Consider the following 142,323-nt stretch of genomic DNA (forward strand, 5'->3'; position numbering starts at 1 on the left):
GGGCAAGAATTTAGCCAGTCCCAGCCTAGCATCCTCAGGCTGAAAATTACATTTGGGCTTAAGAGTTTTGCTGAATGAGGACCTCTCTGCTGGAGTTATCATTTATAGTGCCCACAGGACTGGAGATATCTTCAGAGGGAATGAAATGGAAGCCACCAAGTGATTTCTCAAAAGGCTAGGAGCTGTCATTAGATAAATTAACTCTGGTCACTGGTGAGGACTGTACAGCTGGATTTCATGTGATGTTCCCAGAGGCTCTAGACCCGATAAGACATTTCCTCTGTGCCCTGATTAGATATTCCTCTGTGGACTTACTAAGATTTGGAAGAAAGATAAGGAGCCCTTGAAGGCTTTAGGCATTACTGTCAAAAATTGACATTCAATTCCCACATGGCAAAAATGTTGCTCTTCAGATTTGGGGCAAGTATTTATGGAACGTGTAATTGAAAACTGGACCCAGTATAAATGTGGTGCATAAACAGTGTAGTTTCTGTGGGGAAGGGACAAAACCAACATTCTGGGTCTTGTCTCATCATAGATGGGACTTGGAAATGGAGGTACTTGTTTCAAAACCTCTCTCTCTGCACCTGATTTAAAAAACCAAAGCTGTGGAGAAATCTTAGAGCAAAAACAGTGTTTGCAGGCAAGGAGAGAGGCCTCAAGAAAACTAAAAACAAAACCAAGCTGCTCAAAGAAGCCATGGGGAATAATAAATATGGTTTACACATAGTGAATAAGAAAGAAAATCCACTAGTAAATTATTAGACAACAGGCAGTACAGTAAGAAAGAAGAGTCAGTGAAACTAGCTGTGGCTAAAAAAGAAAGTCCTAAAATAGCAGGGGGGAGGCTATGAACATTTAGCATGATCAAGGCCAGACCCAAAATTCTCATGCCTCTTCAGCTAAGCAGCCTAAGTTTCAAGTTTCTCTTCCCTAAACTGGGATCCAAAGCTGAGAACTGGATGACTGAGGAGAAGTTGGGGATAAGTGGGAAAACTGAGTTTGCCAAGTGAGTCCAGGAAGCCAGAAGCTTGAGCAGTCCAAGCAAGGGTAGTCTGTGGCCCCAGGGCCTGCAAACCAAATGAAGTTAGGAAAGGACCACTGTGGAGAAAGAGCCACACACTCTTTTTTTCCCCAGGATTTTTAATGGTTTTTTAGACTCTTTAAACTTGCCTGTGTCCTAGTTTAGGCATCACATCCTGCTTTTGGTCTTATCTAGCTGTGCATCACAAGGCACTGAGGAAAGTACTGATAAATTTGCTGGCAATCATTTTTTGACTGGAAATGTATATTAAAAGGAATGCAACTGATTGGTCCACAAGATAACTCTTCAAAGACAGAAAGAGAGAAGTATTTTGAGAAATGTTTCTTGACATTAAGGTCACTCAGACTGCCAGTGAGGGAAGTGAGGCAAGGCACAAACTGAGGATGTTTGGAGAAAATACAGCACTCTCTGAGAAGGAAAACAGCAAAGACCATCCCATATGTGTGAGCAAACCATCAAACAGGGAGCAAAACTGGTACAGAAGAGTGGACAGAAGCAGTAGCTTTCACCAGTGGATGAGATTCTGTCAGTATCTGTGGTATGCTAATGCTGTTACAGTATGGATGCTCGATGTCCTCCTATGTGACCATCATGATGGGCAAAGAGACAGACTGCTGCAGCATCCCTTACTGCTCAGCACTGACAAACACCATAACAGGTGGCTCTTCAATGTTTGGTGTGAAAAATATGCAGGAGGAGAAAGAACAGATGAAGGAAGGAGAAATGATCAGAGACAACTGTTCTCCAGAACATCATCTTCAAGTTTGCATGGTCCAGATTCTGTTCTCAGCTACAGGAGTGTGAATGTAAACCATCAACATCAACTTGGGCCCTGGAAAAAATGGGGAGCTACTGGTGGAGTATGGGCTGGGAGGCTCCTCTGGGGAACAGGGGCTTTCCTTACTGTGCAAAACTCACTCAGGGTTGAGCTTCCATGGAGGTGGCATCGTGAAGGAAGGTGAAGAAGCTCTTTCAGCTCTGGAAGCAGCTCAAAGTCTCAGGAGTGAAATGAGAAACCGGAGGGAATGGCACAGCATGCACGGGCACTATAGGCAGGGGGAGATTTCTTTGGAAGTCTTTTTTCCCCAAGAATGCTTCTCCCAGGAGATTGGGGGTTTCTCTGATTTATTATTCTGTGTTCTAATGAAACTGAGCCTTGTTTTTGTGTGGCTACAGAGAGGAAAGGGGGAGCAGCTCTACTTTTGGGCTCTGGCCAGTCTGTGCTCCTGCTGCTCAGATTTTGTGCAACAACCTAGAGCAGAATTTGGCCTAGAAATAGACTAGAAGAGACAAAGATGAAAGCACCAGGTGAGAAACAGGTTTTTGTCTTCAGAACCCTTTTGTCTGCTTTTCTGTGTCAGGTCAGTCTCTAGCAATCTTCCTTTTGCTCTAGCACAGCCTTGGTACCAGGAGGATTACTGAACATTTACCCTTTCATTAATAAGAACAGAATTTAGCCTTCTATCTGCATCTGGGGTTTGTGTGCTTGGTCCCTTTAAGAGATACAACTCTGGGGAAATTAAATTGAATACAAGCCAGCTTCCTTCCTGCTTACATCTTTCTTCCAGGAGGGAGCCTGCACTGCAAGATACCAACACATTTGCTCAATCAGGGAGAATGTTTTGCTGAATTTCAGGATAAGAAAAATTTGCATCATCATTTTGTACAGAGCTAATTCTGCAGGGAGGCAGTTGGCTGCAGAGACACAAAGCACCCAGCTAAGCAAGTTCAATTGAATTTTCTTACTGCTATCCACATGCCATGTGATAACCAGCACTGCCTCTGCCTCCCACTGGGGCATGGGGACAAAATCTGGCTCTTCAAGGGATGACCACTGTAGAGCATTACCTTCAAACAGAAGTCCCGTGAAGTGAATAATTCCTGTGGGGTTCTATTAAAAGGCAAAACAGCCAGCTGATCCTGTGGTAGCATCTCAGACCAAAGTCCATTCACTGGCATGGCAGCAAACCATTCCTCAGGGTATGGCCTCGCTGAACAGATGACCTCAGTGCCAGCGGCTGTCCAGCCAGGACCAAGTGGGGAGGACACAGGGTACAGAATGCCACAAAGGTGCTTCATCCTGCAGCAGCCCCAAGACACTGAGTCTGGCAAGGTGCTCCATTGCAGCTCTGGGCTTAGAGTGGTTTTTTTTTTGCACATGGGTTGAAGCAGGTTCTGGCACCCATCCTGTGCAGTGCATATGGGGAACAGAGAACTGGCAAGCACAGCAGTGAGGAGTGCTTCATTCACACCCTCCTGCCCAGCTCCAGGTGAAAAGAAGTACTGGTAGCAGTGATAAGGCTTTGTGGCAGCTCTCACAGCTGGAGTTGCTCTCCATGCCTGAGGGTGCAGGCTAAGTAGCAGAGGGTCAAGAACACAGACCAAACTGTGCAGCATCTGGTGCTTGGTAATTTGCAGCCTCTGTGGCTCTAAACCACAAATATCATGTTTTTCGTGGCTTCATTTTCATGTTTTGCTACTACTTTGAGAAGCAAAGCAGAGCAGTGGTTTTACAGCATGACACTGAGGACTAGTGCTTTCTGCCCTTTGAGATGCCCAAAGGAATGTGGGTGCCCTTGGTGATGCAAGGACTGTGTGGGATCGAGGCTTGGGGCAGAATCTACCATGGGGAGCTTTTGGGATGAGTCCTGGAGTAAATGGTCCCTGAATTGTATCGAGAGGCAGTTTTGAGACAGGCAGTGGCAGCAACTCAAAACTTAGCTGGGCAGTAAGTTAGGAGTTAACAAGTGGTATGAGCTCTCAGTGCTGGAGTCAATTCCTTTTTTCAAGCCACAGGCTTTGATATTTCTAAATTGTTGTCTGATGTCTTCTGCAGAACTGTGCCTTTTTTCTGGTGGAAAGCAAAGTAAAGCAAACAGTAGCTCCTCCTTTCACTAGGTTTAAATGAGGTTAACATCATAACACTGCGAAGTGACACAAGTTTCCACATTCAGAAGTGCAGGCTGACTAACAAGCCAAATCAGGTCAGTCTCCTATATGATGGTGGCCATTCTCATTAAGCAGTTTTCAATAGAAAGAATTCAAAAAGGCTGAGAAACCACAGACAAGCTATATTTTTTTTTTTCAGGTAGATAACATTTATTTGAATGATGTATTAAAAAAAAAAAAAAAGGAAACCTGACTGAGTAGAGAGTACATATTTTGTCCATCCTCACTGTAATCCAAGTAGTTCTCCTATGCGTGTCTCATAGGTGAAGCTGCCTTAAGAAACTCCTGGAAAAACAATATGTGAACTCTAAAGAGATGATATCAGCTATGCATATACTTCCTGAAGTGTTATAGAAAGGTCTTAGCAGTAAAGTTTCTTCCCTGTGGATTCTGAATATATCATAAGACTCTTCCTGAGTGCACAGCTGACCTGTGGCAGCTGCTGTCACAGATCAGCTACTCTGCTGCCTGCTGTAGCTCAGGGGTGCTGCATCAGCATGTTCAGAGTTGACTTGCCAATCTGTGAAATGCCACCACTGTCCCCAGAAGTCACCTCTTTGGTATCTGCAGATTTAAAATGCTTCTGAGAGAGAGTCAGTACCCTGCATGGAGCCTGGTGAAAATTCACACTCAGACAAGACATGCTGGTGAGCCAAAAGCAGAGGTGGGGAGCAACACTGTGGCAGCATATTTTCCTCTCCTATGACTACATGAGCTGAGAATTTAAATACATTTACTGTTGACAGGGAATATAAAGTATGTTAAAAGCAGATTCAAATTCAGATACCTCCCAAATGCTTATCTAACTGACTACCACAGTCTCTTACAGTATCAAATAAATCATGCCAAGTAAATGACATTGGAAGAGGTCTTCATATCAGCATGTTGCCAACTGCAATTTCTGCTACTGATCTGGGTGAAATGACAAGGAACCAAACAGAAGATGGAAACATGAAGATGTTTGTGAAGGTGCAGAGCTGACTTCCTGTAAGAAGCCTGTTTTTCAGAAAGAAGGATTTGGTTGAGTAGGAGAAAGAGGTGGGAACAAATGGGAATTTCCAGAGTGAAGAAAGTGGAAAATGTTATATACCTGACAGCTCTGCACAGGTCAGTTCATCAGCTGTGGTTTTGCCTCTCCTGTGGCCTGAAGTGACCAGGTGGATCCACATTGAAAGCCACACTGCCAAAGTGGCTTATTACTCAGCCACAGCTTTTATCTCCTTCCTGTCATCCCACAGACAACCCTCCCTTCAGTGTGGGAATAAGTTCAGAAAACCAACTGAACCCAAGTGAGCATTTGACCAGCCCCCAGAGCTGCTGGACTCAGGCAGCAGTAACAGCACATGTGGAACCTGTCCCTTTGCCGCTCTCATCTCTGCTCACTGCAGTACCACAATTTAGCTGTTGTCCTGCCCTCTCACTTCAGCTTGTGAGGTGCCCCTGGTCTGGGCAGATAAGCAAGGCTGTATACATTTGTGTATGTTGTGCTCGTTTTCTCACCCACTTTGGTAGCAAAATTCACCCAAGTTAACCAAACCCTCCTATTGGGCCCACCCCAATCTTCCTCCCTGGATGAATTTCCTCCCACACATCAATAGCTGTGGGAGAGTTAGTATGCAGTTCATAGAAGTCCCTGTATGTCAGGCAGATCTTGGCCACCTCTTTCGTTAGCAGGTTTCTGTGTTTTTTGCCACCCCAGTGCTGGCACAGCAGCATCAAAGAGCAGCAGCAGTACAGGTGAGGGTTCCAGCTCTGGAGACGCCTAATCCAGCTCCCTTGCCAGCCTTGTACCACCAGAGCTCACAGCAGAGCCTCAGTGGGTTTTGGTGGCAGCAGCAAGCAGTCCTTGCACTAGCACCCAGACTGAAAGAGTTGGGGCTGTTCAGTCTGGAGAAAAGAAGGCTCTGAGGTGACCTTCTTGTGGCTTTCCAGTATCTGAAGGGGGCCTACAAGAAAGCTGGGGAAGGACTTTTTAGGATATCAGGTAGTGACAGGACTAGGGAGAATGGAACAAAGCTGGAAGTGGGGAGATTCAGACTGGACATGAGGAAGAAGTTCTTCCCCATGAGAGTGGTGAGAGCCTGGAATGGGTTGTCCAGGGAGGTGGTTGAGGTCCCATCCCTGGAGGTGTTTAAGGCCAGGCTGGATGAGGCTCTGGCCAGCCTGATGTAGTGTGAGGTGTCCCTGCCCATGGCAGGGGGGTTGGAACTAGATGATCCTTGTGGTCCCTTCCAACCCTGACTGATTCTATGATTCTATGATTCTAAATGGCCCTGCTCCACCATGACAGGTGGAAGAGAAAGCGTGGGCTGGGTGCTTCCTCTTTTTTCTCTGCTAGCAGGGGAAAACAAAACCTTTATTCTTTCGGCGTTGATCTGCTCCTGCAGCTTACTCTCCACGTCAGGTTATAATCCCTTTTGGTGACATCATAGGTACTGCTGTGGCTGCCAAGTGATGTCACAATGAGAAGCTTGTGACTGTAAATGGGGAATAAGTCACAGGAACAGATGACCTCAAAAGGAGCTAATATCCTTTTGTCATGAATACTTATATAAATGTCCCTAATACTTATATAAACGTGCCAGTCATGAAAATATGACAGGAAAGAAGCCCAGTGGTCTACCAGGAGATTGTGAAAATGTGTGTGAATTTGACCTTTTCCCACAGACCTGTAGATCCTTTATTGGTCTGTCTTGCCTCTAATAATCTTTCTGTTATTTTCACAGAATCATAGAATCAGTCAGGGTTGGAAGGAACCACAAGGATCATCTGGTTCCAACCACCCTGCCATGGGCAGGGACACCTCACACTACATCAGGCTGGCCAGAGCCTCATCCAGCCTGGCCTTAAACACCTCCAGGGATGGGACCTCAACCACCTCCCTGGACAACCCATTCCAGGCTCTCACCACTCTCATGGTGAAGAACTTCTTCCTTACGTCCAGTCTGAATCTCCCCACTTCCAGCTTTATTCCATTCCCCCTAGTCCTGTCACTACCTGACACCCTAAAAAGTCCCTCCCCAGCTTTCTTGTAGGCCCCCTTCAGATACTGGAAGGCCACAAGAAGGTCACCTCAGAGCCTTCTCTTCTCCAGACTGAACAGCCCCAACTCTCTCAGTCTGTCCTCATAGGAGAGGTGCTCCAGCCCTCTGATCATCCTGGTGGCCCTCCTCTGGATGTGTTCCAGCATGTCCATATCCTTCTTGTAACAGGGGCTCCACTTCTCCACTTCTATAGCTGCCCAGCTTTTTAACCAACTTCAAGATCCTTCCTCATTTATAAATACTACTGTGTTTCAGATTAAGAGAAAAGCACAACATTTCTCCGTATTTTGACAGGTCCAAAACCCATTTAGATGCTTAGGGACAGTCAAGCATCTAAAGAAAATAAAATCTACATTCAAGTATCATGAATTTCTTAAATAATTTGAACACATGACGTGTCTGTTCTGTGAGGCTTCCTGGGGTCCATGGGGACTACCACAGACTGGGTGTAAATATGAAGCTATCTAATTATTAGCTGTTGTATTTTCCTGACAAATACAAACTAATAAAATGGAAAAAATAGGTACACTTTTCTCCCAGGAAAAGCTTTATTGCAGCTATGAAAATTATACTTCATATGCTGAACTACATTCTAAGAAGTTAGAAGTAATGTTTGGTATCTCAAAGGCCCTTTCCTTTCCTTTCCTTTCCTTTCCTTTCCTTTCCTTTCCTTTCCTTTCCTTTCCTTTCCTTTCCTTTCCTTTCCTTTCCTTTCCTTTCCTTTCCTTTCCTTTCCTTTCCTTTCCTTTCCTTCCTTCCTTTCCCTTTCCTTCCCTTTCCTTTTCCCTTCCTTTCCCTTTCCTTTCCCTTCCTTCCTTTCCTTTCCTTTCCTTTCCTTTCCCTTTTCCTTTCCTTCCCTTTCCTTTTCCTTTCCTTTCCTTTCCTTTCCCTTTCCCTTTCCTTTCCTTTTCCCTTTCCCTTTCCTTTCCTTTCCTTTCCTTTCCTTTCCTTTTCCTTTCCTTTCCTTTCCTTTCCTTTCCTTTCCTTTCCTTTCCTTTCCTTTCCTTTCCTTTCCTTTCCTTTCCTTTCCTTTCCTTTCCTTTCCTTTCCCTTTCCTTTCCCTTCCCTTTTCCCTTTCCTTTTCCCTTTTCTTTTCTTTTCTTTTCTTTTCTTTTCTTTTCTTTTCTTTTCTTTTCTTTTCTTTTCTTTTCGGATGTCTCCATTGTGCTGCTGGTTTCTTTTTTTTCCATGGACAAATTTTTGTAAGATTTCCTCCTGGAATTATTTTTTTTTTAATGGATTATCTTGCTTGGATAGGATAAGATGCATATTTAAATGTCTCCAGAGGTAAATAACTTCACATTCACACTTTCAGCCACAAAGTCTGAATCTTCAGTAGATTTTTTTTTTTACATTATGCAAGCAGACATTTAAGGTACTTAATACTTTCTAACCTCTAGTGCCCTTTTTACACAGAGACAGGCAGTCAGCAGGGATTAATCTGATCCTAATTAACCACAAACTCTTCTGATATTTGGTCAGTGCACAGTAGCGTGCTGCCAGGTACACAGAGGTAAACTGATCTGGATTATCTGTCGGTGCATGTGCTTCGTGGAGGGAGGTCCAGTGCTCCGTGATGTGGGTGAGCTACAGGCAGATACAGCCTTACACACAGAGCAGGGAGACTGCTGTGCCAAGCTGGTGGTGTAAGGAAAGGGGAAAACACTGACTGGAAGACCTTCTCCTAACAGCTTTCTGTCAAGGTTTCATTTTTACAGAAGGCATTTGGCAGTGCTGCAACAGGGCAGAAAGTGAAAAGCAGGAAAATCCAAAGAGGGGAACAGCTGCTGCTTCTTTTTCAGCAGAAAAGGAGCATGGCTTTGTGATTACAAATCCTCTCTCCTTTTCTTTCCTATTATACTGCTTTGAGTCAGAATAGAACTCACTCTGTTCAATGGTTTTTATTTCCAGTTAAGTCTCTTAGAATCATAGAATCAACCAGGTTGGAAGAGACCTCCAAGATCATCCAGTCCAACCTATCACCCAGCCCTATCCAATCAACTAGACCATGGCACTAAGTGCCTCATTCAGTCTTCTCCTGAACATCCCCAGAGACGGCGACTCCACCACCTCCCTGGGCAACCCATTCTAATGGGCAATCACCCTCTCTGTGAAGAACTTCCTCCTAATATCCAGCCTATACCTCCCCCTGGCACAGCTTGAGATACTGTCCCCTTGTTCTGGTGCTGGTTGCCTGGGAGAAGAGACCAACCCCCACCTGGCTACAACCTCCCTTCAGGCATTTGCAGACAGCAATGAGGTCACCTCTGAGCCTCCTCTTCTCCATGCTAAACAACCCCAGCTCCCTCAGCCTCTCCTCATAGCGCCTGTGACCTAAGTGAGCACACTTCCTGAAGTTAATGGCATGGTTTTGCAGACAGGGTCTGCTTCTAGCAGTGGTAACAGCTGGTGTTTCCATGCAGAAGGGCTCTTGCTTATGCTTGCTCCTGTGGACACCAAGGTCACTGCTAAATCTTGTGTACCACACTGGGGATGCAGAAAGTAAAAGGCTGCACCTGTGGGGAGGAGTGGACAGAACTGGTGACCCTAAACTGACCAATGAGCTATTCCATTTCATGAATGTCATATTTGGTATAAAGCTGAGGGTCACAAGGGTTAAACTCTTCTTGAATGGACAGCCTCCAAGAAAGATTCTGTGTGTTCCTGAATCCAGTTCCAGAATCCAGCTCCTGAAACCAGTTCCTATCTGATATGGAGTCCAGTCTGGGACTTCCCCAGTGCCTGCCACAGCATCAGTGGAGACAGTGACATAAGTGCCATCAGAGGAATGGGTTCAACACTGATTTTATATATATTTGCATATCCTTCATTTTATTGTTATTACTTTCATTAAAGTAGTTTTAGTTTTCTTTTCCAGTCCATAAGTCTCTCCTCTTTATTGCCTTTTTCTTAGTCTTTGGGAAAGGAGAAGGTGAACAGAGAGCATCTGTCATTTTTCTAGTGGCCAACCTACTCCTAACTTCCTCCAACTGACACCTGTGTACAAGCACCATGTCTGATGGAGATCAGAAAGATGCAAGTGAATGTGTGTCTTCATTTGCACCCTCTAGTCTTTCCTTGCGGAGCAGTTAAGCCCCACCCTCCTCACATGACACAGAAAACAGAGTGCTGAAGGTCTTCCTTGGCCTTATAGCCCATAAAGCAAACAACATGCAGCAGAGTGAGGAACATGGGTACGAGAGGAGAAGCATCTGTGAGAGTTTTGAACCACCATGGCACTGCAGGCAGCAAAATCACCTGTCAGGAGAGGGATGTGTCTGCTCGAGGCATGAACGAGACCCTGGTGAAGCACAGAAACGACAGCAAAGCTCTCAGACTGCTGCAGTCCGGGTGTCCTGGTACAACCCAAACACCCAAAACAGCCTCCCTAAAATCAGACTATAGCTCTCCCTTCTTTCCTGAAGCAGGATCAATGGTGGCCAATGGAGTTCTGCTTATTGTCTCCACAGAGGACCTGTGATGTCTAGTATTTCTACCTAGCAGTCCAGGAGATGAGTTCAGCTTCTTCCTGTGAGCCCTGTGAGTGACAGCACAGCAGATCTGAAGCTATGCACAGGGATAAAGAAACCTGTTGGACAAAAATCAAGGTTAGTTTACAGCTGTAAGGATAAAAACATGTGGAAAGGAGAAGATCCAAAGATGGATCAATAAATATATTTGCAATGGTATTGTGACCCTCTTTCAAGTGGAAATATCCCTCTGGTAACTGAAGTTGTTCAAAGTCAGTGCAGAAGTAAGCATTAAGGGGTTCATTTATCATAGGGTAGATGGGTTGCACCTCCTGCTGGTGTCCAATTTAATCTGGCAAGCTGATATAGGTGAGAAATGAACCATCACACTCTTCAAGAGCATGTTCACCACAGTCATAGACTATTGTTTCCCTGCTGACAGTTTTTTATGGAAAAAAACAAAACCAAACCCACACTTAGAGCAGTTCTTTTTCTCTTCTTCTAGCACGGCATCTGCCCTAGCACACATCCTTCACAGGCCTTCTTTACTCTGCAAGGAAGGCTCCAGGAAATCATCCACCTGATTCCCCTTGTCAGCAGCTGGCCCTGTGCCACCAGTTTCCCCTCCCCTGCAATGGCCTGGCACTGTCTGCTGGCCACTCCTCAGCTTTGTTCCTCCCACCCCTGTCACAACCTGGGATCCTGGGCAGGTCTCTTGGGCTCTGGTGCACAGATCTTACCCACGGCAGCTTCATTTCTTTCCTTCTGCATATGAAAGGGCATTGCAAGAGTAAAGGTGCAGTGCAGTGTTAAAGCTGGAGATGATTCATGGATTCAATTTCTACAGGAACAAGCAGTAATTTGCAGTTGCACCCCCTTACCCACTGATGTCAGGAGATGGCAGTGCCCAGCTCTGCCAGGGTTGGTCTATTATTTGCTAAGGCCACATAGAAACCTGGGTACATGAGGTGGCAAAACCCAGCCAGACAGAGCCACAATAATCCTTACCCAGTGCTCATGCTGGATGTTAGCAACTCTGGCTCTCGATCTTTGTGACACTGGCAAAGAACACACCAGCACTTGAATACAAAGAAAATATGTTTATAACAAATCTTTTCTAGGGAGACTGGGGCCTGGACAATATAGAATCCTGTTGCCCATCTCCCTGCAGCCTCTTCACAGACCCTCTGCCCCGCTGGACAATTGTCTGTTACATTACCTCATTTGTGATGATCTCTAAAGACTTCTGCATCATACCAAAGCAGGCTGATAGGATCACACTTATGGCTCAGGGAAACAACTTAAATATTTTTTTTTTAAATGTTGTCACAGATGTTCCTACAGATGGAATAAGGTAAGAAGCAGCAGAACAAAGGTCAGGGGAGAAGAATCTCTTGGAAATGAGATCCTGTGAAGTACCTTTCAGATGCTGAAGTGGGCAGCTTTAGGCAAATTCATGAAAGAGTTAGGTGGTGGTTCTTCAGATACTGTAGTGACGAGGGCACCTCTGATCCTCTGACTCACTGGGGGTTTACCTTCACTCAACCCCAAATAAGAGAGGCAAAAACTGGCTCAAGCTGCAGAAAAGGTCAGCAGGCACTCGTATGAATTAGTGCTGGTTTCCAGTATGAAGTTTGTTTGCTTGCTATGACTTTCCTTTTTTTTTTTTTTAACCCTTTAACTCTGAAGCATCATCCCCAAGCCACAGAGGTTCTTGGAGATGAAGAGAGTAAAAGTAATATCTAGAATAGCAGGGATTTTGGGAGGGGGCCCTCTCTTGTATTAGTGTGCTGCCTGCTTCATATCCTGCCGTAAGCTCTTCCTGACACAGCTGGAGTCAGGCAGGAGAAGAGAGCTGGCTGGAAGCTGAGATTTCAGGGCTTAAATGTGGACTCAGGTCTTACAGTATACACGCACTACCTTCTCCTTCTTTGACATGAAGTCTGCTGGAACACGTGTCTAGCAAACTAGTACTGTTGTGTGTCGGTTTCTCTCTAGTAAGCAGCTCTAGACCTAGGTTAAGTAACACAATGTTCCTCTCTATTTTTGTCTGAGGACACCCAAGCACGAAGTGACAAGGGTCTTGTGTGAAGCCATGCAGAAGGCATGTGCCATTAGCCACAGGATGGCTGCTGATCTTTCCTATGGAGTTGCTCTTCGTGTCCTTTCTTCCTGAGATGCCTTTCATGTTGGGACCCTCAGCACTGCTACATTCCCAGCCCCTAGGGCTGTATGTTTGAAAATGTAAACATGGCCAATCTGTGTTCTGGAAGAAGGCAGAAGTTAAAGTGTTAAACTACCTCGTTTTATCAGAAACATTACTAGCAGTAGAAACGAAAAAGTGATAAAAAGCTAATTGCTCTTCCTGAAGGTCACTTCTTCAAGGACACAGTGATGCACTGATCCTGCTTGCAATGTGGCATTGCATGGCTGTTGTAATTAAATTTAAAACATTTCTCAGTGGACTTCCCTCCCCTCCCCCCCTTATTTAATGTCTCTCTCTTGCTGCTCTGTCTCATAACAAATCTATTAGTTAATTGTCAAAGGACCAGCTGATGAATGAATGAATCATGGAATTAAGAAATTGCTGGGTTTCTATGTTCTCTTTCTTTTAGAGATTAGAACAGTTATATCTGTTTGCAATTGCTTGTGTTAAATATGGGGACATTTGATATCGTGCTTCCTTGGAAAACAAGACTCTCCTTTTATTTCAGTGGTTCATGAAGAGAATAAAAATTTTTAATTTATTTAGGGAAAAAAAAAAGGCAAAAAAAACCCCTAGCAGTTTTCAGAGTGTCAAAATCAATTATTTTTGATTGATCCATTTGCCTTGATCCTTATGACCCTCAAGAATTCCAAATACTTATCAGCCAGTCATTGAAATTCCTTAACTAAACCCCATACCTCATTAAATAAAGAAATAAGGAGGGTCTTGATGCACTTTTCTTTAGGCCTGTCACTCCACAGTCTGAAAATACAGATCTTGAAGTATTCTCAGGAGTCTCCTTTTTAAACAGTGAAAGAACTTTATGTTTCTCTACACAGCTTATCACGTTCTCATCAGGGACATTTTCTTGCTAGTTCCTTTTAGGATTAACTTCAAGTACTACTTTCAAGGCTGGAAGGGAGACCATGAGACAGGTGATTGTGCTAGTGTCATCAAGCAGTAAAAGACTGTTGGGTGTTGAGATGACCTAATGAAAGGCAAGGGGGGAGAAAGGGTGTACTTGGAAGACCTATGGAAAAAGGAAATATATGTGAACCTTTTCGTATGTTCACTGACTTCTTAAAGAGATTGGGGTCTAATGGGAATATTGCAGAATGGAAAGAGAGACTCAAAACATCAGTCAATAGGAATGTATGTCCCAGATTCTGTGCTCTCTTCATTCTGGGTGCAAAGCAAAACAGAGGGAGACAATTCTGTAGCATGTACCCTGCTGCAATACAAACCACATGAGGAAAGCTGAAAACACCTTTGAGCATTACATTCCCATGTGAGATGAGAAATGGCTTGAAGAGAAAAGGGGAAAAGAAAAAAAAAAGTGAAGATATTCTGCCCAGAAAACTTGTTACTGGTGCTCAGCATGGAATGCCCTGCACCCAGGAGCAGCCATATGAGTGTCTGGTGATTGACCACATCACAGAGGGCTGTTAGTGATGGAGAGGGAGCAGTTACTGCTGTGCAGGTAAGAAGCCATTGTCAGTTTGAAGGGGGAAGAAATTATCATTACTTATTGTCACTCACCTTTGCTGAGCTAAAGAAAAACATTTTGCAGGGTTTCCAAAAAGCATTCAAGTGCTCCCTTGAGAGATCAGCCAGAGTCTTTCAGTTGATCCTGGGCTCCCCTGTATTGGTCATCTTTGCATTTCTTTGGGTCAAGATGCCAGTCCCTTGGTGAGCTGCAGTAACATGCGTTACAGTATGCAGAGGTTACCCCATTTGCCTCTTTCCAAACCACAGTAACTCCACAGCCAAAGTTCTGCTGATGTAGCAGATCCAGTGTCCGAACTATGCCAACAGATGCATTTCTTGTATGTCACCTGATTTGTTCCATTGTATATTGACAGATGAAACCCAGCTTTTGCCCTGATCAGTGTTTTCTCATGACAGATCATTTCTCTTCTGAGCAGTCAGCCTACTTGTGTTCCTGCTTCTTTAGGATGCCACAGCTGGTTTGTTTTCCTCTCTGTTTTTCACCTTTCATCTGCTTTTCCCATTCTCTCGTGGTGTGATGTGCATTACAAACCAGTACCCAGACCTGGGCTGCTGCCAAAGGGGAAGCTGAAATCAGAGGCAAATCAGAGCCATTTCTAAATCAATCACGAACAGATTTTTGCTGCCATTTTTGTCTCACAGTAGTGTGCATTGTGATAACTTGAAGGGCAAGAGCATCACTCAGGTTGTAAAGAGGTTCAGAGTGCCAGCATTTAAGATTAGTACCCCAGAGAGTCTAGACTTCTCAAGCTCTAGCAGGTAAGACCTCACACAGCATGGTGGCCCTTGTCTAGATCTGATGAGTTGCCCCAGCCAATAGTCCCCTTCTCCCCAATGCACAGAGCAGCACTGAATGCCTTTCCTGCTCTGTGAGTGACTTTATGTCATGCACCTTCATTTGTCAGGCCCTGTGACCTATGGAGATGTCCCTGCCACATGCTTGTGTAGTGCATTTAGGGATGTGCTACACCAGTGTTACAAAATTTGCACATCTGATTTCTTGTCACTCTGCTTGCCTCTGAGGGGTGACACCAGCACCTGCTAAGCTCTGGGATAAGAAGCGAACCTTGTGGGAGGAACCTAGCACAGCTGCAATGGTTACTGAAGTCAGCAGTGAATCACTGATGCCCTTCAGCAGGACCTGTGCTCTTGTACCTCTGGCTTTTGCCCTGTGTAAAATACAGACCACCTGAGGCATCTTCAGTGAAGCTTCCCAGGAGCATAATTACTATTTTAATGGAAAAGTCGTTGCCCAGTCTCTGAGACTGCAGTTCCTCAAAGAATCTATTTCGAAGAATAAGGACTGACAAATTCCCATCACCTTTGGGGGAATTCTTTTATATAACTTTACTTTAATCTATATGCCTTCTTTTCTATATAACATTGCTTTCATGCACCCAGAATCTTTATTCTTGTATCACACATCACAGACACAGAATCACAGAACTGTTAGAGTTGGAAGGGACCCCAAGGATCATCCAGTTCCAACCCTCCTGCCATGGGCCGGGACACCTCACGCTACATCAGGTTGCTCAGAGTCCCATCCAGCCTGGCCTTAAAAACTTCCAGGGATGGGCTTCCACCACTTCCCTGGGCAACCTGTTCCAGTGTCTCACCACCCTCATTGTGAAGAACTTCTCCTTTGTGTCATCCATCCATCCATCCATCCATCCATCCATCCATCCATCCATCCACCCATCCATTCATCCCTCCCTCCATCCATCCATCCCAAGTCCTCTTTTTAATGCCAGTTTTTACATGATTGCATATCATTTTCAGAAGATTTCACACTTCTGGAAGTCCATATGGTTGTCAAATTCTTTTCTGATGCCTCTTGTTTATGGCTTCAAAATAATCAACATGGATTCACACATCCTTTTTTTCCATTTTTCCATTTTTTTTTTAATCCCCAGACTCTTTCATACACTTCTCCAAGGGATGCTGCCAAACTTAACACATCAGCAGAGAAGGCCTGGGGCAAAAATCTGTTCCATCTTGCTATGCTTTTCATTTGTGTCAGGCTGCAAGCTAGCTGTCACTCCAAAGAACAGTCAGGTTTTCTTTGGACCATCTACCAAAAATCACAGCAAAGCATCTGATGACCTGGTATGTCTAACAGACAAGAGAAGAGCAGGGCACATCTGCAGCTGAACCCTTGCAGTGTCACTGAAGGGCTCTCAGTGGTGCTCTCAGATTCTGTATCCCGCGATGTGCTACAGATAAGGTAAGTGCCAAATTCCATGGATTTGGTAGGAAGATGCTAAGGAGAGGAGTGGTCAGGAGAAAAGGAGCCTGGGTCCTGTCCAGTTTCATTCTAAATACAGGGCTGCAGATTCAGCCCCAGATTTGTGTGCTGCCTGAAGTGATGAGACAGGGGATGTGTTAGGGAACTTTGGGAGCAGGCACTGCAGGAGCACCTCTAGGGTTGTTTTGGCCAAGGAGGGGTAAATGCTGTACTGAGTGTGATTCTTATGGGGCTTCAGTTTTGTGAAGGAAAGGGATGAGCTGGGTGGAAGGAGGAAAAAAAAAAAAAAAAGAAAGAGAAAATCAACAGAAGGACAGGGAAGAAGAGGATTTGTCGGGACAGGCAGCAAGAACCCAAGGGAGCTCAATCTGCAAAGAGGTTGAAACAGCAAATCAGCCTGTGAGCTCAGAGCGAAGGTTGTCTTGGAAACCTGGAAAACACTCTGTACTCTTGCACTTTTGGCAACTTGACAGGTTCAGCGTCCTTGGCCCTCAGGGCTGATGTCTTCCCTCCACTGTCTCTGCATCTCACCCCAATGCCTTGAACAGCACAGCCTTGCATGGACCCACGTGCCTGGAGCTGGTGCACCACCTGGGCATTGAAAATACGGAGGAAGGTCACAGCTGGATCCCATCTTTCTGGTCCTTTCCTACCTTTTGGCTTGTCCCAGTACTCCCCTGATGCCAATGCCAGCTCTATCCTCCCTATCTCTTGCCCAGGTTGGTGGCAGTGGTTGTTTTTACTGCTGTTATAGGGCAGCCTCAAAACTCCTTTCTTCGATCCTTCTGCACAATCTTTGAACACTCAGAGAGTGAGCATCCTCAGCCCTTTGGTGGAAAAACACAAAGCAATAAGCTCTTGAAAGAAAGGCAGGCAGCAAAGTGCTGGGGAGAGAAACTTAAGGGCTAATCTTAACTAGGCAAAATCAACGAGCAGAGCAATTACTTAAAGCTTTGCTTTCTTGTGACCAAAAAAGTCCAAATAGGGTAGGAAAAATTGGGACCCACAGCCATCTTATGGCAAATCATGTGAAAAAAACCACCCACTCCTAATCACAGTTAGCTAAAAAAAAAAAAAATAATCTGTCCATGATACAGCACATGTGAGCTGCATAAAGGTGGCTGCTAATTCACTGAGGTAGGAGGGATAATAAAATGGGTGTTACGTGGTGCATTCTTAAACTGTATCTGTCCTGGGAGGCCCTGTCACCGAGTTCATTACACACAAGGAGCAGGAGCTCTCTGGTGGCACTGCTAACCTCACAAGAAGCATTGTCTTGGCAGGAGTTTGGTCATACTTAGCAGATTATCTCCGTACCAGGAGGGCTAAAATTTTCATCAAAGTAAATAGTGGAATTTGTGACAGCCAGCCAGCTTGCTGCGTCCTGCTCCAGGGCTTGCTCACAGCAGATGCTCAGCCCTTCCCTGAGTGGTTGGTCTGTGGACTGGAACTGCTTCCTTGTCCATGCAGCAAACTGACATGGCAAAGCTGTTTGGGTCATCAAGTCACTGGGTTGTCCTGCTCCCCAGCCTTCTGATGGAAGAGTAGGCAGTAGAGCACAGTGATGGGGTGGAAGTCCAGCACAGGCACTGTCAGCAGCTAACACTGAAATGCAGGGCACAGAGTATGCAAGAGCAGGCAGGTCTCCTCAGCAGAGATGTCTGCAGCAGGGCTTGTTTTTCATCCCACTGTGAAGCAAATGCTCTTGTGTTCATCTTCACCCTGTGCTCTTCAGGGAGTCTCGCTGCAAAGTGCCCAGCAGACCCTGGGGGCAGAAGCACGTTTCAAGCCCCCAAGACACGGTGCCTAGGGCATCACGCCAGGGCCTGCAGGGTCCCTGCCAGATGCCCTGTGGGTGTCACCTGCCTTGGGCTGGCAGCTGCTGGCGCTGACACTCCTGTGCATGAAAACCACGAGATGGCACTAGCAACTTGTGCAGGCCGGTGGCTTCCCAGCAAGGTACACATTAAAACCAGAGTGCTGCATGGCTGTGGTCCTGTCACAAAACACAGGTACTCCGCAGTCACGGAGATGTGAACAGGGTATTCCTCCTACTGACTGCTCAGTTGGGGCTAAATCCATTTCCATTGCCACTTCATTACGTACTAAGGGTCAGCAATTTTTGATGATGATGGGCAGACTGAATTAATGGCCTCCACCTATTGTGCATTTTATGCCTCATATATTCATGAGAAAAGCGATTAAAAAGGGCAACTGTTTTGAGAGGGAGCTGTACTTAATGCAAAAGGCTGTATTGAAGCAGAGACAGGGTGGACCTCTTCAGTTGTGAAGCTCTCTAAGACTCCAGATGCCATTTCTGTGGCTAGGCTGAAGCAACACCCTAAGAGTGTAAAATGCTAAATAAAAGCAAGATGATTTGAAGCTCCAAAGGCCAGCCCAGCACTGTTCGACTCATGTCCCCACCCATTGGTCACTCCATTCATCACATGCATGTCACAGAGGGCTTTGCTTCCCTCCTGGATTGCTGCAGGTTCCTTACAGCTTCAGGGCACAATTATTTTATTTTGCAGAGGAGGTTGTTATCTGAAGTGAGGACTGTGTTGCAGTCCAGCTGAGAGGTGTTTTTAAAGCATGACCCCAATGGGTTGGTGGGATGCCTGAAGTGCATGTAGGAGCACATGAGGATGCAAAGTTTGATGGGATAGTGTTGGAGACAGGGGGGTCCAGGCTTTATGTAACCTGTTCCAGAGTGGGCATCAGGTAGTGTCTTGGAGAAAACTGCCTGAGGAGTTTCAAAACAGTCATCAACCAAGCAAATGATCCAGTGTCTGCACCTTCTCCCTGTCCTTCTTCCATTTACTATTGTAGACACTTCACAGGATTCACAAAGCCTTCCAGGGCTTTCTACATCACTGGCAGACATGGAAGGAGATACTAGTTATCAGTTTTCAGTGAGACCTGGACAGACTGGAGAGCTGGGCAAAGAGGAACATAATGATGTTCAACAGGGATCAGTGCAGAGTCCTGCATCTGGGAAGGAATAATAAACTGCACCAGTACAGGTTAGGAGGGAGAGCAGCCCTGTGGAGAAGGACCTGGGAGTCCTGGTGGATAACAAGTTATCCATGGGACAGCAATGTGCCCTTGTGGCCAAGAAGGCCAATGGGATCCTGGGGTGCACCAAGAGCAGTGTGCCCAGCAGATCAAGGGAGGTTCTCCTCCCCTTCTACTCTGCCCTGGTGAGACCTCACCTGCAATATTGCATCCAGTTTTGGGCTCCCCAGTTCAAGAGAGACAAGGATCTACTCAAGAGAGTCCAATGGAGAGCTACCAGGATGATTGAGGGACTGGAGCATGTGTCCTATGAGGAAAGACTGAGAGCCCTGGGGCTGTTTAATCTGGAGAAGAAAAGACTGAGAGGGGATTTAATAGATGTTTAGAAATATCTGAGGGCTGGGTGTCAAGAGGGAGGGGACAGATTCTTCTCTGTTGCACCCTGTGATAGGACAAGGAGGTTCCACCTCAACATGACGAGGAATTTCTTCACTGTGAGGGTCACAGAGCACTGGAACAGGCTTCCCAGAGGGGTTGTGGAGTCTTCTCTGGAGACTTTCAAGACCCATCTGGATGTGTTCCTGTGCAAGCCGTGCTAGATTCTATGGTCCTGCTCTGGCAGGGGAGTTGGACTCAATGATCTCTGGAGGTCCCTTCCAACCCCTTAAATCCTGTGATCCTGTGTGATCCTGTGTGACCTCGCAGCCCGGCTACTCCTGTGCTCAGGGTGACAGGATGGTTCGCAGACATGCCAGTAACATCGCCTACCACTCTGACTTCTGGAACAGGAAATGTTCAGTAAAACTATCTGGGTGATGGCTGCAAATAAATGTGACTGTTTTCTCACACAGGGCATGGATTCAGGATACATTTCCTCTGCAGAAATCAGAGGAATGAAAAGAGATTCAATGGGAAATTTGACGAATTGAGGGAGGATGAATCCCTTGGTAGGACCATGTAGCAGTTGGTCACACGGTGATCCAAACACAGTTTTTGGCTCAGGATGTCTGGATTCTGTGTAAATTTAGCAGGTTATGCTGCAGTGAGTCCTGGAAGCTGGGAAAGGATGCCACAGGGAGGATTGCTCTGTACTCAAATGACACTTATGCTCAGATGAGAAAGAATTCATTATATAAGAAGAAATAATTCTGAGCTAGTTTGGGGAAGACTCAGCATAGTTTTATAAAGGAAAATCACACCTCATAAATCTATTAGTCGTTTTGGAAAGCATCAACAAATAGGTGTATGGCTAAGAACAGTTTCCCAAGGTCCTTGATCAAAGCTTCTTAAAGAAACCACGCTGTGATGGTTTAAAAGGTAAGGTTGTGTGAACAAAGGACTGATTAAAAGGCAGGAAACAGAAGGTAGAAATAAATAGCCAGTTCTGACAGTGGAAAGAGGCTGGCAGTGGAGTCATGCTGGGATTTGTACTCAAGCTTATATCGTTCAGCATGACTTAAACCTGCAAAAAAAGGGGGGGGGGGGTGTGCTTCATCAGATGGGAGTTTGTTGAGGTTATTAAGCATCCAAGACAGTAAAGATGATGAATGACTAGGGAAGCTGCAGAAGAGTCTCACAATACACAGCAACTGAGCAATAAAAAGGCAGATGAAATTCAGTACAGCTAATTCTAAAATTAATTACATTAAAAAAAAAAAAGAAGAAGCCTAATTTTACATCCACGATGATTGGCTCTGAACTGTTACTGCTTGAGGATTAAACCTTGGGGTTATATAAAGATCTGTGAAAAGGGTAGCTCACTACTCATCCAGTCAAAGCAATAAGTCACATTACTAGGAAAGGAACAGAAAATGAAATGGAAAAAACCTGCAAGCCATTCTTTGAATGTACAGTGCAACGATGTGTGGTTATGGACCCTCGAGCTCAAAAACCACACAGCAGCACAGGAAAAAAAAATGGAGAAGGTAACAAGGATGAACAAAAGCATGGAGTGGTTTTCCTATGAAGAAAAACTAGCCTGATCAGGACTTCTCATCTTGAAAGGAGAAAACAGAACAGGGGGATGTTTTATAGAAATCTATGAAGCCATTACTGCTCTGGAAATGGTGAGCAGTTACTGACCATCTCTCCCTAGAGCAAACATAGTGGGTATCAAATGGAGCGAGCAGGTGGCAGGTCTGGGAGATAACCCTTCCTGTACAACATCACAGAATCACAGAATCAATAAGGTTGGAAAAGACCTCAAGGATCATCAAGTCCAACCTGCCACCCAAGACCTCACGACTACTAAACCATGTCACCAAGTGCCATGTCCAATCCCCTCTTGAACACCTCCAGGGATGGTGACTCCACCACCTCCCTGGGCAGCACATGCCAACGGCTAACAGCTCTCTCCATGAAGAACTTTCTCCTCACCTCCAGCCTATACTTCCCCTGGCACAGCTTGAGACTGTGTCCTCTTGTTCTGGTGCTGGTTGCCTGGGAGAAGAGACCAACTCCCTCCTGGCTACAACCTCCCTTCAGGTAGTTGTAGACAGCAATGAGGTCACCCCTGAGCCTCCTCTTCTCCAGGCTAAACAACCCCAGCTCCTTCAGCCTCTCCTTGTAGGGTTTGTGTTCAAGGCCTCTCCCCAGCTTTGTTGCCCTTCTCTGGACACAATCAAGTATCTCAATATCCTTCTTAAATTGAGGAGCCCAGAACTGGACACAGTACTTGAGGTGCAGCCTAACCAGTGCTGAGTACAGGGGCACAATGACTTCCCTGTTCCTGCTGGCCACACTATTCTTGATGCAGGCCAGGATGTCATTGCAGATGATAAACTTGCTAAGAAATCAACTGTACAAATTCAAAAGAGGAAAGCTATTTACAAAAGCGCCATCTGTGTCACCTCAGACCTTCCTGAGCCATGCATATAGCCATTTAGAGTGTTCTTATGAAAGCAGTTCAGGCCCCAAGATAAAGAGGCTGTTGAAATGCTTGCTGAGTATGAAACTGCATGCTTCAAAAACCCTCTCTAGAGGATTACAAGAGCTTATCTCCTTGCTGACATCAGCCACTGAAAACACCAATGTGTTTCTTCAATAGTTAATGCATCCATAGTTTTACTCTGCTTCCAGAGCCCCTTGTGAAATGGGATTGTTTTACCATGACCAGGTAGTTCTGTTCTGATACTCAGGCTGTTAAACCTCAAAATCATTCCTGGAAGACGTCAGAACTCTAAGGGTGTAAACCCAGATAATTAGAGATGTAGTGGGGCAGTTATGTAACTAGAATTGCTGTGTCTAGATGCACATACTTCAGAAAAGGATGGCAGATGTCAGTGAGGTTTGTGCTCTGGGCTGCTGAGTGGCGTGAATGCAGGCACATTTGCAAGAATGAGAACTTGCACAGCATGGGATAGTCAAGAAGAGCTCACAGGTCAGGAACAGCTAACAAAAGGGATGTTGTTGTGGGCATCTCTTATAACACACTCAAGAAATGGAGAAAGTTAAAGACTTTTCCAAACAACTGGAAACTAGCTCAGACCATACTGGAACAGTTCCATTCTTCTGTAACTGGCCAAATTTGCCTCCATCTTCAGTTACAAGATCTTCACTCACAAGGTCTTCTGTCAGGCCCAAGAGGTGTCTGTGTCTATAGCAAAGTATGGCGGAGGATCAGGTCAGACATGCAAAAAGCTGATGATAAGCAAATCCACGGGGCTGGATTGGCTACATCTCACAGTGTTCAAGGAAGTTGCCAATGTCATAGTGGGACTGCTTTCTACTGATTTTGAATGGTTCTGGTGCTTGAAATACCAGGTGGCTGGAAGAAAGAAAGTATCATATCCTACTTCAAAAAGGGCAAGAAGGACAGTCTGGGGAACTACACACTGATAAGTCTAACCTCACACTCCTGGAAGATTACCAAGAAAACTGCCTCAAGGCCATTTCCAGGCACAATTTGGACAAAAAAGAGATTTGGAACAGCCATCATGTAAATCATTTGGAACAGCCTGACTAACTTGTCACCTTTGATGAGACGATTTTCTTGGTGGCTGGAGAAAGAACAGTCGATGTCATTTTACTTGACTCCAGCAAGGCTTTCAGGATAGTGTCTCACTAGCAGAGTGCAGCCAAATCAAGGAAACATGGACTCAGCCAGCAGGTGGACTACAATGTGGTTGAATAAGTGATTGGAATGTCAGGCTTGAAGGGTACTGGACAAGAGTACTAGAGACAGCTGCAAGTGGCATAGTTCTGAGGTCAGCACTGGTGCCTCTGCTGCCCAACACTTTTGTCTAGTCTTGCATGGGGACAAAATGCACCTTCAGCAAGTTTGCAGGTGACCCCCAACTTGGAGGTGTGACTGAATATACCAGAGAGCAGGCCTGCCATTCATAAAGACCTTCACTGGTTTGGAGGAAGGTGCCAATGACGACCTCACAAAGTTTAACAAACAAAAGTTCTGCACCTGATGTGGACTAATCCTGTACAACAGTACACACTGGGCACTTAATGGCTAGTGAACAGTTTTGTAGAAGTGAAGAGCAAGGTGAATGTGAGTAAGTAGTGCATCCTCGCAGTGATAAGGCCAGCAGCATACTGGGTGGTATAAGCAAGGGGATTGCCATCAAGCTGATGGAAATAATTCTTCCCACCTATTCAGCATCCCTCAAACCACATCCAGAGTGCTGTGCAGAATATTAGGTTCCCCAGTTACAATAGAGATATTGGAAAACTGGAGGGAATTCAGAGGGGCTGGAAGCATGGAGATGGTCAGGGAGCTAGAATACATGATGAGCACGGAGAGGCTGTAGGAGTAATGGCAATCTCCCATCACGTAAGGGAAGTTTGGCTCATGTAAGAGCCAGAGTTTCTGAGAGGTGTACAGCAAGAGGGAAGGATCACAAACTCAAACCTGGGAAATTCTGACTCCAGATTAGGAAGCAATTTTTCACCATGAGAGTGGTTAAACACTGGCACAGGTGGCTCAGAGATATTCTGAAATTGCCACTGTGAGACATTTTCAAACTTGGTTGGGCAAGGTCCTGAACAAGCTGATTTAACTTCAGTGCTTTGACATTTGAGCAGCTTTGTGCCTGACTTCTTCAGACACTTTGGACTAGATAACCTCCAGAGGCCTCTTCCAACTCCTAATGTTTCTACGATTCTATAACTGCTGTATAAATATATATAAACCCCATTTTGTCAAACCATAAACCCATAAAAACTAAATAAAGCCAAACCTACACAGCTTTGCATACAAAATGTAATGTCGACAGGCAGACATATCCCATGAGGGGAATTAAAAAATGTATAATAAATATCACCACACACTGATGGAAACAAGAGGCAAGCACCATTATGAAGACCAACACACACGAGGCCAACCAAGATGGGATTTAAGCATGCAGGATTACCAATATGTGTCACAGCTTGTATTTCATCATTCAGCTTTACTGGAGCAAATGATTTACAGCAACAGAGTGAGAATCAAAAGATCCGGTCTGTGGAGGCAAAGCAGAGTCCAATATAAAAATATTTTTGCTATGTTTGTTTTGTAATCATCCCACTGGCATGCACTGCCAAGAACTGCAGAGCTTGTGTCACATTCATTTTGAAGCCTGGTTAAAAGAGTCAGTGAGTCTGCAGCGCTTCCTAAACGAGCACAAAGAAGTTAGTTAAGCACAACTGACTTTTCCTCCCTGTTTTATTGCACAGAAGGAACGTATTTTGGGGCGTTGAGTAGAAGAGAAAGTTCAGGAAAAAAACTGCAGTTCTCAGATTACATTGTTCATAATTTAACCAAAACAATGGGATACATAAGTAAATGCCATGAAGCTTGTGCATATTGAGTTCTCTGAACAGATTAGTCTCCTATTAAATAATGGGAAGAGAATGAGTGAAAGTCCACCCCTGGTGAAGCACTCTTCAAAACCTGACTTGCTTTATTACAGACAAAAAGTTTTCTGCACACTATCATCTCTGTTTTACCCGACAGTAGGACACTCAATTATTCCAAAATTTGGTTACAAGCACCATGAATGTAAACAATAAAACCTTTTATTTCTAGTTAAGTATCAGTAAACAGAACAGAAATACGTGAAGACAGAATCAGTGGCGACTTCATAAATTCAGAGTATGTGGAAGCTCATTTGGCTTTCTTCCCATTAGGATTAATGTGGTAAAATCTGGAGCTGAGATGTTTGTGGAGCTGCTGGTTAATGCCACACACGAGCCTCAGGACTGACACTTGAGCCATCCTGTGCTTGTTTGTAGACTTCCAGTACCAGTTCTTACTGCCACATCAGGAGATGGTCCCCGTATGTGCTGAACTCTTTCTTGCAGAGGCATACCCGGGGTGGAAAGATGTCTCAAAGCATCCTCTGTGTTAAAAGCCCCAATCAGCTCTTGTTAGGAGTCTGCATGTTGGCATGATTCCAGGATCAGACAGACGTGAGCTCAAAAGAGTTTTTGATTTCATGTTCTGATCATATGTTGGCAATACTATTAAAATATTGTGATAATTTTTTTTTCAAACGTTCCAAATAATGACTACTACAATTTGTAACAGATTTGAAACAGATTCATCCTACTCACTCTGATATCTGTAAGTGGCTAGTATTGGTAAAATGACTGTCCCATAAAACATATGATGTTAATTCCTCTTTTATTTTTGTACTATCATGAATATGACAGAAAATAACGAATCAAAAGTTTAAACCACTCATAGGAACATACGGTTCATACGGTGCAAGCTGATGGGGAAAATTACTGGTCTGACCTCACAGTGTTTTACAAGCATTTTGACAGGGTACAAATAGCACCACCATGGAGATCAGCTTCGGATAAATGGGGTCTGCAGTGCTCACAGGGTGGTTCATTTAAAGGTCACAAAAGTCAGAGGAAAGACTGCATGGGGTCTGAGGGAGTATAAAGCAGGTAAACACAAGCACATCATGACATATCCTTCATTGGTGCTATTTCTGGTCCCAGACATTTCATAAGAAAACAGTTTATCTGAAACTGGAATAAGCCTAAACAGTTTGGAGGGCAGGAGGAGGTTGATAATCTCCTATGCTCTTAGAGCTTGAAAAGATTTTCCTATTTATGCATTGTGTTTAGCACCAAAGGCAAAGTCTACTTCTGGTACATGCTGTGATAGTATCTCACAAAGAGGAGAATTCGACTTCAGCCTGATGCCTCTTTCCTTGTGTGAAGAAAATGACAGCAAAAGGAAAAATCCTTGAGGAGAAGCATCCTGACTCCTGACTATCCCTCTGGTCTCTTCTGGACTGGGAGTGTGGGTTTACTAGAATCCCTATAAATCCCCTTTAAAACTGTACTCAATTTCCCTCAGGCTTTCTTCCATAATTGTTTGTACAAACTATTTTTACTTAAATAGGACAGAAAAGCTGTTCTACTTATTTTAACTATTATTTAGAGTATATGTGTACTTTTGGGGGGTTTTGTTCGTTTATGTGGAGTTTTATTATTTTTTTTCCAAAGCATCAATTCTCCTGAGTAAAACTCCTGGTAATACAGCAAACATTTTTCTCCACAAATGCTTTTTTTTTTTATTCCCTCCATCACAATGCCACCATGGCAGGTCTTCTTTATCTGTATATAGGTTACCTACAGCATTATTCATACACCTGTGGTTGTTTTCTCACTGGCTAGACCAGAGCCAAAATCAGCACTACTTCTCTGCCAAAAATGTAACTTTTCAGAACATGCATAATGCAGTCTGTCTATACAACTCAAATCCTGTACTTAGCTGTCAGATTAACAGCTTTTTTTGCCCCTTTTTTTTTTGTTTGTTTAGTTTTTTTAATACCAAATGAATTGGAGCCAAAGATTGAATCAAGAATGAGCATTTTAAAAACATCACCTGAAAAGCCAGTAAAATTTGACCTTGGAGACAATTATTTGAGAATTAAATGTGGTTTACTCATAAAGATGTACACTGGCACTGGAAATATGAAGAATGTGTTTCTGAATTAATTATTCTTAACAGAAACATAACAACCTCTTAAAAAACGGGGAGCTGCCACATCTTTGGGACTAGTGGTGTAGCAATATATAAAAATGCTGGGCTGTCTTCCATGGTTTGTTATTCCAAAAGCATAAGCTCTGTGTTGCACGGGTTAGAAGCAGCAAACCTTGTTTACTTGGGTTACCACTGTCTACTCAAGTGGTTCCAACAACAGCCCTGATGGCTTCCTTCCAACTGGAGGAACCCATTTTTAAGAGTTAAATGTGGTGTGTAAGGTTTCCCTTTTGGCACTTTCTGCATCCTGGACTGTCAAAGTAAGAGATACAGCACAACTTCCTCTTTCCTGGGGAAGGAGCGAATCTTCTCCTCACCTCAGCACATCCAGTTCTGAGGTAAGAAGGAAACGTGTCCTCACAGGAAATGTCTTGCCTGACTCCACTGGAGACTTGTTACTGGGGCCTGCTGTGCTTAGAGCTGCCTTTGGACTTGTGGAAGGGAAAGCTGATCCCCTTCTTCTCTCATTTTTCCTGATCAAAAGGGAATTCCTCAAGAATGTTAAAGTTGATGTCAAAGAAAACTGGATTATTATTTGATTCTTCAGGTATTTCCTTCACCACCAGCCTAAGGGTCAGTCATAGAAACCATCCACCTTGCACTGCCATGAGCAAGCCTATGCTGATCACCTCCCTCAGTACAAAGGTACAGGGTGCAAGACAGACTGCTTTACTGTGCATAGTTTAGGGACAACCATCTCTGGGGGATCCAAGTGCTTTCTTCAAATGTTTAGCATGCTCTGTTTCATCACCTCTCCTCAGCAAGGAACCTTCTGCAAGCTGAAGGTGTGCCCACTGCTGTCACATTTGCCCAGGAAGGACACAAGAAACTTCAGATGTAAAATTCTTCTTCATTAGCTGGAGATGCTGGACAAACACTACCGTGACCATCCAGAGAACCAGCAGCTGCTGTTGAGGACTGTTTGGGCTGCTTGGAGAGAGATGCTGACATGAATGAGCTGGAAGACCACTCAGAAAGAGAAGGCAGTGAACCATCAACTGACTCAAAGGTATTGCACATGTCTGATAGAGGCCTTCCACTGGTGGCCTCCTGTTTAACCTTACTGACAGTTTGTTTCCATATGGGAAGAGAAGCTTCCATGTCATTGCAAAATCCATTAAGGGCAGAGTATGCAGAGACCACAGACAGGTCTGAGACAGAGAGCTTCATCCCTGTGTCTACGTCAGTCTCCTGGGCACCCTCCAAATCATCAACATTAAGCCTGGGGCTGCACCTCCACATTTTTAACCTGGTTGCAGGTGACCCAGTATTTAAAAACTGAAACTGTTCACCAAAATTAAAAGTCTCTGGAGCTGAGGAGGAGTTCACTGTGGGCAAGCAGAACAGAGACTTGCTTCGTTGAAATGACCATGAAATGCTGGAGGCACTGCTGGATCTGTGTGTAAAATCTCCTTGATCACTGTGTCTCAAGTCCTGCTGGGAGAAACCAAGATAATGACCGAGGCCATTAGGGTGGTGTACCTTGTTCTGACCCATTTCTTTTGGTTGTTCAGGGACAGATCGGTGGCTCTGAGGAAGAAAGGCTGGCAGAGTAGTGAAGTGGGAATCTGTTGACACAGATGGATATAGTTGCTTGTTCTGCTTTGCAGACTTCCTACACCAACTGCCTGTTTGCTGCAGCAGGGAGAGGGAGAAAAGAAGATCATATTAATACAGATTTGGCAGCCTTACAACTGTAGGTCTCCACTGCTGAGTTGTTACTGCAAATAATTACAAAGCAGACTTCATTCAGTATGCTTGCAGCAAATGTTTCACTTCAATAACAAAGAGAAAGAACCCTGCCAAAATCGCCAAATATTTACATAAGAAGCCTTGAAGACAATGAGAATAAATGGTAGAAGAGCCCTGCCTTGCAGGCTGAATTACACTAGCTTGAAATTCTCACTTCCTATTGCCTTGTGCAGATTCATTCATATTCTGTCTTCCAACATTACTGCTTTGGAGGACAGCTGAAGAACAAAAATGAAGAAATGGAGATGTATGCTACCATCATTTCTTCCTTAATATAGTGTGAATGTTTTTACTTTTCTCTCTGAAACATTAAAAAGCCTTTAGCAAGCAACCTCATACTCTGTCATCTCAACGGGAGTTTACTACTTCTTTCAACTCTTTCATGTTTTCTCTTTGACATATGGTTAGCTGAGCGGTGTGCTCTAGAAACCACTTGCTCTACTAACTAGATTCTAATGACTTTAAGCACAGCTTTAAACGCCTAAGTTACTTGTAGACACCTTGACTGATGGTTATGATCTGAGCTGGGACCTGAATCTCATCCCTAGGGCAGGATTCAGTCGTTTACCTGCCAGATAGTTGAACATTTACACAGTGAGAGCAGCTGTGACAAATGGGGAGCCAATGTCCCTCTCAAAAAGCAGCTAGAGGCCTGGTGGCCTTCCTATGGAATTACAGAATCACAGAAACATTCAGGTTAGAAAAGACCCTCAGGATCACCAAGTCCAACCCAGAACCCTACTCTACAAGGTTCACCCCTAAACCATATCCCCAAGCACCACATCTAAATGACCTTTAAACACATCCAGGGTTGGTGACTCAACCACCTCCCTGGGCAGGACATTCCAATGCCTGACCACTCTTTCCATGAAATTTTTTTTCCTGAAGTCCAGTCCAAACCTGCCCAGTTGCAGCTTGAGGCTGTTCCCTCTTGCTCTACCACTAATTACCTGTGAGAAGAGATCAGCACCAGCCTCTCCATGATGTCCTTTCAGGCAGTTGTAGAGAGCAATGAGGTCTCCTCTCAGCCTCCTCTTTTCCGAAGCTTTTCCCAAGCTCCTTCAGTCTCTCTTCATAAGATTTATTCTCCAGACCCTTTACAGCTTTGCTGCCCTCCTCTGCACTTGCTCCAGCACCTCCACATCTCTCCTGTATTGAGGTGCCCAAAACTGAATACAATAATCAAGGTGTGGCCTCACCAGAGCTGAGTACAAGGGGACTATCTCCTCCCTGCTCCTGCTGGACACAGCATTTCTGATACAAGCCAGGATGCCATTGGCTTTCTTGGCCACCTGGGCACACTGCTTGCTCATATTCAGCTGCTTGTTGATTAGAACGCTCAGGTCCCTTTTTGCCAGACAGCTTTCCAGCCACACTTCCCCAAGTAGCATTGCTTGGGGTTGTTGTGACCCAAGTGCAGGACCTGGCATTTGGCCTTGTTGAAGCTCATCCCATTAACATTGGCCCATTGATCCAATCTATCCAAGTCCCTCTGCAGAACCTCCCTACCCTGGTGCAGATCAACACTCCCACCTAACTTGGTGTCATCTGCAAACTTACTGATGACACACTCTATGTCTTCATCAAGGTCAGCAATAAAGATGTTAAACAGAAGTGGTCCCCAGACTGAGCCCTGAGGAACACCACTTGTGACTGGCTGCTATTAGACACTGATGTGTGGGTAACTGAACTGAGGCCATACTGTCCAAGCAATCATAAGGTTTTCCATTATCCCATTTATTTTGGTAAAGCTTTAGAAGTCTGCATTTTTAAAAGTTTAATTTTAAAACTTCTCCCAAAATACAAAATGCTAGATTTGTATCCCAAAAGGGACAGGAACTAACAGACCAAGTGCAAGATTACACCCTTGAGAATAAACAATAATCTCAGCTATGGGATTTGTCAGATGGAAACAACAGAGGAGAAACAACCAGGTATCTTGGTTGCTAGGTGCTATTAAAGCGACCAAGGCTGTGATAAACATGATTCTGGGCAGTTTCAAGTGAGTTAAGAAAATACTGACATACTGTGGACAACACTGCTAAGGTCTCATCCAGAATGCTGCAAGTGACTCAAAACATGCCTATGTGCAAAAGAAAAAATACTCTATCTGGAAAAGACATAACCACAAGAAACCAAACCAAACCAAACCAAACCAAAATGAAGAAAACAGCAAAAAACCAGATGAACTACCCATTAACAAACCTGAATCACAAACTAATAAAAGGTTTCTAAGCACATCAGAAGTAGAAGAGTCAGAATTCTGAGACCAGTAATGGATAAAGGTGGAGCTTGATCATTTTGCCAAAGAGATTATATGACATGACAGAAAGGGATGAAACCTGGCAACGAAGGAGGTCCTTTGTATCATCTGCTCTAAAAGCAGTCCATACATTGCTGCTTCTGACATCTCGCTAGTGCACATCACATTGTCTTAGTGACCCAGATCTGTCATAACTATCTTTCCCTTTTCATTGCAATGTTTTTTTATAGGCAAAAAAGGATTTTCATGTCTGCAAAAAAATGTTTTGCTCATTCGTGACTGCTTAGCTAGAGGTGATTTATAGGACAGCCAAACCATTTGAGTTCACTTAGGCACTGCAGATAAATGTATATGCCAATGGACTCATAATGAGGTATGTTAAGTCATAACCTATTTCTCTATAATACAACAAGCTGTTTTTCTTAGTGCCATAAAGAATTAAATTAATTAATGGAGAAACTAACCATAGTAGGGCAGCATTTTCGTTAACTGATAAGAAACTGAGTACAAGAGTCAAATAAAACGAGTCAAGCAATGAACAAAACATTAACCAGAAATCACTTCAGACCTCTACAGGCAACGGTATTTCATTTGTGCAATATCTGAGTTAATTTGTTTAAAAAATGACTCTGCAAGATAAAAGGCTTCTGTCCACACGGAAAATACCAGCTGATTCTGAACAGAAGACATTTCTGGATAACCTCACAATAGCAATATGACACGCTGAAATCACACTGTCAAAGTAGGTTTGTCCAAGAAAATGCTCCTCACTGTATTTTGTTTGCATTAACTAAAGGTACTACTTTTTTTTTTTTCTCTCTTTAGCAGCCCTGATATCAGATACTTGGACTTGGCCGCCACACTTAATGAATCAACAGGAGCACCTCCAGAATATTTTTCCTACCTCTCAGAGAGAAAATACTGGATTGCTTGACCATGGCTTGGGTTTATGCTGTATTCTTGTGCTTTTGTAGACTCAGCTGACAATTTGGCAGATCAAGCAATCAAAGAAGCCAAGCCCCCAAGAAAGTGCAGCCATCTTGTTTGTAAAAAGGTAAGGAGGACTTTGGGGACCACCAAATAAAAACTTGGAGAAAACTACACCTGAAAATACCAGGCTTTTGGGGACAGAACTGGGGGGGAGTTCTGGGGGGAAGAGTTGTGTGGGCAGCTCGAAAGCTTTGCCTTTACCTTGAGCAGACCATACCATCCATCTACTATACCATCTGTCTAAGACAGAGCCCAAAGACATCACAGGTAGAATTTAGTTGTCTAGTTAATACAACCAATAGAAAGAAGCTCAGCTTTCCTTGAAGAAAATTGTCTTCTAGGTCCTTGGGCTGTACTGAGTACATACCCATTGACTTCAGTGAGAACAGAGAACTATTGCTCACACAAAAATGTCTGCAGTTAGACATCAATTTTAGTTGTCTACAATCTGGAGTTGAACCAAATCCTGTAGAGAGAATTCCTATGTGTTCATTTTGGTTTGGTGTATATAGGTGGTATTTTGCACACTAGTAAAAGTCTTTAGATTATAGTAATAATTTGTTATTTGTTGATATGATTTTTTAAATGCTCCAAAACAAAAGCAATTTAGTCTCTCAGGACACCACTACTGAGAGATATTTGGTCTGATTCAGTTGTCTGACTGTAGTTATCTGATCTGTCCTGCCTGGCTTGCAAGCACATTCATGGGCCACTTCACATCAGGGCTGTCACTGCCTGGGTATGTTCCTGGGCATGTTTATTTTACTAATATAGGTGAAGTCCTAGTATTTGGGGAATAAAACACAGACACATGAAAAACTAAGTGTCTTGAGCTCTTTCTAGTATTTATGAACCCTCCAGTTTAAAACAGCTCTTGCTAGTTTTGGATTACAGATATGCAACACAATGACCGTAGGTGCAAACACATTACCAGTACTCAAAAGGATGCTTACCTGAGGCATCACCTATGAAGGTGTAACAGTCTGAGAGCTGAAATCCTCCCCCCCCCACTGACAATAACCAGGCTAGCTCAGTCTGGAAGCAAATGAAAGCTGTATTTACAAGCACATCTACAATCTATGATGAAATGCAATGAATATGTACAAATATACACACTATTTACAACATTTACATATATGTACAATCAACGGAAAAGCACAACCAAGCCCCCTTTGCTTTCCCAAGGGGCCTCCCCCCTCAGCCAGAAGGAATTCTCCCAGACCCCCCTCGCAGAAGGCAGAGTCAAGAAGCAGAGAGGCTGTTAGACTTAGCTTGTCAAGGTCAGTGTGTTACCTTCAGCCAGAAAAGAAGAAGCAGCCAGACAGAAGCCCAGCAAGCAAGCCGAGTCCCCCACTGCCCAAACTCCCCAACCTTATTTTGAGTAGTAATTCTTAAACATTTCTATCTCTCCAATGGAAGTGTTTAGAATAATCATTATTTTGCTTTCTTACACCCAATAGTGATTTATTTACATTCTTTCGCTTTCTCTGCTTGAACTTTGTGAAGAAAAATTAAAAAGACAGTCTTAAAACCATCACAGAAAGTATGAAGCAGAGGGCAATGCCAAGATAAATGGATGAGGTGAGATGAAATATATCTGCTAGAAATCCTGGGGGCTCTCATGTAGGAACTTGCTACCAAATGTGGTAGTTTTAGGCTGTACCTTTAAAATTTTCCACAGATCTTGAACAGAAAGTGCTAGAATGTAAAAAAATCACTATTGGGTGTAAAAAGGAAAAGAGTAAGTTCTAAACAATCCCATTGGGCACACTATCAATAAAGTGGGGTTGTATATACTATCTGTCTCTCTCTTTTTCGGCTTCCTTGCTCTGGGAGACACTAACTGGTGCTTCTGGCTGGCTTTGCTGATCTTGGCTGTGTTCTTTGCTTTGGCTAAGTACTAAAGACCAATTCTCTGCTCTTTCTCTTGTCCCTTTGTGTTCAGGGGGGTAAGCAGGAGAGCAGGGAAGGGAAAGCTATTAGCTCCCTAGTTTTTTGGGCCAGGGGGGTTCTTGTGATGTTTATTAATTGTAAATACCTGTAAATATTGTAAAAAGTGTGTATTTGTACATATTCATTGCATTTCATTGTAGATTGTAGTTTTGCTTGTAAATACAGCTTTATCTGCTTCCAACTGAGCTGGTCTGGCAATTTAATGTTGGGGGGAATTTTCAACCCACCACACCAAAATACAGATATAAAGCAGACACTCAGAGAAAAAAAGAAAAGCATGTCTACGTTGGAGCACTTGGAAGGGCAACTTGCTTCATGCAGCTGGACAGCTTTAAGTGCTTGGTCTAACTGAGACATGCTACCACTAACAAGAAAAATTTGCTTTTGCTAAGACATTAGTTTTAGGGGTTTGTTATTTTAAGTATTTTTCCTAGTTCTTCTCATGTTCCTGTGGACAGATAAGAACATTTCATTTTATACAAGGTATTTGCTGTTATTCCTGCTTCTGCTCACAGCTAGAGCTCCCAGCTCCTGGTCACGCCCAGTTGGCCTGACAGGAGGTAATGGTGGATCAGCAAGGACAAGGGGACAAGTACAGCAGGCTGGGAAACATCACTGAACACAGCTTATTTCTGAACACCTCTGTTTATAGGAGAAACTGTTTACCTCAATCCTGTTTTGTTTAGATACGTTATTATTTAGAAGACCTATTTCCCAATGCTGCTTTTTGTGATATAAGCAGAAAGAGGAAATAATTGGGGAAATTTTCTTAATACTTTCTTCTTAAAGCAATATAACTGAAGGCTTTCATGACCATAAGAATATTGGACTGCACAACTGTACTACAGGTAGGGATCAGAAAGTCCATCTCATGAATTACTACTGAGTAAAGATTAGAGGCTAATCCTATATTGTAGAGAACTGGATTATGTGGACTAGTAAGACTTTTCTATATCTACATTCTGTAGCTTGCCAGAGATCACAGAGAGGATTCAATGACTTACCCAGGATTAAAATTCAGGTAAAACTAGCTCCTAGTCCTGTGCCAAGGCTATTGACTGTCCTCACTTGCTCCACCCTAGCACAGCACATGGAGGGCTGCATACAGCCTGTGGATTAGTGTAATCGCTCCTCCTCATTTTAACCTAACAGTGCCTGACAGTCCCACAAAGTTCAGACTGGATTTCCAGGTGTGACTGCGCATGGGAGAAACCATGACAAGCAAGCAAGAGATGTTGATCTTGCACTGCGCTTTGTGTTATGGGATGCCAAAAAGAGAAAAATCTATTTTTGTACCTCAAGGGCAGTATGAGGCACATGCAGCTACTCTTTTCAGCAGAATAGCCTTCTCCTGTCCCCTCAATCCTCCCCTTGGCTTAGGAAGCAGTTGCATCTGCCTAAATTTTCTGAATACATTTATTTTTTAAGTCCTTTTCCTCAGCTTTCTCACAGTTTGCTTTCTGCATTTCATGTTACCTCACTGTAGCCTGGTAGAGCCCTGCCTGGTACAGTCATGCTGCCTGCATCAGCCACAAGCCAAGCAGAGATGCTGGAGAGGAGGTCAGCCATCTCAGAGGACAAAGACACGATCCAGCTTGACACTTTGGTTTTGACTGAGATTCCAAACACAGAGAGAAAGACCTCACCACAAAGACGCACAACAAACCCAGCCACTGACTGAACAGATCTGCTCTCTAACAGAACAGATTTTTTCATCTGGTGCTAATCTGCTGCTCATTTATAATCTCTGCGCAAATCTTTGTGAAGCCTGGAGGGATTTAGAGTCTTTGTGTATTACAATGGGCTGCAGAAGAATTTCATGACAAATATCCAGGAGTGCCATAAACAGCTTGGGCAAACCTCACAGAAATACACTTACAAATTCAACTGGGCTGTCCACACCTGACACAAAAATGTCATGAGGGCTCTTGCAGCCTATTTTTAGTTATCTGCTTTTTTAGAAAGCAGAGAGTGATCTCATTACACATTATCTCTTATTAAGCACTGTCAGAAAGGCTCCACTGAGGTCAGAACCCAGTCAAACAACCACAGCATGGCAATGACATCATCATCTTGAGCCTGGATTTTGCCTGCCTTGCTCAACAGGAGCATGATGGTGTAAGTTTAATTGTACTGAGACCAGTAGGATTGATCCCACTGGGGATATGGTTTAGGAGTGAGCCTTGTAGAGTAGGGTTATCAGTTGGACCTCGTGATCCTGAGGGTTTTTTCCAACCTGAATGTTTCTGTGATTCTGTGACCCAGAAAAAAAAAAAAAAGGCAACAAAAGAAAAAGTGTCAGAGGTTTGTCCTCAGTATCATCCTAAGTTTTACATGAGAGGCAAAACGTATTCAGAAGGGCAGTATACCACAAGGTAAAATACAAAATTTGATTTAAAATTGAATTGAAGATATTTGAAAAGTGGCATGTAGTGTGTTTACAAAACTAGAGCACTGGGTGCCTCATAATGCTGAATGTATTCACTCTCCAGTTTTTGAAGTGTATGGAGTCATCAGAAATCCTACTATGCCATGAGATGTAACTGCACCAACAGAAAAGACAGAGAGCAAATACCTTAGGACAAACAATGAAAAAAATCTCCTCCTGTTTCAGTTAATGACTGACCCTCTGTCCTCCCCCAAACGAACCTTTAACACTACAAAGACCACTTACAACAGTAAAAGGAAAATAGAGAAGATTTTTAAAAACAGGAGGCCAGTTACTTAACTGAGTTTTTACTCCAAGAATCTGTGCTTTTCATCAGTTTCAATAGAAACAAAGTAATTCTTGTAGAGGTTGCACATATACCTCCTTATTAGTCCTTGTTTCCTTGTCTCTTGTAGACCAAACTGTTCTCTGCAAAAGTGCCCTCTCTTTGCCTGTTTCTGTCTTTCCTTTCAACCTTCTCTGCTTCCTGGTTGACTTGCTTGTCTTTCTCTCTTCTACTTGTGCTTAACTGTAGTGACTCAAGACTGCATTACTGGGACTGTGCTTTCTTTCCTTTATTTCCCAGAGTTTGTAGTGAGTACTGCTTTGAGTAATGAAGACAAGAAGATTTAACTGCATTTAAGACTACAGGGTTGTATCATTCAGTTTGATCTTGTCTTCATCATTTTGCAAATCATTAAGCCATGCCTTTACTGAGCCTGCTGATGCTTCAGGCAGACAAAAGCAGGATGCTTCAGAGAGGAGCATAAGATGGAGGTGCCACAAAGCCCAAGACCCCTAAAATGGTAGCAGATTATTAATGCTCCAAGGCTATTTACATGTTTTATCAAGGTCGTATGAATGCTGAATGACCAGCGAGGTGTGCAAACTGGAAACTAAGGGAAGACGAAGGAATACTGCTTTGTGTTGGTGAAAGGAAAGGCACAGCTAGGTGTGTCTGGAAGGGTTTGGTGGGGCAGTTGAAGTAAATGCAACCATGACCACACCGATTTGTGTCCTAAATCTCTCAACAAAACCAGAAGTGGACCTCAAGCCTCCAAGACTTGCCTCCCCTTGGCCAAGATATGCTTAAGAGGGAAACCATTCTTTATGCTGCAGGGTAAGATCTTTGTTTTAGTCTCAGTTAGGGCTGGGAGAGGAAAAGGAAAAGCTATGTCCTAACCTCAGATCTTGCAATTATTTCAACCTCAGCTGTTCAATAATACCCACCTTTATTGCCCATATACTGAAGAAAGAATATTTTCTGCATTCTCTGAGTCCTCTTGTCCCAGCTCCTTGTTTCAGTTAGGGTCAGTCTCTAGCACTCTTTAAGAAGGAACTAGCACTCTTTAAGAAGGAACTGTCTCTACTCTCTGAAACACACCAAGTCAGTTGTGCATCATGGAAAAATCTCTCCCCCTGATTTCTGTGTTCAGTTGTCTGAAGTGTGGGGTTTGACTACAACCACACATTCCATGCAGATATGTACATGTTTTAAATAAGCTAAGGGAAATAAAGGCACTTTGGTTCTCCTTGTGGCCCCAGACAAAAGGGGATGAAAAGATGAGTTTACGAGCCTTACAGACCCCTGTATATAGTATACTGAATATTAGAAAAAAAAGAATTTTTCATCTATAGGGTTTTCATTCTTTTTTCTGGATAACGTATTCGCTGATGTCCATGGTAGATTCATAACCTTTGTGCTGCTTCCCAGCTTCAGGCATTTTGCACTGCAAATGCCTAACACAGGATGTTTTTAGGCATGCAGCTGGCAGACATCTGCACCCCCAGACTGAGTTCTGGTGACTCTGAGGGCATATTCAACAGCAGCATACTGCTCTTGTACATAATGACTGCAACTGACCTCTGACCATAGATCTATACAAGCCATTTTATATAAAGTGATGGAGATATCTCCAAGGTAGCAGAGACCTGAGTTGCTACTGAGATAGCACAGTAGCAAGTTAATAATTCTTAATGCTTGGGTCCACAAGCAATCTTTTCTCAGAACTAAAGCTCCAGGTAATAAACCATGTTTCCTAAGATTATAGTTGGCTGGTATAGGTAAGAGAAACGTTGGCTTATTGTAGCAAATCAGCTACAACAATCCCTCTACTAAAAACTGTGATCAATTAAGATTTGCACTGTTAATTAAGGATGCTCTATAAAGCAACACTAGGCAGAAAATAGCCACCTCATTAAAACAGTACAGGTTCATTAGCACAATAACTGGCATAAAGGCTTTACAATGCCAGAGCTGATTACCTTGCTTCTGGCAGGGCTAGCATAGATTGGTAACAAACCACTCACTTTTGGGGACTTTTGTCTTGGCTTTCTAGCAATGTTGTTTACTTCTTGTTGCTGGAGAGGGCAGGAGGGAGGGATTTCAGAATGATAATTGGTTATTATGGGGTGAATCAGGTGTTAGAACATAGGTATTTTGGTCCATTCTGGCATCTCCTAGGGTGCCTGCTTGACATTCCAGGAAGGCACTGCCCCTCTGTACGTCCTCAGCCTAATCTGCCAGGACACATCTTCTGGGTGGCTCAGGTACACTTCAGCATGTAAAATGGCAGTAAGTCTTATGTTTAAGCACTGAGTCACTACTTAAGTGAGATATTAATTTGCTGTCACCCATGTTCCTTCCAAGTATCACAGCACATTAGAGATTGGAAGGGACCTCAAGAGATCATTGGGTTCAACCCCCCTGCCAAAGCAGGACCACTTAGGGTAGTTCGCACAGGAATGCATCCAGGAGGGTTTTGAAAGTCTCCAGAGAAGGAGACTCCACAACTTCTCTGAGCAGCCTGTTCCAGTGCTCTGTCACCCTCACTGTAAAGAAGTTTCTCCTCATGTTGAGGTGAAATCTTCTATGTTCAAGTTCAAACCCATTGTTCCTTGTCTTATTACTGTGCACCACTCACTGAAAAGAGATTGGCCCCATTCACTTGACACCCACCCCTCAGACATTTATAGACATTGATCAGATCCCCTCTCAGTTTTCTCCAGACTAAACATCCCCAGGGCTCTCAGTCTCTCCTCATAAGGGAGATGCTCAAGTCCCCTAATCATCCTTGTGGCTCTCTGTTGGATTCTCTCCAGCAGGTCTCTGTCTCTCTTGAACTGGGGAGCCCAAAACTGGACACAGTACTCCAGGTGTGGTCTCACCAGGGCAGAGTAGAGAGGTAGAAGAACTTCCCTAGACCTGCTGGACACACCTTTCTTGATACATCCCAGGATCCCATTGGCTCTCTTGGCCACAAGGGCACATTGTTGTTCCATGGAGAACTTGCTGTCCACCAACACTCCAAGGTCTTTCTCCGTGGAGCTGCTTTCCAGCAGGGCAGCCCCTAACCTATCCTGGTTCATGCTGTTATTCCTCCCTAGATGCAGGACCCTGCACTTGTCCTTATTAAACTTCATGAGTTTTGCCTGCACCCAGCTCTCCAGCCTGTCCAGGTCACGTTGGATGGCTGTGCAGCCTGACAGGTGTCAGCCAACCCCCCCAGTTTTGTATCATCAGTGAACTTGCTGAGGGTACTCTCAATGCCCTCATCCAGGTTGTTGATAAAGATATTGAACAAAACTGGACCCAGGTCCTGGGGGACACCACTTGCCACAGGCCTCCAAGTTGACTCTGTGCCACTGACGACAACCCTCTGAACTCTGTTGTGGAGCCAGTTTTCAATCCACCTCACTGACCAACCCATCTATGCCACATCTCCTGAGCTTTCCTCATGGATGTTAAGGGAGACAGTATCAAAAGCTTTACTGAAGTCAAGGTATATGACATCTACTCCTCTTCCCTCATCTACCCATTTGGTCAAGGTTTCATAGAAGTCTATCAGATTAGTCAAGCAGGATCTCCCCTTGGTAAATCCATGTTGGCTACTCCTGATAACCTTCTTGTCTTCCCTGTGGTTACAGATGACCTCCACGATGAGCTGTTCCATCACCTTTCCAGGGATGGAGGTGAGGCTGACTGGTCTGTAGTTGCCTGGGTCCTCCTTCTTGCCTTTTTTGAGACTGGAGTGACATTTGCTTTCTTCCAGTCATCAGGTACCTCTCCTGTTCTCCATGACTTTTCAAAGATGATGGAGAGAGGTTCAGCAACAGTATCAGCCAGCTCTCTCAGCACTTGTGGATGCATCCCATCAGGGCCGATGGATTTGTGTGTCTTGAGATGGTATAAGAGATCTCTAACCTGGTCCTGACTGACCAGTTCAATGTCCACATCTCTCCAGTTCTGCTCCCTTGCTTCTGGACACTGAGGTTCCTGAGGACTGGTCTTAGGAGTAAAGACTGAGGCAAAGAAGGCATTCAGCAACTTTGCCATCTCTGCATCATCAGTTACCATATCTCCCATCTCATTCAGCAGTGGGCCTACCTTTTGCCTGCTCTTCCTTTTATCACTGATGTATTTGAATACACTCTTCTTGTTCTTTCACCTCTCTGGTGAGATTCAGAGATTCAGATTCAGTTCCAGGAGGGCTGTGGCCTTCCTTCTTGCATCTCTACATTCTCTGGCTATATCTCTATAATCCTCCCAATTGACCAGTCCTTTTTTCTACATATTGTAAACCTCCTTTTTATTATTGAGTTTTACTAAGAGTTCCATGCTTATCCATGCAGGTCTTCTGCTTGCCTTACTTGATTTTTTTTCAAGGGAATAAAGTTCTCTTGAGATAGGACGAGGTAATGTTTGAATATTAACCAGCTCTCTTGGGCCACCCCTTCTTTCCAAAGCCCTAGTCCACTGGATATTTATAAGTAGAATATCCCCTGCTCTTCCCTCATCTACCATGTCTGTATGTTGTTCCTTGTGCAGAGTGGGTAGGAAATTCTGCCAAAATGTTTGTGGTTTTGCTGCTTTTTTTTTTTCTACCCTATCCAAATACATTCTCATAATTTAAAGAAGCCATCTGTGCACTTTATTCCCTCTGCTCACTATCCCTGCTCCCCAGACATGCCTGGCTAAGCTAGTCCCATCGGTTATTAACCTTTCCTGCTTCCCACATTGCACTGCCAGGAGTGCAAGTTCATTAGCATTTAAGCTGTCTCTATGAGGATTATGCCCAGAGGCAGCCAGGAATTTGGACAAGACCTGTAAAACTGGCAGTAGATTCAGTATATAAGTATATGATATATTCTTAACTACACTGTTTACATATTCTTCCCACTGCTCTGTCAAGAGCACCCAAGAGCTCCTGCTTCTGGGCTTAGCATTGATGAAGCAGCATGGGAGTCTTCCCACATGATGCAAACATGTTCTTATATCTTTCTCTTGATAAAGTCAACTGAAGCTTACCCTTTGCCTCAGCTGGTATATAGTTGGACCCTTGGAGCTAACTTGCCAAGGTGGAAAAGCTGCTGTGACAAAATAACTTTGAAGCACTTCCTTGCAAATCAAGGAATAGTTTCTGTGGTATTAAACAGACTTATCCTGGCCATGAATAACTTTATTTTCTGTTGTACTGACTTCATCTAAGCCCCTTGGTAATTGCATTTGCAAAATGGGTTAAGAACATGGATCAATCTGTCTGGCAAGTATTCAAGTCCCTGTAAGCACACCAAGGAAAACACAGAGGTCACATCTTGTTAATCTAATTGTGGAAGTATATTCAAACTTCAAACATTGCCTGTAGGGATGTTAATTTACCATTTTGGGTACAATTAGTAATTTTGATCTGCAAAAACGTGCAGTATCCATATGAAGTGAATAAAACTATCCTGATGATTACTAAGTACCAAGTGGTTTACTGGCTGAGAAATACTAGGAGGTCACTGTTTGGGTTCATATAACTGGGAAGAAGTGAAAGTTATTACCAATGCTGTGGCATGAATAATATTTATAATAGCATTCTATGAGAATCCAAAAGGTAGTCTTGGCACTTTAAAAGGTAGATACTCTGTTTTGAATTCAGAATGAGCTGAAATAATAGAAGGAGTCCACTCAGAATGAGTTAAAATAATAAAAGGAATCCATGGATAACCAAATCCAGAGTTTCCTATAACTGATGTTCCATCATATAATCTCTTTTCCTTAACTGACCATCCTGTCTTTAACTAGGGCATTAACCTGTTTGCACCTGTTGGGTGGCTGTTAGGTAGTTGGCCATCAATATGTACAGCTGTCAACCTAAATCTATTTATTGACAGTTTTTGTTCCTGTGCCAGAAGAGACATCTAGTGAAACAGCCTTTCCCCATTCCTGCTGTTCACCTTCTGCCATATTTTCTGAGCAGTTAGAGTTCCTTTGAGACTTACTTTGGCCTTATTCTTCTAGTTTCCATTTGTGAGACAGACTCTCCATTCCCCTGCATTGGATGAGAGCCCTTCTTTATACCTGCACCTTTGTGAAGTCACCTTTCTGAAGCCTAGATGTGAAGACAGGTGAGGCTCATGAGACCTTGTGCAATAGCACAACCACTTCCCACATTCTCTAGGGGATACTAACTGGTACACACTAGGGCCTGCACTTTTCTTTCCATGGCTGTGTTGCACTGGTGGTTTGTAGTCATCTAAGCAGAAAGAGGACATTTTCCTGTTAGTTTAGTTATAGACCTCTACTTCTGATTGTACAAACTTGTTTAAAATCTGCATACCAGAGCCAAGTCTTCACCATTTTAGAGCTGTATAAATTAGATCCAAAGCCTCTGTTTCACCAATCCCCCCATTTTGTGTGTGTGTATATATATATATATATATATATAATTTCTGTTTCTGTAACTTCATTTCCGCTTTTCCCTCCTGTTTGGCCTCATCATCCTCACTGAAAATAGAAATGAAAATTAATTGTCCTTGGACGTCGCACTTCACAGGCTTTTGCTCTTCTTTTTTGGTGTGTATGGCTAAAATCTTATTCTGATTTTCTTTGCAGAGTTTACCTCAGCCTGCTGTTTGGCAACTTTTGCTTTACCTCTGCACTACCTGGCACCTGTTATTTCTGAAAATTTGCTGGTTTGAAATAGAAATTCTTCTTTAGAAGCCCTATTTTTCTGGGGAGGAGGTTAATCCTTTGCTTCAATTTACTTGAAACTAGTGCAAGAACCCATAAAGCAAAGTTACATCACATAGCAGAAACCTCCTGAAAAAGAACAAGGAAAAGGGGACACAGAGTAGTACAGCTGCTGTGTGGAAGTTTTGTAATGGCTCTTGTAAGCTTAAGTTTAGAAGTTATCTCAGGCTAACACAGATAGGCATACAGTGCAAGCACTAAGCCTGACGAATTGGTGACTGCCTTGGCAGACAGGCAAGGAAGCTGCACTGCCTCCTGAGTCCTGTTCAGCTCTGGCCTGGGGTGTCTGTGGGTGGCATCTGCAAAGTGGCATTGAAAAGTTTCACCATTGTCAGCAATGTGACTCACTAGAGCACAAATGCCCTGTGTATCCGAGAATCACAGAATATACTGGGCTTGAAAGAACCTCTAGGAGTTGTCCAGTCCAAATCCCCAATCCAAATCCCCAACTAGATCAGCTTGCTAAGAGCCCCATCAAGCCTGAATGTCTCCACGGATGGGGCTTCCACCACCTCTTTGGGCAACCTGTTCCAGTGTTCTGCCACCCTTGTAGTAAAGAGCTTGTTCCTGATGTCCAATCAAAATCTACCTTTCTCTATTTTAAAAGCCCTTGTCCTAGTGCTACAGCCTTTGTAAATAGTCTTTCCTTAGCTTTCTTGTAGGCCCCTTCCAGTCAATGGAAGGCTGCTGTAAGGTCTCCCTAGAGTCTTCTCTTCTGCAGGCTGAACAACCTCAAGTGTCCCAGCCTGTCTGTGTAGGAGAGGTGCGCCAGCCCTATGATCACTTTGGACCCTCTCAGTCAGGTCCATGCCCTTGTGGTGAGGGCCCCAGAGCTAGATGCAGTACTCCAGGTGAGGTCCCACCAGAGCAGAATCACCTCTCTCAACCTGCTGGCTGCTGTTCTTTTGATGCAGCCCAGGATGTGATTTGCCTTCTGGGCTGCAAGTGTGTACTGTTGGCTCATGTCTGGCTGTGTACCTGGACTTTCAGTCCCAGGAGCTACAAAGCCAGAGGCACAGTGCTGCAGAGGGGTGTACACACCTCTCTGCGCATTTGGAGGTCTGTACAATGGAAGGATGGCACCCACAATGCCTTTTCCACACAAACAAGGTGGGACAATTTGACAAACTTCATGAATGCAATTCAGTTTAAAAATCACCCTATTTCAAAATCTTCCAAAGGTGAGGGACTGTGCTCCTTAATTGGAATGCTAAGCAGGAATGAATTCCACTATGGCACAGGAATGCACATTAACCTGGCCCTGGATTGTCACAGATACCCCCTTATGCAGGGAAGGCAGCTATTAAAACCTTGCTGCTTGTTATCCCTTTTATCTCCCTTGGATGTAGTGCAGTGAAGCAGAGCATGCTGATACAGTGCCCAGATGAGGTGCCTGCAGACGTCCTAACAAATAAACTCTCTTTCAAGACTCAGTCACGGGCATTTGAGATTAATTCAAAAAAGAGAGTCTGTTGGAATGTCTCTCTCAGGCTGCTCTTCAGGGTACATTTCTTTTCCTTCGCCACCTCTTTCCCCATCCTGATAATCACTGTGCAAAAGAAAGATGCAGTTTGTCACCCAGTAATAGCAGAAAATAATGAGTACCTTCAGGAATTCTGCTTTTCTTCCATAAAGATCTCACAACTGAGAGCTATTTTATAACCCCCTGTCAGTTCTATGCCCGTATTTCTTACAAAACTATACCCATCAGCCATCATTTCTCCTCTTGGGCTCATAATTCCTTCTCTCCTCACTCTTTTAAACAGCTACCTCATCTCACATGACTCTGCATAAACTGAGGTTGACTGATATCTGGGTAGTATCATCCACTCCTTTCCTGATTAGTTACACACACAGCAAGGAGTTTCAAGTTCTTTCTTCAGTGGTACTGTCCCGGCTCTTTCTCCTAGGGAAAAAAAAAGCCTCCTTTTCTGGCTGTCACTGAAGTTTAAGCTTTCCTGCACAAAACCAACAAATATGTTTCTGTTTCCCTCTGTACTAAACTTACCTGCAGAAGGATCCTATTTCCATCATGGTCTTCTGTCTGCCACCTGCCTTCACTGATAGGGCTGCAAGGGTTGGGCAGGAGAGGCACAAGCTGTCCCACATCTTTTACTCTGAACTCCAGCACTGCTGACTCTGTCGGCATTGGCACTTGGCCTTTTGGAAGTTTTTTTAAAGAAAACTGGATGTCTATTTCCATGTTAGAGTAGACAGGAAAAACACAAAAGTCCACTTTTTTCTGACATACTGGTCTTTTCAGTATTAACTCATACAATTTCAAAATGTCAGCAAAGTTTTCACCCCTGCAGTATATAGTGAAGCGGATAATTTCTTTCCCATAGTGCACTGGGCGAATGGACCACAGAGGAGTCTCTGGAGCCAAAGTGTAAAAGTCCTGGCTGCATGGCATGTAAGGGAGGAACTTCCCATGCACTCTCTCTGTGTGGTGATAATGCCAAGGTGGCCTCTGAAAGGTTTCATGGAGCTGCAAGATGGGTTCTTCTCCATATTCCTCCTGTAGAAACATAATGATGGCAAGGGCTGGTTGAGAAACACCAGCCTTACCTGGCTTCCGGCGCTTCTTGGGCATTCGTCTTTCTGAGACTCGAAATAGCTGGAGGTCTGGATGGATCCAGGCTAGGAGTTTATCAATAGCTTGCTGAAGAGTCTTGGATTCACCTGGGTCTGTGATAATATGCACACTAACAAGGAACGGGTCTTGTATGCCTTCCACAGAAAGCTCACCTGGGAGTATAAAAAGAAAAATATCCTTTAAGGTTTGTAACCAAGTTGTCAACATTTAGGTAATCCTTAGAGGAGAAACAGTCTACTGGGCTTTTGTTTCATCTCTTTCAAGTTCACTTGTAAGTAAACTAAAAACAATGTACAGAGTTATAGCAGCCAAGAAAAAAAATCAGAAGACAGAGAAGTTTCATCAAGCATACCATAAGAATTGATGTTTCTACTGAGTCAGCATCCAAATGATCTTACTCAGTGTGTGTGTTTCTGTGACACAAAAGAGCTGCCTCATACAGCTGAGAAGCAGAAAACACAAAAACACAGAAGTGGAGTGGGAGTGAAAAGGACACTAATAATGTGCAGAATGACCAGGATGAACAGTGTTCATCCCACCTTGTTTTAATTTGTGCCAATTGGCTCAGGGCATGGAAATCACACAATTGAGCTCCACTCTTATCACCTTGATGGTGGAGTTTTCTGCCCATTTAAGAATGTTCTGTGTCCTGGAGGCAACTGCTTTAATAAGTAAGGCAAAGTTTGTAGGGAGATGTAATATCTTTTATTAAACCAACTGATGCAGTTGAGAAAAAAAACAGACAAGCCTGCAGGCAAACAGATCCTTCTTCAAGAAAAGATATTACTTGTCCCAACAAATCCTGCACTGTTTATACCTTCAGACCATCAAGACTGTAATACTAGTGCTTGAAGGTTTCTGTAAGATTACAGAAGATTGGTAAAAGCAGGAAATAAAAAAAAAATTACACTTACACAGAGAAAAAAAGAAACCTTTAGTTAGCCTTGAGAATGTTCACAGGGGCTTTAACTCTTGTCCCCTAAACCTCTTCGATAGCTCAAAAGCAGAGCAGTGGCTGGTTGGAGGGCAGCAGAGAAACTGTGATTTCTGTTTTGCTGGAGATGCATGTGAATGGAGATCCAGGACAGTTAGATAAACTATCTAGGTAATCTGGGTATTTTTCCTGAAATGGTTCCCACTGTGTGGTGTTCTGAAAGCATCTCCGTGTCCGAGACCCCAAGCCTGGGCATGAAGCCTAAATGAATGAAGCCTTAGAAAAGCTTCCCAAGCTTTTTATTCTGCAGACCACATTTAATAGAGGGATTGTTTCACAGGCTGTTTCTCCTCCTATTGGCAATCAGCACAAACCTCTTCCTCCTCCTTGCTGGCATCAAAATAACATTCCTGTGATAGTTCAGGAATTGCTTTAATGGAAAAGCAGTATTCTACAAGTAGTGCATTTTAGTTGTCTTTCAATATTGAATAGCTGCAAGACCCAGAGAAAAGCTAGATGCAACTGCATAGCTTTCCAGAGGTGACCAGTACACATACCAGCAGCCTCCTTTTAGAAGCTGCAGAAAGATATGGTACACAGAGCAAATAGCAAGTGTGCATTTTGCCTAGGGGAGATACAGAAAAATCAAGTAAATAATAAAACCCCACAATTACAGCAGAGTTATTGTATGAAATGGGTGATGAGTAGTGACTTTGTCAGTTGCTTCATGGAAGAAAAACATGGAAGAAAGCCCAAAAAAATCTGTGTCAGTATATGGCAAGAGGCTTTGCTGTGGCAATCATTGCTGATAGGTAAATCTTTGAGAAATTGCCTATGAACAGTTACAGTGTGGGAGAAAGACAGAGGTGGAGGGGGTGGAAAGTCCTCTCATGGGCTTTTACATGGGACAGTTGAACAGGAAGGAAACAAATTGCAGAGGACAGTGATCTGATAAAGCCAGAAATAAAATAATCACCATAGCTACACAGTCATTTGTTTTCTAAGACTGGACTAGAAGGTTTTCTCCCTTTGCTTCCTTTGTTACGCAAATGCTATCAAAGCCTGCAACAAGTGACAGGCTTGATATTTATGCATACAAATGACTGCAGCTCTGAAAGAAGCCTGGGAACAACAATGTGAAGCAAAGAGCCATCCTTCCTGCTGGCTTCTTGCTCTGCACTGAAAAAAAAAAAAAAATCCCTGAGCATGGCTTTCCTGCCCTCCTGTTGCTCAGCATGGTGCATAGACACTGAATGGCTAAAGCACTTTTCAAAAGTGGAGCCTTTTGGGAGCCTGCCCCAGCATTAGTATTCTGCAGCCATCGCTGCCTGTGCCCACCAGCACCAGATGCTTGCAGAGCCAGCCTCAGAAGACCACCAAAGCACAGCACAAAACCATCATTAGAAACTAGGGTTATACATATAGCAGAGCAAATAATCTTTTTTGAGCTTCAGCACCAATTGTGCTTTTGCTGCCATGCTTTTACACCTTTCATTATGCGGCTTCTATACTTACAAAAAGGCAACACGTTTTGTTGTGGTAAGAAGAAGCAGAAATATGAGGCAAGGAGCTAAGAGAAACATCCCTGAACCCATGATAAGTTGCAAATTGTCTCTCTGTTACTAACAAGCCCTTTTGCTTCAACTGACAAGGGAAAGGGGGAAATGACACCATTTCTCATGACACAGTTGAATTTGCCCCTGGCAAATTGTCACAGAAGCAAATGAAAGCTCTGCATATGTATTAGCCTTCCTGTGTCACTAGTTAATCCCACAGAAAATATCAAAATGCTGAGGCATCTATTTGAAAATAAGCTCCACAGTTCTCATAGCTATTACATTTTTTTCCATCCTATGACAGACTGGGAGTAGTTGTCTCTGAGTTAGCAAAGCACTAACATTGCTAAGAGGTTAATTACTACCAGGATTAAGTTTATTTTATAATTCTAAACTTTTTACTCCTCTGTTGGGTTGTATTAGCCACCAATGAGAGGTTAAAGTAAGCAACAGTCAGCCCTAACACTGCAGGGCTGTCACACTTGATGTCCTAAAGCTAGGAGCTGAAAGTGGCCTGATTTTTTATGATTGAGCTTTGGATGAATCTTTCTCTACCTATTATTTCTATTTTGCTGCTGATGCAATATTGCTGAGTGGAGAAAAAAAAGGAAAGTCCTGCAAAGTAGAATGGCAGTCTTGTCATACAATCATAGAATGGTTTGGATTGGAAGAGACCTCTGAAGGTCACCTAGGTCCACCCCCTCTGCAGCAAGGAGGGACGTCCTCAACCAGATCACGTTTCCTAGAGCCCTGTCAAGACTCACCTTGAATATCTCGAATATCTCCAGGGATGAGGCCTCAACCACCTCCCTGGGCCACCTGTTCCAGTGTTCCACCACTCTCAAGGAAAAGAACCTGTTCCTAACATCCAATCTAAATCTGCTCTTTTCTAGTTTGAAGCCATTGCCCCTTGTCCTGTAACTGCAGGTCTTTGTAAACAGTCTCTCTACATCCTTCCTGTAGGCCCCCTTCAGGTACTGGAAGGCTGTTATTAGGTCTCCCCAGAGCCTCCTCTTCTCCGTGGTGAACAACCCTCAGCCTGTCTTCACAGCAGAGGTGCTCCCACCCCCTGATCATTTTCACGGCCCTCCTCTGGACCCACTCCATCAGGTCCATGTCCTTCCTATATTGAGGGCTCCAGACTTGAACATAGTACTCCGGGTGAGGGCTCACCAGAGCCAAATAAAGTGTCAGAATCACCTCTCTGGATCTGCTGGCTGCACATCTCTTGATGCAGCCCAGGATGCAATTGGTCTTCTGGGCTGCAAGCACACACTGCCTGCTCATGTCCAGCTTCTTATTCATCAGCACCCCCAAGACCTTTTCTGCAGGGCTGCTTTCTACTCCTCAGCCTGTACTGATAGTGAGGATTGTTCCCACCCAGGTGCAGGACCCTGCACTTGTTCAGGGACTTGCTCACTGGACTTGCACTTGTCCAGTGGTTCTTCCTCTCCCTACCCAGAAACCAGGAAATTTTAGTTAGAAAGACAACCTGACAGAAAGCAGTGGGTGCTGTCAAGTCTGTCTGTACCAGCTGCCTCATTTCAGTACAACTTAACTGAATTTAAGCTGCCTTGACCTGGGGAAAGACAAGACTGGTACCTGTCTGTCTAGCTCAGCTGCCTCCATCCACTGCATGGAGAGAACAGCAGTCCACCACCTGTGGAGGATGATCTTGCCTTCCTCATTCCTGGAATCAGACAATATCTGATTTTCCAGGCTTCTTCAGCAGACCCAGCTGGAAATCCACTGACTTCCTAAAACCAGCCAATACATTGCGTAGGAATAAGGTAAGTACCTACTTTCCTGAAATGTCTCTCTTAATCCTGCATTGGTCAATCTAGATCTCTCAGGCTCACCATGAAGTATTTAATGAAGAGTTACTTACTGGGTTAGGCAAACCTGGTAAGCATGTGAGCTAGCATGGAGTCTATGGCAATGAGAGATTTTAGGCAGACTTGGATCTTGGCCTTAGTTTGTGCATGGGAAAGCGGACTTCCAAACTGAGGCAGGTATTTTCAATTTTTCTTGCCATCTACACTTTCAATCTTCTATCCAGGAAACTCAGGAGAAATATTCAACCTGTAAATACTTGACATACTTTTTTTTCTGCTGACCCACAATATTGCATTAAGATCCTGAACACTGGAGCATGAATTTCCATTTTCCCAGTGCTGTGTGCTGCTTCATGGGAACCAATGTTGCCCAAATACCTCTCACACCATACAGACTAGGTTCCTTCATTGCTACATCAAGCAGTAAGATTTCACAGGATTACAGGATGTTAGGGGTTAGAATGGACCTCCAAAGATCATTGAGTCCAACACCCCTGCAAGAGCAGGACCACAGAATCTATCGCAGGTCACGCAGAAACACATCCAGATGGGTCTTGAAAGTCTCCAGAGAAGGAGACTCCACAACCACCCTGGGCAGCCTCACAGTGAAGAAGTTCCTCCTCTTGTTGAGGTGGAACCTCCTGTGCTGCAGTTTATATCCATTGCCCCTTGCCCTATCACAGGGTGCCAACGGAGAAGAGCCTGTCCCCTCCATCTTGACACTCAGCCGTGAGATATTTATAAACATTTATCAAATTCCCTCTCAGTCTTCTCCAGACATTTAGAGGAGATGTAAATTAGGCAATGGGAGAGGGTCAGAGTGAATGTGCCAAGCTTCTGAACTGCAACTCCTGTCAAGCAGTACTTAATATTATCAGGAAATAATTTCTACCAGGAAGCAATGAAATAATTCAAAACTGAACATTACAGTTCAACATATTTTGTTCATTATTAATAAACCAAAATATCGAAACTGTAGGAATGTTTTTTAAAAAAAGCACTATATATTTCCTAATTGATACCTCCCATGATTTCTGTTGCACAGAAATTGCCAGTATTTCCCTATTTCAATCCCATTTGAAAACACAAGGAAATGTCAAACCGGTAGCATTTTTCATGAAGCAGGACTTCACATTTTATCTGAGCCCATGGCAAGACTGACCATTTTATGAAGGTTTGCAGGCAGGGACAAAGACAGAGGTTATTGTCATAAGCAAGGAGCACCACTATGGACAGCTGCAACAGATGCAGCTACTGGATACCTCTGGCAGCAGAACCCACCACCAGCTCATGCTTTGATGAATTATGCAGCATCGATAATCTTTTGAACAAGCAGGCTATGACAGATTCACCAGCTTCTCCATTCTCTTTCCACGCTGTTTAATAGCATTTGACAAATGCAGGGCTGCAGGATAATGTGCTTCTCACCATGTCCTGCTCTGCAAACCACCTGAAACTCATGATGTTCAGAAGCCATAAGGGGCTATTCTGCACAGCACAGCGACAAGCAATCTCCTTCACACTCCCATCAGAGCAGCATTTTCCTGCAGAGCTACAGCTGAATGTTCTCTGATGGAGATAACGGTGCCAGGATGCTCACTCCTCTATCCATACTGAGGATGCACAGCAGACCACTACACTGACAAGGATGGCAAAATGGTCAGTCTGCTCCTCCCGACAGCCATGTGCTATAGGCTCTTGATGCTGTTATCCAATTCCTGAAGAACCAAAAAAACATTGAAAAATGAAGCCCATTACCTGCCTGATGGAGAGAAAAAGGCTTCTCTGGTGCATTAATATGAACAGTCTTAAAGGTCTCATTGCCCTTAGTGTGCAGCATGCATCTAACCCTGCAGGGATGAATGTTATAGAAAATTGATACTTACTGCACACATTGGCCCACAAAGCCAATAGCAGATCGTATCATGTGGTGCCTTCACTGGCAGATGGTGCAGCAATGGCTGAAACAATGCTACACTGGTCTCCAAGTGAATTCTACCTTCCTACCAGCCACTCCTCCCTGACCTGCCTAAGGGTGACTTTTCATGATCAATTTAAACTGCTGTTGAAAGTGGCCATCTCACTCCATCTCACATACTTCCTCTCCCCTTGCATTCCTGCCCACTCCCTTATGTTGTCCTGGTTACTTGTCCAGCTACACATCTCAAGCTGAACACGCAATTGCACCATGGCACACCTCCTGTTTGCAGTCTATGGTGCCAAGATAATCATCTTCACTTGCATTTGGAACCATATGGCTCTCATCTTCACAGGAAACACAACCATTGTGGCCCAGAGTCATCCCATGAAAGGTTAGGTACCTGACAGATGTCCCAGATGTCTCTCAAATTCAAGAGAGACAGTGACCTGTTGGATAGAGTCCAATGGAGAGCTATGAGGATGACTATAGTTTTTTAACGTCTCTCTTATAAAGAAAGACTGAGAGAACTGGGGCTATTTAGTTTCGAGAGGAGAAGGCTGAGAGGGGATCTTATCAGTGTCTATAAACATCTGAGGGGTGGGTGTCAAGGTGGAGGTGCCAGTCTTTTTTTGGTGGTACCAGCCCAGTGATAGGACAGGAACAATGGGTACAAACCAGAACACAGGAGGTTCCACCACAACGTGAGGGACATGTCTTTATTGTGAGGGTGACGGAGCACTGGAACAGGCTGACCAGAGAGGTTGTGGTCTCCTTCTCTGGAGACTTTGAAAACCTGCCTGGATGCGTTCCTGTGAGGCCTGCCCTAGGTGATCCTTCTTTGGCAGAGGGGTTGGACTCGATAATCTCTGGAGGTCCCTTCCAATTCCTGACATTCTGTGATTTATTTTCCCATCTAGTGGCACAAATGGCTTAATCTCAAAGAGATTAATCCTCGCAGGAGACCAAATACTCTTAAGAGAAATTTATACCCTGAATTTATACCTGAGCTGTGGAAAACAGCTGACAACTGTCATGCTCATGCCTTTCAGAAACACACAAGAAGAAAAAGTAATCAGAAACCCCTTCATGCAGAACTGAAAAGCAGTGGGGAGCTGCTGCTCACAGGATCTGCCCTGGAGAGTTTGGTGATGCTCCTGGCTTGAATGAGCCTGGGTCATCAGGGTAACAGACGAGACTTTACTTAGCAGCCTACACTGATGCTAAATTCATCCCAGAGGAGAAATATAGGGAAAGTGCATTAATTATTAATGCTCAACTATTACATTAATTTGTTTTATTGTTAATTTATATTGTGTATAAAATAATTTAAAAAAAGTAACTTCACCTTTTAGGCAGGGTAGGGAAGGTAAGAGGGCCTAAAACTGAAACATGGAAAGAGCAATATTCCAAATAGCTGCAGGTTTCCTCTTCAGAAGAGTTAAACTTTGCAAAAATGCACATCCTTCCCATTTATAACATTTTCCTAAAGAAATATATAGATCATTGTACTTTGCAAGAATCCAGACACAGACCTTTGGTATTAGTATCAGATTCCATACAGAATTGCAGTCTAAAACTCTCATCAGCACTCACCAGAAAATCAAAAGCTGTATGACAAATGTCAGCATTCAAACTGCCTTCAACACCACACTGTTCAAAGTACTTCAATAGTAAGCATTCCATTTTCACAGAATCACAGAATTGTTAGGGTTGGAAGGGACCCCGAGGATCATCTAGTTCCAAGCCCCCTGCCATGGGCAGGGACACCCTCCACTAGATCAAGTTGTTCAGAGCCACATTCTGTCTGGCCTTAAAAACATCCAGGGATGGGGCTTCTACCATCCCCCTGAGCAGCCTGTTCCAGTGTCTCACCACCCTTACGGTGATGAACTTCTTCCTAATGTCTAATCTAAATCTACCCTCCTCTAGCTTGGATCCATTCCCCTTAGTCGTATCACTACCTGACATCCTAAAAAGTCTGAACAAATCCAACTCCTACGTAAAGCTGAGGTTCTTGAAAATACATTTTTTATAAAACAGTAGAAAGAACACTGCTTTAAAAGAACCCCATGAAATCCTTGCACATTTGGCCAGCTGACAACTTTGGTCCAACAATGAGATCCATACCTCACAGTAGGCACTCTAGTTAACTGAGAGTGTGATTTTATGATGGGCTTAAGACAATTTAAGACTTCACTGCTGGCACTCTTCCTCCTACTATTCCTAGATGTGTTTCCAGTGCTTCTCATGTGTCAGGTCCAGATACAAGTTGAAACAGCTTGCTGAACAGACTGAAAAGAAGCCCTCAGAAAAGGAGTAATCAGAACTGTGTCTTCTGGTGGCAGCCAGAGAACTGAGGGCTAAAAATGTTAATTTTCAGGCAGATCTCTTCTTTTAATTAGTTTGCACTTTTGCACAAACCTTCCTGGTACCACAAAGAGGTGGTAGGTAAACCCAGCCAGAGAGAAGGCAGCAGCCACACTGAAGCATCTACACTCAAGACACATCTGATAAAAGGTGTCTTTCTATCTGAGGTACGGTTGAGCATTGCTGTCTTTGTGCCTCTGTAGACAATCAACAGTATTAGCATCACAGCAAAAGAGCCATTTGGACTTGACAGTAATGGAAAACCTCGTAATTCTTTCAGCTGACAGCAGCATTTAGTTCAAAAGACACACCCCACACGAGCTTATGGAAAAGGGAAGCAGTAATAGAAAGCATGCTTAGTCATCAGTGCTTCTTCCTGATCCTGCATGGTAGCAGCCAGGTAAGCATTTCATGAACCTTTTAGAAATTGCAGATAGAAGGTTTTTTTATTCCTAAACTACTAATCAACAAATACATGTTACCAATAAAAATGATGCAGACAGTGTGTCCTAGTTTTGAGCCAGGAGCTGCCCAGGGCAAAAGGACAAAAAGAGGTATTTCACCCCTTCCCAAGGAGTAAAATAAAAATGCTCCACACTGGATTGGAAGTTTGAGTGGAAATTCTATATATACAAAAAGTACTCAGGTAAAAGGAATACAAATTAGGCTCAGTTCTTCACCTGGGCTTATCAGCCCAAAACCTTAGAATCATAGAATCAGTCAGGGTTAGAAGGGACCACAAGATCCAGTTCCAACACCCCTGCCATGGGCAGGGATACCTCACACTAGATCGGGCTGGCCAGAGCCTCATCCAGCCTGGCCTTAAACACCTCCAGGGATGGGGCCTCAACCATCTCCCTGGACAACCCATTCTAGGCTCTCATGGTGAAGAACTTCTTCCACACAGATCCAGTCTGAATCTCCCCACTTCCAGGTTTATTCCATTCCCCCTAGTCCTGTCACTACCCAATATCCTAAAAAGTCCCTCCCCAGCTTTCTTGCAGGCCCCCTTCTACCACCCCCCTGAGCAACCTGTTCCAGTGTCTCACCACCCTTACAGTGAAGAACTTCTTCCTAATGTCTAATCTAAATTTACCCTCCTCTAGCTTGGATCCATTCCCCCTAGTCCTATCACTACCTGATAGCCTAAAAAGTCCTTCCCCAGCTTTCTTGTAGGCCCCCTTCAGATACTGGAAGGCCACAAGAAGGTCACCTCAGAGCCTTCTTTTCTCCAGACTGAACAGCCCCAACTCTTTCAGTCTGTCCTCATAGGAGAGGTGCTCCAGCCCTCTGATCATCCTGGTGGTCCTTCTCTGGACACGTTCCAGCATGTCCATATCCCTCTTGTAATAGGGGCTCCAGAACTGGACGCAGTACTCCAGGTAGGGTCTCACCAGAGCAGAGGAGAGGGGGAGAATCACCTCCCTTGACCTGCTGGACACTCTTCTCTTGATGCAGCCTTCCAGAGCCTTCCAAAAACCTACCCCACTCAGCCTGAGCAGACCACAGACCAGGCCAAACTGCCTCCCCCTCAACTGGACCCAGGCCTGCTGCAGGCTTTGACAGGCCCAGTGGCGTAGCTGGAAATTCACTGCCAGCCTCTCCTCCACAAACCATAAGGTAACAGCATGAGCATCCCGACTGGAGAGAATAGAGGAGAAAACTGGCTGTACACTCCCTTAAATAAAAAAATACAGGAAAACTGAATAGAATAACAGATTTCAATATCCTGGGATAAGCTGCCTGTCTCCCTGGGACTCTCTAGCCTCTGGAGGACTATATGGCTATACCAATTAACTCTAAATTTCCTTTAACCTGTAACTCAGTGGACATCTACTGCTCTAAAATGTGGTATGCAGCAATTACCAAATGTCCCCATTCCCCACTAAGCTTGCATAATTAAAGTTCATTTATTTATTTTTAAAAGCTCAAGTTAAAGACAGAATGACAGAATCACAGAATTAACCAGGTTGGAAAAGACCTTTGAGATCATCAAGTCCAACCTATCACCCAACACCATCTAATCAACTAGACCATGGCACTAAGTGCCTCATCAAGGCTTATTTTAAACACCTCCAGAAATGGTGACTCCATCACCTCCCTGAGCAGCCCATTCCAATGGGCAATCACTCTTTCTGTGAAGAACTTCTTCCTAACATCCAGTCTAAACCTCCCCTGGCACAGTTTGAGACTCTGTCCTCTCCTTCTCTCACTGGTTGCCTGGGAGAAGAGACCAACCCCCACCTGGCTACAACCTACCTTCAGGCAGTTGTAGACGGCAACAACATCTCCCCTGAGCCTCCTCTTCTCCAGGCTAAACAACCCCAGCTCCCTCAGCCACTCCTCACAGGGCTTGTGCTCCAGACCCCTCACCAGCTTTGTTGCCCTTCTCTGGACACGTTCAAGCAGCTCAACATCTTTCTTGAACTGAGGGGCCCAGAACTGGACACAGTACTCAAGGTGTGGTCTAACCAGTGCTGAGTACAGGGGCAGAATGACTTCCCTGCTCCTGCTGGCCACACTAGTCCTGATACAGGCCAGGATGCCACTGGCCTTCTTGGCCACCTGGGCACATTGCTGGCTCATGTTCAGCCTACTGTCAACCAGTACCCCCAGGTCCCTTTCTGCCTGGCTGCTCTCCAGCCACTCTGTCCCCAGCCTGTAGTGCTGCATGGGGTTGTTGTGGCCAGTGTGTAGAACCCTGCACTTGGACATGTTGAATCTCATGTCCTTGGACTCTGCCCATCTGACCAGCCTGTCAAGGTCCCTCTGCAGAGCTCTCCTACCCTCTAACAGATCAACACCTGCCCCCAGCTTGGTGTCATCTGCAAACTTGCTGATGATGGACTCAATCCCCTTGTCCAGATTATCAATAAAGATATTGAACAGGATAGGGCCCAATGTTGATCCCTGGCGGACACCCTGGGGGACAATACACTATGATAATGCACTGTGGCCACAAAATGGGGAAACTAACTCTTGTCATTGTCAAAACAACCCACATTTAGGAGAAACCACCTTAGCAGCCTCAGCCATCATTAATGTTTTGTCATTTGACTCAGTGAGCCAGAGGTTTTCCCTGTTCTACCACCACAAGCAGAGCCCCTCCATCAGGAGTTGCCACAAGTCAGATTTTTTTTTTCTTAGCTTCCCTCTTTGGGCATAAACAATTCAGACAGACAACTCAACAATTTCCAGATCATTCTCATTACTGTACCAGTTGAACTGGGAATGCAAAGATCTTCTCTTCAACCCACTGCTCAGGGTAAAAGACCCACTAAATGGCTGCCTAGTTCCTCCAGGTTTATCCAGCAGCTACACTTCCGCAGGGGGAAATTCAACCCACATCACCTAATAATCCAATTTAACCTTCTCTGAAATCTTTCCTGTAAATATCTTCTAGAATTGTATGGCACTTGATAGCTCTGTGTCTATCAAAGACTTCCTAAGCTTCTGAATCATGCTTGGTAATGAGAAAGAGGAAATATTTGCTTATGTGGTTTTAATTATGACTATGTGTGCTTAAAAAAAGAACTCGAAAAACATTCAGATTGCCATCCATACAGATTTTTTTTTAAAATTTATTTATTTTTAAAGAACTAGTCCATTTTCTTTTCCTGCTGTATCTGTATGACAGGAAAAAAAACCCCACCTGACTGGAAACAAAACCCAATACACAAAATAACAAACCCAGAGTTTTGATAGCTCTGGTGCAGTAACTTTTTAGGGTACACTTATGCCCCATTGACACAGAAATCCCAAGCTAGCACTAAGCTAGCAGGAAGTAATTTAACCATGGGACACAGTCTGGTGTGTGGCAAATGATCCCAAAGAGTGAAACAAAGAACAGAGAGATGTGGGTTATTCCAAGTTAAATATATTTAAACAGAAACTTTAGTCTTTATGAGGGGAAGGGGATTCTGGTGGTTAATGCCACACATTTGACATGCAAAAATCAAATCTAGATTTGATTTCAAGCACAGTTACCATTTCCTTGTGCATGTTGTTACACAAGACTGCCTCATTTATTTTTTATCTTCTCTTTCTGGTCTCTGGCCGTCTTTAGTCATGTCTTTAAGGGCATGTTTCTTCTCTACTCCTTACATTCTAAATAACCAATTGCAGTTAAGACCAACCTCAACACACTCTCTCCCTACTATCATCCTAATCTCAACTCCTCTAAAGGTAAAAGTGCAAATAAAAATTGTAATCAATATCAACGTCTCCAGCATGGTTTTCAGGCAATGATGCTTGGCAGCAGTGATAACACTCTACCATTCCTGACATAGACAAGGGTCCACTTGCTGTTCCAGGGGGTTTGTAGATGAGACTAGGATGCTGGTAGGGGTGGGAGAGTGGGGGGTTGTGTAGCAAAACAGGAAGATGTTGATTTAAAATTTGCAACTGTGAGGGAAAATAAGGGACTGGAGAGCAACAGGGTCTGGTGATGTTGCTCTGGGTTCATAATTCAAACTGAAATACAGGGAATTCTGTTTAAACATAAGAAAAAATGTTTTTACTATGTGAGTGGTCACTCACTAGAAGAGGATGTCCAGAGACACTGGGGGGATATTCCAAACAAGACGCAATATTGGCCTGAGCAACCTCTCACTGTCCCTGCTTTCAGCAAAGGGTTTTGACTAGACAATCTCCAAAGGTGCCTTCCAACCTCAACTTTCTGTAGTCCAGTGCTATGCTATTCTATCCTGTACACAAGCATTTGCCCCTTCATTGCAGTGAAATTTGATGACAAAAAGCTACACATATTTTGCACAGCCAAAGGCGTGGCATGCAGCAAGAACATTTCCTCCTTCACACAGTGGGAAACAACATTGCTCTCTACCTCTAGCAGCATAATACAACCCAAGCAAGATGTGTAGCAGATGACATTTCAGATTTCACTGATGTATGAAACACCTGAATTTGCAACATTGACAAATGCTGCAGGCTTAGAGCTCTACATAATTTGGGTCTGATTTCCTTTGACTAGTCTTGTTTTTATAATAACACCTTCTGGAAATGCAGCATGATGCTGGCAAGCCCACGGTAAATTGTTTTTATGATTGTATTTAATACAGTTTGTTGCTAGCCATTGTAAAGGCATCCAAGTTCTCCATGGAAATAAGAAACAATATACTACAGTGTATCTTCATATTGTGGTAAAAGAATATAGTTATATCCTTACACTTATTAAATTACATTGTTTGGAGAAATATACTTAGAAGATACTCAGTCCATCAATGCCTGGGTCAGAACCAGTTTGAACCAACCTAATTTAAAGTAGGCAAAAATACATAATGAAACTCTAGCTTTGTGACAGATTTTTAAAAGTGTAAAGCAAAACCAGCACTCTTCCTGGTCCTGGTTAGTTTTTACCACCTGTTAAGTGAAGGCAGACAGATTTTGAAATGATACACAGAATCACAGAATGTTAATGGTTGGAAGGGACCTCAAAAGATCATCTAGTCCAACCCCCCTGCCAGAGCAGGATCACCTATACCAGATCACACAGGAATTCATCCAGGCAGGTTTTGAATATGTCCAGAGAGGGAGACTACACAACACCCCTGGGAAGCCTGTTCCAGTGTTCTGTCACCCTCACAGTGAAAAAAATTTTCTTCATGTTTCCACAGAACTTCCTTTCCCTCAACTTCCACCCATTGCCCCTTGTCCTGTCACTGGACATCACTGAGAAGAGTCATTAAGGATATGTTGTCTTGGATTAGTTCAGGGTGCATACACAAACACAAGGCTTCAAGGGGCTTCTCGTAAACAGAAAGCATTGTAGTGCTGGTGATTTCCCATTCCCCATGGCCAGATTCAGCAGCAAGAGCAAATACCACTTGCAAAATAAGATCCACCATCCCAAGCAGTGTTAGGGTAGCCCCTATTTCAATACACAGCTGATGCATGGAGGTAAGATATAGCCTTAGCACCTCACCCTGCCTCTGGCATTAAGAGGAAGAGAAACTTTGCCCTTACTAGTCCTCCACTGGGTTTTGCATGTGAGGACTCTCATGACTTGTAGTAAAACCAGTACAAAACTAGCTTGGGGAGTTTATGCAGATGACACTGACAAAATATTGACCAAATCCCAAAACAAAGATCTGAATTTATACTAGCATAGGAACAGGATACCAAAACAAACCCCCAAAACAGACAAACACCGCCCCCTCCCCCCAAACAAAACAAACAAAAAACCAACCAACCCAAACCAAACCCAATAAACAAACAAACAACAACAAAGAAAAAAAAAAAAGAAACATATCCCACATATTTGCAAATCTGTCAAAAGGAACTGCCTCATGCTTAATCTTTATAACTAGAAAGTGGGTGAAATCCCTTGAGTTAGGAAACATGCACAACACAAAACACTAGTTCTTAGGTTTACCATGGAAGGACACAAACAATCAAAAAATGACCCCAGAAGGACTCAGTCATTTCCCAGATGCTAAATGAAAGTCAGGGGAGCAGGAGAAGGTGAATTACCAGTTTTCCAATTGCAAAGCAGGTGACTGACAAACCCTTTACCTCATTGAGAAGCACAGCATGAATCACTGCATGCTACAGGGTTTTACAATTTTAAATGCTCTAAAATCTGCCACAAACCTGCATCTTATCCCATAGGGCCAGATTCATGTTTCATTTACCAACTTAGCTGGAACAGGACAAATGTGTATCCAGGCAGCTCCCTCCTGACTGCCTAGCTGAAAAAGGTCAGAGGGGAAAACCACCACCCACTCACTTCTACAATTATTTCTAAGACATCCTGGTTATATTAGCTCCAGAGCTGACTACGAATGGAGTATTTCAAATGTTACAAATCACAAAAGTCCTGCTTCAAAATGCCCACTTCTGTTTTGAGTCTTTCTGAAGGGCCATTATCATAAACGCAAAGATTATACAGAGGAGGAAATAAGCAGCTCCTATTAAAACTCTTCCTCCTCCCTGGTTGAAAATCATCCCTGAAACACATAGCTCAAAGCAATCTGAAGGTAATGAAAATGTTTATGTGCAGGGACTGTTGCTCACTGTGATGACCAACACTAATTAATTATTTCTTTGTCATTCCAACTGACTGCATCCATATGCCACCTATGGGCTTTGTATTTTGGTATTACATACTTTGGGTGAATGTCTCTTCTGCGTGTGTAAAGTGCCTAGCACTATTCCCTCTCACATATGATTAGGGATCCTTAATGGTAATTGAAAACTGTAACTGAAAAGGTAATTGAAAATATGGGCAAAAAGAAGCTTAATACATTTTCTAGATGAATGAAGAGCACATGAACGGGCAAAACATTCTAATAAGACAAAGCATATCACCAGTTAAAGAACAAAGAGAAAAGTGGCTATACACAGCAGAATCTGGGGGGATTATTAAAAAAAAAAAAAGTCAACATTAATTTAGCACTTCTCTTCCTTGAAATCACACTGCTGAACTTTTTAAAGCTATAATACCTCAAAATCCAGCATCAAGCAGGGAGGCTTGCATGGCTCTGCTCAGTAAGAAAAGGCAAAGTAGCAGACAGTCACCCTGACAACAGCTAGAGCCCACACAGCAGATAACTGCTGCATTTTCTTGAAAAAATAATTGCAAACTTTGGCATTCTTTCTGAAAGTACTTGCTGTACCAAACCACAAATGTTAGATGAATGTTCCCAGTAAAAAGCATTTTTTCGATTACCCAATGCTGGAACACAAAGGCAAAGAAGAAGAGAACTGAGATGCTGCCTAAGACTCAAGGTACAACCAACCCACCAGGCAGAGCTTTAATTGCTGAAGTAGTATGTTGCCCACAATAAATGTTACCATATGCTTAGAGAAAAAAGTACTAAAAATAATGCATGTATGGAATGATCCTTCCACTGCCATATAGTAACTGATGAGATTTGACTTCTGACTTGGGGTCTAGGGCTCCTGTTTACTTTTGCACTGGTGCAAAGTTCTGCAGTTTGTTCTGCTACTGTCATCACAGCAAGTGACATAGGCAGTTGTAGTTAACTCACCTGCTAAATCTTTCTTATCCTTTTCTTGGCAAGTTTATGGAAAACCGGTGTCCGCTGGAGCTCATCCAGAAATTCAGAAGATTAATCATTTGTTAAACACTGAAATCAGAGCCTCAGTGTGGTCACCTTGTAAGACCCCTGTAAAACCAAATTAGCTCGTAATCCCTCTGGTTTAGATAAACTCCACTTCATCAGAACAGGAGCTTCAGATGAAGCAGCTGTAGGTAATGGAGAGTTTTTGCCTTCTAATTTACAAGAGCTTACTTTGTATTAAGTGAGGGCCTAACAGAATCATTGATTAGACTGCTTTTTAATACCACTTGCTGAAGATTTTACCCAAGTATCTCTTCCTTAATAATCTTTTCTTCAAATGCATTATACACTCACAACTGCCAGCCTCCCACACGAAATCATTTCTACTTTACTGAAATTCTTTGACATAAACTGTTTCTGTTACTCTCACATTGTCCGACCAAACAGACCACATGAATCCCACAAAACGCAAAGTTAAATACTGCTTCTTGTGAAGCTGTATCAATATCATTTGCCTTGGAAGCAGAAAAGAGAAAGAAAACAGATTGTTCTGTCTTCTGAACTTTTGTGTCTGTGCTGGAATTGATAATACCACCTTGTCCTGACAAATTGCTGGGGTTGAAATACAACTGTAATTCCCACATATTCTGGTCAGCTGAGGCCACCTAGACACTAAGGTGACCACAGTTAGCACACGGTAGCTGCCACACAACTGAAAATTACCCTTGCAAACAGCTAATTTAACAAAAATGAAGACTTACAAATGTTATTTGCTACCTTTATTTGTAAAACATGCAGCATGTAAAACTGGTAAGGGATCAAACCCAAACATTTATATCATAAATGCTTTACTTACGCCTTGTCTTCTGAACTTAACTGCCAAATAAGCACTTCTACTAGGCAAAGAACTGAGTCATAAGTCAAACAGTGGAGGAAGCTGGCAGCATACTACCCAGGACATGACCCAAAATTGTGAGCTGAGGGGTTGGTAGGGCACACATCTGGTGTAAACAATCAAATCCAATATGCTTTTACTATCGCAGAAAAGCTGATTGCCTGGACTTTGTCTCCTGATCATTAAAAAAGTTATATCTGATAGTGGGAATCCAGAAATTTATTTAAGCAACAGAATTTAGGAAAAAGTTGCAGTAAATTTTCTCTTTCCCAGACACACATACACACACTGAGCAGATGGAACTGAAGGACAGTGAGCTCCCTGCTAGTCGCATCAGCTCAGGAGACAAACATTATGAATACCATTTGATCTAGCTCTCATTGAAATCAATAAAAGCCCTCTGCTCAAGACCAGAAGAGATGGAAAATAACCCCTGCCACACTTCAGCTGGAGTATGTAAATCTGAAAAGAACTGACAGCCTTCCTCACCCCTAATTTTCATGGCACTTAAATATCCAAATTATAAATCACAGTTTTTCATCTGTGAATTTTTGATCTGCTTTCTTGGCATAGGGATCATGTCTATGTGTGAATTGTGGAGACAGGCATCACCTTGCACTTTGACAAGAGATACTAGTAGCTATGCACAAGTGTTGCAATTCAAAGTGCTATGCATACAGTATGTCTTACAACTAAGAAACTGTCTGGAGTGGGAAGATAGAGGACTGAAAATGCTCTCCTTAAAAAAACGCCATTCTGCATTGGTGAAAAAGAAAGAATAATCCAGACACCAGGATTCATCTTTTATCAGTTGGATAACCTGAAATTCAGCTGGCTATTGTAACTATCTAGAATGACTTAGAAAGACACCAACTAGTGCAGGTTTTGTTCTCATTTTGCCTGGCATTCATGTGAGCTCCAATATTTATGACTTTACACATAGCTTGTAATTTGGTCATAGACATCCAATCAGTTTACTTTTCTATACTGTTGCTAGACATAGACCCAACAAGTGAAGGAAATGAAGCTTTACTGTGTCAAAGTGAACATCATAGCACTAGTTTGATGTTAATAAGTATCAGCAACCATAAAAAGGAAAATATGTGAATCCATTTCAAGAATATTTTACAAAGTTATACTCACTGCTGGTAGAGGACATACGGCTGTATTCAGACCTGCAAGACAAAGATTTTAGTTAGATCATATTAAATTCAAAAGAGGTAATTAAAAATATATCAGCTTGAACTCCCATTTTACATTAAAATAGTTCAACACTCATTCAACATTATTTTTGTGCTAAGATAATAATCAGAACAGGTTTTGAACACGGCCTCAGAAAAACTGGCATCTCACATAAATTCTGAAAACACCTACATACAGTGAGTAAAGCAACTAGGGTTTTACCTAGGGGCTATTCATGCTACCTAACTTCAGGCATAAAAATTAAAGCTTAAAAGGCTCTCAAAAAGGAAAAAAATATTTGCTTCAGACCTGCAGGTGTAGAAGTCGACTGTATTTTAACTCTGATCCTCATATTTCCTAAACACTGCTTTGCAGATTTTTTTTTTTGTTTTGTTTTTGTTTTGTTTGGGTTTGGTTTGGTTTGTTAAAGAACTCTATTCAAAGAGCAGAATTTTTATTGTACTTCAGCAACAATTGTCAGGAAAGACACTAAGTACCAAAATATATAAATTTGGATGGCAAAGCTTTTCCCTTTAGGTAATCCTTTTCCTCTTCAAGACATCTCTCAGTAAAACCACCCACCCACTGGCTCTACTTTACTGCATACTTGGATTACCAGTGAGAAAGTCAGAGCTATTAAGTATTTTGAGCAACAGTGCCATTAATTTTGCAGCTGCATATAACCCCAAACTCCTGAAAACCCCATTCTAGGCTGATTATAATTCAACAGATTCTGAAATACTAATTTAAAACAAGTATGCCATCACTGAATATTTTAAAAAAAGAAAAAAAAAGATGATTCCTACTTCTGAGGTCCTACCTATGACTTCTGAGTGTGTGGAGCTCACAGTCACACAGTCTCCATTCTCAGAGAGTCCCCAGAACAGACCTCACTCACCACAGCTCTCTGCCACGATTAGTATCTTTCATGTATGGCCTGCAGGGCCCTGAACATAAGAGGAAAATTGTTCAGGGAGCTCTAACACAGTTCTTGAATCCAAACCGAAATGCTTGTTCTATACAAACAATTGCAACAAGTTTGCAATGTTGCTTTAAATTCAAAACCAAAAAAACCCAACCAAACAAACATTTAAGCCTTGCCTTCTAAGATATTTGCTTGGAAAAAGATACCATCTAAGCATGTTCTCAGAATACCTTCATACTCTAGGCTCACAGGCATCCAAAGCAATAAATGGCATCAACTCCACATAAGTATAGTGGCTGCTTATGATTTTAATGCGGACTTATCTCTGCAAAAGAAATTATTACAGTCATCCTCATATTTCATAGACTGTGTTTAGCACTCAGGATTCTGCAGATCAGATGCTAAGATTTCTAGTTTAGGTGAGAAAGGCCATGAGGAACTACCTCCAACTCTTCCTCCCAATCCTGCTGGATCAGTGAAAAATGACACAATATGACTTTTTCACAATACTAAAAAAAAAAAAAAATCCACTGATACCATCAAATACCACAAGGCTATTGCAGATTTTGAAAAATGTCTCTGCAATCCTGGGGAAAGATTTGCTGTCAAGGGCTCGCAGCTCTCTCTTGCTCTCTCTCCTTTACAAAATCCTGCACTCCCAGCTGACAGTACTAGGCTGCAAGGAAACATGAGGAGAAACTTCTTTACAGTGAGGGTGACAGAATACTGGAACAGGCTGCCCAGGGGGGTTGTGGAGTCTCCTTCTCTGGAGACTTTCAAAACCCTCCTGGATGCGTTCCTGTATGGACTACCCTAAGTGATCCTGCTCTGGCAGAGGGTTTGGACCCAGTGATCTCTTGAGGTCCCTTCCAACCTCTAATATACTGTGATACTGCGATCTCCTCCCTTAACCAACCTCCCCAGGACTCTTGTGTCGCTGGGAAAGGCAGAGGCAGTAACGACATGAGCAGCGAAACAGACATCTTACTGTGGGTCCATGTAAACACCACTAGTGCAGCTCTGAGCAGAGACCAAGGGGAAGAGACCCAGGGGTTGGCTCAGTAGTGCTACGCAGGCCATAAAGCTGCATGGTAATTTCAGCAGCAAGTCACATCCATATCATCTGGCACCACGTATATTTAGAAGGGTGTGAAAACTGTGTTACATGCCACTTTTCACAAGCCCACAGGCAAGCAATATACATCCAGCTGCCTCCAAGCATCCTGGGCAAGGATTCATTTAGTTTGCACTTCTGTTTGAAAACAGCCTGGGGCTGTCCTTCAGTCTATCTGTGTTCAGCAGTTGGTGGCCAATTCAATATGGATCTGCACTGTTTGTATTTCAGATCGAAGCCAGACAATGTTTTGCCTTTTGCTTACTGCAAGTCGAAGCAGCTTTCTATTACTTCACACTGTTATTTTATTATTCCAAAGCGCTGCAGGCATACTACAGGACATGGAGAATGAATGAGTCTCCTCAGCTGAGGAAGTGGCAGTCTATGTACAGGCAGGACATGAAAAATGAGACAAGAGGAAAAATAAAAAGATGAAGAGTGAGAAAGGAGGAGACAACAGTGTTCTTGGAGACTAATTGCACAGAAAAGTTTTAATAGGCTTTAGAATTGTACTGAGGTTTTTTGTAATTTTAACATTGTTCAAGATAATATTTAATTCATGTTTGTTGCATAACTGACAAACACAGAATTTAAAAAAAAAAAAAGGATAATTAAGCTCAAAAGCTTATGTCAAATTCAGATGTCAAAATGATGACTGTACCCTCCCTAAGCTCTCTCTATAGTCAATAAAAAGAAGGGTCTGGTGTTTCTCTCTTTTTTTAATCTCTCTCCTTTCTGACCTAGAGATGAAACCTACAGAAACCCTCAGCTACATGTCTAAAAGCAAATGGGATGAATATGAGCTTCTCTGTGTTCTCAGGGTCAATCTGAAACACCTTTTGTCTTCCCTCTGACTCCTTTCTTAGAACTAGTCTTGAATCTAGCCCTTAAGAACAATCCATAATATTTTCAAATCATTAGCACAAATCATTCAGAATAACGACATGCACTTGGAAGTGGCTTGCAAAATATAAGTTTTTTCCTTATAGTCAGCTATGTAGAATATTAAATTCTGACGTTTCTATACATTTTTAAAGCTTTTTAGACCAGTATATACAATGAACATTTTCTTTGACAAGATCATGCATTAGAAAAATGAAAGGCACATCTCCTGGGTCATGTAGACTTTCTGGATATGAGGCAGCTCTTGTTGCTTCCCATTCTTTCCACCCCCATTTTAAACACCTCAAATACTGGCTTCTAGCAGTTCCTTTGGAAGGGGATTTTTCCATTAGGACAACTCAAGGGTAAAGCATTCAAGGGCTTTAATGGTGATAGACTGGGGCCATACTGGGGCTCAGAGATTCCTGGCCAATTACATGGTCTTGCAACAAGCTGTTTCCTCTGATAGATACTATAGTAGAGATAAAAGGAAAGAGACATTCAGGACAGAAACAGAACAAATGGAGGACTGTTCCTTTTATAGACACATAATGAGGACAAAAATGATCAAAAAGGGTATTGAAGCAGTAGGAGGTACCAAAAAGGAGGGCTCATCACTCAGTCAAAAGATACATCAGTCTGCAAAGAATTTGTGTTCAACTGTCAGCCTACCAGCAAAGAAGAGCTATGAAGTTGTCAATCAACATTAAAATAGGAATGTAGAAGCTTGAGACAAATGTGGGTCCTCAATTCCCATTCATGCTGTTGAAGGATCAGGATTGTGTGTTACCACAGAGCGTAAGACCATCAGGAGAACAAAAGCTCTTGAACAATCCTCTGAGATTACTCATTGCTGGTCAGTAACACAGAGCCTCAAAATAACCAAGAAAGGGGAAACAGTTCACTGAATTTTAGTAAGTGCAACTTACAGTTACTGAGTCCAGTTTATAAAAACACTCTAAACCTGTTAGTTTGGGTAAGAAGCATAGCTACGTTTCATCTCCAAACATATTCAAGCAATGTAGTTACACCAGCATCACACTCTGCTTGATAGCTTTGGCATGCTGATCAGCCATGGCACAATATCATGGTAATACATCACCAGCAATAAACAGATACACTCAAGAGAACTGTCTGGGACTATGACCATGAAGCAGTCTGCACCTGTACCATTAAAGCTTCTTGCCTTCCAAAACAGACTGGCAAGTAGTCTGCTGGGAATGGTCACTAGGCCACGGTAACATGGTAAAACAAGTCACCAGCCCATGGTAAAACACAGCCCAGAATCATATGGGAAGGAGCTAGACAGTCTCATACAAAATAATGCCATCAACCATATTAAGTACTCAACAACATGGACAACTCTGTCCCAGTGCTCACGGACATCTCTGTCTTTTTAATGCACTGGAAAGGCTACAACTAAGTTTTCTGAGCCAGGCAGCATGGCCAGCATGGCCACAAGGCAGCTTACTCTAAAATGAACACACCTCCCTCAGGTTATTCTAACACAATGCTACTCCATGATATCCTCAAGGTCTCCATTGCCAGGACTCCTTATTCCCCCCAAAAAAGGAAATTGTGGAAAATTTACTAGCTCTTCTGCTGTCTGCATCCTTTGCTTGCCTAGGATTGATGGAATGGCACCTGCTGGATCCACGTTTCCTTCTCTTGAGTTGTTTCAGATTTCACTGTTTCATATTAAGAGCCATATTTAACAGCTTCTCTGCCTTGCCTCCCTTGGAGCACAGGGGGGGATTTCATTTTATAGCAGTTAACGCACACTGTGTGAGTCAGAAGATTTAGCTGTCTCTTGGGTCTCTCAATAAATTCCTGTGGGTCAGATTACAATCTGCTTAACCAATATCATCAGTCCAACACAAATCCATTGCCTTCATCATACTTCTACTCGTGTAATCAAGATGACTGTCATGGAGTAACTCTGAGCCACTTATCTCAAAATGCCTTGCTTTGGATTTCTAGTAGAGTGATGAAGACAGCTGATGGATTCCTATCACTCAGCTCTAACTCACTGAGGAGCCACACCCAGGAGCTCATTACCAGCAACATTCCTTGAGGCCCCACATGAGAAACTACAGTATAAGGATGAAAGGTTGTTTGTAATCTTCCAAAAAGTATTCACTGAGGCAGGGCCACAGTGTGCTTTAGTAAGCACACCTGCCTGCGTACACCACTCACCACTCCTCAGAGGGAATGGGGTGTCCCTCCAGGGGTGTCCACCATCAGAACTCAGGTGGCACCCAGTCAAAGCCAGGGAGTGAGTCTGTTTCAACCTCACTTTCAGAGCCTAGCCCCAGTGCCATGCACTAGCAGGTCTGACTGCTTGGATGTTCAACCAAATAGCTTCACTACATGCAGTAAATCTGAGTAGAAATGGTGCCTCGACCCCAGTTTGTGACAGATAGTTAACCGTTATTTTATTTGAATGTCAAATCAGAGACAAGATGTCTATCTTGACACATATGGAATGATAGATATATAGAAAACAAAAGTCTCAGCAGCACTGACTTATATTCCTGCGAGTTTCTCATAGATGGACGAAATCTTTGACAAGAGATGGACATGTCGTAGTGAAGGCCCATCATACAGAAGACAAAGTCATTAATCACAGAATCAATAAGGTTGGAAAAGACCTCAAGGATCATCAAGTTCAACCTGTCACCCAGGAACTCATGACTACTAAACCATGGCTTCAAGTGCCACGTCCAATCCTTTTTTTTGAACGCTTCCAGGGACAGTGACTCCACCACCTCCCTCGGCAGCACATTCCAATAGCAAATCACTCTTTCTGTGAAGAACTTTCTCCTCACCTCAAGCCTAAACCTCCCCTGGCGCAGCTTGAGACTGTGTCCTCTTGTTCTGGTGCTGATTGCCTGGGAGAAGAGACCAAACCCCTCCTGGCTACAACCTCCCTTCAGGTAGTTGCAGACAGTAATGAGGTCTCCCCTGAGCCTCCTCTTCTCCAGGCTAAATAACCCCAGCTCCCTCAGCCTCTCCTTGTAGGGCTTGTGTTCGAGGCCTCTCCCCAGCCTCGTTGCCCTTCTCTGGACACATTCAAGTATCTCAATATCCTTCTTAAATTGAGGGGCCCAGAACTGGACACAGTACTTGAGGTGCAGCCTAACCAGTGCTGAGTACAGGGGCACAATGACTTCCCTGTTCCTGCTGGCCACACTATTCTTGATGCAGGCCAGGATGCCATTGGCCTTCTTGGCCACCTGGGCACACTGCTGGCGCATGTTCAGCTGTCAGTACCCTCAGGTCTCTTTCTGCCTGGCTGCTCTCCAGCCACTCCGACCCCAGCCTGTAGCTCTGCATGGGGTTGTTGTGGCCAAAGTGCAGCACCCGGCATTTGGACTTGTCAAATGCCATTGTGTTGGACTCTGCCCATCTGTCCAGCCAGTCAAGAATTAAGTGTTGAAGTCCTTTAAGTTAGAAACGTGTGACATGAAAGCAACCTCTCACCCTAATAAACCATTCAATTATTCATTCAATAATTTAAGCAACCCATTCTGACTGAGGACACACACAAATCACAATATTCCTAATACATTTACCTTTAATTGGGGTACACTTTCTTTTTTATAGGCTGCCTTTTCTCCTATTAACAATGGAATATTCTGCTTTAGAATCTCACACATTTTACAGAACTGCAACAAACAAAGGATTTTTAAATCTGCTTAACAGATACGTTAGCAGAGGCTCAAATAATTTGTGATTTGGCCAGGACCACACAAGTAGCTAGTGACAGCCACAAGGGAAACCAACAAACAAAGATAGCACTGTAAAAAAATAAACATAATCTTTGCAAAATTAATTTGAGAGATAGAACCACAGGAGAAAATGAAAAGAAGGGAACAACTCCCCTGAATAATAACTGTAACCAAACAATAATGGATTTTGCTAAATACACGTCAAAAATAGCTGCTGCACCATACAGTGTCCTAAACTTCAAACATCTTTCTATTTTGCAATGGATTTCTTTAATTGTTGTTGAAGTGTGCCTCTGCAGTTGCCTGCTAAAAAGAAACCATACAACTTTCCTTCTTCCTAAAATTCATCAAATGCTCAACAGTTAACTATCAATAACTCTGTTTGCATCATCAACACTTAGATTTTAAAGTTATTATATAGAACAAACTTGCTTGTTATTCAATAACATCTCTACATTTTCTCTAAAAACATTAATAAATTATTTGAAATGAAGTGGAAAAGTTGCAAATTCAAATAATTTAAGTTAGAAGTTCTAACTTCTCAAAACTTTAAATTACTTCTAAATGAGGAAGGAGAAAAGCACAGGTTTAGACAAACTTTGATACTATTATTAAGCTAATCATTAAAATGTGAACCCTTTAAGACATGGGCTCTTAACTGCTTTCTAAAGCAGCAAGTGAAATTCTGCTGAGAATTGTCACAGATACTGAAATCCTCATTAATGCCACCTATCTCACTAAAGTGTTATGCTCAGGTAAGGCATAAAGGCTTGATAAATAGGAGACAGCATTCCCTGAACACAGCTAACATGAGAGAGCATTCCTTGAACACAGCTAATATGACCAAATAAAGGTTTAGGAATAAGAAGTTTAAGACTTCAGGTCTAAGAAACTACCCATTTTCTGCATTCACTGCATTACTTGGGATATCAGTTGTGTATACAACAAATTCAGGGGCCCTTGACATCAATGATAGCAAGAATCTGTCTTGTTTCTTCAAAATTACATGCCAAAGAACTTCTAAAGTTGTCTTAGTTTGTCACCTTGGGTGTTTTAGCACAAAACCCTGCTCTGCTCCTCAAAGTAGTGAAATATCAGCATTAGCATGACTTGTAAAACTAAGAAATTTTAAAAATTAACATTTCTACACTCGTTTTAAGTTACTTAGTAGTAATTTTTCTATCTTTTGTGTGTGTGTGATTGTTTTCTGTAGAATTTATCTACAGTTCTTTAGACACATGTTTCTTCCCCCTTCAATTTTTCTTCCACTCAATTTTTTCCCGTCTGCTTTCTTTTCAAAAGCCAAAAGAAAAAAAATAATCCATTTTATTCTTCCTGTAAAGCCAGGTCTTAAAGTACGAATCCAAACTGTTTCGTATATTTCTTAGCTAAAAGATTGCAGTAGCTGATAAAATAAGTTTTTTACACTAAAAAGCCAAAAATTACATTTCTTAAGATATAATTTGTATGGGCAAAGTCTCTCAGCCCAATCATGGTCAAACTCTTTCAAATCTCATTAATAAACAGCCAATGTAAACTAATTGGCTTATTTGTTCTACTCTATTTAAGTACTTGACAACACTAGCTCAATCCATTCTTATCGGATTCAGGAACTCAAAATACACCATTTTTCTTCAGCAGCCTCTTTGTCAACCCTTTTTACTGAGGCAAAAGCACTCAGAGGAACGTATTTTACAATGGATTAGGAAAATGAAGGCTTCAAACTGTAAGTGATCTTGCCTGTAGCACAGTTTTTCCTGCTCTTGTAGCTGGAAGTCGCAGCTAAACCTTCAGGAACATATGCCCTGTAGAGTACTTGATGTAGTTGACTGTTTAGCTGCTGTAAGCAGCTTCAGCTGTACAGGCTCCATGTAAGAGCTCACACATCATTACATATGATCATCAAGATGACAAGGGCTTACAGTGCCTGGATTTACTACAGTCAGTATCCCCTATTGTTCCCTGAGTGACAGAAAGAGACTACTTGATGTAAAATCGTTATTGAATTACTCTGACAGTCAGCTGTCTCTCCTTATACTTTCAGAGGATGACAGCTGAACTTCAAAATAATTAATTAATTGTTTTACTGTTGAGTAACTGGGTAAAAAAGGGAAAGCATCTCAATTTAGCAACAGCTATGATGGGGACTGATACAAAGCAAAAAGCAGATCTTCTAGAAAGAGGGAAAAGTAAGTGCTGTGAACAGTTGGTTTGGTGAGAAAGCTGAAATATAAACATTGTGAAAGTGACATATGCAACATGTTTATCAGACTAAAATTGCTGCTAAACAGAACTTAAAATAATAATTGAAATGCTGAAACCCATTGCTTTTCAAAATAAACTCCAGTGCAAAACACCGTAAATATTAACTGCCATATGTCATTGTTCAAATTCCTCTGACAGACTCTTCCATTAACCTGCACTTTCCAGTGTCAAGTCTGGGACAGCGATGCTTCATGAAATCATCAGCTTTAGCACCTCAGCAACACCAGACACAAGCAGCTGTCACACTGGTCACTGAAGGTCTAAAGGCTAATGTCACCAGCTAGGTCAAATCCTTCCATGTGTCCTTTCCAAGGAAACTCAGGTTTTTCTCTTATAGATAAACACAGCAAATTCAGAGTGACTTGACCCATCCAGTATTTTTTTCTGGAGCTCTGAACCAGCTGTGAATTCACTAGCTAGTTATTTGGTAGTCCTTTAACCCACCTGTCCCAAAGATGAACTGTATCTGGAAAGAAGGCCTGGATTTTTTTCCTTTAAGGTACACATAAAATATTTGAAAGTTTCCCACTGTTAGGTGTGTCTATAATATAAGGTAATGGAAAATGTCCTTAACTTCTCAGACCACAGAAGAGATAAAAATGTTGATTTGAATTAATAGCTGGATGTATGAAAAAGATTACTATATTCCATTTCCACCTTTAAAAAAAAAAATCAGTTGTACTACTTCAGTTTTGGTGCTGTGCACCTGACGTCACTTCACAAAGAATTAGCCTTACGGTTTTGCAACAGTCAGACTAGAGATCAAAGGAGATACACCAAGCAAGGAGATGTAAGAAACACAATTGGGAAAGGAAAGAGGCAGGAGAATTAAGACCTAGGATTACCAGGAGTGAGCAACCTCTTCTTGCCCTTCTGGAGCCAGAGAAGGAGCAAAGGCTTGCTGTCATTCCCAACAAGATGACACAGCAGCAGCATGGAGCACTTCCCTCCCTCACACACAGAGATGAGCTGAAGGTGGAAGCTGAATGGGGTCACACAGATCATCCTTCCAACTCCATGCCTTAGAAGTCATGCAACTAATAAATACAGCACACCTTCAACGGTGAGGACTTGAAGTTAGAAAAAAAAAGTCACTCTCCTCAACTCTAATATGACACTTAGAGGTTGGACAACTACTAAGAAAGTTTACAACAGATGAATTTCATGACAACAGCAACCTCACTACAGGATTCCTACAAATCTAACCTGCATTTGAGGCTGGCTCTCTGATGGTCCTTCTAAGGAGTCAGCTCTGTTTGCCTGATGGTGCCTGGGTGTCACTGCAACAAGGACACCATAGATAGCCAGGCACACTTCTGAACTATGCTCAACGCAAATTATCTTGGGATACAGGGATGGTGTGGCACCAAACCCTGTCCACCGTGTCCACAGCCACAAAGCACAGTGCTGGGCCTCACCGGTAAGGCAGCACAACCTGCTGAGGAGCGCCAACTTAAAGCCTACAGCCAGGACCTCTTGGTACCTGCCTCCTCGCGTGTAGGAGGAGGATGATGGGTACCCTTCCTCTACTCAGCCAGGAGAAAGCAAACTCTCCGGGACTTGCCAAGCAGGGCGATGCCCCGCGGAAGAAGCGCTGCCCATCTTCCCCGGGGATTACACCGGTCCCCCAGTGCTGGGGCGGGGTGCTGCCCGAGGAGCGGTCCCGTCTGCCGGAGGAAAGATCTGCCCAGGACACCACGCCCCACGCAGGACCCCAGCCCCAGTTCTGCCGCTGTCGCGACGCGCTCGGGGGCGGCGGCCGCCGGCAACAAGTGCAACCCGCCGGCCCGGCAGCGAGATGTCCGGCGCTTCGCCGCCACAGCCTGGCCCTCTTCGGCCCAGCCCGGAGGGGAACTAAGCGCACCCCCACCCGTCCCCCACCACTCACCCGTCCCCCACCACTCACCCGCCCGTCTCAGCTCCCGAGTCCACGCAGTCGTCCTCGCCGCCGGGCTGCTTCTCCATGGCGGCGGCAGCGGGGCTCCACGCCCTCCCGCTCTCCCTCCCGCGGGGAAGCGGCGGCTGCCGCGACCTGCCCCTGCCACTGCCGCTCCGCCTGTGTGAGAGGCAGCGGCTGCCGCCGCCCGACCCAGTCCGGCCCACCCGCTTGCCCCAGGGATGGGAGCTGCTCCTACAGCCCAACCTCCCCCTCCCTACTCGTGGTGGGCACCGAGCCCCCCTTCCGGTCTTCCGCCGCCTTCCAGCCGCGGGGAAACCCGGTAGGAGGGAAAGGGGACCGTCTGATCGTCGAAAGACCCTACTGACAAAAACCTTTCGTCCGCAGGCTATCGAGGTTAGGTGTTCGTTCGTATTTTAGAAACTGTTTCAGAACCTTCATTATATGTCTTCTGGTTTGCCGTCTGGAAGAAGGGCTAAAAGGTTCTGTGCCCCATGTGCAGTGAAAGTTTAATAGAGCTTGTTGGATGGATGTCCTCACTATTAACCTGTTTTTGAAGTATCCGCTGTTACAGCCTTTTATTTGAAGTCTTTTTCTGTGCTGAACTTTCTTCAGTCCCCCTTAATGCTATCTGGCACTTGTTTATTACATTGAATACAGTAATTTTCAAATTGCACACGAGTGGGCAGGGGATGGTCTTCCAGCCTCATGGGAATTTCTGTAATGATGACAAAAAAATTAAGTGATGGGAAAGGAGCATTCTGAGTGCTGCTTGTGAAGAGACGATGATGTAGGAGAGCCTACCAGTTATCAGGACAATCGCATTCAAGTAAGGTGAGAAAAGTTGTGGATAAGCTCCTGTATTCTGTCTGTCATATGCACCTCCTGTGCTTGGAGGTGAACACATCTCTATTTGTCCATCATATGTACACACAAATATTCACCCATGTAGGTGTGAACCACGATCTCAGCCAGAAACACCCCAGTCTTTCCATAAACTGTTGATCGTTCAGCAGATTACAAGAGGAGAGAACTCATGTATTAGCTGTTGTTGGTTGGTGGGAGACCAGCACTCATGTCTCTTCTGAGTCAGGTTCAAGCAAAACTGGGAGGTGAAATTCTGTGTTCCTCACTATCTAGATATTGTGGGACAATTGAAAAATAAACCTGCCCCAGGAAACCTCTTCCAATAATGTGTTGTGGGAATTGGAATTTTCTCTTCAAAATCTCTACCAAGTTTCTGTCAGCTGTAGGACATGGCCACTTGCAGAAAGTGATCGGGGTAAAAAATTTTTCTTCTACTGTTTCTTATTTGCACCTTACAAGAAAGGAAAAGAACAGTGAAAACCTCAACATTTGAGGCATGAAATGTACCAGAATGTGAAAACATACTGTACAAGACAATCTTACATTGACATAAGAAGTGGTTTAGTTTTTCACCAGTACTTTTTTAGCTGTGTCTACTTTGCATAACATTGATGTCTGCCCTTTCAAGATGTTGTTGTCTAGCCTGGAGAAGTAAAGGCTCTAGAGAAACCTTATTGTGGCCTTTCAGTAAGGGGGGGCAATAAGCAAGATAGGGACAAACTTGCTAGCAAAGCCTTTTGCAATAGGACAAGGGATAATAGTTTTAAAATAAAAGGTAGGTTTAGACTAGATAGAAGGAAGATATTTTTTACAGTGAGAGTGGTGAAACAGTGGAAGAGGGTGCTCAGAGAGGTGGTAGATGCCCCATCCCTAGAAACACTGAAGATTAGTGGGCCTCTAAGCAATGTGGTCTCCTTAAAGATGCCCCTGCTCACTGCAGGGAGCTTGGACTAGATGGCCTTTAAAAGTTTCTTCCAGCCCAAACTATTCTATGATTCTAAGATACATCCATGTTTGCCAGTTGTCCATGAAGTTGTATCTGGTAGCACAAATAATAGGAACATCTAACATTGTTTAACAGACTCATACTGGGTGTAGCTCGTTGCACTGTTGTCTCTAATAGTGTATGGCTCTGGTTCTCTAAAATAATGTGGGTGTGGGTAGGACTGTTGTGAATTCAAAGGAAAAGAGAAGACCTTGGCAAGGTCAGAGTGATGTTAGCATATTGTAGGAAGTGAGCATCAATCCCCAAAATGCTTATTATGAAACTGCTGAAGGCACTGGGCTTGCATGTAGTCCTGTGGCCACTTGGCATCACAGAAAGACAGTATCCTGTGGGTCTTCAGTTTCTTTAGACAGAACTTTCAGCTTCTACTATTCATCAAGAGTAAAAATAAAAATTAAAAAAGAAAAGGGAGTATAGGAAAGTTGGTATACAATCTGTTTTGAATATCTGAATAGGTTTGCATATACACAATTTTTCAGTTTATATGGAAGATTTCATATAAACATTAGCATAAATATAAGGCTTTTGATATGGAATAAGCCCCTTTAAATACAACCTCTCTTCTATCTTTCTTCTAGCAAGTTGCTTAAAGCTAGTTTGGACAAAATGGTATAAAAAGTGCTTATAGAGAAAAGTCCTGTACAGACACCTACACAGTAGTTCACAATGTACAGAAAAAAAAAATCTTTTATCCTTCTCACTAGAGAAGGGCATCCAAACCAATTTATTTCCCAAATTAAATACATGCAATTTCTTCTAGGGCTGGGACCAAAATACTGTGCCTGGTTGTGAAATTACCATGGCCTGAGCAGGTTCTCAGCATGCTAATATTTAAACTGTTGTATTCAGGTGAAAGACAATGTGTTTCCAGACATAGTGTGTTATTGAGATGTGTTCAAGGCTAGAGAGAAGCAAAACTGAGACAACAATTCAGTATACCTTGAATCTCACATTGGGCCTCTGTTTTGAGTAAATACTGATTCTCCATCAACAACAGTGTCCATGGTGGACCCTGAGCTTCCCAAAAGGAGATATTGGAAGTCTGTGTTACCAGAACTGGACAGACTTTGCTGTCTCTCTGATTCTTAGCCTGCACATATGCATTTATTTAGTTAGTGCAACTGTGCTTAAAAGCAGGTCACTTCCATTTGCTTTAAAGTGCGATTTCAAAGTGAAATAAATTGACCATAGCCACCATTGAACTGATTTAAGTTGTAACCAAACCTCCTTCAATGTTTGAAAATAGGTTTAGTTAAATTGTTACATTTCTGTATGTAAAATTTTAGGTGGTCAGCTAATAGATCTTTTCCATCTCTGACTTTTATTATTCTAGTTAGTTATGTTTAAACATTGGCATATGAGAGGATCTGGAACAGATTTTATGCTGCATTTAAGATTAATTTATTCCATCTGTCCCAGAGAGGGAAAAAAGAAACTTTTGAAGGAAATATATAATTAAGATAGTAAGTAAAACTACCACAAACTCTAGGCTCTCATATTTATATATTTGCCTCATTTAACTCTGTTTTATTCTGGTCTTTCACATAATTATGGTGAAAATGAGACTTCTCTGCATTAAATTTCAAGCATTTCAGAAATTTTAATGAATGAGGTGTTAAGTCCTGGGCTTTACCTAGACCTTCTCTGTTACCTGTGCTTCACATTAACTCCTCTATAGAGTTTGTTGAAAAGAGGTTAAATTTTAATTGTTTTCTTATGAAGCTATAATATCAGTTTAAATACAAGGATAATATTGAAAGTACTCCTAGGTTAAATTTCCTCACATTTCAAGCCTTTCATTAAATAGCATTTAATAGCAGTGGACACAAAAATCCAGACAAAAAAGTATAAGGACACAACTTCAAAGTTGCCAAAAAAAGTAAACCACTGTTGTCAAAAACAAACATAGAAGACATGAAATCATGAAATTAGTGCTGGCTCTGCAGAAAATTCTCTTGCTTCTATTTGCCTAGGGCCAGATCTAAAATAGGACGTAAGGTATTTAAAAGAGCATGTAAAGTTGATTTTTATGACTGTGTACAAATCTGTTATCAATTAAAGTCCTATGTAGTGGCTAATTAGGAGGGATCTACCTTCATAAGGATGCTTTCAACGTGCCTGGTGCTGTATGTCCATATTGTAAAAGGTTGACTGTTTTAGCTCGTACCAGTAGTGTTAAGCTTCCAGCTGCTATAACCTCTGCCCTTGCAGAAGCAAATACAGCAGCAGAACCTTCTCCTCATCCATCACATAATAGTCTTAGCAACCAAGAACCCTGTGCAGCTATAGCTGCAGCCCGGAGTTGAAGAGAGGGAGAGTGGAAAGCTGAAAGATGAACTGCATCAGATCATATGTATGTGGCAAAACAGACGAGGAAGCAAAAGCATCGATTTCCTTGATGAATCCACACCTGGATTCAAATTTCAATCTCTTTCAACTCCCTGAGTTTCACCTGCTGGGATATCATCTTTCCTGCACCAGCCATGAGTGTGGAGTGTAAGCAGAAGACTGTGAGCCCAGGTCTCCATCCCAAAGAGAAGTGAGTGAGATGAAGTGGCTGTTTTGTTCATTGCCTTGTTTGAATGTCCTGCTGATTCTGATTACAGGATATTTCTAGATTCTCCCCTCTATTTCTATAGAGTGGCAGAGCTTCACTGTAGGATAGGGAGAGAGAAGAAAAATGTGTAACTGAATTTCTGGTGATAAGGATGCTCTGGTGGGAATACAAGCACTCAATTCTGTTCTTCTCATGCAGCATTTCAGATCTCTCTTTTTGTTTTCTTTTCTGTGCAGTTCCAAAAGAAGAAAGGACAGATGACATTGCAGTTCCTTCTGGCATTATGCTGTAAATTAGAAAGTTCTCCTAGTTTCTGAGAGACAGACCAAGAACCTAGCTTAGCACAGGATTTGCTATTGTAGATGAAGAAATTGCAAGATGCTAAAGGATGGGATTTTTCATTCCCAATTAAAACCTTCAAAATGGACCATAACTCTTTCCATCCTTTGCTACCTGTCAGTGGAGGCAGAATATTGTCCCTAATAAGGGGTTCTGGATTCTATTCCTGGCACTTTGCATTCCACTCTAGGTGTTGCAGTGATGCACTTCTCAGTTTACAGGATCTGGCATTTATACAGAAGGTTTTCCCCTTTAGTGGTCTCTATGGAAATTAGCACTCTACAGGTCAAGACTTTGTTAACATTCTCTACTGGACTTAAGGCTTTGGGGTTTGGATTAAAAAGGAGTGCAGAAAATTGCAGTTTTGGAAGGAGGAAAAAAGATACTGCTTGGCATGTGGTTCTGTCTTCATGCTAGGTCTGCCCTAAAAGTCTGACTTTCAGACTGGTAAATGCTGCCAAAATATTTGTGGCAGTTTCTCACACAGGCTATTGAGTTGTTGGGGTTTTTAAAAGGTTATGATGAGGTCAGTTTCATTTGTGGTAGGTCTCAAGCCAGACACCTAACCTCCTAAAATTCTAGAATTTTGAGGTAATATACAACTATGTAATAAAAATACTGTTTCTTCAAAGCACTAAGGCAAGGGGTTTCAGTGGAGTTTAAGGGATTTTGGTTCCCAGGTCCCCATCTTTCATGTTTCATTTGAAAACCCTAGCATGCATGCTCCTACCAAAGTTCATTGTACAGTGCAGCAAATATGTATTTTATAAGCAAATCGCTGGTTTTTACTTGAATTCTAGTATATTAAAATTTTTATTGAAAACTTCTAGCACTCAGTAACAACTGCTATAAAAACTTGGATATTTGGAATCTTTTTCTGTACCATTTTGAAGCCCAGAACTCAATGGGAGCACAGAAGGGAGCGGAGCTGTACCTCATCTTTGTGCAAGCATCTAATTGGAGACTTGACTAAGCTGGGCAATGGAAATCCCTTTTTTGGGGGGCATGTAAAGTCAAAGTGACTCCATATTGTGGACTATAGGGATTTATTCTTGCCCTCACATTGCGAATGATCCCATTCAGCCAGATCTTTTCAGTGGATGTGGTCAGTGGGTTTGCTTAGTGTAGATGCCAGGATCAGCACCCAGACTTGGACTTCAGGGCAGTGGCTCTGTGCCAAGCAATTATGAATCAGTCTCCAGGATCTGTGAGTGGACTGATGTGGTACTGATATCATAAATAAAGTGTAAGAGGTGAGACTTTACTCCAAACCTTGACTTAGCCCTCACTGGTGCAAGGGAATCTTGAAGACCTTAACACCAGTTTTGACAGGTCTGAATATGGAAAGCCTGGTATATGAGCTACATGCCACAGTTGTGTGAAGGAATCTGGAGGTCATGCAGGGGATTTCTCATTTTCCTGATGTTGCACTGGACCTCTCCTTTGATGCTCTGCAAGAGAGAGTGCACCAGCACAATCCAAACAAGGCCATCTGTGACTCCATTGGGACTGGAGAGGTGCTTTCAAGATCTCGGTGGCTGGATATGGACCTACATATTTACACCTATTTCCAGGTACTCTTAGCCCACGTGGCCAAAACTACTCTGCTCTGTGCAGGCTGAGGGATGAATAATGTAGATGTCTTCTGTGGACTTGCTGAGTTGAGGAGGCAATGCTTTGCACCAGAGTGCATTTAGATGATGCTCCAGTTTAGGTGATGCTCAAATGTTTACTTGATGGAAGAGTTCAGAGTGTATCGGCACACATCCATTGAAGCACAGTGGAAATGTTTCAGTTATCCTGTTTAAAGGAGTGCTACCAAGTGTCATGCAGTGCCACATGTGTGAAAAGTTTACCAGGAAAGCAGACAATGAACTGGATTGTACTTTTATGAGTTCAGTGAGCATCCTGAGCTCTTCAAGTGAACGATCATCGTATTCACAAAAGCAGTCCTCTGCTGGTAACCATGGCAACTCCTGTTACATGAAGTTTCTCATGAAATAGTGTGCTTTGCAGAGCAGGGGAAACATTTATTTTCAAGGACTAATCCTGTACCCACTGCTGTTCAAAAAGGAAGGATTAAACCCCTGTGGCAGCAGCAGTAAATATTATAGCAGCTTTTATGTGTGGACTCTTCTGAAAGTGAAAATGGTCTTCATTTTTTTTCCTCTGCAGCTGGTTGTGACAGTAAAATATTTTACTCTGAAAAGCAGCTACATTTAAAACACTGTTAGATCTCCAAGGGAGATTTTATTTCTTAATTGATCTACCATATTTTTAAAAACCCAGTTTTGAATTACATGTGATATAAATCTTTAATCATAAGATTGACAATCAGATGGTCCTATTAGGTTTAAATGTTTCTCCCAAAACTCTTCAAAGAGTTTTTGTGAGTTTTAACAACTGATCCACCAGGCGAACAGCAGAAAGGCCTGTTGCATCTAAGCTGTGGTAGGCATAGTGAAACTAATCACAGGAATAAAACTTAAATAATTTGGGTAGAAGATAATTGATTCTGTTTCCACTTCTTAGATCTGTAAACAGGAATAGATTTACTGGTGTAGAGGGTGATGTTTAAGTCCCATTTGCTCTGGCTAGAGTAGGAGCTCCTTTGTGTCCATTAACTTTGCTGAGCCTTCCTTTCCCCTCCCTTATTAGACTGAGGCTATAAGGACTCCTTTTACTGATATGGTGAGAGAAGAAATGTTAAAATATCTCTCATTTTGGAGCAGTCTTGTATATATGATGTCTCTGCCTGTGCTAGGAATATTAGAAGGCAATGATTACCAGTGAATTGTGAATCAAGAGTGTTTTGCTTCAAAGGCACCATCACCAGTGATCAGCATGGGGAAAGGCAGGTCCAAGAGAAATTGTACTAGATATAAATGTGGGCTTCTATTAGAAAGTGGCAAGAAATGAAATCAGAGTCTTGTATAGGAACCATAGAAAGGACTTCAGCGGGACTTAAAAGGAGGAGAAACAGTGCCCCAACACATGGACCAAGCAGTTCTTATATATCCTTTCACAGCAGGTAAATGGATGAAAGAATGTAAACCAATCTGGCTTTTTGGTTGATCCACTTGTACCAAGGTGGCCTTTTCTGAGAACTTATGGAATACATGAAAGGTCTCAACTATACCTGGAAACAGCATCATCCAATGACCTGCAGAACCAGGGTGTTTCACATTTTTGGTAGCAGCAGAGCTCTGCAGCAGCTAATACTCAACTAAAGTGAGGCTGCAAATTCTGTCCTTCTCTCTTGTCCCATGAATGTCTACTTCTTCATCTCCACATTGCTTGGAGAATTTGGAGGAGCTGATCTGACTTTTTGAGCCCAGCAAAAGAAGGAAGTGGTTCATCTTCAGTCAAATTAGTTTCCTGGAGAGCTTCACCTTGTGTTTACACAAATGCCAGCAGCAAGACCACAAAGAGGGACTGAACTGCATAACTGGCAATGCATGGCTTCTTTAGGGCAGAGGACAGGACCACAGCAGTTCAGGTTCAATTTAGCTTCAGCTGCTGTTCCCAAACTGCACTGTTGCAGAACTATAACTGGGCTATATAAAAGTATGAAGGGCAGAAGCTCAGCTCAAAAGTTCATTATCTAGAAAGAGTTATTAGGAAAAAAAACAGTTGAGTAGCATGCAAGTTTTAACTGAAAATTGCATAACTTCTTTTAGCTTGTGTAAGTGAACTTTGAAAAAAATAGCTTTGATGTTTAAGAAGCTCAGACTTATAATAGTTGGGTCTGGCATTTTCAGGAAGTTTGTAAAATAGCTTAGGACCATTTGTATTTTTGGTAAACTCATGCATAGCCCTGCCTAGTCCCACTGGCCCTTTTGTTTCCCTTGGGCCATAGCCGGAGTAACAGTATCAATCTGGCTTCTTTGTTGTGGCAGAGGGAGGAGGGTTAAACTCTTCACTTCCAGCCCACAAGGCCAATCACATTCTGGGCTGTGTCAAAAGATGGGTTGCCAAGAGATCCAGAGAGGTTATTCTGACACTCTGCTCTGGTGAGACCTCACCTGGAATGCTGTGTACAGCTCTGGAGCACTCAATATAGGAAGGACATGGACCTGATGGAGAGGGTCCAGAGCAGTGCCACAAAAATGATCAGGGGGTTGGACCACCTCTGCTGTGAGGACAGGCTGAGGGAGCTGGGGTTGCTCAGCCTGGAGAAGAGGAGGCTCTGGGGAAACCTAATAGCAGCTTTCCAGTACCTGAGGGGAGCCTAGAGGAGGGATGGGGAGAGACTTGTTTATGAGGGCCTGTGATGACAGGACGAGGGGCAATGGCTTCAAACTAGAGAAGGGCAGATTTAGGTTGGATATCAGGAAGAAGTTCTTCACTATGAGGATGGTGGAACACTGGAACAGGTTTCCCAGGGAGGTGGTTGAGGCTCCTTCCCTCGAGATATTCAAGGTAAGACTCAATGAGGCCCTGGGCAGCCTGATCTAGTTGGGGCTGTCCCTGCTGACTGTGGGGAGGTCAGACTAGACGACCTTTGGGGTCCCTTCCAGCCTGCACCATTCTATGATTCTGTGATTCCCTTCCCCCCAGTAATTCCTTCCCATAAACCTCCATGAGGCTGACCTGCTGGGTGTACAGGGACTTCATGACTTGGGGCAGGAGGGTTGCACTGCAGTAGGAAGCCCCATACCCTAGGAGAAAGCAGGAACAAGCAAGCTGTATTCAAACTTTAAAACCCCACCAAGGCTCCAAGATGGGAGGAAAAGGCCTGACCATTATGGTACCTACTGTTACACCTACAACATCAGATCCTTTGGGGAAAGAGTCACTGCCACAGTGTAACACGTAAAATGGTTATAGGGTGAGCCTAGAAACAGTTATGCAAATAAAGGCATTTACTCTGGTAGTTAGGATCAGGCTTTGCAATACAGATGGAAAATAAATAGAAAAAATTCTTTCTAAACTTACTGTTTTTTTTCTCTGCTGATCACTGGATTCCCCCCAAGGCTTGGGCCCATGCTGCTCACTGGCAAGTAGATCCTTTCAGAAAGCCCAGATGGGCAGTAAAAGGATGACTTCAGAAAAAGGATTCCAAAAGCTACTCTCAAGGCACCTAATGTGTAGCAGCTAAAAGAAAGACAATAACATGTGCAAGACACTCTTAATCCAAATCTCAGTAATGGAGTTACATGACAGGCTGCAACCTCTTGCCTCTTAATTTATAAAAGATCAAGTGGCATTAGAGCCAGACAGTTCTGCATCATCAAGTGCTCAGCGCAACACATCAGTGAATTTAAAAAAAGACATTCCACAGAGAATAGGGAACAAATTCATCATCTCTCCTTTAAGTAGCTATTCAAGGAAGGTGATCAGCATGTTCTTGTTTGTGAGGGAGGAATGTTTATGCTCAAAGAAATAGTGTGTGACTTTCACAAAATAGTTTAGATATGGATTCTGGGCAAAATAGAAATGCATGAAACCAATGAAACAGTTATGTTCATTGTCTGAAAAATACACTGGGAATCTCAATAAGGCAACAATATTCATTATTACCTTGAATTTTGAATAGATACATCCTTTATACCCTCATATATATATGTGCACGTTAGCATTTCTGGGGCTACTTCTATTACTGCATAGTACATCATTGATCTAGATAGCATTTTTGGAATATACACTATGGACAGTATTCTGTGTTTGCAGGACTGATCTCATAAACAGTTCCTTTCCAGCTATTTTCCATGATAATGCTATTGCTAAAAGGGCCACAAAACCCCTTAAGAAAAACTAAAAAAAAAAAAAAAGGACTAAAAACTCATAAAAATTTTATTCCAAGGCTGTCAAAGGCAGAAGCTAAATTTATAGTTTTAAGCACTTGCCTTTGCTCAAAGAATGTGAAAAAGAGTTTTACAAGTTACTTCTGCTTGCCCAAAAGTCGCTCCCTTAGCTGCTCTCAAGAAGTTCTTTTCATGGATTCCAAGTTTATTGACCTGGGATTTATCAAATAAAGTGTTGTCTCACGTTTAGACAATCGCTTTTAAGCCTCTCCATTTAAAGTTAGGTACCAACATATATATTTAGGTTACCACATGAAAGTGCTTACTATCCATGGACAATGCAGATGCTCAAAGCATTCTTCAAAATTGAAATACCTTTTATTACTCTGAATATTTGCTATTGGTTCAACATTGGTTGCAAAAGATAATAAGGCTCTCAAGCATATAAAAAAGGGATGGAGTGATTACTACAAAAGCAGAGGATCCTCTTATCCCATCCAAGGTTACACTATCCTTCTATTTTGCTCCAATTTACACACAAATTGCCATCTTCTGATTTTTTTTTTTTAAAACTGCCGCAGCTTTACCTCCTTCATCTCACCTTCAGAGTCCCTACCCTATTTGTTCAACGTCCTCAATTATCCACTTTTTCCCACAGTGCTCTCAGGAAACCACACTGAAAATACCTCTTACTGCAAATTCTAGCATATGCCTATTGTCCTCAGACAGTCAGTTGAAGTTTGTGAATATTTAGTATAAAGCAGTGCAGGAGTACAGGAAAATCTCTACTACTACATGCAAGGGCTATGTTATTGTCTCTTTCCACTTTCTCTACACAAGTCTGTGCTGAACATATGACAGAAAGAGATTTTCACCCAGAGAACAGTAGTGTTAACTTCTAAGGTTAAAAAAAAGCCAGAGGAATTAGTCACCAGCCTAGAGTACAAGCACAGGATAGAGTTAAAATCTCCACTTAGCAAAAAGTGTGAAGAAAATTGTCTGAAGGAAAATTTGAAAGGGAAGAACGGATATAGTCTATGTATGAAAGCAGGGAGCAGTTCACTGAATGAAGACCTGTGTACATCTCCATTTTCTATTCCAGGAGAATAGTGAGCATACCAAACATATATGGGACAGAATGAATTTTAGTCAGTATTAGGCACTCTTCTGGGCACTGCTAGGTGAGGAGCTTAGCTGACTAAGCAGTCATCTTCCTTCCTTAGTCAATGGAGAAAGACAGGTACCCTTACAGTAATGCATGGTGTCTCACTTTATTGTTAAAGAATCATACACATGGGTCACAGGGAAACCCCAGGCTTCAGAGAGTAGTCTTCTGTATAGACAGATGCCTCCAAATTCCTCATTCTTGAAGGACCTTTATAATACTGACTGACAAATGGCAGTTAATGTAACTGAGTCTACTATCTATTTCTACTACACAAACATTTATTGTGGGATAAAATAATTTATCTGGGGTAGAAAAGTTTCTTTTAGTAACTATTATAGTTACTGTGGTTTCTGTATCATGAGATCACCCACATGAAGAAAATGTTTATGGGATTGTTTGAGTGATTGCTTCCTTTCTTGTATTTTTGGCAAAGCTTTTGGGCATTGGAAGGAGTAAATGGACCAAAACAGTCTTACTCACCTACCCACCCACAGCGTCAGCCATGATTATATCAGCCATGATATAATAACACATATTTAAACATTCTGTAAGTAAGGAGGAATTTTAATGGGTGATAATAGTGGAAGCTTATGGTATAGCTTGTGAATAATTTTTGCAGTGGCTGTGGAAAGGGTGTTAGATGGCTCAGGGAACTGAGTGTGGGCTCTGGATCATTTCACCAGCCAACAAAAAATAGCAGTGGTTTACAGTCCAATAACTATATAGTGATTTATCTGCTGTATGTTTCCCTTCTAATGTGAGTGTCAGAAGACTACAACCATATCTAGCCATCTTGTAGGGGAAGAAAAAGGCTGGACACATAGGGAAACTGACCCTCCCACAGAGCCAGTGTCTGGTTAAGTTTGGTCTCATTGGGGCATTGGGAAGACATGGGGTTTTTTTGAGGTATATGCCTAGGTAATGTTTGCACAGTGGTATGAAGATATAAAGTGATATAAGAGGGTTGTCTTTGTTGTTTTGCATATGTTAGTAAATCTAAAAGACTATGAATCTTGCTGCTAATCTCTTTCCTTGCCAAGTGAATTGCAAGCTCAGCTTTCAACAGCATTCTCAGTAGCAGAGTATTTATTTAGTCTGAAATAGAGAGACATTGCTTTTTGCTTTTTTTCACTCACAAATTTGGTTAGAAGAGGAAACCTTTCCATGATACGAATCACATTGATTTTTTGAACTAATTTTAGGGCTGCACCTCAGTTATAGCTTGGCTTTCTTTTCTTTTTCCATACAGTTAAGACGTGTGCAAGGAACGGCCATTGTGTCACTGCACTGCAGGTGAGCAAAATGTCTTTACACAGAAAGGAGCTCCCTTGGTTTTGAGTGCCTGGCTTAGGGGACAGGTGATGGGGTATCATTATGGCTGTTGCATTAAAACACTTAACCACAGATTTCCATGTCTGCTGCCCTGCACAGCACCAGGGACTGGAGGTGCTGTGGTGGATTGTGGCTGTGCTCTGGGAGATCTCCCTCACTGTATGTAGCAGAGGTTCATGGAGAAAGCTCATGGGCAAGTGGTCCAACTACTAATGTTTAGACACTCGGGCTATGAAATTTATCTCTTTGAACTGCTTTCAAAGTCAGTGAAGAGAAATTGGTCCTCTGAGCCTCCTCCAGAGGAAGATTGTTGTCTGTAAGTACTAGACAGCACACTTTTTGCAAGTAGATGGTATCTTAAGCATCTAATTTCACTGCTTCGAGTTGATTAAGCCAGCGCCCTATGTCTGTACCTGCAAGGCAGATTTTGTGCCTGGAAAATTCACCTAGCTAAGATCTAGACAACAAAGACCAAATAAGTGGTTTGTTGGGATGCTGAGTTGTATGTATACTGTTATTGAGTTGTATGTATACTGATCTTTTGTTGAGCTTCATGGGTCACCAGTGAGTTCCAGAAGAGTGGCCAAGGCAGATAGAAAGCAGCCGTAAGGAAAGCAGATGCTGAGTGATGAGGCACAACTTGTGTTTATCCAAATTCCATTACACAATTAAATCTCTAGAAGTTGTATGCCTCAGGATTCCTGGAGGCACTCAGGTTGCAGTGAAAGTCTCCAGCAACTCAAGAACTCTTTTGTAAGAATCTCTTTAAAAATGATGGACTTCTTTTTCTGCTGCTCCAAAGCTACACATAGGCAAGAGGAGAAAGGGACTTCTTGTAGAGCATTAAAAATCCACTCTAGCTTTTGTTACTTAGTGGGACCCCTATGCCTGTGTGCTAGCTGATAAGCTATCAAGCTCTTCCTTTCCCGCTCCACAATTAGATGTCTTTAATGTGACCTCTATGCCTATGGTGCTGTCTCTGTCTGACATCTCCCCATCTCTGTGGCAGGAAATGTATGAAGGGATGTCTGCACCTGGGAATGGAGCACAATATAGAGATTCACCAGCTAGTGGCACACTCCCAAGATGTGTGGAATCCTAGTCCCAAATCACAGACAAAATTCATGTGCATCTGAAAAAGGGGTTGTGAAACTGGGTGCAGTGCCATGTGAACACAGATTTACTTTGTGATCTAGACAGTGTCATATCCAGATACCCTTCCTCTATGTCCACAACACTTCTGGTTCTCTCCAGGCTTCTCTAGGTCCTTTAAGGCTCTTTTTATCATTTTATCATGCTTATGCAGCGTAGCACATCCCTAGCAAACCAGATAAATCAGACCCTCAGGACCAGGGAGAAATCAGATTATAATTCTTGCATGAGTGGTTGCATGATGATAATTCATCTCACTAATGAGAATGTTCCACCTAATCTGCTCTGTGTTTTCTAGTCCCTTCTAGTCACCTCCTTTTCCACATTAAACAAAGAACAGCATTGTGACTGAGAGTATATTTTTTTTCCTGTGGAGAAAAGAAAAAGCTAGAGTCAGTCTACAAATAGCTGAAATCTGACTGCCCTGATGAAAGTAGGCTTCATGTCTACATAACTAGGCTTTCTCAGTAATACTTAGTAATAATTTCTTTATATTCCACAGGCAAGTCCATGTGACAGAGAGGGTATTGTTCAAGGTGGAAATTGCCTGTGCCTACACCTCTCTAGAAGAGAAACAGTTGTGAGAGGAGGTCACAGATGTGACATAAAGCTTGATATCTTTGGTCTTGATCACAAACTTGAAGGGTGAGTGAAGTAAGCCATTATATAGCCAGAACAATGGTCAAGGAGGAGGGTGTGCTGCCTTTGTTGCAGCTGAGGTAAAGCACAGCTTGGAAGGAGGCTGATAGAAACCAAGAAAAAAATCCACAGAAATGGAAGTGAGGAGCAAGAAGAAAATGAGGAGAAAACTCCTATACTTAGGATGATGCTGCAAGAAGTTTAACAAGTCAGGGATTTTTCCAAGGGTGTACAAGTAATTTGAGATGAGTTCTTACTTGCAGAGAGACCTCATTCTGATCTTTTCTTGTGTTCCCATGTGAATGCCTACATAAGGAAAGCCTCAGACCTTAGGAGCACAACAGCTCACATTTTTCATTAGACCAGGTTGTTTGGTGGGTTTTTTTTTGGTGAAAATTTCATTGTCTGCACCCTGAAAAAGCTATTGAAATTTCTAGGAAGTAGGAGTATTTTGTAGGACAGCTGCCTCCAGGCATGAGAATGCAAGGAGAGCCTGACAGTTTTTATTTCCAGAAAGAACCTTCTAGCCACTGTTGTCACTGCCATTCTCTTCTCTCTGACAGCAAGGGCAAATATGACCATGGCTCTGACTCCTGGGCACAGAGCAGTCTGCCTGCATCCCTACACTCCAGTGGCTTCATGCCATTAACGTAATTGTATCAGACACTGGAACCAGCACAGCCTTTGACTTATATCTCTGACTGGTAAAACTATATTAAACTTTGTAAAATTGAGTCATCTAAGAAAGTTTTATGTGGGTACTTTTATTATTAATTAGATTATAGAGCAGATTGTGAATCTACTGAATTTGGTACATGTCTAGGCAGCGGCTGGCTTATTAATGGAATAAAAGATTTAAGCAGTTTAGCCCATAAAATTAATGTTTGCATGACTGTGTTATAACTATAGATTAAAATAAAACTGAAATGAATTACTAATTCAAATCTTAGTCATGAGACAGGAATTCCCACCTTTTCCCATAGAGCAGGGTCCCCTTGCAAAATCCAAGACATCTGCAAATTGTGGAAAAGTAAAAATTATTAGTGTAACAAAAAGGTGATATTTCTAGAAGATTGTCAGATATTTATTATTTACAGCTTTCCATTCAGTAATCACAAGCCTTACCACAGAAGAGAGTGTTGAAACACAGTGGGATTGAGGCCCCATCCCTGGAGGTGTTTAAGGCCAGGCTGGATGAGGCTCTGGCCAGCCTGATGTAGTGTGAGGTGTCTCTGCCCATGGCAGGGGGTTTGGAACTAGATGATCCTTGTGGTCCCTTCCGACCCTGACTGATTCTATGATTCTATGACATTGTCCTTCATTCCATGCTGGTACCATTATTAGTGAGACTTTTGCTTCTTTCATCCAAATGCTTTCACAACAAATGGCACCTCTTAAAAGGACACGGACAACATGAAGTGCATTTGGTTTCAGGAAATAATTAGAAGTATTCTCAGACAATGCAGATAACGTAGTACTGTGTGTAAGAACAAGTACAGGGATAAACAGCAAGATTTTGTCAGAAGTTTGCACTTTTATTAAAAAAAAAATGAAGAGCAAGAAACAAGGAACTTTGCCCCTGGAGCTTACTATAGGCATATAAGTATAAGGACTAATGATGCGTGGGCATCAGAAATTCCTTTCAGAAATAGCCTTATGAGTTTCTAAGCAGATTTCTTTACATTATGTTTCCTCTTTGCTTTGCCTAAGTACTGAAATTAATTTGCTGTTCACCAAAACAGTGGAGTTCTCAGCATCTGACTTGCCACTTGAGAGCAGAAATATCTCCCCTTGATCTCATTGATGTTGACTAACAGCCACAGGATTTTTCTTCAAAAGTGAATTCTGAGTTCATAATCGTGAGTATTCAGCAGTTCATATCCCATTACTGAGCTACCTCCTCGGTCAGAGAATGATCCCATGAGAGCCATATATCCTGAACACCTTCGATTCTCAACATAAAAATTCATATTGAGCTGCTCAGAAATCAGATATAAAAAATTATTCACTCATAGGCACTATTTGGTGAGTAATTTCTTATAGCAACAATTGAAAACTCACTCTTCATTTGTGTGGGGCTTGCAACCAGAAGTGATGTAGGAAACTCACACTGTATAGCCATTTTTTGTGTTATGTCCTGGGACCTCAGTACTGTGCTGAGGGGAATAGACTTCAACAGGCTGTGGAACCCCATCTATGTACTGCCAGTTACTACGCCTTGTGCTGAGACTGGTGGGAAGCAGTGATCTCATTCTCTTTCCTTTGCTTATCCACAGCCAATCCAATCTGGCACCATATCATTAGTGAAGATTTACACAGTCCTAGTAATCTCTACAGTTTTCTCTGAGAACGCCACCACACATAAGAGGTTTATATGGTTTTATACCTTCCATGTACGAAGCAGTGAACTACAGAAATGCCTGAGCCCAGTGAATTGTCCCCTAAATACCTGACTCAGTAGAGGTAAACAGCTCACCAAGAAGCTCGGGTGTGTAATCGAATCATCAGGAATCTACGGGAGTAACTCTGGAGGTCAAGGCTTCCATCTAGTGGTAAAATTAAAAGGTACAAAAGGAGAAGCAGATCGTGGTCATGAGTCTGGCTGAGGTCCTGGTGAGCATCCTCCGTCTTGTTCCAAACGGTAGCTGACTGAGGAGAAGAGCAAGAAAATGAAAGGGTAAAAAAAATGTAGGCAAGCACCACACCTCTGAGGTTTAGGACAAACAGTGTAGTTCAGGCAGGAGGAGAATACAGTTCACTGGGATGAGTCTTGTCAACTTAAAGCCAGGAAGGACATTCTGCAGACATACTAGCAGTACTTGAGTGTACTGCACGAGCAGAGAGCCTGGCCTATGGCCTCAGGTGTGGCAGAAAGCAAAGCCTGGTCTCTGCAGTATAATCTATCTTTTCAGAAAAAAATGTGTCTGTCATGGAGGCTGGGGAGAATGACATTTTCCAGGTTATGATCATCCTGTTAAAAGATCTTGATAATCTTGTTCCTCTCACATGGTTTAGAATTGTCATCTGGCTCATAATCACTTCTGCAAATGTATGCCAAGGAACAATTGGCCGCCCTTCTTGGAAACTATAATGACACTATAGATTCTGCAATAGCAGTGAACCTGGTGTAGACTATGTTGCTTTTGCAAGAATGGTTTACCTCTTTCCCCATTGACTCTTCCCCAACCCTTTCCCCAACTCTTTCCCCAGAAAAACCCATCAAGCCACAACAGAACAATTCTTGATATCCACAGGCATACATCCAGACACACTGTGAAGGAATCTAAGTGCATATTTCATAAGAGCATCAATAGCCATGACCATATTCACTATGTAAAAAATGAAGAACAGTGACATTTGAGTGATAAAAGGTAGTGTTCTGCATACCGTTGAAGTCAATAAGGTGAACTGAAGTGAATTAAATTGAAATATCAACTCAGTTTCTGCTGCCTCATGTTTTCAGACAATTGGATTTCTATTTATGCAGGAAAAATTATGGATGATAGATTGCAGTTCATTTCCACTGCAGCAAATTATTCTGGATGTTCCTGTTGTATCTGCTTAGCTCCAGTAAATGTGTTAAGGATCCTCCATGAAATCCTTGCTGACTGTGTTTTGACTCAGAAATGCAGTACCTTTGCTTGCTGTCAGCAAAGTGGGGGACAGTTTGATCCGTTATTTTGGTCTGTGCACTTCTGTAATTACCACAGTTTGCCTTTACTTAATAATAGTTTTAGAAAAAATCACAAGATAAATGCTGACTACCACAGTCCTTTCCATTCTGATGGTCCCTTTCAGTTTTCACTGATGCTCAGATTACAAGCCTGTAAGGCTCAGCTCTTTCAATTCACCAGAGTTCACAGAAATATTTTCTTCCATTTCAGTTAACCTAGCTTCTATTTCCTTCTTGCTTGACCTGGAGGTCTCAGAGAAAACCATAGTTAGCACCTCTGTATTTTGCCCACCTTGGGTCAAAGGCACGTGTTCTGCCTGATTTCAGAGTGCAGGTGTAAATCCCCATGTTTGAGCATGGACTAAGCTGATTGTAAGCTTTGTGAATTTAATGCATTGCTTAGCGTGGGAAGTGTCATTTGGCTTTGCAGATTACTGCAAACATCTTGCTAAGCTGCAAAGCCAGTTCAGCATCCAGGCCTACGTGCACTTATGTCTCAGTGGCTTTACTGATTCTTACATAGGAACCTTTCCAGAGACTTTTCAGGTCGCTTTGAGAACATGAGTAGATAAAGGCTTAGTTATTTTTGTCTTTCTTTAGTATTATTGATGCCTCATCTCAAAGTTTCTTTGAATTTGTGAACTCACTGCAAGCTGTGTCTGCTCCAGGGATACCTCAAGTGTCCACTTTTGCAAGTTGCCACAGGGCTTCATGCAACATTTTTGAAAAGAGATATTCCAGCAGCAGCTACTCTGTGCCCAGCAGGATGCCTTACAACTTCTGTACAGCCACTGCTTTAGAACGATAATTTTTATAAGCTGGAACACAGGAAGTTCCACCTCAACATGAGAAGAAACTTCTTAACTATGAGGGTGACAGAGCACTGGAACAGGCTGCCTGGAGATGTTGTGGAGTCTCCTTCTCTGGAGACTTTCAAAACCCGTCTGAATGTGTTCCTGTGTGGCCTGCCATAGGTGATCCTGCTTTGGTGGAGCGGGGATGGACTAGATGACTAGGGGTCCCTTCCAACCTCTAACATTCTATGATTCTATGATTATTTCCCCCTCATATTTAGATCCCATGTAGTAAGGCCAGCTACTATGGAAGATAACATTAATTGATGTGTCTTATTGATGGGCTGGACTGCATTACAAAGGCAGTAGAAGAGTACCTGGGAAGTGAGTAGAGGCAGAAGATCAGACTAGCCAAGGAGAAAGAGTTAAAGCTTACCAGCAACTGCACTTCCTGTTAAAACTGGCAAATGAGCAAGAACAACATGGAATCTGGATCATCTCTCTTATGAGGAGAGGGTGTGAAACCTGGGGTTGTTTAGCCTGGAGAATACTGAGAGGGAATCTCTTGTCAATGCAATGACTTTAAAACAGTGGGGTCAAGAGGGTGAAGCTGGACTCTTTTCAGTGGTGGCATGTGATAGGACGTGTCAATGGTCACAAACTAGCACACAGGAAAAACCACCTAAACATAAGGAAAAACTTCTTTATTTTGAGGGTGACAGAGCACTGGAAGAGACTGCAAAGAAAGGTTTCCTTCTCTGGAGACTTTCAGAACCTGCCTGGACACATCCCTGTGCAAACTGATCTAGGTGTACCTGCATTAGCAGGGGGTGCAACTAAGTGATCTCCAGAGATGTGTTCCAACACCTACCATTCTGTGATTCTATGATTCTGTGCTTTTAATACTTCTTCTTCTTTAATGACCACTCAGAGACTGGCTGTGTGCAGGTATATTTTTAATCTCATCAGAAAAGTAGTAGATATGCTAAAAACAAACAAACAAACAAACTAACTAACACTCTTGGGAACTGCTCAAGATTTCTTCTCTTTCTTTTCATCCTCCCTTACCTTCATATGATGTCTCACTTTTACTGAGTCTCTTTCTCACAAATATCCCAGCTCTTTCTTTGTTTCTCCAGTTAGACTACTTTTTGCCCTGTTTCACTGAGTTAGCAGAGTAAAAGGAGATAGAAATGGGAAATAGGGATCCAAGGGTGCTTACAGAAATGTCTGTAGGTATCATGAGGGGGATTTGCCTGGAGATGACTGATATGGTCTGGCAAGTCTATGAATTACTAAAAGATCTAGGTTGTTCCTTTTCATAAATCCTCAAATGGACTTCCTTTGTAGGAAAGATAAGTAGTGTATTAGAATTTAATTGGAATGGGAAACACATGATTGAGTTAAAGTTCAAAACAGCCAGGCCGTTTAAATGTTTGCCCTCTATAAATTAATTTGAAGAACAACATCCATTCCTCATTTAGTTATCAGGAAGGAATCCTAGCTATTTATCACATTCTCTTGGCAAAGACTGTCTCACTGGGTGATGGATGTGACAGGCAACATGCTAGACATCACGATAATTCTTCAGCCATCTTTGTAACAAAAGATTCAAGAAGTGAGACGATGCGACAAAGACTAACAGAGCTTTGAAAGGTCCTAACAAGTGTTTCTACCAAAAGGACATGAATTCTTCCAATGAAACAAGCAAGACCTACTGGTTGTCCTTTGACCCTGTGTGACAGAAGAGAAGACAAAGTTCCCTTGCCAAGCTTGTCACGGAGATGGAGTTTTTAATGACACAGCGCTATTCAAGGAAACAATAGGAAAGAGGAGGCTAGATGCAGCAGGGGATAAGTGTGGTAACCTCTCACCCTCTGAAAACACTGCCAGACAACTGCTACAGAGAGAGCTGTAAAGCAGGGTCTGTTTCACTAGAGTGCATTTTATGGCTTTGTCATAGGATGCACACAAGATTTTTTTTCCAACAGAGATAAGAAACTGAAGAAAATAAAATAAAAATTGTCTGATATTTAATTTGTGTAATCATTTCTGAAGCATTTCTCTGTACATGAATGGCATTTCTTTATCCTTTCATGCCTGACAGGAATAATGTAGTCACTGCTTTGGGATGATCACAGTCACTGCTTTATGCTGCACCAAAACCTATTCAATGAATGCAAATTTTGCATGCAGTGAAAATGTATGGAGAGTATGCAGGGTCTAATCAAATGGAAATACTGAGGTTCAAATTTAGATTAGATGGGAAGATGGTCTTCCAGATTAAAAAAAAAAATAAAAAAAACAAACAAAAAATCTATTCATCCTCTGACAGGAACCTTGATTTTCTAACTCAATTGGTTTTGCAGGTCGGTGTTTCCTGGGTGACTGCATGGCTCAAGCGTGTACCTTTAAAAAAACCCAAATATTACTGTCAAATCTCATGTAAGCAACACATCTAGATTTCACTTCATTTACATCCAATCAGCTCAAAAGAAAATGTCTATCTTCATTCTTGGGAAGCTGATTTCTCTGCTTTCATGCCTCAGAGAAGGAACTGTAGCTATTTCAAATGCATGGTATCAGAATTACTCTTCTTTTCCATACTTAGGAAGAGGAATACTATCAAGCAGTTGCTGACAGCGGTTCTGGGGAGGTAGAACTCCTCCAGACTGTTACGTTCATGGGCTGAAAGAGAACCAACAACCATTCCTGAGGATTCTTCTTTGCTTGATAACAAGGTCCATTCTTCTCCCATCTTCCCTTTTAGGCAAAGAAAGGTAGGAGTCTTGTGCTATTGCACCTCTAATAGTGGATGTTTCTTGCCACTCACCAAAGGTGCTGACATTCAGCAGCTGATCTTGATTTGGGAATGCCCCACCATCTAATCTCTTCAAGTATGTGTGGTCTTTGAAGCAGTAAATATCATGACAAGGAATCCTTGGGATGTTTTTTTTTGGGGGTTTTTTTTTTTTGTTTTTTTGTTTTTTTTTTTAACTTTACTATTAAGCTGTGGTCTCAGCATTCCCACATTTGATTTTCTGTTAAATCTCTGAGATTGTGTGGGGCTTCGTGTGTCTTTGCAGAGCTTCAAGAGAATGTATGAAGCGGTAAATAGTAAGAGATTAGGGAACACAGTGTACGTAACTGTTGTCGTGAGATGTTTGCTTTGTTTTCCTTTTTTTTTTTGGCCTGTTTCAGTTAGCACTCTCCAAACAATCTACTCTTTAATGTAGCTGTATAGGCATAGCAGAGTTCAGCAGAGACTGACAACAGTGCTTTAGTTTCTGAATTATCTAAAATAACATGAGGCTCAACCACTTACTATCCATGCACATATTTTATAAGCATGGTTTGTTTTTTTTTCTTTAAAAACAAAGAAAGTGTTTTCATTTTTTTTATTTTTATAAATATAATAAAATTCATTACCCTGAATAAAACCACTGGTACAGTTCATTGATAGAGAAGCCATATTTTGTCATCAACAATTTGTCAAAGATTTTCTTCTTCAGCATCACAGCTTTACTTTGTTTCAAGGATGATTTGACATTCTTTCGTGTCAGTCACTTGGGCGAAATGTAACTTTCAAGGCAGACAGATCTGTATGCGTGATATCTTTGTTATTCTGGAAATAACAATGCATTTTGACAAACAAGTTATTATGAACAACTTTAAAGGTGTGACAACTTAAAAGATGTGTGATTTTCTTTTAATTGTATTTATCTATAATTTTGATTTTGTGGAGTTTTGTTCAAATGTATAGTTTATTTAGTTAAAGAAAACACATACACCGGATTTTCTAACTTGGTTTTCCTACCCTGTCATAATATTGCCAGAATGCCAGGGCTTAGATTACTCTGCTAGCTACAAAGAAAGCAGAAACATTGAAAGCAGTAATAGAAAATAAAGTCACTTAAAAGAAATAATATTGAGTAAGTGAAGCCAGATTCAAGTAGCCAAAGGAACAAGCAAGCATTGCCTTGTCCAAGTTAGTAATCTTAGATGCCATTAAATATTTAGTGTGATCTATTTGATTAGTGAGGTCTATCTGATCTGCTTCTAAAAAAGCTCCTTCTTTGGGAGGTCTTTATTTATGATTTAATAGCTGCCTGTAAGTTTGGTACTTTGGATTAACAGACTGAGTATTTTTCTTTAATCATATTGGCCATTTGACGATTGCCTTTGAATTCTTGAATAAGACCCCGTTTTTTAATTACCAGCCATCTTCAATAATGTCAGCATATTCAGTCACTGGGGAAGAGACTTGTGAACTGTGGTGGCTGAATTATAATTGTCCTGCTATTTACTTAAATAGGGACACTTACAGGTACACAAGGACTAGTGTTTGACTATAAATAAATAAAACAAAGCTTGTGAAACATGTTTCAATGCCAATGCCTTGTAGGAAAACACCTTAAAAAGTCATAGGGCATTCTTCTTCTCACAAAACACACTGGAGACATTTTTGACCTCTAAACATAGCCATTATTTTGTCTTGTCACTTTCTAAATCCATAGAGCTATTTAAATTACAGCAGATATACTCTGAAGAAAACTAATTAATATTAATTTTTACAACAGGAGAGGAATATTGTGTATTCCCACTGCCCATAACCAATGCATAGAATAAAATATTCATGTCCGAAATAATTGTGAACAACCCTTTATTACACCAAATGAAATTCTAGTATGTAATGCAGTTTATTAATCCTTCCTCATTTAACACCACTGTGAACGATAGAAAACACACATACGTTGACACAGAATGAATGTGGCCCAGCAAGTTATTTAAAAATTGTAAATGAAGAAGCTTGAAACTGAAAACCCTCTGAAGATGCTGAGAGCTTTTTTTTAAAGTTACTGTGATACCAGCATATGTTTGAAGTATTTAAGTGAAGCAAGACAAGAAAATCTGTTGTACATACAAAATGTTTTACAAATCACAGTGTATATAATCAAATTGGTTCTTCACATATATCTCTTTTTCCATGGTTTCATAAACAGAATATCAAGATTTTGGATTTGTGTTGGGGTTTTGTTTGGTTGGTTGGGTTTGTGTCTTGGTCTTTTGTTTTGTTTTGTTTTCCTTTACTCTGTATCTCTTTGTAAGTTAGATGAGCTTAGAAATCAATATGCTATTGAAAGGCAGTGTCTGATCCTCTAAGCAGATACTCTGTGGAATTCCCATTGACCTTACAGACATAGCTGTATATTATTCCTTGAGCTACCATGGATTTGCTGGAATCACAAGTTTTGGGACTATGAGGACACTTAGAGGGCCTCTCTGAGGCTTACTGGTATTGTATCATGTTTGTAACCAAAGACCAGTATCCTGTGTAGCATATTTAATTATTTTTTAAGGGTTATTCTGGAACACTTTCATTTGTATAACTTGGTAAACATAGTGTCTGGAATGGCTATGGCAGATATTTACATCACTTATTCAGGGCTATAAATTAAAATCCCCTTGTAGCCTTGTGCTCTGATAATGAATCAGTCCACAGATGGAATTATTACTATTATTTTTATTATTCTATGTTAGGATTGATAATCAGAACCTGTCTCCATCTCAGACATAATTCTGGGGAGAGATCTCAACTTTTTTTCACAGTTCTAATGGTCCATGCTAGCATAAAGTCAATTTAATCTATTATCTAGCTGTAAGATTGAGTAGACTTTGGAGATAATCAATAATGAAATACCTCTATGCAAATAGAAGATCTCAGCAGCAGAATGTAATTCAGAATGTAATTCAGCTCTTAGTGGGAAGTATGTCTATGGTAGTATTAGGAGGCTGAGAAAGTGGCAAAAAAAGTTAGTTTTCCTCAATTTTTAGTCGTAAGAATATTTCAACTTTAGCTATATATAAAAGGAGCAAAGTGCATATTTTAAGGTGCATGTGGTATTTGTTTAACAGCCAAGAATTCAGAGTCCCTAAGGGAATAGATGCACATTTATATTAGTACCTGTCTTTCGTGTTGAGATCCTACACATCTCAGGGTGCTTAAACCTTCAGTTGGCACTTCCAATGTCATTGAGAGATATTTGTTCAGTAGAGTCTGCAAGGTGATATCCGTTAGCTTTCAAAACAATCATTTTCTCAGGCATTCAATGCTTGAGCTTCAAATTATGAAAGCTTTTTTGAATATGGTAAATCTGGACATTCCTGCTTGCTTTTTAAAAACTGATTACCTTTGTCAGAAGAAGTGACCAAACTTGACATTTACTTATCTGTAAAGCATACTTCATGTTGTCACACAGTCACAAATACTAGCAATGCTTGAATGTGCCAGTAATAGTCAACGTTCTCAGCAGCTTCAGCCAAAATACAGTTATTAAACCCACTGATTTCAATGTTCTTGCATTAATCTAAGAGAAGAACTAATGTGGAATGACACCAATTCAGTGGTATCTGTCTGCAATATTTTGCCTTTGGAAAAGTGTTTTGTTTTACAGAATCCCTTATATGGGGCATCTTTGTACTGAGCGTAACAGAACCTGACATCTGAATCCCCTTTGTTCCCAGCAGTGCTGTGGTATCAGGTAACTGTAGTCATCTCCTGTTTACCGTGGGGTGAAACCCAGAGCGACTTCTTTCATCAGCTGAAGTCCATCCTACAGGAACCATTCTTCTCCACTAGAGTTTTGTCCCTGCGGAGGCTGCTCTCAACAAGCTTTTCCAGGAGAGCCCCGGCCCGCTGCGGGAGGAGGGACGCTGGGAGGAGAGCGGGAATTCAGCACCACGGCCAGCGCCTGGCGCCCCCCGGCCAGCGGCGGGCAGGACTCGACGGCGAGCAGCTGGGAGGCAGCGGGAAGGTGGTGCTCCTGCCTCGGTGTCTCGGTTTCTTATGGAGAGCTGCAGGCAAATAGAAGGTCAAAACATGATACTTGACCTCCCGTACTATATTTTAAACCGAGGGAAGGAGAAAGCTATTTCACTGACACAAATGGAATAGAAATTGCTCTTCTGTGTTACCATCATGCTCTTCATGGTGTGATAAACTGGAAGCAATTCATGCAGCAATAGTGGTTTTAAAATTTTTCTTAGAGTAAGTGGCAAAATTCTCTGTGTGCTGAGGGCAAGAGTCACATTGGCTTATTACCAGATCTAGAGTTAAATTAAGGAGCTGAAAGAGAAAAGGTATAAAGTGGACAGAGGGACACACTATGTTCAAAAAGATCCATTCTATATTTCACCCCAACTCCCATCGAAGAAATGTGACAGAGGACATCCCTTACTGTGATGACACAGGTTCTGCGGTGAGACTGATCCGCAGCACTTCTATGTACATCCTTGGAGGTGAGCAGGAAAACGTTAGTGAACCACTAAAAAAAAGCAGAAGTACAACCAGCATTGAGTCTTGCTTCCAGCCAAAAGAAGAAGACAAAGACTGGATGTACTCGAAGACTCAGGACTGCTTGAAGTACTTACAGGATCTGTTAGCATTAAGAAAAAAGTATCTTGACCACATCAATAACTTGAAATCCATGCGTCTGGCTGCGGATTCCCCAGCATCCACAACATCATGTAAAACTGGAAAGAAGCCCTTTCTTCCACTTCCTTCCAAAGAGTCTTCTAAGGTAATTCCTAAGAACTTTTGCCATGGTCCTAAGCCATGAAGCAATTAGACATATGACCTGTGTTGATTTTCTGCTTTAGTGGTCTCAACCTGTTGTCTATTTAATGTTGCATCATTTGAAATGCTGCTGAAGACCTTGAGATTCTTTCTGAGTAGTATGAAATTAAGTATGAATTACTGGTCATGGACAATAACATCTATGTTTGTGTAAGGGGAGAGTAAATAAGGGGTATGAGAGTGTGGGAAGTATGTGAAAACATGTTATGAGAAAGCAAGCTGTTGTCTCAATGTTCTGACAAGCTACTTGAGTGCCTCAGACTTCTCCACAATGGTTAGGTATAGCTGTTAATGACTGACAAGAAAAGTAATCCCTAGGTTTATTTGCAGCCTTTTTTATTGGCATAAAATCACTTACACAAAATACTTGCAAATTCATTGAAAGAAACAGGATATTTTCAGACATTTAGCACCAGTACAAGCTCTATTGATAGGCTGTAGAATTCTTAAGGGTTTCTTTCTTCATCAATAAGTTGACAGAAACCCTGTATTACAAAATAAAACTGAAATATTGTTAGTGCAGATTATATCCAGGTATCCTAAAGAGAAAAGCATTACAAAGCTTTCTCCTTGTTGTAATTTATAGATTGTATGTCACCAAACAGTCATTAATTTGGCTCTAGACTTGATTCAGTGAGGAAAAAGGATTGCAGCAGGTCAGGTGATGTGTTTAGGTGACACAGAATCACAGATCACAGAATGCCTTGGGTTGGCAGGAACCCTCAAAGGTCATCTTGTCCAACCCTGCTGCAGTGAGCTGGGTCACTTCCAGCTAGATCAGACTGCCCAGGGCCACATCAAGTTTGATGTTAAATGTCTCCAGGGATGGGGCCTCAGCCACATCTCTGGATAATCTGTTCCAGTATTTTACCACTTTCATTGGAAAGAACTTCTTCCTTACGTCCAAACTAAATCTACTCTGCTCTGGTTTAAAACCATTGCCCCTCTCTTGTCCTATCACTACAAGCACTTCTAAACAGTCTTTCCCCAACCTTCCTGTAGTTCCTCTTCAAATGTTGAAATGTAGTTGCTGTAAGATCTCCCCAGTGCCTTCTTTCCCCACACTGAACAGCTCCAACTCTCTCAGCCTGTCCTTGTAAGACAGGTGCTCAAGCCCCCTGATCATCTTTGTGGCCCTCCTCTGGACTTGCTCCAGTAGGTCCATGTCCGTCTTGTGTTGTGTTGCTGGACACGGCACTCCAGGTGAGGTCTCACCAGAGCTTAGTAGGGTAGCAGAATCACCCCTCTCCATCTGTTAGCCACATGTCTGTTGATGCAACCCAGGATGCAGTTGGCCTGCTGGGCTGCAAGTGCACATTTTTGGCTCATGTCCAGTTTCTCATCCACCAGTATCACCAAGTATGCAGGGCTGCTCTCAATAGCATCATCCCCCAGCCGGTGTTGATATTGAGGATTACCCTGACCTAGAGTGAAAGACCTTGCATTTTGCTTCATTCACATTGTCCTTTGCCCACTTCTCTAGCCTGACTAGGTCAAGACCATAAGCAAGACTTTGACAGCAGACTCATAGGTTACCCAGTGAAGTCTTTAAACTGGATAATAATGGGGATAAAACTGCATAATAATGGGGATGGTGGGAATAAGAGATGTATGTGTGACTTACTGATTAGGCCAGGTAGACTTTTCTGGAAATTGTGGAAATTGTTTCCACATTTGGATGTTCTGTCATAGCAGAATGTCAGAATGTCTGAGTCCCAGAATGTAGGGGGTGGAAGGGACACCTGGGCATTGTCTAACCCAAGTAACTTGCTAAAGCAGGATCATCTAGATCAGGTTTCACAGGAACATGTCCAGGCAGGTTATAGAAGTCTCCAGAGGAGACTCCACAGATTCTCCATGGAGCCTGTATCAGTGGTCTGTCATCCTTATATTTAGGTGTAACTCCCTGTGTTCTAGTTTGTGCCTGTTGTCCCTTGTCCTATCACTGGGCACCACTGAAAAGAGACTGGCCCCATACTCTTGACACCTGCCCTTTAAATATTCATAAGCACTGAAGCTTATAAAGCTTGTTGAAGGTGAGTCCTGTTGCAGGCAATGCTTAACCAAAGGAGAAGGCTCCCATGTTTAGGAATAAATAGCACATTTTTTAATTCCACATTTTAATACCTGTTCAATTTGGTTTTAATAGGCTTTATGTCATCTTAATGCTTTGAATGGTGTCTCTTAAAAGCTAGGAATAATAGTAGGAAACAATACTCAGCTCAGAGGGCTGGAGAAGATTGCTTTTAGGAAGACATTGATATTTAGGGCCAGGGAAACATCCAAACAGAACGACTGAGGTATAGGAGAGGAGCTTGGTGGGGCCAGATGCCAGGAGGTGAATCTCAACACTATATATACAGTCCTGGAACTGACTGTGCACTGTCACACAAATATTGGCTTCAGACAGGGGAGATTTACAGCATACCAATTCCCTGATGAGCTGAGCAGTGATGTAGTGAAGCAATACATGACTAACCATCATCTGAGTGGGAAAAAATGAGTGCAAAAAACATACTAAAACTGCAGATCAGGAGGCTGGGATATAGATTCCACACAGCCAGGCTTCATACAGGTTTGTGATTCTCTGAGATATGCCACTGAAAATGCCACTTATTCAAAATGCCAAAAACTTAACTTGGATTTGGCAAACAAGTGAATCTCCCACAGACTGTGGCTGAGTGATGTTGTCTGCGGCCAGCTAGTCCTTACATACGAACAGCCCAGATGCTGGCTGGCAACCTAACTCTGTGAGCTGTCCCCTTAAGTACAGACAGGGACATTAGCAGAATATGCCACCCATATGAGTCATTCTTGCCAACACAAATGGCAGGTCACAGCTTTACAGGGCTCTAGCTTCACAGAAATTAGGAGGAGATCATGAAGACTTCTAGAATAGCCAGAATGCTCTGCTTCCTAAGTACACATTTTATGTTCACGGTCGGCAAGGTTTGTCTTATCACCAAGCTCAAATACCTGTTTGATTTAAATTCCCTGTCAGTGGAAACTCATTTTTTTTCTCCTACCTATTGCATGGTTAATGGGAAGGTACTTTGTCCAGACAACCCTGTCTTCTTAGGAAGTTTAATCCAAAGATTCCTGAGACTTGCACTATAGACTGACTGTAGGTTCACAATCTGCCACTTAGGTCTAGCAAGAGAAAAGAACAGAGAAGTGGGTCAGGTGCTGGAAGTACATAGGAATTTCTCTAAAAGCCTTTTAACCAATAAGGGTTTAGTCATAACAGCAGTCACTATTTTCAGTACATGTGTGGTAGCAGCTGTTTTAGCACTTCTGAGGATGTCAATCAGCCCATAATGTCAGGAAGGCAATAAGCTAGCTCATCTTTTTGCCTTCACAGAACAGGGAACAAGCTGGTCCCTTCAGTGATGCGATACAGTATTCATCCTTTGCCTGCACGTTTGAAACACAAGGTAGCAATTTTCTGACTTGGTATTGGTGCCCTACAGGTACACCCAGCTTGGACTGGCAGGGAAAATCTATGGACCTTCATTAGGCAGAGCCTGGCAGCAAGTATTTATCTAATATGGGCCTATGGAATTGCTTTATGACTGCTTCAGCACTTATAGACAAGCCTTTGCTTTTTTATCAAAACAGGCTGCTAATTTTAAACCCCCTGGCTTTCCTGTGGGAATTATCACAGTGTTGAATGAGTCATATTTTAGCACACACAGTCCTTTTCCATTTCAAAAAGACTTTAGCAATTTAGATCTGGATTTGTTTCAGCTAACCTAGGCATTTTAATAAGATGCTTAAATTAGTAACCAAGTTACCTCACAATCCCTTTGCAGCAAAGAAAAAGATGTGCCTGCAGAGGGGAATTCAGCCTACCTAAGGCCTGACTCATCTTCTGAAGATACCAACGCCCTGCATTAATTACAGAAGGACCCCTGCATGACTACATTTGTTATGTGTGTCTCATTAGGTGCCTACTGCTAGGTAGAATAAATTTGGCCACAAAGCCCCAGCTGTCACTTAGCCATCTAATTAAATGGCCTGATAGGGGAATTCTGAAGGATTTTGTAACACCTGGAAGGCAGTGCTCAAGTAGAAGATGTTTAGTGTTGAGCATGTAACTAGATGGACATTTGCTTTCTTTGGTGACTGCAAACTGTCAAGTAGTTTGGACCTGTGTGCTTTTCTGACAGCTCATAGTGTGGAATGAAATAATTTTTTTGCAGCTTCCTTATACGGTTTGCTCATTAAGAAGTCATTGTGCCCAACTTTTTTCTCCCTATCTAGTGTGAGGTGTCCCTGCCCGTGGCAGGGGGGTTGGAAGTAGATGATCCTTGTGGTCCCTTCCAACCCTGACTGATTCTATGATTCTATGATACTATGATTCTATCTGGTCTACAGGCATCCATGGAAAGAAAAGGCCCACAGTCCAGTTCAGATGTAAGAGAAGCAATGGCTTTCTTCGACTCAGTTATTGCCGACTTGGATTCGGAGAGATGGCGGAGAGTTCCTGACGTGGATCTGCCAAATGTGGATGTTGATTTTGATGGTGCAGTATCAACCAGCCAAAATATGATTATTTTTGGTGTGCAGAGTGTAGAGGGAGGAGTGGCATTGTAAGAACATATTTGTTTATGTAATGAAGACAGTTTTCCTCCACATCTTTCTTCCCAAATCTAGAACCATTACATGCAGCGTGTGAAACTACAGTAATACATTACTTGTTCCCTGCTGACAGGATGCAACTATTTAATATGTGGCCACTACATGGGGAAAAATGTAGCATGTGCAGTGCTGGAATAGTGCTTGCCTTCTGCTCAGGGGTAAATTCTACCCTTGCATCCCTACCTTGAGCTGTCTTTGGAAGAGACCTATAAAAAATATAAAGATAGTTTTGTCTTAATGTGGTTTTCATTTTTCTTTTTGAGAACAGGCTGGATGTTTTGTCTCCAACCAGGAAAAAAAAAAAAAAAGGTTGGCAAAATAATGGTACATTTCCAGCAGAAAAGATGGGATTGCCCAACTAAATGAAGATGTGCTCATCTGAGCTCATCATCTATTCTGTATAATCAGTGGTGTATAATGACTAAGGTGAATATATGATACAGGTCAGATTAGCTGTGCCCTAGAGGTGTGTATAAAGGGACTAGATTTAACATAAGAATTTACACTGCAGGCATTGAAATAGTAGGCAAGATGAATCCCATTGCAAGAGACATCCTGCAGTGAAACCAAGTTGGTTTCTCAGCATTACCTCCAGGAAGGACTCAGCAGGCACCCTGGTCTCTCAGTGTGTATGTAAAAATATCACTGGCAAACTGTTAATGCCAGATTGTCTTCTGTCTTACAGTTACCACCAGCACAAGTGAACACAGTTTACATTCAAACTGGATCCTTCGTGCTCCCCGGAGATACTCACAAGATACTGCCCAAACGGCACAGGCTGCAAACCAATCTCAAAGAAACAGCCAGCGGAGAACAACTGCCTCTAGGAAGAGGCTGGAAAGACATCCCATGTACTTGCCCAAAGCTGTGGAAGGGGCATATAACACTTTAAAATTTAAGCCTAAGACACGCAAGAAAGAATATTGAAGGAATATTCCCTCCTCATCTGAAGAAAAAATGTATGGAACAGGGAATGCAAGGCTTGGTGGATTTTTACCTCTGAGCCATCTCTTCCACTCTAGAGGTGACACGAGCAGTTACTGAAGGTTCTTTGTGTGGGACATACTGTAAGCCATTGCTATTCCAACGCTGGACTCATATGAGGGTTTAACTCATCGAGTTCATTGTGCCTAACAATACTGCTTTGTCATTGAGCCTGGGGGGGGAAATCCAACTTGACAAGCCTTTTTTTCTAGTGCTGTTATTGAAAGTAATGAATCAGAGAATGCCTGGTGCAATGTTTTTTCTTCTGACTCTAGTACTGCAAAGCAATTCAAGCAATTCAGCAAACATGTTGGAGCTTTTGCACCAGGGTTTCCAAATTCAGAGGAGTAAAGCAGAATTTTCTCTTTTTTTTTGCATGTGAAAATTTTTAAGTGCCATCATCCACTGTGTGATCTAAGAGTATACATCAGTACTGAGGTACAAGCAGACTGTGGTGCAAGGAAAAAAATCTGCAGTGAAGGAATTAGCATTAGAAAGGTGTGTTTGGAGTAATTGCTCCAGTGTGTTTTGAAGCTCTGCTTGCTATTGGGAATGGTTCTGTCCCTTGACACAGCATAAAGGGATTCACTACATGCAAAAATGTATACAAACATTTTCTTATGCTAGTTTTCATCAGTTTTTACATCCTGTAGCCCAATCCACACTTCCCAGTATACACCAGAAAATCTTAATGCCTTGAAGAAGAACACTTTGCAAATAAACTGGAGCAAAAGTTCTTATCAAGGGTAGAAGACAATCTGTGGAGAAATCCACTGCATCAGCTTTAGATTATACCCAGTATTTGGAATTCTGCTACTGCATCATTAAAAACTGCATATTAGGAAGAATGCAGTCTAGGATTGTTCTTCTGGATCTTGAATCTTAGAGGTTAAGACCTGTACTCTGCCTGGTTTACTGATATATGACAGTGTAATAATGCATAGAAAATGACAAGGTATTAGTTTTCAGACAAGGTATTAGTCATTAGGAAATTACAAGGTAATAGAAGTTCCCTGTGGAAGTGCTAGCTGTGGCCCTTTGGATAGAGCAGTACCATTTATATCACAGGCATCACACTGAACCACAATTGTCTTAACAATTTGCTAAGATATGTGGGATCAAGCCTTTGCTTACTCTGATTTTTTCCACCCTGTGTTCAATCAGTGGTTCACTATGGCAGAAGGACCATGTCAGCACTGGTATGACCAGCTGGTGATTGATTGATGATTTCTTGTTTCTCTGCTCAGTAGTTTTAATGCCTACAGGCTTGGATAAATTTCCTAAGGTGTGGACATCAGTATAACCCATGTGATATATCATAACCTCCGTAGACCTTGTGCCCACCACACAGAACATCTGGCAGGTAGCAATTCTTGCTGATTTGTGTTCCTAGTCTTCAGCGCTGAGTTATTCAAACAGCATTTCTGCCACAAGGTGGAAATACCTCTCTCAGATCTTGCTGATCTAGGGCACTTTCTGCCATGAGATAGGAGAGTGCCAAACCCCCATATGTTCCTCCATTCAGAGCTGGCGTCTCCTGTTTCGTTAAAGTATTTTGTTTCTTTTTCTAATGATGTTCATGAAGGGGAAGGAGGAACTGCTTCTGTAGCACTTTAATTCTGGAGGTCCTTTTGATGCTCTTTGCCTAGTCTGTATCCTCTTGCAAATCACCAGTTTAACCTCTATCATTGATACATATTCATGAAGAGTTTAAATTAAGGTCTAGGTTTTGTCTCCCTGCTGTTGGTGCTTCTCACTATTAGTCTGCATTCCCTATACAGTGTTTTTGCCTTTGTACCTCCCTGGTCCTGTCCTGACTGCCCTGAATGAACACCATAACTGTCTTAATAACTGTTCTGCCTTTGACATATGACCATTTAAGGCCAGTCAGCCAGGTCGGATAGCCAGAGCACAGCATGCTGTAAATATATCCCTTGTTCCTGCCATGCCTCAAGGCAGCAGCTTTATGTATGTGTGAGAGAAGGGTGACAGTGCTCGACACTGCATGTTTTTGGCAACTGTGTCACACTGAAACTCCTCTCCAGGCTTCATGCTGAAGTCACTGAGGAATGTTTTTCCTGAGCGTGTGGTCACCTTTTGCTCCTGGAACCTGCGACACGGATGGATGCTGACAGGATACCTCACCATCTTTTTGGGCTCCTATAACAAAACTAGGCACATGCATAATTAAAACACTGATGAAAGAAGAAGAAAAGGATTCCAATGGTGTTCTGTCCTAGGCTGTGCTTCATGTTCATAGTGCCAAGGTTTTACTCACTGGAGTAGCTGATCTTTTTGTTATTGCTTTAAGGATGCACTGTGATGTACAGAAGCAGACTGCTTCAGTGTGTTTGACCTTCCCTGTGACTTCTCTCCTGTCCTTGTAAAACAGAGGTATCTCTAGGCATCAGGCTGTGACCAAGGGTAAGGGTAAGGGTCCCTCTGCTGACCAGCACACAAACTCCAGTGTGAAATATGTTTGCTTTTATGCATAAGAGACGGGGTAATTAAGATTTGTAATTTCAAATTGGATTCTGTGATTATTTTTTCCCCCTTTTTCTTAAAGCTCATTTCAAGCCTGTTACCATCTTAGGAACTTTTAATTAAGCAAGTAAAATAAAGCAGTTTTTCTCTGAGAACATTTTTTACCTTCTATCCCATAAATGCAGGCATCTTCCTTCTTCTAACGTATTAGTCTTTGTAAACTCATCAGTGGACATGGATGACCTCCAGCAGAGATATGGAGAGTGGCTGTAGCATTTCCAGGGAGGTGGGAGCTAAGAGTTCAAGCCCAGAAGCTGGGTCTTGTGCTACTTATGCTAAAACATGGCAGCTGAGCAGAAAGGGAGTGGGAGAGAAGACAGAGAAATATTTCCATTCCTTGTACTAGCTACCTCCTCAGAGAAGGGTTTAGTGTGGATGGCAGCACCCTCTGTGTTGTCCTGAGATAGAACCATGCTCCTGCCTGACACTGACTCACTCTAGGCAACTTTCCAGACAGTTTCCAGGAACAGTTGAATTGCCCTACAAAGGTGTTCCTCAGCTGATTTGAATTATTCCCCCAAGAGCTTTGGAGACAGAGCTCTCTGCACAGACACTGAAGGGTCTCTATCTGCCTTAGGAAGGCCCTCTAAATGATCTTGCTACAATGTGCAATTATTTTCAGGCATTGCAACATTGAAATGAAACACCTACTATAAGTGCTCTAACAGTAAAAATCATACAGAAGAATTATTCATGACCAGCAGAGCTCTGTGTGACCTAGATCCCTTGCAGAGATTATTAGTGAGCTCTTTCAGTCATGTCCTCAGTCCCTGATAATGAAGTACATTGAGTAGGAGCTCTATTGATCAGGGTCACTCTGCATGAGCATTCTCCACAGCACTGATCCCCAAAAGTACGTTCACAGAGTGCATTGGAGTAATAGCCAAGATCTTCAGGAGAGCATATCTTATTTTGTTATTCCAAATATGACTCAGCTGAAGTACTGAGGGTATTTCAGGTTCCTCTAGCTAATGTCGCTGCTGATCATTAGCTCTGAGGGGGCTTCAGCTAAGGATTTCTGTGAAAACACATCCAGAGTTGTCTGTGTGAAACTAAAGACACTGTGTACAAGAATCCAGTAACTGAAGAGAGATGAAGTCTGTTGAAGAAATCCCTCTGTCTTGAGGGATTCAAAATCATTTTATCCTTCTCTGCTGAGCAACTCAGTGTAATCATGATGCACATAAGTGAGCTGAAATGGTAAGCGTCTGTGGCAGAAACAGAAGAAATACAGGCAGCTAATGGAAAGTTGGCAGCTGGACAAGAGGTACACTGGTTTGAATCTTTCAGTGCCATAAAGTTACAATGAAGGCAGAAGGTGTCAGCACTGCCTAAAGTAATGCAGGAAGTCCTCCAAGGTAATGCATAGCAAAGATACACAGTTATCTGCTGTTCCAGATTGCATGGGTCGTATAAACAGCATTGGATTAGCACCTAGTGGATGTCTTCAAAGTTTTCTCAGCTGCAGGGCCAGTCTGTAGATCTGCTTGAGGAAATTCAGAAGTCTACCTGTTCTCTTTTTATGGTGGAGAAAACATGAAGCCATCTCCACAAACTTACGAAAGCAGCACAAAGCTGGCCAGTCACAGCAGGGTGCATTTAGGGTGCTTTTGCCACCTTTGGGGCCTGTAGCTCTGAGTTATGCCCATAGTAAAGAGCGACCAAGTTGCATCAAGTCCATGGAATGACTGTTGACTTGTCTTGAGCTTAATGGCTAAGAAAACATGTTGTTCTGAAACAATTTTGGAGGCAAATCTCAATATAAGAGCCCAGGTGCTTCAGATAAGGCTGAGAAACAGATGCTAGAGTCTGTTACTTGATTAGCAGTGAGTTAGTACGTGGTAAAATGTTTTCTACTATCAGGCTTGTTATAGTGAAATATCCATCTTTTGTAAGGCAAGACCAGGCATCATCACCTAATGGCTCAGTGATTATGATACCCTGACCTCTGACAGAAGATGAGGTGATTTATTAAAAGAAATATAAAACAAATTATGAAATAAAAAGTTCCATCCTTTTATTAAAGGGACTGAGAAGGAACAAGACCTCAGCAAGAAGCCTATGGCTGCTGCTGTAGAGGCACTGCAAGTGCCACTGAGGTGAAATGTGTGACTGAGAAGAAAATTTTCACTAGCAAATGTTGGGCACTGTCAATTATCTCAGAGAAACTGCTCTTGAAGGAGATTTCTAGAAAGATAGCTAAAACTGTCCCTTGGCCACACGGTGGCAGTTCATTCCTAGTTATTCCACAGCCCTCCTATGATCAGCAAGAGAGCTGGGAATGAGAAGCAAAGGGAAGTGTTTAGCCCCACTTCATCAACAGACGGCTAGTGTGAGTATTTGTTGTTCACTTCTAGGCTCCTTAATTCACAAGCACATTTGTTTGGTAGTTTTCAATTATCATTAGTTCTTTAAATGAGTTTATTCTTCTAGGGAGATGGTTTCCTCAGGAAATAAACAGCCATGACATCACAGACAACGCTGAGACCTCAGTAAATCGTGTCTGAGATGCTGACCACTTACCTCTCACTGTGTCTGGAAACAAATGGACAAAGTGATGTCATTGCCAGAAACAATTCACTCTTAGGCACAGAAAATACAAAGATGGATTAAAAATAATAAGCAGAAGATTTGATGATTCAAAAGTTCAGTCTTCAGACAGGCCTAAGCTAAGAGTTTCTGATCCAGCTCTGAAGTTCCTTCCAAGACCCAGGAGAATCAATGTATGAGATTTCCAGCTTTGTGGGGCCTGTAATGCTGTTATTCCAGAATTTGCTAATCCAAGCACTTCAGTTAGTCAAAAGCAAACCTGTTCCTATATCAGCTGCTGCTGTGTCTTCCAGGGGTATGTTTATATTTAATACATGCATGCTAAATTTATTGATAGCTTTCCCCTTTGTTTTATGCCAAACTACTCATTTACAGGAAAAAAAAGGAGGGGGAAGGGGGGGATGTGGGGGAACATTTCTTTGCATTGGTTATGACTAAGTATCAGCAACAGGAGCTTTCATTAATTCAGATGGGTTTATGGTCCCAGAGTGTTCAGATTAATGAGGTTTCCTGCATTAATAAGGCCCAGTTATAACATCAGTGTCGGGACTGTTTGCACGCAGGGTCTTATTCCAGGCTTGCTTGTGGTTTGATGTATGATGCTGTGTCCTTTTTAAGTGACAAACACACTACCGTCATCTCCAGATAATTGCATGGGGAACAGCAAAGGGACAAGGGCACGGTTCAACAATAAAGTACTCTGTGCTGTTCCTAAGTTAGAGCTAGCCATAGAATCACTTCACAGGATAGAACTGATTCATCACATTCTTACCCTTCAATAGCTTCACTTTTCAGTTTCCAATGCACAGAATTAAATTTTACCCCCCTCACCTCAATGATATAGGTCTTTGCTGTGCAAGGAAAGCGAGTGGTTCAGTGGACGGACTCCAGTTCCAGCAAAGCTGACCCGTAGTTACAGCTGAATAAACTGAAGTGAGTACATTCAGGGCCAGATTTGCAGTTGCCCTTAGAAGGATTTTCAAAAGGCACGTAACTAGCATCAGTGGGAGTCAAGTGACTCTGACAATTGCACTGGTGCCTGACTGCTTTTGAAAAAGCTGGTCTGGAGCCAAGGTTTAGCAGACATAGCTGCACTTCTAGGAATTAAATTAGACTCATAAGAAGTCCAGAATTAGCCCAGTCTGTCTGCCTCTAAGCCCACTAACTAAGCCCTTGAGTGGTGTAATTCTGAAAGAATTGTCCCATACCTCTGTCAGATTTCTGCAGCCCTTGCCACTCATTTTCTGTAGGGCTGTTGGTTGTTACTGATGATTCCATGTAACCTGGGCCCTAAGGATCTGCTGATAATCTTCCTGGAAGTGGTGTTACTCATAAACCCCATACTTTCTACGAATATGAAAAGCACAGATATGAAAAGCGCTGCTGCTCTATTATGTCCAAGGGCTCTTGCAAAAGTATCCCTCTGCCAAGGGATACTTGCACATGTCTTGATGCTTTCTGCAGACAAGCTGTTATGGCAACAAGCCACCACACTTCCCTGTTCATTAGCAGAAGATTTCAGATGTGTTCTACCCTGAAGTGAGATATGAAAGATCAGAGTCTGATCTCCTTCACTATGGTAGGTCTGGAGCTCAAGGGAAATAGGGAGCTGAAGGGAAGCAGAAGATGGAAAGAAATAAAATAACCCAGAAGAGATGTTAGGATGAAGAAATTCAGTGCAAATATTGCCTTCTTAAACACAGTATTTAGTCTTTCTGCTTGGTACGATGACAAACATCAGCAGGACTTGTGAGGTGCAGTTGGTATGCAGCTCAGAGAGAGTACCTGGCCAGCTGAGAAGCTGGGCAGGCAATGAGCTGCTCTTGGCTGTCTAGACCTATCTGAAACACATATAGATGGACAGCATCTGAGCTGGCTTATCAGCTGTGCTCAAAGAAATGAGCAACCTACTTCCAGAATCTACAGATTTCAAAACTGAGGCTGCTCAGCTAGAAATAACACCACCACCACCCACCTGCAGCATCTCTTGAACAACTTAATGTTTTCTCCTTGAAACACTCAATTCTGACTCAGCTCAACAAAAATACATTTTGTTTTCTTCAGAGCAGTATGCCCTGCTCTCCTGGGAAAGGATATGCAGAAAGGCAAACACTGGAGCTTATATTTCTATGTGGGTCTCTCATTCCTATGTACCATGGGCTACAGACATTAAAAACTGATATATTTTTGAAAAAAAAGTGAATTAAGAAGAACAGAAACTCATAGTTGGTGTACCAGGACACCAACAAGAAGGAGCAACTGCACTGCTGCAAAAAGCTCAAAGCACCTGCCTTGCAGAAGCTGTAAGCAAACAGGCAAACCATGGTAAACTTTCAGTACCACTAAGATGAAAATATGCAGTGAGAGAACACTGGAAAAAAAAATCAATGGCAATTTTTGTAAGTCAGATTAAAATGCCAATTGCTGTGTGGTTTTCCCAAACAAAACAGTTGCCTTTCACTTGAGTCTGATATGAGATCAATTTTATTCGTCCCCTCTTTATTCTCTCAGTAGTTTAGCCATATTGGTTCTAAAAGGATTCAAATTACCCAGAGACGATTTTCTTGTAACTGTCTTTAATTATACTCTTGCTTTAAAATGTACTATGGTTTCTTTATGAAAACTTGAATTACTAATGTGAAAGATTTAAGACCGGGGTGGGGGGGCAGAGGGGTGTCAAAATGAGCAGAGCTGTTAAAAAACCCAAATGTACACAAAAATGAGGGCATTGTTGTTTTCTTTAGAGGATTGCCATTAGGTTTTAATAGCATTTCAAGAGCTCTGTTATTCCCTTTTTTATTCCATGAGGAATAATATGTTAACGTTTTCCTTTCCTTTAGTAGGGATTTATCAATTCCTGTCTGAAATCTCTTATTATAGAGAACTTCAGCAAAGAGACACAGGAAAAAACTCAAGTAAGTATTTTATCCTCCAGAAGACAAGTAATGGTTCTGGATGGGGATTTTTGTTATGGGGCCAAAGGGGTCTAAAACCTGATTACGTGGTGAGGAGGATTATCAATAGAATTGGGGCCCCAACAGCTCTGCACTTCACAATTATAACTGATTCTGAGCAGCCTGTGCCAAAATTCAGCACTGAGTCATATCCCCATAGAAGTCGAGCAGCAGGAAACAACTCAGAAGAGGCAAAGACATCCCACACTGGCAGTAACAAATGCATTTGCCCATGAGATTAATAATGTCTTTACCTATTTGCCAGCTTCACCTTTCCCCTCTGGGATTTCATGTGTTGCGTGTCATAAAACAGACTTGTTGCTTTGGACAACCTGTGTTAGGAAAAGCAGCAGATGGCTGACTGAGACCCACTTGGCTCAGAGGTGACCCAGCACCCCTCTCTTGGGTGGAGGAAAGCTGTGAGCCCAAGCCACGCTAAATACCGACGGTCCTTTTGAGGGAGGTGGTGGCCTTAACTGGAAGTGTTTCCGAGCCGGTGAGGGGGCCTCTGTGCAAATAACGGTGCGATGTGGCGTGGGCTGGGAAAAGCTCCACTGGGGAAACTCATGCAACTCGCCTCTCCACAGCCCTGTTTCATTGACAGGAAGGATGATTTCATTAACAGACCGCAGAAAGTACATTTATAGCTCAAAAAACCCTCACAAAGCTCGCAGCGTGTTATTAGCCGATCCCATTGCTTTTGGGGCATGCTCTTGTTCAGCAGAAATGTTAAACAACACACCCATGGCAATGAGTGTCCTAGCAATGCTAATACTTCTGGAAAAACAAGTAGGGAGCCTTTCTCACTAGCAATTTTTGAAACGAGTCTCAGTGGCTGCTAGGTGGTTTGCGCGGCAGACAGCTCTGTTCCTCAGGAAAGAATTTCCATCCCAATCTGCATCGCTTGCCTTAATTATTAATATGAAGACTAAACACAGACAGATGGCAAAATAAACTCTGTTAGGTTGGTGTGAATCTGAAGTTCCTTCCACCAACATAGCTGGGGGCAGATATTGAGCCAAAACATATAGAAAGCTCTTGGTGTGATTCTGAGTTGTCACAGTTTGAAAAAAAATTAAAAAATAAGAAAAAAAAAAGATTCTGAGAGTCAAGTTCTTGGCCTCTGGGGCCTGTATATCAAACCAGAGTAGATGGTGACGCTTGTAGAGATTTTCTGGCTCTCTTCATCATGCACACACATACTTAGGTTGGGCCTCACACTCATTTTTGTCTGGATCTGGCAGCTTGCTTTCTATGCTGAGCTGATAGTAGTTTTGTCTTTCAGATGTTTACTCATGTTGTGCCTGCAAGCTCGCCAGAAACACTCAGGCTGTTCTGCCTGTGCTCTGATTTTCTGTTCGCAGCCTCTGAAATGGGTTTGCACACAGTGTGTCTTATTCCTCCTTTTCCCCTGACTGTGGCCATATTTCTCCAGTACTGCCTTATTGCAGTAATGTCAGGAGAGCAGGAAGAAAAATTTAATGGTAGATGCAGTGAAAGTACAAGAGGGTGCAGAGAAAGATAGGACTGACTGACTGACTGATATAAGCATTTTCTATTAGATATAAAGAAGTGCATACATGTGAACTCTTCTGGACAGGGCACATGGGGCTCATATTCAACCTGTATAACATTAACTGGGATGCTTCTAATGTAAGCCATGCTTCATCTCCTTGTGCAGTCACCAGATAGGCTGACAGCCATTCATGCAAGCTATTCATCTTGAGGGTAGGAGGGGTAGGATGAATCACCTTCTGAAAATACCTTTCCCTCACAGTCTATAAAAAGACTCCAGGCAACTAGCTCTGACTGCATGAGTGACTTTTAGCATTCCAAATGTAGGTGAAGTGAGTTGCAAATCTTTTCTTTGCAACATGTAAGACATCTTAGAGCAATGTGCTATTCAGCCTACCTACCACCCAGAGCTGCTCGAATCCTGTGCTTTTGATCTTAAGTGGAAAGAAGTCATCTACTTCAGCAAGCTGAGGGTAGCCTGAATATACCTCTGTCCCTTCCTCTGCAGTTTTTATGCTGCTTTGATCATGCTTACAGGTCCATCAGAAGAGGACTGCAAATTAGATCCACCTCAGTAGCTGCAGTGGGAGGATATTTGAATTTACTACTGACTTCTTTATGCCGTAAGTACCTCAGATCTAGAAAGCAACCACGACAGCACCTGTGTCTATCAGGAGTTTCACTAGGTAGATAAGAGTGACATTTACTGTAGGGAAGGATACTAGTCCTGAATGTTTCCTGTGTAGAGGGAAATGTTGTTTTTCATAAAACAGTGGTATAGAACAAAGTTTCCCAAACCTTCTAGTGATTTTAGTATTCAGCTTAAATTATTTGTTGACCAGGTCCTGTGAAATATTTCAAACTGGGTATCAAAAACCTACTTTTGAAACCTTGATGTTAACCACTCCTCCTAAACCCCTGCCAGCTTTCTTTCATTGTCAGCCTTATCCTGCTCCCACTGGGACAGAGACTTTTTCTTGAGCAGGTTTTTGTAATGTCTGATATATCGGGACCAGAGTCGTGTCTGGGTCCTCTGAAACTTGCTCTGGTGCAGAAGATGCAGAGGGGCACAGGCTACACATATGCTCCAAGGAATGATTTTGTGGCCTTCTGCCTCGTTTTCTAATCTAGAGCATCTATGAATCTTCTTTATCAACAGGGTAGGAAGAGAGTGTTCTGTACTGAGTTGAAAATGCTTAGGATAAACAGACATAAAGGGATAAGGTTTTCTAATGAGATAATGCTAAAGGACTATATTTTCTTCTCTCAGAAGGATTTTTTTCCACTTGCAATTCCTGGGGAGGTAGAGAGGATCCCCTACATGTCCCATTCATTCCCATCAGCCAGTCAGTACAAAGACCTCTTGTCAGGGATTGATTCAATTTCTTTATTGTTCCTTAGAAATTACTTTAATAAAACTAAAAAGTTTAGAGAATGTTAGGCCCTGCTTACCGATTCTCCTGTGTTCAGCCTTATCGCTGGCAGGACCGTTTTCAGAGGCAACCAGACTGGATGATTTTCCCTACTATATCATAGGGAAATCATTATCATAGAATCATAGAACTGTTGAAATTGGAAGAGACCTATGAGATCATCAAGTCTAACTGCTTGCCTTAAGCTTGCAATCCCATTACTATTGCTAAGCCACTACCACTAAATCATGTCCCTGTGTGCTACATCACTCATCTTTTAAATACCTCCAGGGATGGCGACTCCACCACTTCCCTGGGCAGCCTAGGCAGCAGCCAAAAATGCCTTCATGCCTATGTATGCTGTATATGATGGTGGTACTGATTTGAGAAGCCTGTGGCACACAAAGTAAAGACAGTTCACTTCTCCTCTGTGTCTTAGACAGCACTGACATCTATCCCAGTGGCTCAGAACAGACCTTGCTGTCATACCAAGATGTCAGATGTGGCAGAACAGCTTCTCTGTGAGGGCAAGATGGAATAATTTCCTACCCCAAGCTAAGCCTTGTGAAGATTTTCCTGTAGATGACAAGATCTTTTATCTTGGTTTGATAAAAGGACATGCAAAGGGCACGGATATTCTGCTTCTGCTCGCCGCTTTTACATTAGACTCTGTCCCAGACATTCCCCTCTGACACCAAAATGAGACTTCCAGCTGGCTAGATCTCATCAGTCTTCTTACAGATAGGCTTCACTGAATATCAACACACCTGTGCAAAACTAGGCAGTGACACATAGCACCCATTCAGATCCATTAAGTCTGAAGACATTGAAATTCAGATGCCTATATGCTGATATCCCCAAGTAAGTTAGATGTCTAAGTTCCAAAGAAAGACAATGGTGATCTAGTCAATAGACCAAATGGAGCCTGAAGTTATTCAGCTGACCAGATGTATAGATCTGCCGTCAGGAACTGACTCCCCAGACTTTGCTCATTTATGAGTTCCTTAGTTAAGGTACTTTCAAGCCCATTCTAGAGGTTGTCTCTACACAGTGATGGAGAAATGGACACCAGTGCTCAGGCTAATGGACAGCATAGCATCTCTTCATGAAGAGACAGTGTCTTGTTTTCTGAATTCACATTTACACATGATTAACAGCCCTCTCTGTCCTGGTTTAAGATGGGGCAGTTTTTTCCTAGCAGCTGGTATAGGGCTGCTGCTGTTCAGGAACTGGCAGGGCATGAGTTGGTGAGTGGTGACCAATTGCGTTGTGTATCGCTTGTTTTGAATATTCAAATTATTTTATTATTATTAGCATTATTATTATTATTTTCTTCCTTTTCTGTCCTATTAAACTGTCTTTGTCTCAACCCATGAGTTTTCTCACTTTTGTCCTTCCAGTTCTCTCTCTCATCCCACCGGAGAGGAATGAGCAAGTGGCTGTGTGGGGCTGAGCTGCTGTCTGGGGTTAAATGATGTGAACTATGAAAGCTCAGAAGAGACAAACAGCATTTCTGTGATGTTTGCACCAAACTAGCTTTGATTTTTAATAGCAACACCTCAATATATAATTACAAACCTCCATGAAACAAACAAAAGTGGATGTCACATTCTACTATGTTAGTCTATTTTCCTGATCTGTGCTTGAGACTTATCTTTTAGGTCAAACAGGTAGGTTGCTGATTTCACCAGCAGCTAATACATTCAAGATATTTTCAGTGTTTGCAGTTCTTTGGAAATGCTATGAAGTTCTGCTCTGAAATGGAAAGGATAGACAGACCAATACTTTTTTCACTGCTATTTTGCCAAGAGATGTCTTGTCCATTGTCCTGGTTTTGCTGGGACAGAATCATAGGCCAGTCATGGGCTGCAGGCCATTAGCAGTTCTGAGTCAGCCAGGACAGCTGGCTTGAAATGGCTCACAGGTGCATCCCATACCAGGTGCACCACACTCAGTATAAAAGAGGAAGTTAGCTGAGGAGAGAGGTATCTTCTGCTGAAGTCTCCTGCTTGGCTTCCTCTTCACCCTTCTTTGCATCCTGCTCCTCTTTGTGTTCCTGAGGACTGTCTTTCCGGGTGTTGTGATTGCTGCTCTTTTGCCGGCTGGCGTATAAATTACACAGCTTCTATTTTTGCTGGTGTCAATTTGGCTATTTCATTAGATCTGTTTTCACTTTAAGCTGTGAGTCTTGTTTTCATGATTCCCCTTCCCTGATGGGGAGGGATCATGAAATGATAGAGTAATTCTTATAGTTTAGCCTCAAATAGCAACTGAATATAGACAGTCATGCCAGGTAAGACAGAAGTTATGCATCCTGTGTCCTGCACCTGGCAAAGCATGGCTTGACAATCTTGTTTTGAGCAAATCTGTGAAAACAAGATACCTTGTAAGGTGGTGTAGTCACATGCAGGAATCAGTAATATAAAATAATTCCATTTAAACTCCAGGCTTCTCATCATCCTACTTCTTTATTTTTTTTCTCAAATGAGTTGGTCTGTGAAGTGGATTGCAAACTGGCTCCACAACAGAGTTCAGAGGGTTGTCATCAGTGGCACAGAGTCAACTTGGAAGTTTGTGGCCAGTGGTGTTCGCCAGGGATCAGTACTGGGTCCAGTTTTGTTCAATATCTTTATCAACAACCTGGATGAGGGCATTGAGAGTACCCTCAGCAAGTTCACTGATGATACAAAACTGGGGGATTGGCTGACACCTGTCAGGCTGCACAGCCATCCAACATGACCTGCATAGGCTGGAGAGCTGGGGGCAGGCAAACCTCATGAAGTTTAATAAGGACAAGTGCAGGGTCCTGCATCTAGGGAGGAATAACAGCATGAACCAGTACAGGTTAGGGGCTGCCCTGCTGGAAAGCAGCTCCACGGAGAAAGACCTTGGAGTGTTGGTGGACAGCAAGTTCTCCATGGAACAACAATGTGCCCTTGTGGCCAAGAGACCCAATGGTAGCCTGGGGTGCATCAAGAAAGGTGTGTCCAGCAGGTCTAGGGAAGTTCTACCTCTCTACTCTGCCCTGGTGAGACCACACCTGGAATAGTGTGTCCACTTTTGGGTTCCCCAGCTCAAGAGAGACAGAGAACTGCTGGAGAGAGTCCAATGGAGAGCCATGAGGATGATTAGCCATGATGACTTGAGCATCTCACCTATGAAGAGACACTGAGATCTCTGGGAGGCTGAGAGGGGATCTCTTCAATGTCTATAAATGTCTGAGGGGTGGGTGTCAAGTGGAGGGGGGCAAACTCTTTTTGGTGGTGTGCAATAATAAGACAAGAAACAATGGGTTCAAGCTTGAACATAGAAGATTTCTCCTCAACATGAGGAGAAGCTTCTTTACAGTGAGAGTGACAAAGCACTAGAACAGGCTGCTCAGAGAAGTTGTGGAGTCTCCTTCTCTGGAGACTTTCAAAACCCACCTGGATGCAGTGCTGGGCGGACTACTCTAAGTGATCCTGCTTTGGCAGGGGAGGTTGGACTTGATCTCTTGAGGTCCCTTGCAACATCTAATGTACTGTGATACTGTGAGTTTCTACATGCCAGATTTTGGATTAAACTGATGGGAAGCAGTTACTTGAGTAGCACAGCTGGTACATCTGACCAGTAGGTAAGGCAATGACATGCCTTTTGGGCTGTGTCAAAACTAGAAGAGGCTGTATGGACAAAGCTTATTTGTGAGCCATACCTGTGTGTGTCTAGAAGTGCTTGACATTGGATTGAATGTGTGATTTGCATTATCTATGCATAAAAGAATCTGGGATCTTACTTGTTGTTTAAGACCTATCCATTTGCAAAGAAATGGTGCTAGTTCTTCATTTGAAGGTCAGGATTTTCTTTCTGTACATGTGTATGTATTACTGTGAGCATCACATTGTTGTGGGCAGTTGAAATCATAGTAAAAATTACTGGTTGCTACTCTTAGTCCTATGGCTTTAGCTTGATCATATCCAAATAGCTGTGGTTATGTAGCTGGTGCCTGTACGCAGTGACAGATACTCTATAAATACCATAGACAGAAAATAATAAGAGGTAGCATTTAGAGGGTCAGATGAACATTGTATTTTTGGGTTTATAATTTTATGTTGGGTGTGGAGACACAACTAGCTTTCCCAGCTTTTGGTAACATGATTATATAATCGTCTTGTGTTTCCATTTCAGAAGGACGCCTGTTTTCTTGCACTTCCTCCTCCCCCCTCTCTCCCCCAGCACAAGCACACAGAAGTTTCACTGTTTGAGCCATTTTTACTCTGGATGAAATTGTGAAGCAGATGTTGAATTCAGTTCTTCTGGTGTGAATCTGGAATTATTATACCTTAACTAAAATTCTTTGGGATTTACAAAGTTACAGGAATAAAAATCATTATTAAATCTCATTATAATTGTTCCTTATATAGCATATTTTATACCCAAGAGTCCTGATGATGAGCTAGGTAACAGTAAAAACACAGGTTGAGGCGGAGATATCATAGAATCACAGAATCAGCCAGATTGGAAGAGACCTCTAAGATCATCCAGTCCAACCTATCACCCAGCCTTATCCAATCAACTAGACCATGGCACTAAGTGCCTCATCCAGTCTTCTCTTGAACATCTCCAGGGACAGCGACTCCACCACCTCCCTGGGCAGCCCATTCCAATGGACAATCACTCTCTCTGTGAAGAACTTCCTCCTAATATCCAGCCTATACCTCCCCTGGCACAACTTGAGACTGTGTCCCCTTGTTCTGCTGCTGGTTGCCTGGCAGGATTGGATGAAGAGCAATTTACTCAAAGCATTAGATCACAATACAAAGCTATCACTGCTTTTGAATTGGGTAACCTGGAGTCTGTTGCCAGACTTCTTCAACAGTGAAGTGACAAGGGAAATTTCTAGTCAAGGAGTGCAAAGAAGGATGGAAGCATGTAGTGTTCCTTGTATTCCAGAAGTTTAAGGGCCCAAAGAGGAAAATAAGAATGGATGCAAATTCAGAAAATGGAGCTTTTCATAAAGATAATGAGGTGCATCCAAAGATTTACGGAAATGAGCAAAATTGCTTACAATTTTCTCTGCCAGTTTAGAGGGTTTTTTTCCATCTACCAGAAATATTTTTGAGATAACACACATTACAGCCTTAAAATTTAAAGAGGGGTGGAGATGAATAAGTTGTCCTTTATCTTGCCATTCATGCAGGGCAATTGTCTGTGAGCTAAATTAAGGCAAGTGACTGTATTTTATACTGGTGTGAATGACTGAATGGTACTACTCAAGTGTGATTCAGCTGTCATATTTTAGATGTCTGTTTTGAGGTAAGACAAATTGCACTGCAGAAATGCTTGTTTCATCTTACTGAATATAAAGAGCCTGGGGTGACCAGTTCAGACAATGGGAGAGGTAAGAAAAAGGTGTAAGAGAGTATTTGAGAAAGTATATGAGCATTGTGGTGAAAGAATGCATCATCACTCTTTCACAGACTGAAGCAAAGTGAATATTGCATGCACCACTACCATCTCATGTTTAGTAAGTGCCTATCACAGACTCACAGAATCAATCAGGTTGGAAAAGACCTCAGAGATCATCAAGTCCAACCTATTACCTAATACCTAACACCTCCTGACAACTAAACCATGGCTACAGGTGCCGCATCCAATCTGTTTTTGAACACCTTCAGGGACAGTGACTCCACCACCTCCCCTGGCAGCCCATTCAACTGGCCAATTACTCTTTCTGTGAAGAACATTCTCCTCACCTTGAGCCTAAGCTTCCCCTGGTGCAGCTTGAGACTGTGTCCTCTTGTTCTGGTGCTGGTTGCCTGGGAGAAGAGACCAACCCCCTCCTGGCTACAACCTCCTTTCAGGTGGTTGGAGAGAGCAATAAGGTCTCCCCTGAGCCTCCTCTTTTCCAGGCTAAACAACCCCAGTCCCCTCAACCTCTCCTCACAGGGCTTGTGCTCCAGACCTCACAAGCCTCATTGCCCTTCTCTGGACACAGTCAAGTATCTCAATGTCTTTCTTAAATTGAGGAGTCCGGAACTGGTCTAACCAGTATTGAGTATAGGGGAAGAATGACTTCCCTGCTCCTGCTGGCCACACTAGTCATGATACAGTCCAGGATGCCATTGGGCTTCTTGGCCACCTGGGCACACTGCTGGCTCACGTTCAACCTACTGTCAACCAGTACCTCCAGGCCCTTTTCAGCCTGGCTGCTCTCCAACCGCTCCAAACCCAGCCTTATCTTTCAGCCTTTGTGTTATCTGACTGTATCATGTTAAAACAGTCTACCGAGATAATTTGTCTCATACACAGGAACATGAGCACACTGACATTCTTCTCTGTGCTGCTCCCTAGACATCACAAGATGAAACTTCTCAGGAGACAAAGAACTGTTCAGCGTTGCTGTGAAATTGAGAAAAAAAAATCCTACTGGGATCTTGTGCAAAGTGTCTGAAATTAAGGCTAGGTGAGAGAACATCCTCTTTATCTCCTGCATAAGGATCATAATGAGCTATGGGTCTCAGCAGTACAGACACTTTCCCACAAGGGAGAGAGCCTGCTGAATATAAATATTGCAGGCAGTGAGTCACCAAAGATGATGTCATTGATTTATGCAGGGATTGCAGGGTTTGGAGTTGGTGGAAGAGGTTTTTCTTCTCTAAATGCAGCCAGACTGTGGTATGCAGTGAGTTGCATTCTGATTGTAGCAGATCTGTTGCTTAACTTTCAATTGTACAGTGGACTGGGTTGTTTGATTGAGAAAAATGCATGTTCTGGATCTCCTTTTATTTCTTTCAGTTATTTAGTGTACATTTTGTCCTGAAAGGAGGTTGGTTTTGTCAGTAGTTATATAATTGCTGCACTTGCTTATACAACCAGAGGAGGAGTCAGGAATTGGTTTCAGTTAGCTTTTCAGAGAAGTGTCTGAGGATGTTTTAAAAATGCAACACATCTTTGATAGATGGTGTCAGATGGGACATTGGTGTTTGGAAGGATGATGAAGAGGAAGAAACAGGTCATTCTTTGTCAGAATGATAACTTCTCATATTTTAGATATGGACTACTGATGGCTGTCTACTACCACCACTAGCATTTATACTTACACATGTATCACATACACACACACACACACACATATATATATATATGCTGGCTAATGACAAGATGAAGTTTCAAAGATCATGAATCTAGAACATGGCAGAATTTATGTGCAATATACATTCATATGCATTTCCAGATGTGCTACAGTTCAGCAGTTTTCTGAGACTGTCTTTGGCTTCTTTTTGAACTCTTCCACTAGCGATTAAAAAATAACCACAATTTGGGCAGCCACAGAATTTCAACAGCTTGAGGTGGCTAAGTTACTGCCATTTCTACCAAGCCACATGAGCTGCAATTATTGCTTTTCTGTGTTTGTGAAGATATTTGTAGTGAAGAAAGTGTCACCTCGAGTCTGGAGAATTGGAGGCTGAGGGGAGACTTCATTGCTCTTTATGGCTACCTGAAAGGAGGTTTTAGTGAGGTGGGATTTGGTCTCTTCTCCCTGGTATTAGAGGAAATGGCCTCAAGTTGTAACAGGGGAGATTTAGAATGAAGATAGGAGAAATTTTTTTGCTGAAAGAGTGGTCAGGCATTGGAATAGGCTGCCCAGGGAAGTGGTGGAGTTGCCATCCCCGGAGATGATAAAAAATGTGTAGAGGTGGCATTTGGGACTTGGTTTAATGGCCATGATGGTGTTAGGTTGATTGTTGGATGCGGTGATCTTAGAGATCTTTTCCAACCAAAATGATTCTATGAATCTAAGTCATAGGGGTATCTTCCAGTGTTAGACAGAGGAGTTTTATGTATCAACAAAAACTATGTTTGCGTAATTTTTATACATGCAGGATCTTCTGGAAGCATTTTCACAAAACTCATTTTCTGGACTTACTGGAGCCTCCATAAAGCCACGTTGTGGGCAGAAATCTACCATTGGAGAGCACTTGAACGTGATAACTAAGGTTTCTTGATGATTTGCTTTGTATTTACTTTGGGGAATTTAATTTTATCATTGCTAGTTTGCACAGGACGGTACCTGGTTGCAGGCAGACAGATTTAATCTTCCTTGTGATGCTGTGTGGCTCTTCCCTGGCGCACTGGTGTGAACCTGTTGCTTTTACTTTGGTAAGGTTGCATTCACAAAGAATAAGTCAATCTATGTGCATGTTGTCAAAAGAACTGAAAATAATCACTTTCAGCCTGCTTCAGAGAAATATTTTAAACTGCTTCATTAGCTTCTGTTTCTTTCCTTACCAGAAAAAATAGCTAGCCACCTTTTTGATTCATTCTTTTGATGAAAGAGGTAACAAACATTTCTGCAGGCAAAGTAAAATGAAGGTTCACTGAAATAGTTCAGATTCCCTTGAAAATCTGAAAACAACACTATTTTCCCATAGAAGTCAGCTCATGGAAAAGTTTGACAACTTTCTATAAATTGTTTTAGTTAAAATAGTTTGGGGGGGGGTGGGGGGTAGGGAAAGCTGATGCACTGGCAACAGTTTTATAGATAAAGAAGATGTCTAACGGTAGACAGAGGAGAAAGGCACCCAGCATCTTCATCCAGAAATTTTTTCTTTCAGCTCAACTTGCACCTCTCAAAATATTGCTCTTAGTGTCACTATTTTGTCTTGTTATGTTCTTCTACAGAGAAGTTTTAAATTATTTTTGATGCTATTTAATCAGAGAAGATTTGGTCTCAAGATAGAATATTCTGCTGTGTGTTTTCTTCCCATACTCTTTTTGAGACAGAGCAGTGAGGCAGTGTCCTTGGGTCAAAAGTAGAACTAAATCTTAATTTCAGAGAAATAAGTCTGAACTGGCTCCTTACTGAACCCAAATTGCCCCAGCCTACCATAAAATTGATGCACATAAATAAACTGAATTTTTTTTCAGCCTCTTACTTCATGTAAAAAACTCAAGGAACACCACACTGCTGAATTGATGCTTGTCTTCATATACCTGGGTAATGAAAACCAGGTTAGTCAGCATTACCAAAGTGAGATGTACTTCACGACTGGCTGACTGTGGCTTTATGAATCTTCATTGTTAGTATTTCCTAATGGAAGGGGAGACTAAGGCAGAAGTCTGGCATCTGCAGCATCATAAATCTATCAAAAATTGAAGCACAGAAGTTAAGAGTTTAGTCATCAGAATCTACAGTCAGTGGGGAGAAGGAGATCTCCAGAACACTCTCTTCAGAGATTCAGTGTTCAAAGAACATGTCAGGCTCTTGGACTGCCAGTCTTTATCCCTTGACTACAGCGGGAACTTAGAGTGATGATGTCACTACATTAAGTGGCTTAATTTGGCTAATATAAAATGTTCTTCTGAGATCTTTCCTCAAGAAAATAGTAGCAGAAGGTCCATCTCCCAAAGTGGGGATGAGAAACAGTTGCACATCATCCAGTGTGCCTTTTCTTTTCCTCTTTCACCATGGTATCAGTCTTCCCTAGTCTTGCCCATCTACACACATCTGCTGACACACTCTGTGGCCTTATCTGACATTTCTTTTGAGGGGACCTTTCTTCTCATCTGTATTCATAACTGCCCTTCAGCTATTCAGAAGTTCACATCAGGAATACTGAATGCAGTGACCTGTTCAGATAAATATTTTTGCCGTCATCCATCTACCAATTACCTTCTCCATTTTCAGCAGGAGGAAATGTATCATCAAATTTTGTTCTCAAAGCAAATGGAGAAATTAATTTAAATTATGGAGAAACCAGTCCATGTGAAAACTCAGAACTATATTTTTGTATCTCTCTTTGAGGACTGAAAGCAGAGAGAGGAAAAAAAGAAAAACACGAAACAAACAAAAAATTGAGCAGCTTCAGACTTTGTGAATAGATATTTTGTGGGAAAAAAAGTCTGATACAGAATATCAGCTCTTCTGGAGATATTTTTCTGGTTAGTGCCCTCCAGTCCCAAGCACCCAAGATCCTAAGTGTAGTTTTCTGGTATGATCAGATTATCTTTGTATTGTCATAGTCAGTCATGGATTCACAGAATGAATAAGGTTGGAAAAGACCTCAAGGATTGTCAAGTCCAACCTGTCACCCAAGACCTCATGACCACTAAACCATGTCACCAAGTGCCACGTCCAATCCCCTCTTGAACACCCAGGGATGGTGACTCCACCACCTCCCTGAGCAGCACATTCCAACTGCTAACTGAAAGTTCTGTGAAGAACTTTCTCCTCACCTCGAGCCTAAACCTTCCCTGGTGCAACTTGAAACTGTGTCCTCTTGTTCTGGTGCTGGTTGCCTGGGAGAAGAGACCAACCCCCTCCTGGCTACAACCTCCCTTCAGGTAGTTGTAGACAGCAATGAGGTCCCTGTGAGAGCTTTGGTGCTGGCTTCAGTGGGAACAATGATGGACTGCTAATGAACACATTCAAAAATCTTTTCATTAATGATGTTAGGTCTGTCCTTGTCCCATCGGTTCATGAAAATGACAGTTTTTTGTTAAAATGTCTGGAAAACCTTCCAAGTGTCTTTGATTCTGCCCCATGAAACAAGTCCTGCATTTGTTGTGTCATAGGGCTGGGACTGAAGGTGACAAGTTGCAGTAAGGGTGGGATGTGTTTCCTAGCAAGCTTTTTGGCTATGCAGAACTCTTCTCTTGTGGTCTAGTTATGGTCTTCTCCCATTCTGCAGTCAAATGCAACAGCTAATTCATAGGGCAGCTGATTGCATATAGGGCATGGAAATAAGGAGAGAGCATAGTGTCATCAATGAATGAGGTATAGCTTGCTCCATGGGGGAGCCAATGCTGAGCCTATGCAGGAGGCTTTACTCAGTAGTTTATATTAGTGCATTTTGCAGGTTTCCATCCCAAGTGTCTCGGTATGTGAGGACAAGTACAACTACACATGTTTAAAACATATTAAGCATTAATAGATTGTGTTGTTTATGTTGCAGACTAATCCGTGAATTGTGGAGGTATAAAGTTGGTAATGTCATTGGCTCATGCTTTTATTTAGAGTCTGTATGTGGAGTCCATGCAATGAGTGGTATACTCGTGGTTCCCCAAGCTCTGCAGCTTGGTGTAACTGAAGATGCAACTCCCTGACACGCACCTCATGGTTCACATATTCACAGATTGCATCGGATTGGAAGGAACCTTCAAAGGTCATCTTGTCCAACCTCCCCTGCAGTAAACAGGGACACTTCCAACTAGATCAGGGTCCCAGGGCCACATCAAATCTGATCTTAAATGTCTCCAGGGACAGGACCTCAACCACATCCTTGGGCAACCTGTTCCAATATTTTACCACTCTCATTTTAAAGAACTTCCTCCTCATGTCTGATCTAAATCTACCCTGATTCAGTTTGAAACCATTGCCCCTCATCCTATTGCTCCAAGCCCTTCTAAACAGCCCTTCTCCAGCCTTCCTATAGTTCCCCTTCAGATACTGAAAAGTAGTTACAAGGTCTCCCCAAATCCTTCTCTTTTCCAGGCTGAACAGCCCCAATTCTTTCAGCCTGTCTTCACAGGAGAAGTGCTCCAGCCCTCTGATCATCTTATTGGCTCTCCTCCGGACCCACCCCAGCAGGTCCACATCTCTTGTGTTGGGGGCCCCAGAACTGGACACAGTACTCCAGGTGAGGTCTCTCCAGAGCTTAACAGAGTGGCAGAATCATCTTTCTCAATCTGCTGGTCACATGAGGTGGTAGGAAACCTTACCCTGATGAACAAGTGGTGCCTAGCAAAGACAAAGCTTTCAAATCATTTGGAAAGGGGAAAAAAAAAAAAAGAAAGAAAGAAAGCAGTCAGGATCTTTTCCAAGAATTTGGAGGAAGAAAAGAGAATTTGCCATAAGCCAAGCTGTTGAAACATTGTCTTAAGAAAGCGTAAGGAATTGGCTTAAGGAAGGGGGAAAAGGTGAATGCAGGTACTACGAGGTCCCTTTTTGACTCTGCTTGTGGTTGTCCTGGTATGTCTAGTCTTAAACTTGGCATTTCCTTTTGTAACAGTGTATTTACCAGAGCAGTCCCAAAGTATCCTTTTTCTCTATGTGATGACTTAGGATACCCAGAGCACACAAGCACCACCAGGGACCTTTACAACTACGATGATGGGGAACAGATGGCTGCACAGGAAGAGCAGGTCTTGCCTGGGAACTCCAGCTATGAGAGCTGCATCATAAATTCATCCCTGTGTACCACTGATAAGCAGTTTTTAAAAGGGAACCTTGTTATGAAGAAACAGTAGAAGCAGTCCACAGCAGGAAAGGAGGGCGTTAATGGCATCTGTATTGCTGGGTCTTCCGTCTGGAAAACACCAGCTCAGCACAGTCCCATCCAACACTTGGTAAGCGAGGGCTTTTTATCCACTCCCGACAGAGGTTTCTGACTGTTCCTCACTACATGCACATATCTTGCTGCCCAATTTGCATTTGAATATTGAGCAACAAAGTGTGACTGCACCAAGTAGGGACCATTAATTTGGAGTGACTTCTACAACTCCACACATCTAATTCTTCACTGAAAATAGAGGTTCAGAGAGAGTTCTCTAGTTATATGCACCTCTCCTGTGGGGCTATTCAGTCTGGAGAAGAGAAGGCTCCTAGGAGACCTTATTGTGACCTTCCAGTATCTTAAGGGGGCTTACAAGAAAGCTGGGGAGGGACTTTTTAGAGTGTCAGGTAATGATAGGACTAGGGGGAATGGAACTAAAATAGAAATGGGTAGATTCAGATTGGATGTTAGAAACAAGCAAAACTTTGGAGTTGACAGACTTCCTTCAGAACTTCAGGCATCAGTTCTTATCAAGTGATACTTTTTCTCTCTTTATGATAAGAATTTCGAGATCTTTTCAATTTCCCTTTCACTTATCCACGTAAAAACAAACCAAACCAAACACATGTATCCTGGAAATCTTTAGAATTATATCAAAAATATTAAATTGTTTATCCATGGTAAGTGACATATTTATCCTTTCCATGATCAAACACCCATGCCTTCAATGGAAATAGAAGCATTTAGCACTTCATAAGGCTGGACAATTATCTGAGTTCATTTCGCATCCATGGGAGATTTTCTATAAACTTCAGTAAGCCATAGGGATTAGGCATTCCATTACTAGAATTTCCTGCTGTCAGGATGAAACAATAGGAGATGAATCTCTGCTGACTGGAGGTGTCACAGTCACCATTACTAGCCATGCACTGAGTAGCCAATCTTGCATTTGTTTTGGTACTTGCCACCCAAAAGATGAACACGATGGCTGAGGAGACCATTCAGATAGGGATGACTGAATTCTAACTTTGAAATGAATGTTATATAACAGTAGATACTTAAACAAGACCCCAAGTTCCAGCAAAGGTCAACATACTTCCACTTCAGTCTGTGACTGGGTAGGTTTAAACTGGACAGTGCTGGATTAAAGCACTGGCTGGATGAACAGGCCCAAAGAGTGGTGGTCAATGGACTTAAATCCAGCTGATCACAAGTGGTGTTCCCTGGGGGTCAGTGTTGGGACAACTTCTGCTTAACATCTTTATTGATTACTTGATGAAGACATAGAGTGTGTCATCAGTAAATTTGCAGATGACACCAAGTTAGGTGGGAGTGTTGATCTGCGCCAGGGTAGGGAGGTTCTGCAGAGGGACTTGGAGAGACTGGATCAATGGGCCAATGTTAATAGGATGAGCTTCAAACAAGGCCAAATGCCAGGTCCTGCACTTGGGTCACAACAACCCCAAGCAACACTGCAGGCTTGGGGAAGTGTGGCTGGAAAGCTGTCTGGCAGAAAGGGACCTGAGCGTTCTAATCAACAAGCAGCTGAATATGAGCAAGCAGTGTGCCCAGGTGGCCAAGAAAGCCAATGGCATCCTGGCTTGTATCAGAAATGCTGTGTCCAGCAGGAGTAGGGAGGTCATTGTCCCCTTGTACTCAGCTCTGGTGGGGCCACAAGTATTGTGTTCAGTTTTAAACACAAGAGAAATTTCAAGGTGCTGGAGCGAGTGCAGAGGAGGGCAATGGAGCTGGTGAAGAGCCTGGAGAACAAATCTTATGAAGAGTAACTGTAGTAGCTGAGGCTGTTTAGTTTGAAAAAGAGGAGGCTGAGAGGAGACCTCATTGCTCTCTACAACTACGTGAAAAGCTGTTGTAGAGAGGCTGGTGCTGGTCTCTTTTCCCAGGTAATTAGTGACAGAACAAAAGGGAATGGCCTCGAGCTACGGCTGGGTAGGTTTAGACTAGAAATTAGGAAACTTGTTTTTGCTGAAAGAGTGGTCAGGCATTGGAATGGGCTGCCCCTTGGTCACCAACCCTGGATGTGTTTAAAGGTGGTTTGGACGTGGTGCCTGGGGCTATGGTTTAGGAGTGAATCTTGTGGAGTAGGGTTCTGGGTTGGACTTGGTGATCCTGAGGGTCTTTTCCAAGCTGAATGTTTCTGTGATTCTGTGGTAAATGCTACACAGAATTCAGGCTCTGGGACTTCAATTTTGCAGCAGGAAGAAGTTTGCAGTCCAGAACGCAGTAATGCACTAAAACACTCATTTAACAGTAGTCGAGTAGCCAGTTCACTGTCAGTATAGAGAAATGAGTGCCTAGAAACAAATTCTGTTTATTGGTGTTTGACCTTAGGCGTAACTAGAAAGTCATTTAGTAACATGCCCAGACACCAAATAATTGATGTAATGATTTATTTAGCACTTGTTCCTTGCTTATAAGAGCTACTTATATGAGGGCATGTATTGAAATGTTCATTGAAAATATGAATTTTACAGCTCTTTATCAGACAACTACAAAAGTATAACATTAATCATATATATATATATATAATATATAAAACACTGATTTTAGTGTGCTGAGTAATGAGGAGGAGAGAATAGTCTAATGAAAGGGGGTCCAAAGAACCCATTTCCATGTGTACAATGGGACTGTCATCTCTTCATCTCTTCTGCCAATTACTGTCACCAGTGTGAGAGTCACAAGATAGCAAAGTAGCTAAACTGCTACACATCACCATCCTCTTCTTCTTATAAACAATTCAGTTCCTGCCATGTGCCCAAGGCTGCACCCTTGTCCCTGCAGAGCTGTTACTTAGTCCCTAAAATGGGATGTGGGGAACAGCCTGTTTAAGGTGCATGGCATTGTTGTTCAAAAAGGACTGTTAAATATTCTCAGTAGTGGCAAGGAGAAGTTGTTATGATGCATCATATATTTCCTTTTTGATTCATACTGATTGATGAGAGTTGGGATCCATTCTGGACCAGTGCTGGCTGGGGCTGTTGAGAAGAAAATGCCAAAGCACCTCTACTTTGGAGACACTGTCAACACAGCTTCATGGGTGGAGAGTCACAATTTTCCTAGGAGCATCTACCTCAGCACAACAGCTTTTAGGTAGGGAAAAAGAAATTCCAAATGGAGCAAACTAACTTGGATATTTTCTTCCCCACCACTTCTGGCTAAAGCAGCCATAAAACAAGGGCCATTTTGGTATGATCTACAACAGGCTACTTTGGAAATTTCATTTAGAGGGGGTGCCCCTAGGATCAGTCAGTTCAGTGTGTAAGTCTGTAGAGAAAGGTTGGTGCTTCAGGGGGACAATCTATCACACTGAGGAGAGATATCATGGGAAATTGTTAGTGGACACATGAACACTACCACCCACAGGCACACATAATGTGGACAGAATTATTTTCACATTACTTAATATTTCCATCCACCACCTAAAATCCAGGTGCTTAAATGTAGGAGCAAGATTCTCCTAACCCTCACCTTGTAAAATCCTAGCAAATGCTTTACTCACATAAGAGTCAATTATTGGCAGACAGATCCAGACCTCTCAGCAGTAGTGTGTTTCCCTTCTTGGACAGGCTTGCATGGGCTCAAGGCCCTCAGAGCAACAGGGTGTACTGAGTGAAGCAATAACTTGGAAATGGTGTAACAACCACTGCCTTCCATGTTTGGACTTTTTTGCTGACAGGCTCTCTTCTCTCTATTCAGGCTTCTACCTGGAGAAATTCAAGCTGCAGAGGATCTAGGAGGTCCTTGGACATCTCAGTCTTGTCTTTTCTAGTGCTGCTCAGAAGCAGCTCTGCAACATCAGTGTGTTACAGCAGTGCTAAATGTAAGAGAAGTAATTTGGAATCAGGCTTTCTGTGGACACGTAATAGAGATGAGAGAAGTATAAAGAGAGTGCAGAGAATTTGCATATAAATGTGAATTTTTTTCAGGTACGTATAGATTTTGAGAAAGAATTGAGGCAACCCCTTTGAAAACTTGGGCTTAGATTTTATACTTACCCATACATGCAGAAGAAAAGAGAACCTATTTCCTGGTAGTTCTGATTCTGATTTCCTGTTTTATACTCAGGTTCTCCTGCAGGGACATGTTGGATCTGATTTATGGTTCACACATTTTTATTGGTCATGGTCTTTCAGAATAATTCACAGCTAAAGCAATTTTGGGGGCATCCAAAAGAGCAATGCTTAAAAATAAAATTTCCATGACCTGCAGTGATTTAGTACCTGGCACAAATCCTAACCAACCCCAAACTCAGCAATAAATAACTTGCAAGAACATCTTTCTTCCTGTGGCATTACTTCCTCCCCTAGTGCACAAATAAAGAGTCCTACACTGCATTCCATACTCAGACAAAATTGCTGTTGCAGCTAGAGGGACCTTTCCCTCAGTGGTCTAAAATCTGCTCTGCAGTTGTCATAGTGGTGACACAATGGTTTGAAGCTAGACCACTCTGCCCTGAGGTTTGGTTGGACTTGATGGTCTTGGAGGTCTCTTCCAACCTGGTTGATTCGGTGATTACTCATGTCACTTTGGTCATCACTCTCTATATCGTAGTCATGCAGCTTAACACAGGTCTCCAACTCCTCCTGATTATTCCCCATGCTCTGTGCATTGGTATATAAGCATTTACAGGATCAGAGGATTTAAGGGGTTGGAAGAAACCTCTGGAGATCATCGAGTCCAACCCTCTGCCAGAGCAGGACTACAGAATTTAGTGCAGGTTGCACAGGAACACATCCAGATGGGTCTTGAAAGTCTCCAGAGAAGGAGACTCCACAACCTTTCTAGGAAGCCTGTTCGAGTGCTCTGTGACCCTCACAGTAAAGAAGTTCTTTCTCATGTTGAGGTGGCTATCTTGTTGTAGTTTACTTCCATTGTCCCTTGTCCTATCACATGGCACAATTGAGAAGAGGTTGTCCCTTCCTTCTTCACATTCAGCCCTCAGATATTTATAAACATTTATTAAATCCCCTCACAATCTTCTCCAGACTAAACAGCCCCAGGGCTCTCAGCCTTTCCTCATAAGGGAGTGCTCCAGTCCTTTAATCATCCTTGTAGCCCTTCATTGGAGTCTCTCAAGTAGATCCCTCTCCCTCCTGAACTGGGGAGCCCAAAACTGGATGCAGTATTCCAGGTGAGGTCTCACCAGGGCGGAGTAAAGGAGAACCTTCCTCGATCTGCTGGACACACTCCTCTTAATGCACCCCAGGTTACCATTGGCCTTCTTGGCCACAAGGGCACAGTGCTGTCCCATGGATAACTTGTTATCCACCAGGACTCCCAGGTCCTTCTCCACAGGGCTGCTCTCCAGCAGATTACTTTCCAACCTATACTGCTGCAATTTATTATTCCTTCCCAGATGCAGGACTCTGCACTTATCCTTGTTGAACCTCATTAGGTTCCTCTCTGCCCAGCTCTCCATGCTGTCCAAATCTTGCTGAATGGCTGCACAGCCTTCAGATGTATCAGCCAAGCCTCCCAGTTTGGTATCATCAGCAAACCTGCTGAGCAGACACTCTGTCCCCTCATCAATGTCATTGATGAAGATGTTGAACAGGACCAGGCTCAGTACTGAACCCTGGGGGACTCCAACAGTTACAGGTCTCCAGTTGAACTTGGCACCATTGATCACCACTCTTTGCATTCTACTGTGTAACCAGTTCCTAATCCATCTCACTATCTGTTCTTCTATGCTATACCTCCTGAAATTGCTCACAAGGATGTTGTGGGAGACAGTGTCAAAAGCCTTGCCAAGGTCAAGGTAGACTACATCCACTGGTCTCCCTGCATCTACCCATTCAGTTATGATGTCATAGAATGCTATCAGATCAATTAAGCATGATTTACCGTTGGTAAATCCATGCTGACTACTCCTGATCATCTTCTCTTCCAAGTGCCTAGAGAGGACCTCCAGAATGAGCTGCTCCATCATTTTTCCAGGGATGGAGGTGAGGCTCACTGGTCTGTAGTTTCCCAGAATCTCTTTCTTGCCCTTTTTGAAGACTGGAGTAACATTGGCTTTCCTCCAGCCCCCAGGCACCTCTCCTGTCTGCTAGGATTTTGCAAAAATGATGGAGCATGGTAGAGTGACAACATCAGCCAGCTCTCTCAACACTCTTGGGTGTATCTCATCAGGCCCCATGGACTTGTGTATATTCAACTTGTGTAACAGATCCCTAACCCAGTCTTACATTGACTAGTGGAGAGTCTTCCCTCCTCCAGGCTATCTTGCAACCCAGAATGATTCTGGTTTTATCTGCAGGCAAACAATGCCCATTTTATGAGATCAAGTCATTTATATGTTGTTATGTAAACCAGGCAAAATGCCCTTTTAATGCTCTGGAGCTGATTACCACAAGAGTCTTTTTGACTTGCCTTGTGCATGACCGACACATGCTCCCGCAAGGACAGAAATGCTCATTAAACATAGTCACAAAATGCCATTTGCAATGTTCTACATGTAACACCTTCACATATTTCACACCATCAATTACTAATGCAAAGTGCAATAATAAACAGCAAAATAAATGTGCAAATGAAGTCTTAAATGCCTAGAGCAGACCCCCTTCTGAGAAGCCTTGCAAAGCTCTTTTCTGCTCACAAAAATTGCTAGCAACAAATAATTTTTATTAGCACTGCAGAACTAATGGAGCTGTAGGAGAGAATTCTGGATTCCTTTCTGATTCATGCCTCACAGTGGAATTGTTAAGTTCCAGTTGCAGGATTTTTTTTATTTCTGGTGATGATGCATGAGCCAGAAAAGAGCAAGGTCCAAATGGTTGCAGAGCTGGCATTCATCAAAAAGATTTCCTTGTAAAAACTGAGCAAATCAGACCAAAAGACCCTCACACTCCTTTTTTTCACAAATTCTCTTTTTCCCCATTTTCTTGCATTGCTTTGTTTTCTGTGTAGAATTTTTATATTTGAATGAAATGTGCTGTTACAGAAGAATTTACTGAGCTCCAGTCCTGCAACATGACATGCCTGGCCAGAGTGCTACCCCATGCACAGGGAGGAAGGCAGGAGAGCTCCATGCAGTTTAGCTGTCTGCTCACATGTGGTCCATTATCAGCTAGTATTTTTGAGGGTTTCTCTGCTTGAATTCATTTGTACAGTTACTTAGTGTCTAGTGAACTCATTCTCCATCCAGCTTTTTGGTCTCCTTTCTCAAAGCAAATGAGCTTTTTTATATTTCTTCTAGTCCAGGCAGATCCTTACCAGAAGTAGCAATGTGGGTGTGGGTCTTTTCTCTCTGGTATCAGGTGATAGGATGAGAAGAAATGGCCTGAAATTGTGCCAAGAGGGGTTTAGATTGGATATTAGGCAAAATTTCAGTATGGTATGAGTGGTCAGATGCTGGAATAGAACACCCAGAGAGGTGCTGGAGTCACTGTCCCTGGAAGTATTTAAGAAATATGTGGACATGGAACTTTGGGATGTGGTTTAACAGCCATGTTGGTGTTAGGGCAATGGTTGGACTCGATGATCTTAGAGGTCTTTTCCAACTGAAACTGCTCTATGATTCTATGATACTATTAGGGGGGTTTATGCCATGCTATATAACAGGACGTAGTACACAGAGTGCTGTTTACACCAAGAACCAGTTACAGCACAGACTCACCCAGAACAAGGCAAGCTACTGCCTTGAGTACCATTCTTCTGGCCAGCAAAATGTACCCAGTGCTAAGGATGCTGCACTGTCATCTCAGTTTCTATCAGGTTTTAATTTCCTTTTGATAATTCTTGGTCACCATGTTGCCATAGGCTTCCTTGGCTTTACTTTCACATTTTCTGTCATGCAGACCTCTGCCAAATCAAAACTTCAAAACAGATGAAAGAAGAGAAAGTGAAGAGGAAGTGAAAGCTAAAAGGGCCACATGCTTTTTGAGGAAGAATCTGTCTGCAGCTGAGGATGAAATCAATGCCTCACTGTAGCCAGGCTGAGCATAAAGGCATGCACAGGGGGCCTGCTGGCCTAGTATATAGCAGATAAAACAATATTGCTCTGAATTCTAGGAAAAGGTAGCAAGCTCGATTTATTTTGAAGTGTCAAGTAATTCAGCTATTCTTCATTTAAAGCCCAAATAAAATCCTTCAAGAAATTAATATCAGAGTGCCCAGTTATGCTTTCTTTTCCTCTCCCTTGTTGGCTATCAGTGAGCACACAGAATGATATAAAAATGAGATATCAAGACATCTTTTCAAAGTAGATGGAAAGAAAAATTTAAGCAAAAGACAGAATCAGATCTAAGCCTCTTCATGCTTGGGAAACCATACATGTAAAACAGCAAAAGACTCTCCTGGCCCCAGAGGGATAGCGACCAAGCACTTGGAACTGAAAAAACCTGTATGAATAGGATATCAAATGACATAAGAGATAAAGTTTTCTTTGTCTCAGCTACCTTAATATTTTTGGAGAGTGTCAGTGGAAGCAGGGAGCCAACAAGCACCCAGAGGCAGGAATAGGGGAACGTGTCTTGAAATGGTCTTAGCAGGCAAGGAGACAGATATGCAGAAGGATGAGGGAGCAGAGGAGGAGCACTGCAAAGAGTCACAAGCACAAAGAGAAACTTCTTAGGGGTGTAGAAAAGGGAAGTTATAGGGAACATTTAGGTTTAGAAACATGACTCACATGACTGGCTTTTGAGCCCCATTTCCAAACAATATTGCCCCAGGACATGGAATATGGACTGCAATCTATGCTTGCACAGAAAGCTGTGTCTCCTTGGGTTGTGCACTACTCTACCTTCTGCCAGTGGGAGCCAGACAGAATCTGTGAAAAACGCACCTCTGCCCTTGCAGGAGGGGATTTCACCACAACATATGCTTAGCTTCTTGTCTTTGAAATGCTCATGGGTGGGGTGTTTGCATCTGCCCTCCAGTAAATAAAGAGAGCAAATGTTAGCCCATAGCAAGAAGTGCCCCACGAACCCTGCTCCAGATGCAAATGTCTTGTCTGCTTGTTGGCTCATATATCACTCCAAGCAGGAACTGGACCTTGCCATGGCGAAACAGTGAAATATTGACGGAGCAAGAGTATCTGTGGCAGAAAATGAGTCAGCAGGATCCCACCTTTCATCCAGTAAGATAGAAAGGCTATTGTTTCTGGCAAAGACAACATTTTTGAACTTTGGGAGTGTGAAAACAGTAACAGATTTATGACTTTTTCCTTGATACATGTAGCTGCCAGACTTTACCTAGCACATGTGAGGCATGAAGATCCTACACGAGCTAGGCATGCTGGAGGTTGATGGTTCTGGGATCAAGGAAAACAGCTTAGCTCAATTCCTCTTTGCATATCAAAACTGCATATGGAAATAACAACATGAAGGTGGAAGAACACAGTCAGACCAAAGGTTCATCTAGCTCAGAATCCTAGCAGGGGGCAGTAGAAAAATTCTTTGGGGAGGTCCCTAAGAATTGGAAATGCAGAGACATCCTCTCCTGGTTTCCAGCAACCATCAGCTTAAAGACCATCTAGGCCTGGGGTTGTGTCCAGACAACCAAGTTTAAAATCCACCATGGATTTACCTTCTCTGAATTTGTCTAATCCCTCTTAGAAACCATTACTCCATAGCTCTGTGATAGCTGCCTACACAAACACAACTTGTCAACTCCACACAGACTCTTGTGTGGATGCGAGGATCCATGCGAGCCTGTGCTTGTTAAAGGAAAGAAAAATGTAAGCAATCCTGGCCCTTTAAAACTGTCCTTCCTTCCCACTCATTTTTTGAAGTCCTTGGTTTCCAGGCTCCTCAGAGTACTAGGTATGGTCACCTCTGGTTTCTTCCTCCTCTAACTCCTTCTGGAGGCAGACGCTGCAGGAAGCCTGGGCAGTGAGGTGGCCACTGTTATGGAGTGCACTGATGACGAGCAGCTGCTCACCACAGGAAGATCTGCTGTCAGGGAGTACATCAAAGGCTCGTTTCAAAATGGTTCTGATACTTTGATTCACACAAAGGCAGATGGGCTGAGGATGATCCAGATGAGCCTAGAAAAGCCAGGTCATACCTCATCTGCTTGCTATGACAAATAGTGCCCTGAGAGCCAAATTATTTTTTCACAGCATTTATATGCTCCAGTTTTCCTTTTTGCCCTTGGAGCAATGGAACTAGATCCATATGAAATCTGGCCCTCCACTGTGTCTTTGTTTGCTGACCTGGGTTTGTACCTGGTTCTTGGCTGTTTCTAGAGTAAACACTCATGATCAGCAATGGCAGTGGAAAGCAATGTTCCTGCCTGGTGGACCTGCACAGCATCAATGGGATTTGGCAGTAGGGACTATATGTTAGTGTTAAACCCAGCCATAGCTAAAGGGAATCACTACAAAGGTTCCACCACAGCAACCCATGCTAAGATCCAGATTTAAAATTTTACAGTATGTGGAACCCTTTAACACAAGCGGAAACAGTTTTATCACCTGATTTGGCTTTATTCACACTGCCATTAAGTACAGCACTAATCTGGTCTGGTCACAGCAGAGCTCACACTTATATGGGTTGATGACAAGTTACTATGA

General features: G+C 42.6%; 2 protein-coding genes across 2 annotated transcripts; one reads left to right on the plus strand and one right to left on the minus strand.

The window, feature by feature from the left end:
- Positions 1-28,307: 28,307 nt before the first annotated feature.
- Positions 28,308-76,090, minus strand: FAM124A (family with sequence similarity 124 member A). The gene is made up of 4 exons (XM_054389502.1): positions 76,032-76,090; positions 65,170-65,201; positions 45,889-46,628; positions 28,308-29,111 (listed from the first exon to the last, which is right to left on the minus strand). The coding sequence occupies exons 1-4, from the start codon at positions 76,088-76,090 to the stop codon at positions 28,308-28,310; spliced, it is 1,635 nt and encodes a 544-aa protein (XP_054245477.1).
- A 26,372-nt stretch (positions 76,091-102,462) lies between these two features.
- On the plus strand, positions 102,463-108,500 carry C1H13orf42 (chromosome 1 C13orf42 homolog). Its single transcript, XM_054391028.1, has 3 exons — positions 102,463-102,876; positions 107,310-107,457; positions 108,259-108,500. The coding sequence occupies exons 1-3, from the start codon at positions 102,463-102,465 to the stop codon at positions 108,498-108,500; spliced, it is 804 nt and encodes a 267-aa protein (XP_054247003.1).
- The last annotated feature ends 33,823 nt before the right edge of the window (positions 108,501-142,323 follow it).

Source organism: Indicator indicator, chromosome 1, assembly GCF_027791375.1.
Source record: "Indicator indicator isolate 239-I01 chromosome 1, UM_Iind_1.1, whole genome shotgun sequence".
NCBI lineage: Eukaryota > Metazoa > Chordata > Aves > Piciformes > Indicatoridae > Indicator > Indicator indicator.

Bases quoted from the DNA above. Each gene is read 5' to 3' on its own strand.
- FAM124A (XM_054389502.1), bottom strand. From the start codon at position 76,090: ATGGAGAAGCAGCCCGGCGGCGAGGACGACTGCGTGGACTCGGGAGCT. The intron at 65,202-76,031 runs GTGAGTGGTGGG...TTTGTCTTGCAG, and splicing joins TCGGGAGCTGAGACGGGCGG to GTCTGAATACAGCCGTATGT. The intron at 29,112-45,888 runs GTAAGTTTAGTA...TCCCTGCTGCAG, and splicing joins GAAATAGGATCCTTCTGCAG to CAAACAGGCAGTTGGTGTAG.
- C1H13orf42 (XM_054391028.1), top strand. From the start codon at position 102,463: ATGTTCAAAAAGATCCATTCTATATTTCACCCCAACTCCCATCGAAGA. The intron at 102,877-107,309 runs GTAATTCCTAAG...TCTGGTCTACAG, and splicing joins CTTCCAAAGAGTCTTCTAAG to GCATCCATGGAAAGAAAAGG. The intron at 107,458-108,258 runs GTGCAGTATCAA...TCTGTCTTACAG, and splicing joins TGTGGATGTTGATTTTGATG to TTACCACCAGCACAAGTGAA.